Source organism: Artibeus jamaicensis, unplaced genomic scaffold, assembly GCF_021234435.1.
Source record: "Artibeus jamaicensis isolate MK-2021 breed Jamaican fruit bat unplaced genomic scaffold, CSHL_Jam_final contig_685, whole genome shotgun sequence".
Classification (NCBI taxonomy): Eukaryota; Metazoa; Chordata; class Mammalia; order Chiroptera; family Phyllostomidae; genus Artibeus; species Artibeus jamaicensis.
In genome coordinates, this window is record NW_026521924.1 from 10,529,554 (window position 1) to 10,672,618 (window position 143,065).

The following is a 143,065-nucleotide window of genomic DNA, read 5'->3' on the forward strand; positions in this document are numbered from 1 at the left end:
CCCCGTCAGGGCACATGCCTGGGTTGCAAGCCAGGTTCTTGTTAGGAGGCAAGTGAGAGGCAACCACACATTGATGTTTCTCTCCTTCTCTTTCTCCTTCCCTTCCCCTCTGTCTAGAAATAAATAAATAAAATCTTTTTTAAAAAATCTAAACCTGTTTGTTACCACCAAATCAATATGACCAGAAATGTTAAAGGGCCTCGGAGGAGGAGGAGGAAGAAGAGGAGGAGGAAGAACAGGAGGAGGAGGAGAAGATCGTAGTTAAAAGAAAAAATGGCAATAAATATGTATCTATCAATAATCACTTTAAATATGAATGGCTTAAATGCTCTAATCACATTTAAAGACACAGGTTAGCTAAATAGCTAAGAATACAAGGCCCATATACACGGTGTCTATAAGAAACCCACCTCAGAACAAAAGATATACATAGACTAAAGTCTGTGGGAAAAAAATGTTTCACGCAAATGGAAAGGAAAAAAGAGCTGGGGTAGCAATACTTATAGCTGACAAAGATAGACTTTAAAACAAAGGCTATATAGTGAGAGACCAAGAAGGGAGTACATAATGATAAAAGGAGCAATCTAACAAGAGGATGTATCCCAAGTAAACATTTACACACCCAACATAGGAGCACCTAAATATGTAAAGCAAGTCTTGATGATCATAAAGAGTGAGATTGACAGTTATACAGCCATAGTAGAGGATTGTAACACCCCACTGACATTAATGGATAGATCTTCAACCAATGGATTGGTTACCTTCACATATGCTCCTCAACTGGGGATTGAACCCACAACCCGGGTGTGTGCCCTGACCAAGAATCGAACCTGCGGTCTTTTGGTCTATAGGACCATGCTCCAACCAACTGAGTCACGCCAGCCAGGGCTAGGTTCCTCTTTCATAGCCCTCCATGGGGGCCAACTTACTTCCTCCTCAGGGTCTCTGTCTGAACAGGTGGATTCAGCTCCGTCTCACCCGGGCAGCCCTGCCCGAACTCCCCAAGGCCCTGCTGGCATCAGGTGGTCCACCACCTCTAGGGTAGACCTGACTGAGAGAAGCTGATGTTTTCATTGCCCTGTTGGGTGCTCTCTGTGCTTAGTGAGCCAAGCAAAGGCAGAGGTTAAGGGCCTCACCTGTGGCCACCCACTGGCCTCCACTTCTCCCTCCCACTTGGCATCCTGTGTTTCCATGGCACAGAGTTTCTACCTCGGGGCCTGGGCTCCCTGGGTGATGACCGTGCTGGCCCAGACATGGTTGCACAGAACAGGCCTCTTCCTGCCCCCACCTGGGCCTGAGAAAGGAATGCTTCTGAGCAGCAAGACCCCTGCTAGCACCGTGGCGAAAAGGCTAGTTTTGAGGTTTGGGGTGAAGAAGGTCAAAAAAGAAGATCCCCAGGGATGTGCAATTATCCAATCAACTCAACGTGCCAGTTCAGAGGTGTCCTGTGTTTCCTCAGGGCTGCTCAGATAAGGGCAGACAGGAGGAAAGATTCGTGGAGCTCTGGTCTCAGGGTCTGTGTACACAGCACTGAGGACGATTAAGCCTGGGCCTGGCAGGAGGGGATGAGCAGATCAAGGGCCCTCAGACAAAATGGCCCATGTTGGAACTCAGGGGGAGCAGGGCATCTGTCTGCTTCGAACAGATGTGCTCTGAACAGGCTCACATAGAGTCACCAGGGCTTCAAGGAGACTTGGGGCTCTTGTTAGCCAGGATCAATAACCCCGCCTATGAGGTGGGACTGTTCTTTCTTCATTTCTATCCACTTTATTTATTCCCACCACGTATGAGAGACAAACCTCCACTCTGTCACCGAACTGGGTCTCAGAGAAGCCAAACCAATCCTCTTGGGGACTTCTGGATCTGGTTCGAGCCTGCCCCTACCCCAGACTTCTCTGAAGACCCATCTCTGGCCACTTTCCCCTGTACATCTCTGCAAACCTTCCTACGGACTGGGCATCTTCCGCCTTTGGGGCAAGGGGCTTCTTCCGTTGCGGGGAAATGAAGCGACCAGACACGGAGGGATTCTGGAGTACGAGGTTTATTCCTTTACGTGCACGGGCCCAGAGGAGTCAGTCTCCACATTCTGAGCCCTGAACAAAGGATTCTTGGGGAAATATATAGATTAGGGGTCTTCCTGTGTATGTGACAAACGTGGGGTACAGAAACAGAATGTAATAATCGTTCTATTAGTGGGGGTGCTAGTTTCAGTCCTACTGACTATCCGCTTTCCAGACAGCCCCATCACTCTCCTACTGCACCCGGGGTCCTAGGCGAGCCAAAGTCTCCTGAGGCTTCTCCTTCACTTCCTCATACCAGCTCACCATTCATTCTCCAAGCGTCCCCCCAAAATGGAAGCCACCCGGCAGGAGGGTCAGATTCCTGTGAGGTGACTGTGCCACCTCTGCCTCACTTCACCCATCAGCCTTGACCCCTCACCTTGGCCGGGAGCGCTGACTCCTTCCGTTTCTCAGGCCTGGAAAGGCAGTGTAAGGTGAGATGGAGATGGGGGAGGGCTGGAAGGAGGTAGCGGGCCTGGAAAGGGGCAGGACCAGGCCCAGAGTGGGAGGAGGAGACAGGCAGTAAGGGCGTTGGCTGAAGACCACAACGTGAGGAAGGATGGAAGGCCGGGACTGGGGTATCTCAGGCCTCTCAGTGGGCGGAGCTGGGGGCAGGAGTATCTGGGAAACAGGCCTCCCTCTGGAATTCAGAGTCTGAGCTGCTGTGTAAGTCACTGGCTCCTGGGATCTATCGGACGAGAGTGAAAACTACCAAGGGGCATCCAGGAGTGCCACACTCCAGATAGACAGATTCTGGTGAGTATGACCCCTGCTGGATGCGTGGATTCCTGGCCTCGGTTTCCAGGCTCTTTCTTACTGCCTGGACACCAAAACAGCAAGAGGGAGGCGTGGGCGGTTGTTCAGAGACTCAGGGGTCAGCAGAGCTAGCTGGAACAGAAATATACACCTACAGAAATGAGAGAATATCAAGGCCAAAGCTTGGTTGGAAGTAGCTTTGCCACTCCTAAACCAGCCCTGGCTGCCTGATCTACCCCTACCTGATCTCCCAGCTGCTTTGTCCTCCTGAGTACTCCAGAAACTCCTCATCTGGTGACTCTCAGCCATCCTTCCAGGCACAGGAGACCTCAGGAGCCTTGGCTTTTGTTGGGAAGAATGCGAGACCAGGAACGTTTTGACTCCAGGTTCCCAAGCCTCCCAGCTGTCTGGGGCCTCCCTTCTTCCCTGACCGTGCAACCCTGAGGGCCCTCCCAAGAAAGAGACTACGAAACTTATTTTTAAATGTGACCTGCAAACCAGGTGACAGGCAAACTAGGACTCACCTGAGTCTGGGCAGTTCTAAGGGGGAAATGGGCACAAATGAGTTTCTCTGGGACTGAAAAAATCTTGCTCAAGTCCCTTCTTTATGTTCCAGCAGAGCCACGTACCTGAAGTCATTCACTGGCTCGTTATTAATAGATGTTTATGCAGCAGCAGCACCCGTGGCTCTGGGGGGTTTGCACTGATAAAGGGCAAGTTCCCTTCCCTCAGGGGGCTCATGTGATGGGAACAAGTAAACCGAGGAGGGTACTGGGAGATTCAGGCCCAGATGGGACAGAGGAGGAGGCCTTCTGCAGGAGGACCCCTCGGGGTTAGCATCCAGAGAATGAGAGGGAATTGGAGGGGGGAAGGGCATCGCTGGGAAAGGGAAGGGCAGGCGGTGCCACGGTGCACGTGGGGAGACAATGGGGGCAAGCTGGCAGAGGCAACGTCACTGCGCACCCAGCACCGCTGGGGAACAGCCAGGACTTGCACTCCTCCCCAAAGCCTGGTGGTCGGGGGCACTTTACATATCGTTTGAGGGTGTGTCTTCAGGATTTAATGGGCTGTCACCTTGTTCTCTTCCCAGCCGCGCACCATGTGGTTGGCCCTGCTGCTATCCTTGTTGCCCACCGCGCGGCATCTGAGCCTGGCGGGGCCTCACCTTCAGAGGGCCCCCATTTTCCGGCTCACTCAGCAGGGCCCCTCTGGAAGCGGGGCCAGTAACACCACGGACTCGCCCTGCGAGGGGCTCTTCCCCACCGGGGCCACGACCTTGACCCTGGCCAACCGCAGCCTGGCACGCCTGCCGAGCTGCCTGCCCCGCACACTGCGCAGCCTGGACGGCAGCCACAATCTGCTGAGCGCCCTGAGCGCGTCGGAGCTCAGCCACCTGCCGCAGCTGCAGGTGCTGACGCTGCACCACAACCGCATCAGCACGCTGCTCTGGGACCCCGGCTGGCCCGCGGGCCTGCACACGCTGGACCTCAGCTACAACAAGCTGGCCGCCCTGCCACAGTGCGCCGGGCCCACTCTGAGCAGCCTTCGCACGCTCGAGCTCACCGGGAACCCCCTGCGGTCCCTGCTGCCCCGGGCCTTCGCCTGCTTCCCCGAGTTGCGTCTGCTCAACCTCTCCCGCACCGCGCTGGGCAGCGGCGCCCAGGTAGACATCGCGGACACCGCCTTCTCGCACCTAGCCACCCTCGAGGTCCTGGACCTCAGCGGCACGCTCCTCAAGCAGGGTAAGTCCTGGGCGCCACGGGTTTTTAGAGGCAGGCTGGGCATGTGCTCCCGGGCGGGCTTCTAGATTTCCTGAGCCACACACACCCTGCTGGAAACACCTCACTTGAATCCCATGTAGGAACTATCATCTCGGTTTTCCATAAGAGGAAACCGAAGCCCCGAAGGGTGAATAGCCCGAGGTCTCACAGCTCATTAAGTGTTGTCTCCAAATCCAAATCCAAGCTTTCTGGGTCCAGAAAACACAGTTTAGCCTCCCCGTAGCACTGCGACCCAGCAGAGCTGGAGAATGGTGGTAGAATGGGGAAGCAGATGCATTGATTCGGATGCACTGATGCACCAGATGCACTGATGAGCACCAAACAGGCAGTTCATGCGCCGCAAATGATGCTCTGAGGATGACTTCATGGACTTTCCTACTTGGTTGGCTAAAATCATGCCTGCAAATGTAACCCTTCAAACAGAACACAGGAGGGAGGTAAGAATACCAGTTCTTCTGTACTTGGTGTAGTCTGGCTCTGGTTCACAAGGCTGGTTTCATGATTTAAAAAAACACTTCGTGTGTCTAGAATCACCTCCCCCACCACCACAGACAAAGAAAGAAAAGAGCAAGAACTGGAAACAGTGGGGAACAAACACATTATCCATATATGAGGACAGCCACATACTTGGGTTTCTGGGCCTCATTCAGCCTTCTGCTTTTCTCCCCCTTCCCTGCCTTCCTCAAAAATTCCTTCACTCCTGGTAGCCATCAGAGTGAAGTTGGGTGTATTTTCGTGTGGGATTTAACAAGAAGGTAGGAGAGCAGCAGAGTTGGAGACAGTGTCCTGAGTTCAAGTCCTGATTCTGTCCTTTCCCAGCTCTGTGGCCTTGGGCTTATCATTCTCTCTGGCCTCAGCCACTTTGGGCTGAAAGGAAGGAAGGAAGGAAGGGCTGGCTTTTCAGCCAAAATGGCCTGTGCTTCTGAAATCCCCAAAGCTGCTGTCGTGCCCATGCTCAGCACTGACTTTCTCAACTCGCCTTTTCACTCTGGGTGTTTCAGTAATGCCCTGCCCACCTCCTAAGTTAGTGTCTTCCTGGGCAGTGGGCAGTTTCCCCTCTGTGTTTCAGTTCCGTCAGGGTGGATCAGAGACCTGCCCAAGCTCACGTCCCTTTACCTGAAGAACATGCCCAGTCTGAGGAGCCTGGAGGGGGACCTTTTCAAGATGACCCCTGACCTGAAACACCTGGATTGTCAAGATTCCCCAGCACTTACCTCTATCCAGACACACATTTTCCAAGACACTCCTCGCCTACAGCTCCTTCTGCTCCAGAAGTAAGTACTGGTATTTATGAGTCCCAGGACTCAATTTTGCCCGTTACACTATACTAAACAGGTGTAACTATTTTATAGAGCATACCAGACTCTAATTTTCCTCCAGTGGCTCCTTCAGGTCCTCTCTGGGGTTTTGTTCTTCCTCACCCTTTGGGTGGTGTCTTTGGGCATGTCCCAGGTAGTCCCTCCGGTCTGAAAACCGTGCACCTCGATTCTGTCCAGAGTAATATTAAAACTCCAAACTCTCATGCATGTAAGACTTCCTTTAAGCTCAAGGATGAGTAACCTGCATGGGAAGAAGGGGTGAAGGCATCAGGGTCTTTATTTCTCCAACCACGTGCTCCCCCGGTGAGCAGTCAGCTGTGGGTCTAAGGAGGAAAAGTGAGAGAGTAGAGCGGTCCTACTTGCAGTCAGCACCCAGGGTTGGTGCCTTCTGGCCCAGTGATGTCCAAAGGGTCACTCTACCCACCCTCCTTCCTGACTTCTGGCAGAAAGGGCAGCGTCCCTTTGAAGAAGATCCCGGGCCACCCCCTTTCCTGGGCACCCACACCTGGGCCCCGGGAAGTAGCTACTTCTGTCTTTTCTCTGCCTGCTCCAGCCCCGACCAGAGTACTTCCTTCCCTTCAGCGTTTGTCATAAAGGAAAGGAGAGAGAAGATGCAGAGCACTTAGCTCAAAGCCCGCCAGATGGTGTGTGCTCTGTAACATCACTGCAGATGAAGGTGGCTGTGATAAAAGTGATGATGGTAATGATGAAAGTGATGGTAATGGTGGTAATGGCGATTGTGAGGATGTTGGCAACATGGCGTGTTGGCAATAGTGAGAGTAACAGTGATAATAATGATGATGGTGGTGATACGTTGATGAGAGTGATACCTCTGGCTCAGACTCCTCTTTTGAGCTTTAGACTGATGCAACACTATGTGTAAGGCATTGGATGTGAGGCCAAACTGCCTGGGCTCAAACCCTGACTTCACCACTCACTAGCTGTGTGAGTTGGGGCAAGTTACTTAGCACTTCCATAGCTCAGTTTCCTCACCTGTGAAATGAGGACCAAAAAGGAAACCCAACGTCATTAGGAGCATTGCCCAAAGTAATATCATCTCATGGTTAGATGGTATACTGACTCCTAAGAGAATGGTTTTTTCATACACCACCATGGCTCTCTGGGAATCGTTTAGACCTGATCGTAAAAGCCTGACAATTGATTTTCTGTGTATTTCAGCTGCAACTTGAGTTCCTTCCCTCCTTGGACCCTACATTCCTCCCAGGTCCTATCCATCGACCTCTTTGGCAACCCCCTCACTTGCAGCTGTGAGTTGTCATGGCTCCTTGTGAATGCAAAGAAGATAGTCCTAAGCAGGTAACACGTTTACAAAGCAGGTAACTAAGGAGTGAGTGAGGGTCAGCCACCTGGAACCGAAGTTGTCCCAGCTCATCATGTCTTGCTCACGTAACCAGGCTGGGCAGGTTGGCGTTGTTGGGCAGGGTGGCCGTCTCTCATGTAGTCACATTCAGGGACCCAGCTAATGGAGGCTCTGCTTCCCTTCCCATGAGTCAGAGAGGCGGAGAGCAAGGAGAAACTAGGAAGGTTTTAATGGGCCAGACCAGGAGGTGGGGCTCATCACGACCACTAACATCCACACTTAACTGCAAGGAAGGCTGGGAAATGTAGTCTAGTTGTGTTCTCAGTAGGGAAAAGAAATGGCCTAAGTGAACAGTTAGCTTGTCTCTACCAAAATACAGTTACCATTGCCCCATTTTACAGAGGAGTGGACTGGGGCCAGAGGAGGGGTATTTGCTTAGATTCATGCAACTGCTGGGTGGAGGAGGCAGAATCCACCTTCCTCCAAAATTGTGCTTAAGCGCTGGGCTCCCCTGAGTCCTCCAAATGGAGCCTGGCCTCCTGTGCAGTCCAAGGCCAGTGGACTTAGAGAACTATAGTGGGACAGACAGGAGTCCTATGAAAACTCCTCATTGGCTCTTACCTGAAAAAGCTATTTTTGCAGTGGGACCTCATGCTCGGGTTGGCCACACGAAGAGGATGGGGGCTGGGAACACCTCTGGTCTTGAGCACCTAGAACCAGCTCCATCGGCTCAGTGTGGGAGACATACCCTGTTCTGTGAGGGTCCTTTTCTCACCACTCAGCCAAGCCTGGAAACAAGTGAGGCTCAGTCCGTCCCTTTCTCTGCTTCATGTGGATTCCAAAGACAAGCACCCAGGCCCTTTGCAGCGAAGGTCTGAACTCTGTATGAATGAAGAGGTTGAGAGTGCAGGCTCTTCACGCCACGCACTACTGTTCATTTTGGCTGCATTATTTAGCCTCTCTGGGCCTCTACCACCTCATCTGTAAAACGGGGATAACAGTGCCTACCTCATAAGGTAGTGCAGCTTAAATCCATCAATACAGGAAAGTGCTAACAATAGTCCCTAGCACATGACAAGCACTCAGAAAAATGTTAAGTGGTGTGAGGACTGTGACTAGTACTCACAGCCAGGAAGCAGACAAGTGAGAACACTTAGACAACTGGATTGCCCTTATAATGTTTACCCAGGTGTAGGCTCTGCCATTTGCTGGTCGTGGCATCTCAGGCAGGCAATTCCTCTTCTGAGCTTCTGTTTCCTCCTCTGCCTCCTGGGAGCCTCCTCCGCAGGTTGCTTTGAAGGTCAGTGAGGTGATGTGTGTCTAGTGTGTACCATGAGGTACCTGGTAGACGTGTTGACGAGCCTTAGCAAAAGGAATGCTCTGCATTGAGTGTGCAAAGGCCAGCACAAAAGCAGCTTTGATGCCAAAAATACCGTTTATCTGGTTAACTTCCCTTCCAGGGCAGCTGACACTCTGTGCGCACCAGCTGCAGGATCCTCGGGGGCCTTCTCAGCCCCTCTCCCGCTGTCCCAGCTGCCCAGTGTGTGCCACTGGGACCAAAGCACCACTCTCCTTGATCCCAGCCCACCCTCCTCCGGCCGCTGCACCCAGACACCATCCGCACAGGGTCCCTGCACCTCGCCCAGCACAGCCTCCTCCACTCACGCTGTGGGAGGCCGACAGAGTGTCACCACAGCCCCCTCCCACACTGCGGGTTCCACCTCGAGAGCTGCATGGTTGCACAGCAGTATCCGGGAGGGGGCCACGGCCTCCACTACCACCTCTACCTCAGGTCCCAGAAACTCCAGCCATCCACCTAGGGCTGCAGGCACAGCTGGGACAGAGCACGGAGGACAGGCTGCCCTGCTTGTCCTTGATCCTCGTATCTCAGCTGCCTCCACCACACAGGCCAGCAAACAGCTGGGGCTCTTCCCTGCCTCCCGGAACCCACTGAACACACCCCAGCAAGACTGGGGGAAGACGCAGGCCCCGAAGGCTCCCCGCCCAAGCTCTTCCGAGGATGAAATTCCAGTCCTGCTTTTGGACGATTCGAGTGAGAGTGAGGGTGAGAGTGAGGAAGTGCGAGCGCCTCTCCAGGACGTCGCCTGTGATTACCACCCCTGTAAGCACCTCCAGACCCCGTGCGCAGACCTGCAGCGGCGCTTGAGGTGCCGGTGCCCCGGCCTCAGCGGGGAAGACACTATCCCAGACCCTCCCAAGCTGCAGGGGGTGTCGGAGACCACCGACACATCTGCGCTTGTCCGCTGGTGCGCCCCTAACTCGGTGGTGCGCGGCTACCAGATCCGCTACTCTCCGGAGGGCTGGCGGGGCAACCAGTCGGTGGTCGGGAACATCTACGCCACTGCCCGGCAGCACCCCTTGTACGGGCTCACCCCGGGCACCACGTACCGCGTGTGCGTGCAGGCAGCCAACAGCGCTGGGCTGAGCCAGCCGCAGGCCTCGGGCTGGAGGGAGCCGTGCGCCACCTTCACCACCAAACCCAGCTTCGTGCTCATCTTCGCGGTCATGTGTGCCGCCAGCGGCCTGCTCCTCCTGTGCACCCTGCTGCTGACCCTGTGTCTCTGCAGGCGGGGCCGGAGACCACACAGGCAAAGCTACAACACGCACCTGGTGGCCTACAAGAACCCAGCCTTTGACTACCCGCTGAAACTGCAGACCTTCCATTAGCCCAGCTTCCCTGCCCCAGTCGAACTGGATAATCACGGCCCTCTGGGCTCTGACCGTCTCTAGCTCCGGAAAAGCCAAGCACTCCTGTGGCACACACGTTCCTTCCTTCTACTTCGGTGAGGCTGCTTCCAGAAACGTGGTGGCCCACGTCAAACCACTCGTGTTGGAACGGGGCATTCTTGTTTTTTAATAGCCATCGGTGCTTCTCGGTGTACAGAACTGTGTGTGGAAGGTGGAAGACATAAAACAAATTCTCTAATCCAGCCTCTTACATTACATTAGTGACACTCTCAAGCCCTTTTAGGAAGTTGGGGGCATTATACTAAGTGAAATAAGTTCTGTCTGGTCAAGCTCCGGCAAGGCACCTGCTTTGCTAGTAAAGGAATGGACCCCAGTGGGTTCTTAACCTCAGAACTGGGGGGCAAGGAAAAGCGCTCGTGGTTTCCTGGGGCCTTCTGGGTTTCTCAGTTGCTTTTCGGGATATGGCAAAGATGTGCTTCTAGCTTTATAGTTAAAACAGCAGTCTTTTTCACATCCGTTACCCATTTTTTAATTGGCTTGTTTTTTGGTATTGAACTTTTATAAATTCTTTATAAATTTTGGATCTTAATCTCTTATCAGATATATCATTGGCAAGTATGTTCTATCCAGGAGGATGGGTTTTTTTTTTTAAATTTTGTTGGTTTCTTTTCCTGTGCAAAACGTTTTAGTTTGATGTAGTCCAAATTGCTTATTTTTTTTTATTTGTCTTGCCTGAGGCAATATATCAGAAAAAAATATTGCTATGAGAAATGTCCAAGATTTTACTGCCTATGTTTTCTTCTAGGATTCTTACGGTTTTGTGAGTTTACATTTAAGTCTTTTATCCGTTTTGTGTTTACTCCTGTGTGTGGCATAAGAAGGTGGTCTAGTTTTTTTGTTGTTGTTGTTTTGCACATATCTGTCCAACTTTTCCAATACCATTTACTGAATAGACTATTTTTATCCCATTGTATGTTCCTGTGTCCTTTACCAAATATTAATCGACTGTAAAGGTATGGCTTTATTTTTGGACTTTCTATGTTCCATTGAGCTATGTGTCTGTTTTTATGCCAGTACCATGCTGTTTTGATTACTATGGCCTTGTAGTATAGTTTGAATCAGCTAGCTTGAGTCCTCCGACTTTGTTCTTTCTCAAGATTGCTTTGGGTATTAGAAGTGTTTTGTGATGTGTACCCCTAAGTTCACTGCAGTTTATTTATAATAGCCAAGATTTGGAAGCAGCCCAAGTGTCCATCAGTAGATGAGTAGATTAAAAAAATCTGTGGTACATTTACAAAATGGAATATTATTCCACCATAAAAATGAAGAAAATCTTATCTTTTGCAACAGCTTGGATGGACCTAGACAGCATTATGCTCAGTGAGATAAGTTGGTCAGAGACAGACAAATACCATATGATCTCACTTATATGTAACAGCTAATGAACACAATAATCTAACAAACAAAACAGAAACAGACTCACAGATAGAGAGCAGACTGACAGCTGTCAGAGGGGAGGTATTGGGAGGCTGGTAAAAAAGATGAATGGATTAAGCAAAACCAAACGAACTCATAGACACAGGCAACAGCACGGTGATTACCAGAGGGGAAGAGAGTTGGGGGAGGCAGAAGAGGGTGAGGGGATGATAAATGGTGGTAGGAGACCTGACTCGGGGGAACACAATACAATATACAGTTGATGTGTTACAGATTTGTGCACCGGAAACCTATACAATTTTATCAACTAATGTCACGCCAATACATTCGATTAAAAAAAAACGACAACACCAGTCTTCTGGGAACACTTGTAAAACCCAAGAAAGACTGTCCTTTCTAAAGTCAATGTTTGCCCCGGCTGGTGTGGCTCAGTAGATTCAGTGCTGGCCTGTGAACTGACAGGTTGCTGTCTGATTCCCCATCAGGGCACACGCCTGCGCTGTGGGCCATGTCCGAGGGGCACAATCACATTCATGTTTCTCTCCCTTTCTCCATCCCTTCCCCTCTGTCCGAAAATAAATAAAAATCTTAAAAATAAATAAAGTAAATGCTTATTGCATGTTACCTAAGTGGACAAAGGAACTGTGAACTTTTTTTTTTTTAAGGAAACATAATGTGCTCATTTTCGGAAAGATTTTTTAGAGAGAAGAAATGAGCAGAAGAACCTCAGGCTCTAGCTTGAAGTCAAAACATTTCTCTGCATTAAACAACACCTTCATGATTTGTGTGTGTGTGGGACATGCCTATACTTCACCTTCCTCGTTTTTATACAATCCTAGAGGAAAGTGATCTCCTAAAATTATAATAGGGGTCATATTTCTAGATTTTAATTTTCTACGGTAGCATTGATGTTGGTTTTCTGTGGCTATCGATATCAACTTCCATTCTCTAATCAATCCAACCCCTTCAGGTGTTCCATACCCCCCCCTAGTTCAGTCGCAAGGTGTCCCTGGGGTGAACATTATATCCTTTATACCTTCACTGTCTCAGGACATTCTGTGTGTGTGCAGCCAAATTTCCCTTTTCCCTATTATTTTCCTCGCTTTATTGAGATACGTGATATAAAACACTGTTTGAGGTGAATCGTGTGACATATATATATATTGGGAAATGACTACAGTAGGGTGAGCAAACACCTCCAGCACCTGACGGTTACTAAGATCTACTGTCTCCGCACCTTTCAAGGATATATCACAGTATTGTTAACTATAGTCATCATGTTGTCTTCTGGGGATCATTAGGTCCCCGGAACTTACTCATCTTGTAATTGGAAGTTTGTACACTTTGACCAGCTTCACCCATCCCACCCTCACCCTGGGAACTACCAACCTGTTTCTATGAATTTTTTTGTTTTTTTTAGATTCCACATAGAAGTGAAGTCATACAGAATTTGTCTCAAATTTATTTCATTTAGTGTAATGCCCTCAAATTCCATGTTGCTGCAAAAATAACAATTTCCTTTTTATGGCTGAATACTATACTGTTCCATTGTATAGACATACATCATCATGTCTTTATCCACTCATTCACTGATGGACAACTTAGGTCGTTCTGTCTTTTGGAAATAATCCTGCAACAAACATGGGTATTCAGGTATGAATACCCTCTTCATGGGTATGAAGAGATATCTTCAAGATAGTAATTTCCTTTTCTTCAGATAAACACCCAGACATCAAATTTCCTTCTTGTAAGGACCCTAGACTTTGGACTAAGGCCAACCAAACTCAGTATGACCTTATTCTACCTAACTGGATTTACATCTGCAAAGATCCTATTTCCAAATAAAGTCACATTCAAAGGAGCCAGGGGTTAGAACTTGAACATACCTTTGAGGGAGACACAATTAAACCCACAACAGCATTTATTTCTACTGTAAAAAAAAAAATCTAGTTTGATGCTCTTCTATCCTTTGTTTCCTGAATGTGCAGCAATAAAAAACCCTGCTGCAGAAACTGAGCACATTCAAGTTTGGGCTGAATAACTGAACTGTACTATATATTTCTAGATCTTTGGTTTTGGAAAAAAGCTCCCCCAAACTCTAAAGTGTATGACTAAGTTCATCCCATATGTAATCGAGAGAAACTGGACTGATTTAAAAGATACCTACCAGTTCCCAATTAAAAATGTTTTTAAAGTGGCACAGCAAAATCCAAAAATGTGATTAATAAGCATAAAGCCTACTATTGAGACTGAGTCTGTTGTGTGGTGGCACCAGAATGAATTTCTGCCGTGCACTGAGTCTGCACGTGAACACACACTCACGCCTAATACAACTCACAGAACTGACATTTTGTAACAGCTCTGTATCAAAAAACCATAGGAGACTTGGGGCCCCTTTTCGAAGGGTTGAGGTAGCTTGAAGGTAAGACCATAATTCTAAAGGGACTGTGAGTCCAACCCTTGAGTCACTCCAAACTGCATCAGCACTGCACTGTAAGTAAAACATAGTGAAGTGCAAAATCCTCATCTTTCCCGTAGCTACTGCATTTCAGTTTCTCTCTCCTTCGAACACCACTTTCGTGTGCTCACACTTGGCTGGTGCTGAGACACGCTCAATGTGCCTGCTGGGTGGTCCAGACTTCGACCTTCAGCCTCACTGCCTCCCCAGCTAAGACTATAAAGGAGATTCCAGAAGGAAAGAACCAGCCACATGCCACCTCTCTTTTCCCTCTCACCGCCCGCCATTCCATTCAATGGCAGTGTCCCTGCCTGCAGGCTTCAACGTGTCCCAAGTCAAGGGTGGCTGAGCAGCTAGTTTGGGAACAAGGAAGCCAGGACCTTGCAACAGAGGGGACACACTGACCCAAGGATGCCACGAGACATGAATTTCTCTTAGAACTTCCCATTTTAATTAAACACGGGTAAACAGGTTATCTAGATAATCACATTATCTAAGTAATTTCGAATTATTCTTGGGTTGGAACCCAGCACAACAGGTAGCAACTTGACCTCCACTGGTAAGAGGGAACAGCAGGACCAGCCCTTGTCCCTGTATCTCCCATTCTCCTCAACACGCTGGTGGTCAGAGTAAGGGCCTTTAAGTCAGACGGTCCCAAACCAATTATTTTTACAATGTAAGTGCAAGTTACATACCTGAACAAACTTTAGGAATCAGAAAACTTACACAACAAATGACTATAATATGCTATACAAACAACCCAAGATGAAGGTACATTTTTTCCAGCTTTTTTATTCTTTTAACATCTCAACAAAAAAATTTCCCCGAAGTTTAAAAAACTTGAAAAAATACAGTTTTGTATTATTTACAAACATATAAGTACAGGTTCCAATATCATACAAACATTACCACGGTAGAAATACAGTGGGAAGGCATGACGTAACCCGCTGCCTCCTGGATGGTGTAGGCTCATGGGTGTGTCTTCATAGCCACCTACCTCTGCTACTTGTTATCCTGACACATAGCCTGTTAGGCACCTGAGAGGTCGGAAGACTACTGAACATGAACTTCAACACCGTATATTTTGATCTCCATAACCCCTTGATAAGGTTACTCCATCCACAACTAAGCTACCTTTACTGTCATTGCCCTAAATGATCAAATATTAACCTCAGGAACTGTTAATATGTACACCCATCAAATTAAACATAAAATTGTGTAGCCAAATTGTGTAGCCTATATATTTAAATCCAGGAAATTCCCTAGTGCTTTGTGAACAATCTAAAATTTATTGGAGAGATATTTCCATGCTTTGGACTATGTTTTAAAAAACATTTAAAAAAAGACTGACAATAATTGGAATTAATTGGTTCCTTATGCTAATCAAGAAACTTAAAAAATTCTAAATGATAGTTTTATTTGTATTTAAAAATACATTGAAAATTCTGCATAGGCCCATGATCAAGCTTATTTTCAATGCCATTACTTAAATGTTGATGACATGGTTCGTTGTGACAAGTCCTTTTTCAAGCTGAACACCAAAAGAGGGCAACTTCTGTGGATTCCTCCTGGCCCTACCGCCGATGATGTATGTCGCCTCCTTGCTGACCACGATTCACGGCCTTCAACTGTCCTTAATCACCTGAACCGTTTTCCGGCCATAATGGTAGTAACTGTAGGCTGAGGCAGCGGTGGTGAAAGCCGTGCAACACCTTTAATGCAAAGAAAGAAAAAATTTAGTTGTCAGGTCAAAAAATGAGCAACTTGTGCAAATCATAAAAAATACATTTAAAAGAGTTATTTAAAAAGTAAAAAAAGGCTGTGTGGTGTAAATTTTTTTAACTATAAGAATGTAAATGCACTGCTTTTCTTTTAGACTTATTTGAATTAGTAATGCCACACAACTAAGCCAGTTCTTGAGCCCAAGAAAATAATGATCACACTCTAATTGTCGTTTCTGCCCAGACACGACTCTAGGTGTCGTGGTTCTCCTCTTCTGTTCACAACCACCTCACCCTCTCCAGGAGGAAGGAGCCCCAGAGCCACGTCAGAGCCTGGCTTGGCTTCAACTCTACAGCCATGTGCCTCTGCTACTGCTCATGCTGCTTAGAGTGTTTGACTATTTCCTAAATATGTGAGTCGGTTAAAATAAAATTCAGGTTTCTTTTCCGACTTCTCCTTAAGTGAACTGTAGATCAAGCAGACTCTCTCTTTGAAATCAGATCAGTGGCGCCCAGGGCCTGCTGGATGCTTGCAGCTAACAGGCTACTGTTACTGCGTCGCACACCTCTGTTCCCGCCAGGTCAGTGGAGGACCATCGAGACTGTTTATGTGATCCCAGAGTTGTCTGTGCCAGTTCAATATTCTACATTCACACATAAACCAATGACACCCACAAGCAGGAAAACTTGCTATTTCTGAGAACTAAGTTGGATGCTCTGGAAAGACCTGATAAAAAAGGTAAGTTGCTAAAAAATATCGTCAAAGCAAGCATGTAATATGACTGTCAAAATACCAGAAAAATGTTACAAAACCTAGAAAGTTTCTATATTCTGACTGCTTTGTAAATGTCTTAAACTCTGAAAGTCACTTTAAAATGAGCAGAACATGAAAATCAGAGAGGCTATATGGATTGTGTTTATTCAAAGGAAAAATTAAACCAAAAAAACTCCTCTTGCTGAACCTATAAAAGGCAGGGGCCCTGGCTGGATGGTTCGGTTGGTAACTTGAACACTGTCCCATATACTTAAAGGCTCTGGTTCAATCCTCAGTCAGGGCATGTACGGGAGGCAATGCACTGATGTTTCTCATATCGATGCTTCTGTCTCTCTCTCTCCCCCGCCCTCCCTCCTTCCCTCTATCCCTCTCTGAATTCTTCTCTCTCTTAAAAAACAAAATTGATAAATATATCCTCAGATGAGGATTTAAAAAAATTATTTTAAAGAAAAGGCACTGGTCCTATTCAAAAGATGGAGGATGAAGCAGAAAAAATGCACGCATATGGGTTTTAGAAAATGTTTAGTGTGTGTACAGTTTTTAAAGCTTCTTTAGCTTCACTGACTTTGGCTAACCAACCATTTTCTGACTCAGACTGCATCAAGCCAAAGGTTTTATTAGAGTTAAAAGTATGCTAAGATGCTGCGCTTCAACTACCAGTGTGACATTACTTAAATGCTGATGACTTAGACTCCGATAAAAGTCTGAATCCGACACATTTTCAGGGCTATAAATAACTAAGCACGATAAAATTCAAACTTCCTTCTCCAGGTTTCCGTCCCACTATGGCCCTTTCACAAAGCTGGACGCACTTTCCCTAGCTGGCGCTCCCATGCCCCTGACCTTGCTCACGGTCTGTCCTTCACTTAAACGGTCTCCGCTCAGTCTCTCCCTTACAAAACCACCTGGACCTCGTGGTTCAAATGCCAGCTTCCTCCTGGAAGCTGTCCCTCTTCTTCCTACCTGGAAATATCTTTCCTTCCTCTGAAACCCCAGTGTGTTATCTGGACCTCTCATTCCCTTTAACTTGCATGAAAGCTCCTACAATAGAACTTGGACATCCCATGTTTGATAGTAAACTTCGTAAGAATGGTATCGATCATAAATCCAGCCTGTAGCTTTGCCCAGCTGGTGCTCAACAGGCACTGCAAGAACACAGTAATTCTAGGACGGCCACAATAAGCCGTTTTGTTGACTTTCTCACAGTAAATGCTAAATTTAGCTTACCACAGTATCTGAAGATAAATGCTGTCGGCATAATTGAAAACCGGAGCTGCCAAAGAAGCTGCCACCAAGATTAACTGGACTGCTGTGTTTACCTTAAAAAAAAAAAAAGCCATAAATGAACAGTGTCAATGAGGTCCAGTTTCAAGCTCACAAGAGAGCATAAGAACACAACCACATTATGTTTGATGTTCTAATACTCCTGCCAAACAAGCTGGTATTCACACAGACGGGTGACTTCACTGTCTGGTCCACCTGTCCGCTGTTTACAGTGAGGAGACAGGCAACTGTCAGAAACTACCCCTATCTTGAATTTCTATAGCAACTCGATATGTTGCAAAGTTCTCTGCCTTTTTACAGCTCACTGAAACATCCCTGTGAACACAGGAAATAATTTCATAGATGAAAAGCAATGAAATTAGTTAAGTGACTTGCATGTAATCATAGTAGGTTACAGATCCAAGCCCAGAACCCAGATTTCCTGGCACTTCATTCAATGGTATCACTTGCCTACTTGTCAAACACTGAACTGCATTCGTTTCCATGAGAGGCAGTCTGGAGGAAGTGAAGCTTCCCCACCCTAAAGGACAGCGTGGAAGACAAAGAGAACCGGGAAGACACTGGAGGCTCCCTCCACTTCTCATGAGAAGTGTCCTGGGACAGAGGGGTGAAGTGAGAGTCAGTGGGTGCCGTGCCTAGAGAAGCGCTTACATTCTGCCATCCATTCTGCAGCCAAATTACGAGAACTCTACTTCATCTTAAAAATAAATCATAAAAATCGCCTGGATAACCTCCTGCAAGACCAAGGATTGGAGGCATTTGTCCCTCCATTTTTCCAGGCCACTTCCTACCTGTATCAAATTGCTCTATGTGATATAAGTCACCTAAACTTACAAGAAAAACAAAACCCGCGTATGTAGATAAAGGTCCACCCCAGGCAGTCTGTAAGTTTAAAACATAACCCCTCTGTCCTGAAAATGACCGACATCCCTAACCTGTTAAACCTTCATTACAAAGGACGGGGACGCAAGAATGATTAGATTAGAGCGAACCTCTCGAGGCTAACAGAAAAGCACAAGTGCCGTGAGAGGCAGTAATAGCGCCCACTCTGTGTGCAAGCACGGGCACACAGTTACTACCCTGAAATGCGCTCGGGAAATAAGGATACACAACTAAGAACAACAGCCGTCGATTCAACTCTGAATAAAAACTTTTCCCCATCCCCTTGCATGTAACAATCCATCTTGAAGACAAAAGGGCCTTATATGTATTATAGGGAGGTGGGTACTGACACCGGAAAGGAACCTTCCCTAAATGATGGCACTATTACCTCAACTTAAATTTTCAGACCACTGACCAAAACCACACAGCACATTACTAAAGATTCAGAAAGCTCTGAAGGCCCTGACCAGTGTGGCTCAGTGGGTTAGGCGTCATCCAAAGTGAAAGGTCACCAGTTTGGTTCCAGGTCAAACTCAGGGCATGCGTCTGGGTTACAGGGTCGGTCCTGTTTGGGGCATGTGAGAGAGGCAACCAGCTGATGTCTCTCTCTCTCACACTGATGTTTCTCTCCCTCTCTTTCTCCCCCCCCCACCTCTCTCTAAAAACAAATAAATAAAATCTTAAAACAAACAAACAAAAATGCAAAAAGCTTTGAGGACAAAGAAAACTAGGTTAATGACCCTACTCTCTACCTGCTACAGTCGATGCATTTAAATCTTTCTCATTTTCAGCCACTCTAGACTGAGATTTGTATTCACTGTTATAAGCTTAAAAGGATGCTGTTTGTCTCTTACCTTGCTAATGAAAGTTGGTTTTAACCTAGCAGTGGCGTAGCAAGGGTTGAAATACTTAGAGAGTGTTCGCTGGCAGAAGACAAAAAAGATAAAATTTACTCAATTTAGCATTCGATGTAAAACAAACATTTTGTTATTGTATGCAGGTTAACAGTTGCTGAGCGCCTGCTACATGCTGGCTCTGTGCAGCCCTTTGTCTGCACCTTCTATTTTCCTAAAGGAGGATCGTCTACATTCTTTATAAATTATACACAGATTACTGAATAGATTTTAAATACTCATGTTTATTTGTTAATTCCTACAAAATTCTAACAATAGCTATCATAAAGCCTGCCTCATACTTCTTTCTACTGAAAAAACACAATAAATCTCCCTTATCATTGTCCTTTATAGGCTAAAAAACAACTAGATTGGGAGACAAAGATGAGGTCATCATGGTTTGCTTAATGGTACCCAAATATCTATAAAACCAACAAATAAACATGCAAATAAACCCATGCTCATGTAGCTGTGATTCTAAAAAATCAGCTCTAGACAATCCAGAGTAGTGGCTCAATTAATTAGACAGCAAAAGGGCTTGGTTATGCAAAACACTCCTCACTGAGTTTGGATGGGGCTGGCTGGTTTGTTTTATGTATTTCAACTGAAAGAATCTGGACTTACCACAAAAACATGCCTGTTTTAAACTTATGATTCATATATTCACTGAACAACTACTACAGCTGGACGATAATTAATGTGTGCTTCTAAAAAATTCTTGGTAAATAGATTAAAAAGAAGAAACTGCCATAAATTATCGCCATAAAGTGAAACTCAATATACAACAGACTGATTCTTTTTTGCCTTAAGTTCTAAGTAATAATAAGAGAATATTTTCTTTGAAACAAACTCACCGGTGTTGGAAGAGTTCGATATCTGACATAAAAAACAGCAGCAATCAACATTACATCTCTTGAAATTATCATATAAGTAAGTGGAACTGAAAATCAAATACAACAATTTTTATTAGGATTTTAAAAGTTACTAAGATCTTACACATACAATAAAGCCTCACTCGGCCTTACCACAAACTGGTGTCTCTCATAAATAAAAATGCTTTTATAAATACCTGTTGAAGGTTTAGGATCTTTAGAGTGAACCATTGATTTTCACATTCTTGATCCTGCACTCAAAACTAAGGGAAGAGACTATGGGCATTCAAAGTCTATTTCTGCCTTTCAGAATGTTGATCTTCTAGGCCTATTTTTTTTTTCTTGCATGTTTTAAGTTGCAGTTACTTATCAGTATCAGCTCTACCCCACTCTCTCTTTTGTTATTTCTCAGCTTTGTGAATTTGTGGAAAAAAGATCCTCATGCACTACAGTTACAGAGAATGAAACGGCAAAGAGGTTGGAAAGGATGTCAGAACTCAAAACGTTCTGGCATCCGGGCCCTTCGACTGCTTGCTTCTGCATTCCAGACAACTCTACAAACAGTAACATTTGCTGCATGTACCACTCATGGAGAAACAAAATATTTTCATTCTTGTCTGGCAAGTTCTTACCCTGGCAATTGCAATGTTTTCCTCCTGCCACTTTCATTCAATGAATTCTCATTAAACATGAATTCAGCTTCTCAATATCTTCTCATTACTCCTAAGACTCTACAGCATGACCCCCAAGTCAGAGCCAGCAGAAGGGTATTGTGGATGGATGCCCAAGGAACCCCTACTACTCCTCTGTTGAATAAGACTTGTTTCACTTTACACCCTTCTGTGCTGTAAGAAGTCTTAACCGTGAACATGTATCATATTTATAAGAAAAGAAATATTAAAAAGGGGGGGGAGGAATCCCAAGGCTAAAACTTTGTTCGAAATGTTTCAATTACTAATATAAAAGGATCGTGTACATCCTCTTCCATAACACTTTCAAACAGCTCTTTTGTGAAATACTTTTGAGGCTGTACTTATGGTCCTTTCTAATTCTGATATTCTGTTGATTCTGCAACTTAAGAGAAATCTAATTAACTACAGATTTAAAATTTAAATCTCTGTGGGTCACAGCTATGATGTACTACTGTAAATGTTTATCTCTGGTCTAGTGCTGGATGACAGGACTATTTGGAAGAGAGAATGGTTCTCCGTGCAAGTCACGGCATTTGGAGCACACAAAAGACACAGCTGTGAGTCAAGGCACAAAAGCCAGCCTGCCACGACTTTTAGGGGCGTTTTAGTGCCTGTAAAACACTTTTTGTGGCAATCCTTAGCTAGCAACACCTAACAGCAATCAGATTTTAAAATGCAGCAAACTCATGCAAATTACACATGGTAAACCTCCGTAACTTGAGAAGAAAATAAACATCTATTAATGTATTTCATCACCACGGGAAAGAAAAAGTCTGTGACTTAATCCTAAATAAGAGGTTTCTGCAGAAGAGGAGATGATTCGATACATCGCGAAGACTCGGGTTCCGCTTCTATAAACTACCAAAATTACCACTTATCGAGCTTTGTTTTCAGTATTTCATACCGGTCACTTAATCTGCATGACTCCAGAAAATAGGGATCATTATCCCCATTTTACACACGTGGAAGGAAGCCTCAGGCAGACCACACAACCTGGCCAGCAGTCACCAGCTAGTCGGGACAGCCAGGAATGGACCCTAGGTCTGTGGAATTCAGAGCCTGTGCTCAGGACGCTGCATTAGGCACCAACCCAGCAGCATGAACAATTAGCATCTCGGGACTCAGTTTACCACCTGTCACAGTGAACAAGATCAGGGGTTCCCCAAGCTGTCCAGCACATGACTGCCCTGGGGAGCTTCATAACAAGCACCGGTGAGAGCTCCCTGGGGTCCGCAGGCACAGCCAGCTGGGGCCCTGCTGCGCTAGCTGATGGCCAAGGCCTCTGCCAACTGACAGTATTTATGCAGGTTCTTTGGGCAATTTTACCCAGTTCCCTGACTTTCAAGTCTTCTAGGTGACCCTGCTTTCTCTCCTGACCTTCCCTTCCCTTTTCTTCCAGGGCTAAAAGAGCTTTCATTCTGCCTACCAGAGTGTGGGTGAGGGAGTGTACGATCTGCCAGGGAATTGCTCCCAGGTTTTCCTCCCTAGCTGCCAACTCCGTCTGAAATACAGTTAACGTCTGCAACAAAGAAGTGCAACAGGGACAAATCTTCTCAGCAGTAAAGGGAAATAATAAAATTAAGTCACTTGTACATATTAAAAGTGGCCATTATCAACATCACAGGCTATTTGCATTGAAAATAATAAATTTAATAACACGTTATTCTAGAAACTGATTTAAACCAGCAATGAGAAGCTGCTATAGAGTAAAACCAGAAATAATATAATGATATGACAAGAAATCACTAGTTGGTAAACGTGGCAGAATACATGTAAGCAAGTAGAAATGACCAGAGAGTCGCACCCTACACTGTCATCAATGTAACAAATCAAAGCATCTGTTTTTATCCTTCTCTCCTTTTCCAGAGAAAGAACGAGAAAGACAAATATTATCCTAGCTGAGGACGAAAGCAAATGTCTTACTCTTGAAGAAACAAGGAGCAGCATAAAAAGAAGACATGAGAGTGCATTTATGCGTCTCTCTGGAAAACCCGTCTACAATGAAAGGAAGTCCAGTCACAAAGCCAAAGAGAATGGTTCTAACTAAGGTTATTAGTAGTAACTGTCTCACTAGAGTGGGGAGAGCTGAAGCCCAAGTTATTCACAAACGGATGCTTGCGGAGGGAGAAGCAGGCACTCAGACCCCTGTCCTGGCACCCACCTGACACCGGTCCGCCAGGTCTCAGCACCAGAGCTGTGCGTCTCCGCAGCCAAGAGTGGTTTTCACGATTTTAAATGACTGGGGAGGGGGAACCCCAAAGAGTACTATTTCATGACATGTGGAAATTATATGAAACTCAATTTCTACTGTCCATATGCAAACTCTTTTTGAAACACTGCCGCTCTCATTCATTCACATATTCTCTGTGCAGAATATATGGCTGCAACGAAGACCACCCGGCCCACAAAGCCTCAAATATTACTATATGGCCCTTTAAGGAAAAAATTTGCCAACCACTGTACTACCTGTTACCTCTGAACACAGGGCTCACTGGAGTCGAGAGGGATTACGTGAAAATCAACATTCTGAAAACTGAGACCCCCACCCCAAGCTTTGCACTCCTCCCACAGCTTTGCACTAAAACACTGGAAGCAAGAAGAGGTCTTCTGTACAAAATAGACGCACAGGTACTGAGAGTTCAGGGCCATGCCTGGTCCTGCCTTTCACCCCAGAGAAAAACACACTACCCAACAAATTCCGCCAAGGCCCAGAGAGCTCAATTAACATTTTATGCCTCCCTAAAGTATAAGCAGGCAGCCAAGGATCACCAGACATTTCAGAAAGTCTCCATTACAAAATAAAGACCAAAACAAACAAACAAAAAATGGAATTTGAAAGAAATAGATACAATACTGAAGGGGGGGTGTCAACGAAAAAAAAAAAAAACCCTTAAAAGTAAAAACACATACAGACACATGCCACTTAAAGACAGACAGGTTCTGAAAAATGCAGTTAGATGACACCACTGTTGTACAAATGTCACTGAGTGCACTCGCACAAACCTAGATGATGCAGCCGACTACACACCTAGGCTACGACCTGCACGGCAGGTTATCACACAAAGTGACACAAGATTAGATCGCACACAAGAGAATGAAGCAAATGCGAGGCGCAGTAAGCACAGGACGCTGCCAGCATAACATGGCTAATGCTTCACAGCAAACTTTTTTTGTAAATCCTCACCCAAGTTTATGTTTTAGTGATTTTAGAGAGAGAGAGGGAGGGAGGGAGGGAGGGAGGAAGGGGGGAAGGGTGGGGCGTGGAGGAGGAAGCAGGAGAACAGGGAGAGGGGGAAAGGGAGAAAGAAACACCAATGTGGAAGAGAAACATGGGTGGGTGGTCTCCCACACGCACCCAGAGCCCGGATCGAACCTGCAACCTTTTGGTGCACAGGATGACATTCCACCCAACTGAGCCACCCGACCAGGGCCAAACTTTTAAACTTTTCTTTTTAACAAGTAGAAAGAGTATACTCTAAAATGAGAATAAAAATATAAAAGGATAAATACATGAACCAGTAACACAGTCCTTTTTATCAAGCATTACGTACTGTACACAATCTTACGAGCTACAGTCATATGACAGTACGTCTGTTCACACCAGCGTCACCAGGAACACATGAGCAGCGTACTGCTCTGTGACGTAACAGTGGCTTCGACATCACTAGGTGATGGAAGTCTTTAGCCATTATAATCTTGTGGGACCACCATCATGCAAGTGACTGACAAAAACAGTTATGTGGAGCATGACTGTACAAATAGGATAGACAGGTAAATTGAAGACATCCTGAATGATACTATTTACCTAGGAAATTTTATTTAAAAACACAGGTTTTTGAAAAAGGAGCATGGAACAAGAGCTCTTAGAAATTAAAGTGACCATGACATAACTATCAAAGACATGGTAATTTTTAGAACCAGAGCACGAGATTTCAGACCGAAGGGTACTACTTAATACCTAGCACAACGAAAGGCTCACAACAAATTCAGGGAGGATCTGGAGCATAAACCACTGTAAAATTTCAGTGGTATCTGAAATTTTCAGTGGTACCTGAAAAATTCAGTGGTACCTATGTCAAACTGGAGAACTGAATGAGCAAGTGCGTTGGTCAGCACCCAAGATGGGGCCCGGAAAGATGAACATGAGGCAGTTTATGGAAAAAGATGCTAAGACTTAAAAGATACTGTGAAAAAGTTTGACATAGGTACGCTGCAGTTCCAAAAGAATGCAAAAATAGGCAATAGCATATCTAACAAGGCTAAGAATTTTCTAGAACTGATTAATGATATCAATCCACAAATTAAAAAGCCCAGTAAATCCCAAGCAAGATAAATAAGAAGAAATTCATACTAAAAATATTGTGAAATTATAGAAAACCAAAGGCAAAGAAGAAATCTTAATAGCATTCAAAGTAAAAATATTTCCTTCAAAAAAGACATGGAGGAGCAGCATTCTTACTACCAAGAACAGAAACAAAAAAATAACTAAGTACATTAAATGTGCTGAAAGAAAATAACTACCAGCCCTGGCTGGTGTAGTTCAGTGGATTGAGCACGGGCCTATGAAGCAAAGGGTCGCTGGTTCCATTCCCAGTCAGGGCACATGCCTGGGTTGCAAGCCAAGTTCCCAGTGGGGGACACACGAGAGGCAACCACACACTGATGTTTCTCTCCCTCTCTATCTCCTTCCCTTCCCCTCTCTCTAAAAATAAATAAAATATTTTTTAAAAAGAAAGAAAATAACTACCAACCCCAAACTGTATACTCAGCAAAAATATCCTTCAAGAATAAAAGCAAAAATCAGACAGAAAAAAGACAAATACTACATGGGACCACTTTTATGTGGAAACTAAAAAAATGAACCCGGAGACAGAAACAGAGTGGGTACCAGAGCGTGGCAGGGAGAAGAAACTGGGAGAGGCTAGAAATGGGACAAACTTTCAGTTTTAAGATGAATACAGCCTAATAACATACAACGCGGTGATTATAATAAAAATACATAAAATAACACTGCTAAGAGATTCACGTAAAAGAGTCGGGAGGCTCTTACGGAAGTCGGCCCTGTACGCACCTTGTGCCTCAGTGATCGGACTGCTAATCAATTGCTGTATCTCTTGCTAAAGGCAGCTCAAGGTCAAACGACAAACGTCTTGGAATAACAACTGCCAAACGTATACACATGAATTTTATCTACTTCGCTGTAGTCTGTGCATACTGCAACTACCCAATCCCTGCTCAACTACCCAGGATCTTTCACTCTCGTGGAAGAATTACATTTTGTGGTTTTTGCTTTTACAAACCCTGCCTTTCTCTGCTGTCTCCAGGGTGCAGTTTGGGTTGCTGCCTGGATCTGTGTCTTTAAGATGCCAAATAAACTTTTAGTCTTACAGTATCAAATATTTATTGGTTAACGAGGACTACTGTTAATAACACTTTATTATTTTAATTGAAATTCGCTGAGAGTAGAACATAAATTTTCTCATACACAAAAAAAGGCAAAATAAAAATATTTTCAGAGACATAAAGACAATAATGCACGGCCAGTAGATCTGTATAAAAAGAATTTCTAAAGATATACTTTCGACCAAAAAAAATATTCCAGATGGAGGGTTTGCAATACTCCAACAATGTAAACCAAAAAGTAAACATAAAGATAAATCTAAATGAACAGCCCTGGCTATTGTGGCTCAGTGGATTGAGCACAGGCCTGTAAACCACATGGTCACCAGTTTGATTCCCTGTCAGGGCACATGCTTGGGTTGCAGGCCAGCCCCAGCTGGGGTCACACGAGAGACAACAACACATTGATGTTTCCCTCCCTCTCTTTCTCCCTACCTTCCCCTCTCTCTGAAAGCAAATAAATAAAATCTTTATTTAAAAAATCTAAATAAACACTGATTTTTAAAACAATACTATCATTTGAATTTAAGAAATATATAAAATTAAGGTATGACAACAATAACCTACATAAAATATAGAACCACCATCACTCAGAAGCGTCAGAAATCACGCTGGGCAAGAGACCAACAGCCACCTAAGTTAGTCTCAACACGTTGATGTTTTTCTCCCTCTCTTTCTCTGTCCCCTCCTCTCTCTCTAAAAATACATAAAATCTTTTAAAAATAATAACAATGTCAACTGAATTCTCCTTGGTTCTTTTTCCCCCACAAGTTATTTGTATTTATCAGAATGAGACCAGTCCTGCCCCCTTCAACCCCACCAATCATATAAGAACACAATTCTGACTGTCAAAGCAGCACATAAATATAAACATTATTCTAGTTCATCTTTTAATTTAGAGCAGGAATTTCAAAGCCTGAAGATACAGGAGGAAAAAATGTCTAGAGGATTCTATAGTAGACTCAAACGCCTTCCTCTCAAATGTCAATACTACATGCTATTTCCTGAGATACCATGCAGCAGCTTCTTTGTTCTCAGTACCATTCTAAACTCCTGGAAATAATTTTAGCTGAACCAAGGGGGAGAAACTAAGAGAGAGGTGAAGTAAAAAATGAACAAACAGAAAAGCACATGCAAAGCAAAAGATCATAACATTCCGCTAGGAGGAATATTCATAATGTAATATACAAACTAATATGCATGATCTGAAATTGCATAATAGTGTCTAATTAATAAAAGTGTGAAATAGATATCTTCAAGGTTTCAGAGTTCTAATTTATTATGATTAAATTTTACTTAGAAACAATTTAAATACTTTCAAAAACCTAGTCACTAAAAACATGTAACAGTTTCGAAACATTCTAGAGTAATATAAATTGGCACTGTGAAATAATATTTGCTCAATTTTAACTTTAAACAATCTTACTAAACGAATTCTACTAGTATAATAAGGACATAAATTCTAAAGTAAAACATATAGCTTTATAAGCCAAACAGTTCAACAGTTTAAAATTAAGAAAACAGTTTGAAGTTGAAAAAATGTATTTTTGGAACAAATATCCTACAAGAAATCCTAACCTGACTTCCCTCATTGTTCCCTGTGCTATAAGGCAGTACACATGGCCCTGGCCCGTGTGGCTCAGTGGGTTGGAGCATCGTCCAGAAAACTGAAAGGTCATGGGTTTAACTCCTGGTCAGGGCACATGCCTGGGTCGCAGGTTCCATACCCAGTCAGGGCTTGTACAAGAGTCAACCAATTGTTTCTCTCCCCCTCTCTCCCTCCCTTCCCCTCTAAGCATGTCCTCAGGTGAGGATTAAAAATAAAAAGTACACAGGTCAGCATTCTTACCTGGAATAAGATCTGCATAGGTCAAGCTAACATATAAGATACTGATAAGTATTTTATCAGCAAGTGGATCAAGAGCACTTCCCAAAGCTGATTTTTGACTGGCCCAGTTTCGAGCAATAAATCCATCCAACTGAAAATAGAAGTTGTTTGTTTTTTTAAAATAAACGTCATAATAGTTACAGAGTAGATATCTCAAAGAGATACCAGAACAGCAACTATACTTTTATAAAATGTAAATAAAATCTTTCTTTCTTACCTCCAAACCTTATTCTTCCACTGGTAAATACTTAGCTTTTAAATTATCAACTGGCCGGAAAATAATTTCACTTTTCCAAGGTTCCTTTCTTTTTCAAAGCCTTCCAGTATTTCTCAGTGTTTTCACAATGCTCCTTCGTGGGACGAACCCAGACAGGAATTTCGAGATGTGGAAACCTCCCCCAAACTCACAGGAAGCGCGACTGACAGAGCTGGACTAGAAGGCCCCCTCCTGAGCCTTGGGCTGTAGCTGCTTGCACTTGCAAGGACGCCCCTTTAACTGGGAGACTTGCTCTTACCTACTTTTCTGATACCATCCAACTGCCTCAGTTTTCATTATTTTCAGGGTTTTCGTTTGCTTGTTTAGTGCCACTGCTGAGTCCACATCTGGCTGCCTCTGCATGGCCTATATCTGAATAAACTCAACCCTCTATACCTGGCCTTCTGAAAATCCCTGATATGAAAACTACTGGTTCACTGTTCTTGCAAACATATTATATTTTAAGCAGAGAACATACCTGGTTGCCACTGGGCCAAATGGGGCCTTGCAGGCTGGTTTTGTAGGACCTGCCCAAAGCTTTTATAAACATGAATTAGTTGCCAGTATTGAAATATTCAAAGTCTTGCCACAGAAGTTCAGATCTCCAGGCCCACCCCGGGGCCACACAATGAACTGAAACCAAGTGTCGCCTACCCCCGCTAAACAAGGTGGATATTTTCTGGTTTTCTAAGTCCCTACTTGGCTTTTACTGATTTTACTTAACTTTAAGCTTCAAAAATTTTCTAGCCCTATTTCCAAGGAAAAATATCAAATTAACTTAGATGTAATTTCACATGGTATATCTCGTAGGAAAAGTCCTCCACGTCTTAAGTATTCCAGTGAGTTAGAGGAGACAGCAGCAGCACAGAACAATGGTTAAGAACTTGCTTTTTGCAACTGAACATAATTGGTTGAAGTCCTGGCTCCCCCACTTACTGTGTGACCTTGGGCAAATTATTTGGCTTCACTAAACCTCAGTTTCCTCATCTGTAAAACAGAAACAGATTTACCTACCTCAAAGGCTTGGTTGTCTTCAGCAATCAACATTTAGTAAATCTTCCAAGAAAGCAGTTACTAAATAGTATCACTACAACTGAAAGAACCTATTTAATTCTCAGCCAGACTAGATGTAAAACTAGCTAACGGGAGTACTGGAAGTTGGGGGCTGGGAACATTCAGCTTTCAGTTCAGCTTCTGACCTCAGGGAACCCCAGCTCCCATTTTTTTTTTAACTATCATCACCCTCCCACCCTCACTGCTCCTCCACCCTCGTTGGATCCCAAGGTCATCGATATCATTCCTGCTCTACAAACACCTGTAACTCCCTACTCCTCCCCCCCTTAATCCTGCTTGAACACAACTACCCGTGTACTCTAGCCAGGCCTCTGCCCAATCACTAAACAGTGATCAAAAAACACACACAGCCCCAGCGGTGTGGCTCAGTTGGTTGGAGCGGCATCCTGTAACCAAAAGGTTGCAGGTTCGATTCCTGGTCAGGGCACATAGCTAGGTTACAGGTTCGATCCCTGGTTCAGACACGTACGATCCCTGGTCTGGGGCCATAAAGGAGGCAACCAATCCATGCTTTGCTCTTGCATCCATGTTTCTCTCTCCCCCTTCCCCTCTCTCTAAAAATAATGAGAAAATGTCCTCAGGTGAGGATAAAAAAACACACATAAATAGGCTGATTGACCCCACTTCAAATTCCTGACCACCAGATCTCCTGTGGGCACTTAGTATTCTCTGGCCACACCAGACCTGCCTATGTTCTCTCTTCACACTGTCTTCTCTCACCTCAAACCAACTCCATCCCTTCCAAACCTCTCGCTCTAGCTCATGACAACGACTCCATCTTCCACGAAGCACAGAAGCAGACCGCCGGCACTCCCTCCTATTCCTGCCTCCAGACCCACCACCTACAGGAATCCCTCACTCCCTCCGCCTTCCCTGATCCCTGGTCCCAGGTCCTCTCGCCTTCTGCGCATTGTCTTCCTTCTTCCCTGCCTTCCCTGCATCACCAATCTCTCCCGTCCTACCCTACCATTAATTAGCTAATTAAGAACAAGATTTTCCCCAGTACATCTATCCTTAAAACCATTCTTCCTTGACCCCATTTCTTCACTACCCTGTAAAGCAGGGCTTCCTCACAGTGATGCCTACTGTCACCACCTCACATCTGAACACCAACCGACTCTGTCCCCTCCCTCTGTGGACGGTGCTCATAAAGGTCACCAATGTCTATGTTCTCAGGGGACTTGACGGCAACACAAACTGAAGCCCTTTCTTCACCCAACTTCTGGGACACCTCACTGCCTAATATGCCCCCTTCTCCCCAGCTGTTTCTTCTCAGCGACACTTTCTCGTGCCTTTTCCATTGCACTACTTACTGCTCACTCCTCTGACCCCTTCTCTTATCACAGCCTATCCTGACTTGGCCCAGACCTGACTACGTCTATGCCGATAATGCTCAAATCTATCTCTAGCCACGACTTCTTTCAGATCCACAGTACTCCATTCAACTACCCAATTGATAACTCTACGTGAAAGGGCACAACAGCCCTGGGTGCTGTGGCTCAGGTTGTTGAAGCGTCATCCCATAAATCAGAAGGTCCCAGGTTTGATTCCCAGTCAGGGCACATGCCTGGGCTGTAAGTTCTGTCCCCGGTCAGGATGTGTACAGGAGGAAGCAACCGATGGATACTTCTCTCTTCCCCCCGCCCCACTCCTCCACCACTTCCTCTCTCTTGAAATCAGTAAACATACCCTCAAGTGAAGACTTAAAGAAAGGCATAATAGTTCTTGGTATTTTCCACAAACTCTGCCCTACCTAGAGTGTTGCCAATCCCAGAAAATGTTAATTTCCATGTACCTGCTTGTTGAAAAGAAAAAAAAGGAACAACCTGCCAATCATATTTAACTTTTTCTGACCCCACACATCCAATCCATCAATGTATCAACTCTTATCTTCAAAACAGATCTCAAACCTAGTCCCTTCTCTCCCACTGCAAACTCGCACCTCAGTCCAAATGACCCATCCCCTCTAGATTATTGGAAGCCTTCTAACCAGCCTCTCTGCTCCCACTCTCACCTTCCAATAGTCCACTCCCCATAAACAAGGTAAATGAGGCCTTCTCGTTCCACCCATTAAACCTTTCATGAATCCAGCCATCTGCCCAGCAGCCATTCTGGAGGCCTCAAAACCTCTAAGAAATAAATGTAAACTACAATGCCAGTTAACTCAGGCTTCCAAATACACTGATTTATATCTGCAAATGTAAATGAGGCTCCTCCCTTTCAGTGAATATTGCAATCTCATGTGGCAGCTAAAGAAATCTACAAACAAAAAAAAAGATCAAATCCAGTAGATGAACAAGATTTTGTCTATTAAAAAAAATTCCGTTGTTAGTATAAAAAGACTTGGACAGGCTTGGAGACCATGTTGATAATAAGCGGAGGCCTTCGGGCTTCAGAAATAAAAGCAGGGACAAAAGAAAGGAGAGACTGTGAGACTGGGGAGAAGTGTGACCAACGGGACCTACCACTGAACACTGAGGCGGCAGCCATTCTGCACTATGTTTGATGCGTCTCTGGAAACGCCAGATACTGATGCAAATGCCCTCCTCTGTTTATCCTGCAAAGTCTTCAGCCAGTTCCACATTGCTCACCAGCTACTGGCAGGGGGGAATTTTGTTTCTATGAGTCTCAATGAAAGATGTTGTAAAACTCTTATTAATTGGAAATTAGTTTCTCTTCATTCCCACTAAATATTGAGCAAAGCTTTTCAAACAAACCAGTTTTCAGAAGCACCAAATCGTTACTGCCTGTCCTGGGTGCTCATATGGATCTCGGCCAGCCCTTTGCAAGAACATACTGTACCTATTTCTACATGCTAACTTTGCCCAGATTTTAAGTTTTTCCTTTACCTTTTCCCTACTTCCCTCAATTGTGTTATTGTAGGACAAGTATTCATAAGCCATTTTGAATCCCTTGTGAAACAAGGTAGGAGATGAAAACAAACTGTCTTATAGGATGATGGCTGATCAGTCCATGAAAGCCTATTTAACACATAATATAGTCTTCCCAAGTTCTAATTGGAGGTGGCCCGAGTAAATCCTGCCCTCTACACCCCAAGTGACACAGCGGTGCCCAGGAGCAGTCCTTTCCTCTGTCTGTCTGCTGGGGGAACAGAAGGTCGGACGCCTAATGCCCACCTAGGGCAGGGTCTCCTGCTGAGTAGCCAGAAGAGTATGAAGCAGGGATCACAGGCCAGATCTGTGTGTGTGTGGGGGGGGGGGGCAGGGGCCTCCCAGCAGCACAAACCCCAGTGGAGCTCCAACCTCTACAAGCTCCCTGATCACGATAACTAGCCCACTGTTTTCCTGTCCACCAGTAACAACCAACTGTCATTGAAGATCAGAGTTATTTCTATCACAATAAACAGAAAAATAGTCTCACAGCTTCTTTCCTTTATTTCTATCTCTAATGCAAGTACTTGGCTCTTTGGAAATTCCCAAGTGTCTTTCTATTATGATAAAGTTAAAAACCAAGAGTAAAAAGCTCTCTCTCCTATGCCTTCATTCAACCTTCACTACTTTCCTTAGATCATATGAAGAGTAAGAGTCCCGCAGTGATGCTACGGACAAGTCCTTGCACAAAGTGCCAGGTGAAGTTGTCTTGAGGATTTCCTTCCGAGGAAGAGCCGACTAAAGTCCGCTATTTCCATGTAGTAGAAACTCTGGGCTGTGGGAAGGAAGCAAGTGACTTTATAACTTACCAAATCCGTTAGTCCAGCTAAAGCAAAAACTCCTAGTGCTATACTAAAATCTTCTTCAATAATCAAATAGCCCAAAACCGGGGCCAAGCCAATTCTCGTCATTGACAACATATTTGGGATTGTCCACGGGTTTTCATACTGAAACACAAAGAAAACAAAATTTCAATTAAATTCATAATTTAAATAACTATATACATTAGAAAAATACACTTAAGGGTCAGAAGCTACATACACTTTACTTATTTTATTTTTTTTATTTTAATTGTTGTTCAAGTACAGTTTTCTGTCTTTTACTCCCATCCCAGCCCACCCACCCAGATCCCCCAACTTTTTTAATTTTATTTATTTATCTTAGAGGAAGGGAAGGAGAGAGGGAGAAAACATACCTCACACCCCCTCCTACCCTCAATCCACCAGCCAGGTCCCCCACATACTTTAAATTTAGTACTTTAAACTGAGTTTTTAAATCCTGTTTTCATAGACATCACTCTAAAGCTGTCAACAATGCCAACTGGTGTGGCTCAGTGGGTTAAGAGTTGTCCTGCAAACCAAAAGATCGCCAGTTTGATTCCCACCAGGGTGCGTGACTGGGCTGTAGGCCAGGTGCCTGGTTGGGGGTGTGCAAGAGGCAACCGACCAGTTTTTCTCTGGCACATAGATGTTTCTATCCCTCTTTCTCTCTCCCTTCCCCTCTAAAAATAAGCAAACAAAATATGTTTAAAAAATAAAACTGTCAAGGATACAGAAGATGAGTCATGTACCTAAAGGTAGGCTAAAGGGTCTACTATTTTTGAGTTTTCTTTCTCAAGAGAGAAAGAACACACATTATCTACCATATAAATCATGCCTTTAAATATATGATCTCACCATTAAAATCCAAACCTTTAAACACTGCTTTTAAAAGTGAAACTTCAAAGGGATGTCAGTGTAGGAAAAAAATGTCAGGAAAAAAGCCAAATTATCAACCTCTGGCATTCTGACTTAAAAACATTTATTGAAAATAACCCCCCTCACTCCTCTAGTACCCACCAAAAGAACACTAAATGACACCCAGTGTCTGTGAGCATGAATGAAGAGGATGACAAAACAGTTAATTCCATAAGCTCACTACTAAATTGGAGAACTGCTGGAAGAAAATGAAACTAAGAATAGGAATTGAGATCCTTAGGAAATAAAGAGAAATTTGGAAAACTCAAAATAGCCTCAGAAATGTTAAGATCCCCAATTAGAAACCTCTGTGGGAGCTTTATGATTCCTTGAAACTTCATCTGGGGCCAAGCTGTTTCAAGTAGGCACTCACAAAAGGGCTTCTTGGCAGCTGCTCTAAAGAACATTCCTTGCTTGGCAAACAATGTTTCATGAGAGGATATTTCAACTCAAAAAGCCTCAGCCTAAGCTCTAAGACACCTTGCACAATAGGGCACAGAAATAATATCAAGAAAATGTCTCTCCCTAAGGCCTGGATTTTTCCCCCCACTGTGACAAGGCTGCCAATTCTATCCCAAGGAACTCTCCCATAAGATTAACCCTAGTTAATTATTTTCTTAATCAGTAACCAATTTGCCTTAACATTTATCTTGATTTTTTTAGGTGACTATTTCCATTTCTAAAGACATCTTTTAAAATTCCATGAACCACCCTGTAAAAGAGTTCAGATACTAAGTTTCTGTTTTAAACGGAACCTGGCATGAAATGTGCATCTCAGCTTGGCAGCAAATGGGGTTATTAGGATCAGGTGGCAGAACAGCCGACCTTGAAAGCTACAGAAAAACTTCAACTTCTCCTGGGAACAATCACCATACAAGAAGCAATACAAATCTCTACCCAGGGACCTTTTATTGAAAACAGACCACATTATATCGTTACTGGTAAATGGAAACATTCTTGGAATATGTTCCCAATTCAAGTTCAAAGGTCAGAGTGTTTCAGAGAAAAAGAGTTAAGTCTGTTGACCATACTGTGGTACAAAATTAGTCAAACACCCAGTCAATGTTACAAGTGGTGGGGATGGGGGGGGGGCATTGACAGTTCATTATTGAGAAAAAGGAATAACAAAGCCAAGGGTCAGAATAAAGCAGCCCAAAACTAATCTCAGATATTCCTGGGACAAAATTAAAGGCAAAGCTGCAAACAGCCAGATCATTTCATTTGGTGAATTAATAAACCAGGTTGAAGGCAGTGAAAGGGGTTCTTTTTAATAAAATATGTATCAGTTAAAATCAAGTTACCGCATTCATTTATAATCATTAAATTTGTAAATTTCTAAATTAAAGTTAAGACACCTTATCTCAGATTACCCAACCAAATAACCTGTGGCATACTCGACCAAGTACCGCCGTTCTGGGAAGGGCTTCAGCGAGTATAGGCAGCCTCAGAGCATCCAGCCTTCAAACCCTGACATGCTTTAGCTATCAGAGATGCTGAGAGCCCTGCCAGGATGTGACCACCTCAACCCATGCTGCACAACTGCTGAAGGCAGTACTGGGGCGCACTGAAGACATAACAATTGAAGATGTAATAATTGCATGAGGCTTGCTAACGTGACATCAAAAGCTGTCCTACATTCATGCTCTGGTGTCTTCTACTTGGGCAGTATTTCAACAGGTACGTAGAAGTTCCCTCCGTTACCTCAAGCGAGTGCTAATCTTTTTTTTTGTAATTAGAGGTCAGTCTTTCAAGTAAGACTTAAACTATTTAATTATCATTCATCTCATAGTGTGTAAGGTTGCCAGAGGTCAAACAATAGTGAACGAAACCTGCACGAGCAAACAGAAAGGCCTGTATACCTTTCTGATGATTCCCATACTTTCCCCCAACACTGGGGATTCCCTTCATTAAATTAAGACCAGTGAGGGCTATTTTTACCAATGCAATACCAGGGCCGGTCCAGCAACCAAAGCGGATAGAAGCGGCGGGGGTTGAGGAGTCTAACTTGACTACGGAGACCGAAGGTGGACACTGTTAGTACCTCTGGAATTCATCCCACCCGGATAACCTGCCCGTTACTTCTCTTCAGAAAACGGTTTCCAAGTTGTGAAACCGAAACGCTAGACCAAGACCAAAGTCCGTTATCAGCGTCCAGGGCTGAGCCCCCACAAGGCCCGCGACCCTGACCCAGCGTTGCCCCTTCTCTCCCGTACGTACCAGGCTGGCGGCGCTCCCTGCGCCCCACCGGCCGCCCGGGGCCTCGGCGGCGGCACCCTCTCGGGCCGCGGGCCCGGGGGCCGCCTTGCCCGCGCCCGAACAGTGGCTCCGCGGGACTGCCCCAGGCAGCCACTGGCCGAACGCGGCGGGGCGCAACCGCCCACGTTCCGCCAGGCAGCCCAGGCAGATAGGTGCGGGCGGCAGCCGGGCCCCGAGGGCGCGCCCCTTGCTCGGCCGCACCCGCGGTGCCCAAGCGGCTCCGCGCAGGGCACCCCACGAGCCACGCGCCACGCACGAAGCTAGCATGGCCCTGCGGCCGCGCCGCGGCAATGATGGCAGCAAGAGATTAGCAGCCTGGGGTACCGACGAGCCACTTCTCCACCGACTGCCCCAAGTCTCGGAGGACCTCGGACGCGTCCATACTTGTTTTTAAACCCCAGCACGCTCCTCTTATACAGGTGGCTTGCAGCCGCCAAGGGCGGACGGACGACTTCGCGACGCTTTTGCGACACCGTCGCCACCCGGCTTCCCAGCGCCCCCGGCGGAGCGGAAGGCGCTTGCCGCCGAGTCCCGCGGCCTTTCGGGGGGCGGGTAGTGTGTGTTGCCTGCGCCTCTGCTCCCGGCCGCGACGAAGTCGTGGGCAGGGGATTAGAGAGAGCATCGAGCTGGGAGGGGTGAGTGATCGCTCGGTGGACCTGGCCGGGAGCTGGCAGGAGCTTTCCCGGGCCTGAGCCAAGTATGCAACCAAGCTTCTGAGCCAAGCTTGCAGAAATACCTCCTTCCGTGGTGTGCGTGGCTGCCTCTGGGCTCTCTTGTGAGGTTTAAATATTGATAAAGTGGTCCAAAAGTAATTAATGCCGACTCCTAGCTCTTTCTCCTCATTTGAGTGTTGCATATGCCAAAAATACGGGGTTTTAGAAAATGCCAATAACTACTAATTGTTTACCTGAAAATGGTGTTCACTATAGCCAAGCAAGCAAGCTTGCCCGCTCGCGCTGTCTGTGTATATTATACATGTATATCTACCTATTATTTATATATTATATATATATATATATATATAATATATATAATGCTTATCTCATTTAATCCTTCCAGCAACTCTAAGATAGGGTCCTTTATTACCTTTACACTTTTATGGATAAGGAAATCTAGGCTTACAGAGCTTCAGAAACTTCCTGGGCCTGACTGGGTAGCTCACTTGGTTAGAGCATTGTCCCCATACGCAATCCCTGGCCAGGACACACACAAGAATCAGGCAATGAATGGATGAGTAAGCGAAACAACAAAAATCGGTATTTCTCTCTCCTTTCCTCTCTCTCTCTCTAAAAATCAGTAAATTAAACTTACTAGACATATATCCAAAATAATAATTGATTGTTAATTGGTTAATATTATACAGTAATTACTAATATAGTATTTATAGCATGCATTCTACTTATTAAAATTAATGTTTATTAATATTGCAGTATTGCAAAACTTTTCTTATTCAGTTCTGTGTCAAATCAGATTTGAATGTTTCTTAATGCTGGAGGCGAGCTGAGTTCACCAACCCCAAATGTGCCTCTTTGGTCTATTATTTTAGGAAAGATCATTTTAAGAAACAGAAGACATTGGAAGGCACTCTGAAAGCCAAGTAGAAGTTGCTCTTCCTGAAAGGACATTTTTATAAGGGAAATCCCCATTTGTAAGTGTGTTCCCCTCACTGTACCAGGGCTGTCTTCACTAACAATGGGGAAGGTGTGGACTTAAATGTATACAACAATCTTACCGTTGTTTACAGTGCTTTTCCTGATAACCTCGTAACTAACCCTCCACCTCCAACATCTTTTTTTGTTTAGCATAAGGTAGTACTTAAGGAAATGGCTTTGGCCATTTTGCCAAGGTATTAAGTGTTCCTGGGTCTCTCCCATGTACATGCAAGGTATACATGTTATAAAATTTAAATTTGCTTTTCTCCTTGTCAATATAAGAAATGTCTAAACCTGTAGAGAACTTTTATGAGTTTATTTGAGACAAATTGACATCCGTTGCTGGAAAGTAAAATCTCCATGGATCAAGAAAAAGTAACTGCACATAAACTCCACTTCTGTAGCAGGACCCTTTCTTTCTCCTTTCTCTCCATCCAATCCCCTTCCTTAATCATTAAGCCCTTAAGACATCAGATTCTGGTCAGCAGCATACTGTCTTTAAGAACAAGGTTCAGATCTATTGGCCACAGAAACAAACTAAAGGTAAGAGCACCTCAGTTTTGTTACCACACCCTCATGAAACTAGACAGAATGACACCAGAGACCTGATACAGTGATCAACCACTCTCTACCCTGGCCCCAACCAATCAGTAAAGGCAAGAATTTTTTTTTCCTTTATATAATCTTTCCTATGTGGGCCACTGGGGAGGGGAACTAGGTTTTAGAGTGTTTGCTTACCTGTGACTCTGGGATTGGTACATTTTCCTCATAAGAAACCTTTCTTTGTACAAACTTCTCTTTGCATCTTACTGGGCTTTGATGCACACAGGCAAATGGACCCCTTAGGATAGTAATAAAAGTGTTCTGGAGATTGGCCATTTTGTAGCTTATTCTGAATGAAAGGAGGAGATATGAGGAGGGTTACATGCAATCAGGGGTAGATTAAGTGGGTGGGAAAGCAAAGCAGGGAAATCTCAGTAATTGGATAAAAAGCAAAATGGAGAATCACATACTTTTACATTGGTGGATATAGGTTAGTCGACATTTATAGCACATGGACATGGTCTGTGGAAAACAAACTAACAAGAGTTCTGTGGTTTCATTCTCTGGTGCTGGCGGTTGTGCCGTGGGTCTGGAAAAGAAAATTATTCTGACATTTCAAAGAAATCTTAGACACAAAAAGACAATAGACAGACTGACTTAAGGTAAAGATTGACCTTTACCAAGGAAGATACAGGATATGACTGCCTGCCATGACCAGCTTTTAGTTAGGAATTTTTACGTTCAGACAGTCCTATGTGGTTACTTTTGTCTCTGAGTTTGTAAGGCCCACCATGCAGTCCTCCCCTGAACTTGTCAGATTTAGGACCCCCTTTGGTCCACATTCTGCTGATCTGTCTCGTGACAATTTGATTATTAGACTACCCAGAAGAACCTAGAAGGGTGGAAACAAAATTATTTTCTTTCTTCTACAATTTTAGAGAGCTAGCCAGGGGAATTCACTGGCTGGAACACTGCTAGCTCCCAGGACTGGCAGCTGAGAGATTTGTGACAAAAAGCCAGCAAGAGGCCCCAGCTGGGCAGTTCAGTTGGTTAGAGTGCTGTTCTGATACACCCAGGTTGGGAGTTTGATCCCTGGTCAGGGCATATGCAAGAATTAACCAATGAATGCATATATATGTGAAACAACAAATCAGTGTTTCTCTAAGTCAATAAATGAAGGTTTTTTTTAAAAAAATCAATATACACAAGAATTATATGGGACTGAATGAAATGATGATTATAATTTTTTTTGCCTTTGAAATAGTGCTAATTTTTTAATTCCTATTTTTCAGATATATGCAAATTTGTTTCTCTTAAATGACCTATGATTTAGAGCAATTTGGTAAATTATACCTTTGTAAGCAGAATTGAAACATTTATCTTTTTCTCTCTATCAGATCTCTCCAGAATTCAAAAGCTCTCAGTGAATCAGTGAATAGTCTTATTTTCATGGTCATATTTTTTTTTCACAAGTTCAATAAGAATCTGTATTCCTTGTTAACAGAGCACAATTGGAAGCTGGTTAAATTACCAAGGCTTTGTCTGAAATGTCATATTTGAGAAAGACATGCATAGACCGAGATATGACCAGACAGCTGTAAGGAACAAAGATTGACTTTGAGAGCTGTTAAAACTCTTAGAAAAATTGGCCCGGTATCAAAGTGTTCAGCAACCTTACCAGGTGAATCAGAAAGGCCACTTCCTGGGAGGTACTGGAACCTCAGGATATTTTGGAGACCTTGAGAAGCAAGGAATTAACCCAAACTGAAGGTACTATAGGCAAAGTCTGATGACAAGTCTGGCTTGGCTCTTCTGGCCTCAAGGGAACTTCCTCCCACCCCCTTGCCCATGGACCTTTTCAATCTGAAGTTCAATCTGAAGATTCCTTGTGAAAAATTCCAGCAAAGCAGCTTTAAAAGAGTCTATACTAGGGAAAAAAAACAATTAAAAAAATTTTTTAAAGAACCTATATGATTAATTGCTATTCTTTTTTTTGCTATGTCTTGCAGTTCCTGGCCCACAGATCTAACACATAGTTCCATGAATAAAGGAAGCAACGTATTTACTCTATGAGGTGTTTCCAACAGTGTAGGTCTACAGAAAAGGCCCCATCAGGATAGACCTGAACGATTAATTGCTATTCTTATTGTACTTATAGAAATAATCAGGCCAAGCTTAGTGAAATTACTTATTTTGCAAATATATTACTCTTAATTTGGCTATCTTTGGTAAAAATTGGATTGGTTTTAGAGAGAACCTATAATACACACTTAATGGATATTAAATTATAGTACCTGAGAGAACCTCTGAAAACCAAGTAGAAGTTACTTTTTGTAAAAGGACATTTACATGGGAAGATGTCAGTAGGAAAGTGACATTTGAGGGGATGCGTCATGTGGCTCTCTGGTGGAAGGGCATCCCATATAGAACAGACAGCATGTGCAAAGGCCCTTGGGTAGGAATGTGCCTGGTGTGTTCCAGTCCTAGAGGTGTGTGTCATGCGTGTGCTGTCAGGACCTCCTGGACGAGGCACCGTACAACAATCTGACCCAGACACTCAGAGCCACAGTGTCACAAAAATGTTTGTACTGCAGCCTTGACCAGCCTTCTTTTGTTCAGAGTCCCCCTCAAAATTAGAAGTATTATGGGTTACACAATTATGGCTCAGGGTAGCAAAGCTATCTGTTGTATCTTGCTTCCAAAATCCAAAGAAGCTGGCCAAGTACTGAGTATAGCAGCATGACATTTACTTCTCAGGGTATATTCAGATACACTGTAGACTACTGGACTCCAGAAGCTTCCTTGAAGAGATAGGCCCCTGAGGTTTTGTGGGTTTTATCCATGTATGGATGACTTGCCGAGGCATCTAGGATATCCTAGGTCTGCTCACCTATCATCCTATTAGCATGATGTCACCAGTGGATAGACCAGAATGGCATCTATGGGATGATGAGATCATCAAAAGTAGACACTGAATTGTAGCAGTGAAGCAGGGTTGTCACAGATCCAAGATAAGGCATTCAAAAATACTGTTTTCCTTCGCAGGTGAAAGCAAACTGATTTCAGTTTTCTCTCATTACTGGAATAGAGAAAATAACATTGCCAAATTCATAGCTGGATGCTAAGTTCCAGGCTCTGTGTTGATTTGCTTTATTAAAGAGACTACATTGAAGCAGCAGCTGTAATATGAGTAGCTTAAAATATCCCACTGCTATTTTTCTAAGACATGTCTTAGATAATAAAGAGTTAAAGAGTGCACTCCTTTATCTTCCAGAAGAGTTGGTGGCAGTAATCCCTGTGATTCCTATGGCAATGCAGCATTGCCCTTGGTTTACTACTTTGGTCTTTCTGTTGCAATATTTGGTCTTCCTGCCATAGTAGCCCTGATCCATGAATGAGGGAGCAAGGAAGATACTTTAAGTTGATAAGTATGTTTATTCCAATTATGCATTCAGGATCTCATAAGTGTAGGGTAGGTTCAGGGACCCACTGGGTCCCTAATGGACTTGGGCCCAAACTCCATTTGTTATGTGATCACCATCACTTACTGCGCCACCTCGTCCAGTGAGGTCTGCGATGATATTCTGAGTTTCCCAGGGTTAGTGTTAGCTCATAGGTAATATATGACATTGTGGGTTTTATTTCTAGGCTCAATCTATTTACATAAGAATTTTAAGTTTCTAATTGGTAATGAGAGAATATTGTCTAATATTTTTACTGTTTAAAATTTGTTAAGGTTTATTTTATGGTTAACATTTGCAACTTCCACAACTATTTGAAAACAAGGTGCCTTCTATTTTCAGGGTGCAGACTTTGGTATTTATCAATTAGATCTACCGCACTAATTATGTTATTCACATCGTCTATAGCCTTAATTTTGTCCACTTGACTGTTGTGAACTGAGAGATGTGAACCGAAGTCTTCTATCAATGTGTTTCCTAGTGTTTTCTGTCGTTCTGCTTCCCAGTGCTGTCTTGGTCATAGCCATAATTATTATATAACTGTTACAAATTGCTCCTCCTAGCATTAGAAAGATCCTTTTTCTCTGAATGTTCTTTGTCCTGGTATCAGCCTCTTTTTATATTAAGATCACACCTTTCTTCTTCTTTTTTTTTATAAAGCAGGATCAGTTAGTAGATTTAATGGGAAGAATTTAAAATGAAATTAAGGTAAAAGGTATAACGTAGAATCGCTGAGGTTTGTATCACCCCTACCACTTTTAGAAAACAAATGAGAGTTTTATTTTCATTGAAGACAGTAAATCATAATTGCAATCTGATGTCTGATGCAAGAATGGTGTTGCTTTGTCTTCTGTTACTATTTTAGGAAACACCTGAGTTAAAACATAAGAAGGCTGTTCCTCCCAGAAGGTGTTTCATTCCTTAACCAACGCAGAGTGTTGCTGTCCAGCCTTCGTAATATAACACTTTGGAGCAAACATGCAGCCCAGTAGGCACTCACTGGAGGCCAAATTGAGAAAAATCTCCATGGCCACTATGACCTTGTCCTTGGTGTTGTAAACGGGGAGGAGGGGGTTCCAGACGATGCAGAACCCTAGCGTGCTGAACATCAACAAATTGGCCTCACTGCAGGCGTCAGCCTGGTTCTGGGTCAGGAAATTCAAGAAGCTCCCCAGGGCCAAGGAGCCAAGGTATTTCTGGGCACGGTAGAAGGCAGTGACCCGGCCCTTGTTATGCACGATGATGATGTGGCCATGTACACAGTATGCATCCTTGGGGATGAAGGGAAGGGAGGTTCCCAGCCAGGATCCAGAGTCGGTTGGATAAGAGGGCAAATGGGAATGATGGAGTTAGGAGCCCCTGACACCAACTACTGCCTCATCCTTTTCTTTGGTGCAGTGACCTTCAAACCCAGGACCACAGTAGCAGTTTGGGCTGAGACTGTGGAAACAGCTATAGTAAAAACAATTCCAAATGTTATTTGCTGAATAATTCAGGTAACTGTTGGGACAGCTGGTGAAGAGTAAGGAGCAGAGGGAACAAGGTGAGGGAGATGAGAGTCCAATGATTGGTCTTGCCAATTGGAGTGTCTCTGTGCTTCACAAAGAACCCAAGGACCACACCGGCGAAAACAGAGAAGCAGATGGCCGTGCAAGGCAGAGTCATTCCTCAGGAACATCACAGCTGGTGGCAGGCAGTGATTTCTGTCTTGGATAGAAACTGACCTCCTGGACACTCTGTTCATTGATCTGTATCCTGGGCTACGGCTTGGGGTGGGGGACCAGTGGCATCAGAGATGTACAGGGATAAACTGAGTTGTGTTGTTTCGGGGTGAAGGCTGGAGGGACGGCTCCAGGTGCCATCCCACCCTTCATTTCATTTGCATTTTTCTGGCACACCTTTAGCTTTCTTACTCACTTTGTTTTAGGTTTATCTTGCATATTGGAGTTTGTGATCCGATCCGCAAGTCTTTTTGTTTCAGTTGGCGAGTTTAGCCTATTTGCATTTATTATTTGGTTTAAGTTTACTTCTGTCATAAAAGTTAGGCTCTTCAACTTTCATGATGTCATGTTTTCTTGGTTTGCTTTGTATATTTCTGTTCTAAAATTTGTACTTGCCATGTGTTTTATGTGGGCATGAGTTGACGAAGGCAGAAGGACAGCTGCCTTTGAAAGAAGTCACTGCTTACATTTCCCAAGAGGAGGGGCACATCAGCACAAAGGGCTACATGGGCAAGCAGCAAGGTCCATCAGGAGGCCAGGAGGGAAAGCCCAGGCCTTTATTGCTCTAGTGGTGGGAAGTTGTTAAGTGGGACGTCACCCTATTTGGGAAGGAAATGAGACATAAATGTTGGGATTTGTGGTTGAAGGGTTTTTATCAACAGAGCTAGATCACAGGGGAGACAGCAAACTTTGGTCATTAGTTTGGCCTGTGATTGAATGGAGCTGAGTAGATAACACGGAATCATAGAAAATAGAAGTGTTTCTTCTGGTAATTTAGATTTATATCTTTCCCAAAACTTTATATCCTTAACCTACAATCTTGTAAACAATTATTTTCTCCTTTGACCAATGAAATCTCAGTATTTCCTTTTTTCTCTCATTTCATACCTATTTGTTTTGATTGATATCTATGTGTCGACTTTTGTGAAATCTGCTTCTAATTCCATTAATAGATTTTTTATTGTTTTAAATAACTTTTAATTCTCCACCCCAGCCTTTAAAGACAAAGATATCACTATTTTTACACGATTACCTACCTTCTCCCCCTTCTTTAAAAATAAGGATTTGACATTTACATTTTATTCTAATGGCAAAAATCCCCACATTTGTTTTTGTTTAAGTTTTGTTCCTAGAGTGGTTACATTTTCTGGTTCTTGTATGTTAGGAAGCACTCGTCAGTTTTATTCAGCACCAGTACCATTTGGATGCTCTCATTAACATATGGGGAAGTCTGGCTTCATTGGTCCTGCCTCCCCAAAGTGGAACCTGGAAAACTCCCAAGCATTCTATGAAAGGGGCCTTCTTCAGTGAGATGTCTTGGGATGAGGTTTCTCTTTTGAGTTCTGAAATTCAAGGAGGCCCCATGAAGGACCCTTTGTTGCTCTCTTGGTGCGGGTAGGAGCATTCTTCCACCTTCGTACAGGTTTATTTCTCACGGTTTCTGGTACAGAAGTGGCCTCAGTGAGCATAGAGGCAGCAGGACTTGTGGAGAGTTGGACACTCTGTTGCAGGAGTGTCCAACCTTCTGGTGTCTCTAGGCCACACTGGAAGAAGAGTTGTCCTGTGTACACATTAAATACATTGTGACACATAATCACACACAAAAAAATCTGCGTTTTAAGTAAATTTACTATTTTGAGTTGGGCTGCATTCAGACACCCCGAGCCCCACGTGGCCTGCAGGCTGTAGGATGGACACGCAGACAGTCCCACATGCTGGCGAGGTGGTAGTGGCTTCCTCTTCAGAACTGTTCTAAGACATGGTTACGGCAGTCCTCCTCGAAGCCTATCCTGCTGGTTCACCAGCCTTCCAACAGTTTTGAGCTAAGCAAAATTCTTTAAGAGAATTCATTTTCCTGCTTCAGGTCAGTTTCTATTGTTTGCAACCAAGAATCTGTAACTATACCTTATGGGCCAAATCTGACCCACTACCTATTATGAAATGATTTTTCTAAATGATACTATTTAGTATTCTCAATATGTGAAAATTTTATAAAATTTGAAATTCAGTGCCGATAAATCAAGCTGAACTGGAGCACGGCCGTGTTCATTTGCTAATGTATTGCTTAAGTGCTACAGTGCTGGATTGGGTATCTGTGACAGAGGCTGAATGGCCCAGAGAGCCTATCTAGCCCTTTACAGAGTTCACTGACTCCTCATTATCAACCAAGTACCTGACTATGACATCTGGGTACAAAATTATTCCTTAAAAAATTCTGGGACTTCCGCCAAGATGGAGGCGTAGGTGGAAATACTGTGCCTTCTCGCACAACCAAGTTTAAAGACAACAAAGTTTTAGTAAAACAAATACGCAGCCATAACAAAGAAAATTAAACTACCGAAGTCCAACGTCAAGGAACCCTTCAGCTAGACCGGTAAGAGGGGCGGAGCCAGTGGCTGGCAGCAGAGCGGGGTTGTGCAGGAAAACTCGACCAGATTGACCCAGGTGCACGGTCAGCGACTGGCCTCAGCGGCGAGAAGCAGCAGAGGGGACTGCCATTGCCCCACTCTGACCCCGCCCCCACATACAGCATCACAAACCAGCGACCTGGATGTCCCCGCCCTGGCAAACACCTAAGGCTCTGCTCCTCATACGTAACAGGCGTGAACAGAGCAAAACATTATGGCTCAAGAAGAACTCAAAGTCCCAGAGCCAATAACTCTAAGCAACCAAGAAATAGCGAGCCTATCACATGCATAGTTCAAAACACTGGTGATCAGGATGCTCACAGAACTGGTTGATTTTAGTCACAAATTAGAGGAACATATGAAGGCTAAAGTAATTGAAATGAAGGGAAATGCACAGGAAACCAATAGTAATGGAAAGGAAACTGGAACTCAAATCAAGGGAGTGGACCAGAAGGAAGAAAAAAACGACCAAACAGAAAAGGATGAAGAAACAAGAATTCAAAAAAATGAGAGGCTTAGGAACTTCCAGAACATCTTTAAACGCTCCAACATCCTAATTATAGGGGTACCAGAAGGGGAAGAAGAACAGCCATGAGTGGAAAACTTATTTGAACAAATAATAAAGGAGAATTTCCCCAATCTGGCAAAGGAAATAGACTTCCAGGAAATCCAGGAAGCTCAGAGAGTCCCAAAGAAGTTGGATCCAAGAAGGAACACACCAAGGCACATCATCCTTACATTAGCCAAGACTAAAATGAAGGAGAGAATCCTAGAAGCAGCAAGAGATAAGAGGACAGTCACCTACAAAGGAGTTCCCATCAGACTGTCAGCGGATTTCTCAAAAGAGACCTTACAGGCAAGAAGGGGCTGGAAAGAAGTATTCTAAGTCATGAAATCCAAAGACCTACATCCGAGATTGCTCTACCCAGCAAAGCTTTCATTTAAAATGGAAGGGCAGATAAAGTGCTTCTCGGTAGATAAGATCCAATTCAAGGAGTTCATCATCACCAAGCCCTTATTATATGAAATGTTAAAGGGACTTACCTAAGAAAAAGAAGATAAAAAAGATGAACAGTGAAAGGACAGCAAACTCACAGTTATTAAGAACCACACCTAAAACAAAAGCAAACTAAGAGGACAGCTAGATCAGGGGCAGAACCATAGAAATGAAGATCACACGGAGGGTTAGCAACAGGGGAGTGGGAGGAGGAGAGGGGGGAGAAGGTACAGAAAATAAGTAGCATAGACGGTAGGTAGAAAATAGATAGGGGGGAGGGCAAGAATAGTAGGGGAAATACAGAATCTAAAGAACTTGAGACGAGTTCATGAACTAAAGAGAGGGAATGGTGGGGGAAAGGTGTGCAGGGTGGAGGGGAATGAAGGGAATAGAACTGTAATGGCATAATCAAAATAAAAAAAATTCTGTAGGCATTTCTCCTTGTTTTAGTAAACAATATTGCTTTGGAGAAATGTGACGACAGATTTTGTTTTGTTTTTTCCTCCTTCAAAATGGCTTATCTGTGTGACTTCTCATTTAACACCTCTCTTTTACTTGTACTCCAGGACGGTCTGGAGAAGCTGCCACTGCCACCCCATTCCACGTTCTCACTATTGCAAACATGAGAGTTTCCTTTTGGCTTCAAAATATACTTGTAGAAACACTTTGTTGGTTCCTTCTTAAACCTTCGGCCACAGGCATCATCTCTGCTTCCTCCCTCGTGCAAAGCTGAGTGGTTCATCTTCATTGCTTTTGGCAGCTCTTCTTAGTGTTGGGGTTTGGGTTTTGTTTCCTAGTTCACAGAAGTCAGACTGTATTTTTGTTTCTGAGTTTCCTTATTGTTTTTGAACAGCTTCACAGGAGAAAAGGGGAATACCTCCATCTTGTTACTACAAACTCTATTTAATTTTCTTAATCTTTTTCTCTACTCTTAAATCAATTTCCTTAGCCATTTCAGTTAGGCTCTATACCACTGTCTTATTTGTAAGTGGTATAGTCACGAATTTTACATGTATCTACCTGTCATAGGGGTATGTGATCAAAACCTGTTCCACCTGCTACATAGCAGCAGCGAATAAAGCAAAGTCTTTGTCTTTACAGAGCTGGACAAGAGATGGTCAGATAGGTAAGAATAGTGGAAATATAAGTAATAACAAGTGATCAGATTTCAGACAGTTTGAAGATAGTACTGAAAGGGTTTGTTTTGATGGATATGGGGACAAGAGAAGAATAGGTGAAGATAACCCCCAAGTTTTTGGCATGAGAAGCCAGCATGTTAGAATAAACTAAACACTGGCCCTGGCTGGTGTAGCTCAGTGGATTGAGCACGGGCCTGCGAATCAAAGGATCGTGGCTCAATTCCCAATCAGGGCGCATGCCTGGGTTGCAGGCCAGGTCCCAGCAGGGGACACATGAGAGGCAACCATACATTGATATTTCTCTCTCTCTGTTCTTCCCTCCCCCTCTAAAGATAAATAAAATCTTTTAAAAAAAGAACTAAACAATAAATTTTAGAACACCATGGGAAAAAGGGAGGTGAAATGAGGGGCAGGAGGTGAGGGGGGTGGTCATGTACCAAGACTAAACATGAGGCTGGCTTTGAATGTCTAGACAGCAACACAGAAAACTAAAAATAATAGAGCAGTATCTAAAATTCTGAGTGATATGATTTCCAAACTAAAATTCCAGGGGTGAGGGTAGAAGTTGCCTTATGAATTCTTTCTCAGGATGCTACTTAGAAGATGGGTTCCATCAAAAGAAGGGAGTAAAACAAGAACGGAGACAACACAGGAGACAGGAAATGGGAGAGAAAAGGAGAAGTCCCGAGGTGACAGCCGCGTGGTTCTGCCTGGAGCAGGTCAGAGGATTCCAGGAGAGATTCCTGAGAAGTTAGAACGGACTGCTAGATTTGTTCCTTTGTTCTGAGAAGAGACGCAGACTTGTAGTGGATGGAGCCTTTGGGTCAAATTAGTGGTAGGTACGTATAAAATTAAGTAGTTATAATTCCAGAGACAACAAAACGTACAAGAAGGAAATGAATAATATTCAAGTCATAATAATGTAAATACAGATTTACCTAAAAACTGTGATAACTAAATTGGAAATAAGTGGGCAAGTGTGAATATATCTGTATGTAAAAGGGTTTAAGAGAACACTTGGACCCTCTGTAGTAATTTTTAAAACCCAAAACTTAAGAATTAGCAGTATTACCATGTCCTTTAGAAAAATGGAGGTAAATAGGAACACAGTTGAAATTGAGCAGAAAATTAGGGAATGTGGAAGTGTGGAAAGTATAGGTTTTAATATAAGATCCCACAGCTATTAAAATATATGTTTATCTTTAGTAATAAAGTACATCTTAAAAATGTTTCAGTAACTAAGATGTTAAGATAAATAAACAGAAAGTTTGCATTTATTTCTGAAAGATATAAATCCACTTTTTGTTGCAGAACTTTTTAAACATTAAAAAGTAACTGTGTGCTCTGGCAGGCCAGAGGCTGGGGCACATGGGGTGCACTGCGGCAGGAGGGGGGCAGGGGAAGGGGACTCTGTGAGTGCTTCCCCGAATGGACACTTGGTGTGTGAAACGATGAAGGGTAAGACTAAAAGGTCGGTAACAAAATATCATTTATAAGGACATCATTTAGATAAAAAATATAAATAACATATTTTTAACATAATAGAAATTGTAAAAATTAACATGACTATCACGTTTTAAACCAGTTCAACACTCCTTTCCTATTACATGACTTTTGGAATGTCATTTTTCAGAACAGTATTTTTTCTCCATATTCTTCATTCTTGGGGTGGCTTTAAATTGCTAATAAACCCAGGAGGCTGTAGTTTGGTAGTCCTTTTATACAGTTTGAAGCTGGTAAACCTTGGGGCCTTTTTTTAAGAGAAAACCTTGTTCATTTAGTGATCCAATAAAATTTTCGAAATCAGCAACCTGGAAGAAAACATAAAAAAGAGTTAGCCCAAACAAACAAATTACAAGAAAAAGAGCCCACTAAAGTAATGTGCAAAAATATGATTTTTAAAATTTCTCTCTCAAAAAGTACTATATAGTTGTCAAGTATCTTGGGCAAAATAAATTATTTGTACTAACAGACTAAGAACTTTAGATTCTACAATAGAAAGTTAATAAAAAATGAAAACTCCAGCCCTGGCTGGTGTAGCTCAGTGGATTGAGTGCGGGCCTGAGAATCAAGGGATTGCGGTTCAATTCCCAGTCAGGGCACATGCCTGGGTTGCAGGCCAGTTCCCAGCAGGGAATGCACGAAAAGTCAACTATACACTGATGTTTCTCTCCCTCTCTCCTTCCCTTCTAAAGATAAATAAATAAAATCTTTAAAAAGAAAACTCCACTATGCACAGAATTTCTTAAAATCAATTTGAGACAGGCACACGCGCACGCACACACACACACATTGGTTTGTTCCACTTACTTACACGTTCATTCATTGGTTGACTGATTTTTGTTGTGCCCTGACCAGGGATTAAAGCCATAACCTTGACATCTGGATTATGCCCTAACGAACTCAGCAATCCAGCCACTGCTGCAGAGAATCTTTTATATTTGTTTTAGCTTAGAGTCTAAACAAAAATTATATTACCCTTTGAAATTAAGAGGGTAATCTTCCATTTAAACTGTTTTACATGGCAGAAAAGGGGAAGGATGTTAAGAAAGACAAATGTCCAGTTACAAAAACTGAGGCTCAGAGACATTCCGATGCCTCGCTCACAGGGGACTGCCCACATGGACACTGTGCCTTCCAACAGCGCGTCCTCGTAACCGTCAGGACACTAAAAAACCTTCTGAAAAAAGGTAGGTAAATATAAAAACTTCTTAAAGCTCTACACAGCTAATTTCATAGCTTAAATAAAACAAGCTTGTTCTTTTACTCCAAATCTTTTGATATTTAAAAATTCTATTATACATTAATAAAGACCTGACATTATTATAAAAAAGATTAAGTATTTGGTTTATCATACCTGAATGTTTAGCTCTTTGGCAATCTGTCGAAGTTGATGAAACTGAAATAAATTATTGTAAGTTCTTTCAGCAATGTTGTTGAGAGCAGAAATAAATCTTTTTGCTGCTGATCTGTTGCTCATTCCAGAACCGTGCTGGGATCGCTCAAAATCTAGGTTCCCAAATTCATCAGAGTAAGTTCCCAGCATGCTTGATGGGAGGAGAATAAAAACAAAATTACCCAAAGTGACATGGCTGTAGAAATTTTTACCTCCAAACTATAATAAGAGAAATGTGCACGTAGCCATAGGCCTCATGTAGCAGAGATTTAAACATACAATATTTAGTGAGTGGCCACTGTGAAATTTACTGTGGTACAGACTGGGAAAAATACATTTTGGACAGTTGACACTTAACTTCTGAACTTGAAAAGAGAAATGCATAAAAATAGAAAGTTGACAGACTATAACAAACACCTGGAACATTTTTTTGATCCATGAAAAAAATTTAAACATACTAAATTTAGACTTTACTGGGTAAAGATGTGTTCCCAGTTCCCACTGTAGCATCTGGCAAATAAAAGGTGTTTAAAAATACCCTAGGAATGAATTAAAGGGTTCTGATGACTTGTAGTAATCATTGTTAGATGTTAAAGGATATACCTATTACCTCCCATTCTCTGCTGTTCCCTCTTATTTTCACAATATCATCAAGAGAAGAAAAACACGCACTTGACAGTAAGCCAGACAATTTGGCCAGAAGTCTGAAAACACCAGTTTGATATAATTGGCCATCCTTGCTAATACAGCCCTGTTGCCGAGTCCTTGCCTGAATTCTGTGACCGTATATTGGGACAGATAGAATCTCACAGTCAGGTTTAGAGGCAAAGATGTTATTAATCAGGAATTAATTAAACATAAATTGACCATCTACTAAGCAGTGGGCTTATAGTAGATGAACAAAACAGGTACAATCCCTGTTCTTTTTTAAAAAAATATTTATTTATTTTTTGAGAGAGGAGAAGGGATGGAGAAAGATGGAGAGAAACACAATTGGTTAGCTCATAAGCGTCCCTACCAGGGACAGAACTCACATGTGTCCTGCCCAGGAATCAAACTGGTGACCTTTCACTTTGCAGAACAATGCCAACCAGCTGAGCCACACTGGGCAGGCCCAATCCCTGATCTTAAGGAGCTCAAAGGAATGGGTTTAGAGGATTACTAAAAGCAAAGCTTCATTTGGTTTTCTAAAGTAGGTAAAAAGCCCAGCTGGAAGAGAATGAACTGCACAAACAGGAAGACATGTCATTCAAATAAGACTATAATAAATGATAACAAGACAAGAGGAGTATGTTTCCCTCTGCAATACAGTATAATTTTACTTAAGGCTTTTAAAATATATATTTATTTTTAGAGAGAGGAGAAAGGAGGGAGAGAGGGGGAGAGAAAATGATGTGTGAGAGAAACTGATCAGCTGCTCATCCTCAACTGGGGACCTGGCCTGCAACCTAGGCATGTGCCCTGACTGGGAATCAAACCGGTAGCCCTTTGGTCTGCAGCCCAGTCACATCAGCCAAAGCAAGGCTTCTATGATTAATTACCATATAATTTTACTGTATGCTTATTTGTCAGATAGTTGTCAAAAATTCTTTAGAATACATTAATTATAATTTTTAATACTTTCCTTAATTATATTTAGCATATGCTATCTCATTTGGTCCTCTCAACAATCCTATGACTTAGGGACTATTCTTATTCCCATTTTACAGATGAAGAAAAAAGTCTAGTAAAGTTAACTGACTTGCCAAAAGTTACATAGCTATTGTAACTTTTGGCACATCTGGAATTTGAATCTGAGCTACATGCTTCAAATCTGAAGAAAGACAATGTAAAGTATTTTAGCTACTTTCCTGAAGTAGAAAAAACTCACAATAATCTCTCACATTTAAAGGGTAGCTCTGGGAAAAAGTGGCGCTGTTCTCTTCTGTGTCCTAGTATATTTTTAAATTTAAGAGAAAACTTTGTGAACTGTTGCCAATACACATTTCATTTTTATAGCTGTGTGCTCTCATAACTGATAAACTATATCACCGTTCAGATTTTTCTTATTTAGGCTTATGCCTCCCAGTTAAAGTGTAGTTCAACCACACATTTTAGGTTTAAAATCACACTTAGGGTAAACATTCAAAAGCTGAAAAGATGAGAAGTCTGAAATGAGATAATGAATGAAAGATGATCACTCAGGTCAACTTTACCATCAAGGAAATCCATTTAATGAGGGCCTGCTGTGCACTCAGCATGCTGCTGGGCCCTGGGAATACACCGGTAAACAGGACAGGTAAGTTTTCTGCTCTCATAGAGTGTAGACTAGAGACAGAAGCATGTTAAGTGTAACAAAACAGAATTCACAATCTAGTCTCAATGTGTTTAACTGAGTCTTAATCTCTAGCACGGAAATTGTGCCAGGTAATTCCAATCATTTGGAATCAAACTATTTTATCTGAAAAAATTTATAAAAGCTAGTAAAAAACAACAGAAAAAAACATTCAATTTAGGGAAACTATCTCAAGACAAGTCCGGGAAACTGGTAATCTCATGTATGTACTGTTTACACTTAATAATGACACCTGTTTTTTCACGAGTCCAGAAGTAAACTGACAGCCTAAAACTAATTCAGATTTACCAGCAAGTCTACTTTGAGAAGCAGTAGAAACAAGTTCAACAAGGAAATGCCCAAGAGTTCCTCTTGGATGTAAAAGCACATGCAAACAGTGTATAAATGATTACTGAGACATGCAGAAGTAATCATAAATAAGCAATACAGCATTTTTATTGAAAAGGTAATTAAAGCATAATTTATCTTGCTAAAGTCTAAGCTCAGATATAAGAACTGATTGATGGCCTGCACAGACCAGGGGATTTATTGTGGAGAAATACCAGATGGCTGCTTGAGGCAAAGTCTGGGGTCTGAGGCCTCAGGAAACTGAGTAAGGGCAAAGCCTCAAGAAAAGAATGTTACAGTTAAGAGAGAGGGTGATCAGAGCAGTCTGACCCTTGATTTGCTTGATAGCCAACATCAGCAACTGACATTTTCAGTAGAATCAGGCACCAGAAGATCCAAAGGGAGAGAGAATCATTAAAAGTGGCAATCTTAGCCCGACCCCAAAAGAGGAGAGGTTTACGCACAAGATACACAAACAGATACACACTCTAGATTGCAAGAGGCAGCTTCTTGTCATTAAATAATAAGTCCCTGTTGGTCCTTGTTTTAATTAGGAAAAAAATCCAAATTTTCTGGAATTTTGGTTAGATTCAGTGACTTACTTTTCTAATGAAAAAAAGGATCACGGGGCAGTTTTACTGGTCTGGTCTCCTACAGGAAGTCAGGAAGGCGAATGGTATTTGTGGCCATTCCTTTGCTTCATACGTGAGCCGCTGGCAGCATGTTGTATGAGAAAGTCTGGTGATTCCTACACTATCTGGCTGCTTATAAATGGCAACTAGAGGGTCCCCAACGACGACATCCACTGGAGATGGAAGAAAGCAGGTTCGGTAAAGCCTTCACCTGTAAGACCTTTCAAAACCTAGTACTGAACCACAAACAAGAGAAAACTGATGGTTCAATACTGCATGATGCTAAACCAGTAAGATATTCAGATACAGAAGGTACTGTGTTAGGAACTGTTTGAAAGGGATGTTATTTATGATTTTACTCATTGTGAGTCAGTGCTCTAGCACCAGGAATCATTAAGAGCTGTCAATTCTTGAGTCTGCAGAGCTTTCAGACTGTAACCTCACTGTTGCTAACAAATTATGACACAAGGTCCCCTTTGTCCACAGGCTGCCTACAGGGCAAGAAACAAATGGCAGGTTGATGCTTAGATCTTCAAGAGGGAGTGCGGGTGCCCTTCTGCCCATAGAGCATGCTTCTGAAGGCAGCAGAGGGAGCCGTGTGGCCTCCAAGGACAGGCCAGTACCAGCTGGGGAATGAGGAGACAGCCACGTAAAGTCTCTGAGGAAAGGAAGAAAAGGGTCTGCAGCTTAGAGCTACCAGAAATTTTAGCTGAAAAGAAAACATAAAACACGAGACCCAAGAAGTCCTTTGAAAAGGGTAGTAATTTTGGAAGCTTCTGATCTATGATGTGAGATCTGCCAGTTTTTTAAGCCTTCAGTGTGTGATATGGGTCAGAGAAGGGGAGATCTGCTCAGTGTCATGTTAATATCAGCACAGCTAGAGCTATTGGTCATAAATATAGTGTTAGTTACCAAGTGTTCACTAATGTGCCAGAATCATACTTGTCACTTTTTATAGCCTTGTTGCCTGGCTGGACCTCAGCATCCTTTGTGGTGTGTTTTACACAAAAGGAGACAGAAGCGGAATCTAACTTGTGGCAGCTCCAGGTCAGACTCCAAGGCCTGCACTCTTCCTGCTGTGCTGTGCCACTTCCACTCAGAGCCACAGAGGAACAACTTGGTACAGTCACCTGCTCATGACTCTAAGCAAGCCCCAGAATAGGGGCTCTCAGGGCAAAACCAAAACACACTTTTGAATTGCTTAACAAAATAATTTCACCCTTAGATTAACATATATTTTGGCCTTGGAAAAGTAGATTCCTAACATTTATATTTTAATTGCTGTGAGAAAATACTAAAAAGAGCTAATTTCTAAATTATGATACATTCACATAATAGAATACTATGCAATTAAAAAAAATAAAAGAAAGCTCTTTAGGCACTGATACAGAATGATCTCAAAGATGCACTGTAAATGAAAAAATGTGTGGTATGCTTCTCCACTTCTCCATTAAAAAAAAAGAGAGAAAAATACACAGATACAGAGTTCTGGGAGGTATTTTATATCTGAAAGTCATAACACAAAAGATTTGTTGTTGCCACTGGGGCAAGAGGAGGAAGAGCTAGGTAACTAGTAGGAGGAAACTTTTTCCACTGTATACTTTTTGAACTCTGGAATTTTGAAGTTTATGAATGTGAACCTATTAAAAATTATGAACTGAAAGAAAAACCTACCTAAAATAACCAGCTTTTGCTTTTATTGATTAAAGACATCTATATCTAAGGTACACATACATGATCAGCTGAAATATAATTTTTCTTCTTTTTTACCTCCTAGGAATCATGATCTATCAAATGACAAAATGCAAAGAATACAATTTAGCAATATTTGTTAAAATCTTAAAGTATTTCTTTATCCTCGGACCCAGAAATATCATTCCTGAGAATTTCTCATACAGGTACACACCCACCCACATATGAATTATGTTACAGAGATTATTCATTGTAACATTGTAAGAAGAAAAGAATGGAAATGTGTATCTAGTAGCAGCAGGGAACTAGTTAAACTCTGGGGTATCTAAATAATAGAATACTATTTAGGATTTCAGGGTCCGGTCAAGATGGAGGCATAGGTAAAACCACTTTGCTTCCTTGCACAACCAAAAGGAGGATACCAACCAATTTAAAAACAATAAACACCAGCACTGCCAGAAAATCAAACTGCATAGAAATCCAACAACCAAAGAGTTAAAGAAACATTCATCCAGACTGGTAGGAAGGGCTGAGATGGGCAGCCAGGGCAGAGAGGACGTGTGACAAGGTGGCAGCCCGTGCGGGTAAGGCAGGGGCTGACTGACCTGGATTCCCACAGTCATGCACAGATAAACCAGGAGGAACAACTGGGAAGCCAGACAAACTGTGAAACCCAGGGTTCCAGTATGGGAAACTAAAGACTCAAAACCTCTGAACCTCTGGCTGTAAAAATCTGTGGGGTTGCACCAGCAGGAGAAACTCCCAGTCTCACAGGAGAGTCCACTGGGAATGCTCAAGGGGTCCTAGAACATACAAGAGCCCACCCACCTGGGAATCAGCACTTGAAAGGACATAATCCACTTGTGGGAAGCTAGAGAAGTGACGGAAAGGAAATCGGAGCAAGAGCCAAGCATGTGGCATGGTTCCCTCTTTAACCCCTCCCTCACAGAGAATGACACGACACAGTGGAGAGGGTTGCCCCACACTGGCAAATGCCTAAGGCTCTGCCCCTTCTTGTATAACAGGTGTGCCAAGACAGAGAAATGTGGCTCAAATGAAAGAACAGATCAAACTTCCAGTATAAGAACTAAGCGGTGAGGAGAAAGATGATCCATTAATGCAGAGCTGAAAACACTGGTAATCAGGATGCTCACAGAAATGATTGAGTTCAGTTGCAAAATAAAGGGAGAAATGAAAGTTATACAAAGCGAAATACAGGAAAACATACATGAACCAACAGTGAAACTGGAACCCAAATCAATTATTTGGAACAAAAACAAGAAATAAACATCTAATTTGAACAGAAGGAAGAAACAAGAACTCAAAAAAAAAAGACACTGAGGAACCTCTGGGACAACTTTAAACATTCCAAAACTGAATGCAAGAAATTGAAACTTACTTGAAAAAATAATGCGGGAAAACTTCCCCAATCTGGTGAAGGAAATAGACATAGAAGTCCAGGAAGCTCAGAGAGTCCCAGAGTAACTGGATCCAAAAAGAAACACACCAAGACACATCATAATTAATTTACCCAAGATTAACAATAAGGAATCTTAAAAGCAGCAAGAGGAAAGGAGAGAGTTACCTACAAAGGAGCTCCCATAAGACTATCAGCTGATTTCTCAAAAGAAACCTTATAGGCAAGAAGAAGTATTCCAAGCCATGAAAGGCAAGGACCTACATCCAGGATTACTCTATTCAGCAAAGTTATCATTTAGAATGGGAAGGCAGATAAAAGTGCTTCCCAGATAAGGTCAAGTTAAAGGAGTTCATCATTACCAAACCCTTATTATATGAAATAATATTACAGGGACTTAGAAAAAGAAGATCAAAACTATGAATGGTAAAATGACAACAAACTCACAACTATCAACAACTGAACCTAAAAAACAAAAACTAAGCAAACAAGTAGAACAGGAACAGAATTACAGAAATTGGCATCACATGGAAGGTTTTCAGTGGGGAGGCAAATGGGGGAGAATGGGGGAAAGGTACAGGGAATAAGAAGCATAACTTGTTGACACAAAATAGACAGGGGGAGGTTAAGAAGAGTATGGGAAATGGAGATGCCAAAATACCTTACATGTTCGACCCAGGGACATGAACTAAGGAGTTGTGGGGAATGCAGGAAGGTGGGGGTTTCAGGCAGAGAGAGATAAAGGGGACAAAGAAATTGGGACAACTGTAATAGCATAATCAATAAAATATACTTTAAAATTAAAAAATAAATAGTAGAATACTATTTAGCTGTAAAAAAGAAGTCTCTCCTTCCTAATAGGGAAAGATCTGTAGATTTAACGTCAAAATTTTTAAAGGGGTACAGAACAGTATATGCTATTTACAAAACAGTAATGGTGTTTCGGTGGAGATAAAGGGTGAGTGGTAACCAGGATGAAAGCAAGTCTTCTCAAAATATGTAATTTTGAAATAATTTTAGAACTGTGTGAATGTATTGCCCATTCAGAAAAAAAATTTATGTAAAGATTATTTACCCAGAGATATTTTTTTATTTTATTATTTTTTTATCCTTACCTGAGGACATTTTTTTCCTTGCTTTTTTTCTCTTTTTTTAAAGAGAGAGATAAAGGGAGAGAAACTTGATGCAAGAGAGACGTATTGATTGGCTGCCTCCCATACACACCTATACTGGGGATTGTAAACGCCCAGACTGGCAATTGAAGGCCCCTGCACCTAGACCAGTCAAATCTGCAACCTGGGTACGTGCCCTGACCGGGAATTAAACTTGCAACCTTCTGGTTAAAGGAGGACAGTCCAACCAACTGAACCCCACTGGCCAGGGCTATCCAGATATTTTAAACCAAGAAAGTAGTTTGTTCAGAGTGAAATGTTATCCAATGGACTAAATAAAAACAATTTTGCTTGGCCTAATTAAAATCTATATTTGAGCTGGAAAGATGACTGACATTTCACTTAAAACATTAAAAATTTAATCTTACCTATATTTCATAATTTCAACTATATCCTCAGCATCTTCTTTGGTTGCTTGCTCTCTCAATTCCAACCTTGCTCGTGCCTTTGAAAGAAAACAACTATTTTCAGATAACAAAATATTATAGATCTATTTAACACTTTGAGCAGGGATAGTTGTATCTAGGCTTTCATTTATTCATTTTACATAAACACTAGCTTTTGGAGAAGGGAGCTATAATATGAAAGTCAGAACTTTAAAAAGTTATTTGAAAACCCAAGTATGAGAATAATCACTCATTTAAAATATGGATTAGCACTCATTTTGGCAGGACATATATTAAATACGGATTAAAACCAATTTTTATCTACTAATATATCTTTCTGAGTTTTCATTTCAGAAGATTTGATTATGAAATATACTTGTTTTTTTCTTGCCTTTTACTTTCAGGAAGTCTTACCTAATCAATCTGTTAAAACAACAGAGGAGTTAATCAGATTTTAGAAGCAAAAAGCCCAAGCTCTGGCCCAGCTAATTTTAACTGCCAGTGTTCTCTTAGTGTCCCATATATAGCTGCAAATAGACATTACTGCTGCTAGAAAAAGGGGCAGTACTATTATGGATCTGTCATCTACCAAATCAAACACTCGAGGTACTTGACACATTCCACGTTCTCATACTCAACTTTAAGTCCTAACATCCATAGTTAACCTAACCACTCTTCACACTATAGGAGTTTCCTAAGTGTCGTTAAAAAGAACAAACAACAACAGAAAACAGTTGCACTGTAAGCAACTGGTCGTGTGTCTAGAAACAAGTGGCCCTTTATAGTTAAAAGATATGACCAAACCTTTAAAAAAAATCAATTTCTAATGCCTCCCAATAAAAAAACCAAATCAGTCATGCAGAAGACTGAAAGAAATGGTATTACTCCTCTGTTCTCTTATTTTATTTATTGATTTTAGAGAGAGAGAGGGACATTTACTTGTTCTTCCACTCATTTATGCATTCATTGGTTGATTCTTGTATGTGCCCAGACCAGGGACGGAACCCACAACCCGGGTGTATCAGAACAACACTCTTAACCAACTACCCGGCCAGGGCCTACATAGCCTTTCTTAAGCTAAGAAAATATCAACTTAAAAACAAACCTCTGTTAATCGAATCAAAGATTCCAGCTGCCTAGTAGTGATTGGTGAGCTATTTAATCGCTGGCTTTGTTTACGGAGCTGAAGGTAAAAGTCTTGAAGAATTTGAGCAGCTTCCACAGATAACCTCGGATAGACATACTGACGAGCATAACCAATGTACTTTCTCAATAGCTGGTGGGGAATTGGATCTATTGTTTCTCCAGGAACCACCTGACACATGATAAAAAGGCCCAAGAATACAAGGATAAGTAGCAACTAAAATCTTTCAGTTAAAATAACTTGTGTAGATAAATATAAAATTCAAAAAGACTCTCAAGTAAGCCAAACACACTGTAGTTCTAGCTCTTGGTCTAGTTAATATAGATTAATTCAAATGAAATTTACATAAACCCTAATATTGTATTATAATGAAAAAGGTGTGGTATGAAAGTTTATATACTACTGCTCTACAATATGCAACACACTGAACTCTGACAATCAAACAGAAGTGAACTGAATGATTAAGAAGAAACCTTTGTACCTTTAGTCTTTCTGATAATGGTTTATCAGAAACCACTTCAAGTATAGAAGTATTTGAATCTTGACTATACAGACGAGTTACTGTGGCACTGGTAACAGTTCTCTGCTTTCCAGCTCTTATTGCAATTACATGTTCAGAGAGTAAGTGATCATGGTCCTCATTGGGGGTGTCTAACAGGATAAAGACCAAATCAAATCTGGATAGCAGGGCACTCCCCATTCTAAAGAGGCATGAAAAGAAGAAACAATGATTGGGGTAAAAACAAACTGAAAACCTAGAAAACTCATTTATTACTCAAGTTGCACGTAGAACTTTAAAAAAGTTTAGGCTACAGAAGCAAGCAACAGTTTTTGAATAACATACCCGCCAACTCCACAGACATCAAGCCATACACCCTTCAACATGTGCACAGCCTTACACGAGGGGACACCCCCCCCAAAACTGAATTATCTTCTGGAAGGCAGGCCGGCCCCTTGTAGTATAAGCTTCCCCTGCTAGGTGAGTGTTCCAGGAACCCATCTGTATCAGTGTACCAGCTGGTGTTGTTGTGAGAGGGTGCATCTGGCTTCAGTGAATTTTTTTTTGGCAGACTCAACACATGTGCCCATTTTATGATGGATGATTTACAAGTGCACCTGCCCATACAGTGCTGAGTGTTTCACAGTTTTTGACCAAAAATGGTATGATCCCTGTGCCCCACCCTCCCTATTCATCCGATCTCACCCCAAGCAACTTTCCTCCCCCCTGGATGAAAAATGTCCTCAAAGGGAAACATTTAGCTGATTTGGAAGAGGTAAAACAAAAAACAGCAGAAGCACTTAAAAGGCATCAAAATTGACGAGTTCCAAAACTGTTTTCAGCAGATGAAAAAAATGTCTTGATAGGTGTATTGCATCAAATGGAAAATACTTTGAAGCTGACTGAAGTTTAAACATGTAAGACTAAATACACATTCTTTTATAAATAAATTCCAGGTTTTTGGGGTTGCCCCTCATCTGTACCATCTTTTGGTAGGTTGAGGACATGGCCCTTTCTTACCAGCCAAACCACTGAATTCTTCTCTGTGTTCTATATCACGCCCTATGATGTAGGATCTTTGAATTTTTAATGCTAGAATGCTGCATGATATATCAGAAGTATCTAATTGCATTCTTAATCTTTTATATCCATTGCCTCACAAACACACTGAGTCTCTCAAAGCATTTATGTCCATTTAGAAGCAAAAAGCCCATTTTTTTCTTAAAGAAGCATCTAATTAGTCACTAATAAAAATACAGTATTCCATTTAATCATCTCTGAACCCACTAATCAGATAACTCCTCTGAGACAAGAAGACTGAAGTCTAGAGTGATTGGCAAATTTGACCAACACCCCAAAGCAGGCTCGTGGTACCACTAAAGTCCAGAATCTATGTCCCCTGGGTCCTTCAGCATCCTTCTGATCTTTCCAATATAGCCCTTTGCCATTTTACTAAGAAAAACTAATAAATTGACTGTTGGTGGTGATGCTGATGCAAAAATACCCAGAATCTCAAAGTACAATTTTGTATTTTACCCTGTACCATTTCTATGTTAGAATAACTACATTAATAAACATTAGAAAATTAGCTTTTTTCCCCCCACAGAAATTAAAGGTTCCAGTTTTTCATCTGAGGCATTCTTTTGTCTTTTTCTCCTTTTGTATCACTTAAGTTTATTTTCCCCATCCCATTCATTTTGTGCAATCTGTGGGACAAAATAGAAGAGAAAGCACATATACATACAGCTATAAACATTGTTTTTGGAAAAAAGTGGGATCATAGCACACACACGGGTACAGCATGTGTTCTTTTCACTCAACAGTGAAGCACAGACGTGCTCTCCTGTCAGGATTTACAAAGCTCTTTTCCACTGCACAATCTTACCACACAGTTTAACCAGTTCCCTCCAGATGAACATTTTAAGCTGTTTCCAGTCTTTGTCAGTGATAAACAGTGCTGTAACACTCACCCTGGAAACATTTTTGTGCACCTGTGTGACTGTTTTTTGTGAGTGCAGTTCCTAAGAGAACTGGCAGGAACGAACAAAATGTGTACATTTACAATAGCGATAAACATGCCAACTTGTCCTTCCAAATGTTAAATCCTCCATCCCTTTGCCAATAATAGTTATTAATATTTAAAATGCTTGCCTCTGGATGATATCAATAGTACTTCATTGTTTTAATTTATAGTGTTCAAACACATTTTTATACATTTACTGGAAACTTGTAATGTCTGTGAACTACCCATTATACCCTTAGTTTATCTTTTTCGTATTGCCTTACAGGGATTCAGGATACTAAAGATATAAATGTTTGAAGAGACTTACTTTAAGTTCTCAGAAACTGTTTTGGCTTTATTGTAATGTCCTCCAACTGGGTTTGCAGCCGCAATAATGGAAGTTCTTGCAGGGAGGCTACAAACCATGCCAGCCTTTGCAAGACTAATACTTTGCTGTTCCATGGCTTCTAACAAGGCTTGATGTTGACTTCCCATTTTATCAAATTCATCTATTCCACAAATACCTATAATCACAGTAAAACAGTACAGAAAAAAACTGTCCTTTGGTCAAGTTCTAAATCTTATGGAGTGGAAATTATCCCACAATAAGCGATATCTCCATTGTTTTCAGCAGTTAAAATGATAACATTTCATACAGTAGAGAACTTCTGATTATTTTATTGCAAATAAAACATCTAACTTTTTAAAATAAATTTTATTTTATTTTTTATTTTAGAGAGAGGTGAAGGGAAGGAGAGAAACATCAACGTGAAAGAGAAACATCAATTGGCTGCCTCTGTACGCACCCCAACTGGGGACTGAACATGTAACCCAGGCGTGTGCCCTGCCCGGAAATCGAACAGCAGACCTTTCAGTCTACGGAACAATGCCCAGCCAACCGAACCACACCAGCAGGGGCTTATTTAACTAACTTTTATGTGATATTTACTCATTCAACATTTTCCACAGGGACAGAACTATGTTGTGAGGGTTACAAAACTTAAGAACATATGAAAGTGACCCTTAAAAACACTTAAAGGCAAAATCTAAACAGATGAGATAAGATACCATATTTTGCTATGTATAGTATGCACTTTTTTTGCTCAAATTTTTTGAGGGAAAAATAAGGATGTGAATTGTACATGGGAGGTACTAATTCTGTGTCCATATAAATGTTTTTAATTCTTTTATTTATGCTTATGCATTAAAAGTGTTAACTCTAGAAAGCAATAATGATATCTATGTGCAAAATAATACCCTGGAATATGATCAGTGGTTTTGTTGAACTTACGACAAAGTTGCAACAAAAGCAGTTTCAGCCAATGATTCAGTGAAATGAAACAAAGAGCAACATATTCTCATCCAGAGTAAGACAGACGATTCCAATTGTGATCTACTTGATAAGATAGCTGGTGCCAACTTTATTACTATTGGGTGAACAGTGTGAGATTTGTTTTCATACACTGTAGGTGGGAGAAATTACTGGAGAATCCCTGGGAAAATGTCAAAACGGTTTTCGTACACCGCAAGCTTTAAACTAAAAGTTATTAAATATGCTAAGAAGCATGGCAACAGAGCTGCCGAGAGACACTTTGGACCTCCTCCCACAGAGAGTGTCATCAGACTGTGGAGGCAACAGGAAGAAAAGCTTCTGCAGATGCCAAGACAGAAGAAGGCAATGCGAGGGACACCTCCAAAGTGGCCAGAGGTGGAGCTGCAGGTGAGGACCTGGGTTCTGGAGCAGCGTCAAACCGGAATCTCTGTTTCGACCAAGATGATACAAGAAGAAGGTAAAAGGATTGCACGAGAAAAAAACATTGATGATTTCTCAGGAACACCTAAATGGTGCTTTAACTTTATGAAGAGAGAAGGTTTGGGCATGAGAACACAGACAAAACCTGCCCCGAAACTTCCAGCAGCATATAAGAAGCAAGTTTTAAAATTTCATTCTTATGTTATCAATCTTCGAAAAACTTTTAACTTTGAGCTGTCCCAAATGGCCAATATGGATGAGATCCCATTCCCATTTGATGTGCCATCCAGCAGAACTGAGGACGTCAAAGGAACAAAGACCGTGGCTGTTAAAACTAGTGGTCATCAGAAAACACATTTTACTGTGGTTCTAGCCTGCTGTGCAGACGGGACAAAGCTACCACCCATGGTCATCTTTAAAAGAAAGACATTTCTGAAAGAAAAGATTCCAAGTGGAGTTACTGTCCACATACATGAAAAAGGATGGATGAATGAAGAAGGCATGAAAATCTGGTTTAACAAAGTCTGGTCACGAAGGCCTGGAGGAGTACTTAAAAAACCAGCTTTGCTTGTTCTTGATCACTTCAAAGCCCATGTTACACACAGTGTGAAAGCAACTGCAGTGCACTTGAACACCCAACTTGCTGTGATACCTGGTGGACTAACCAGCCAACTACAACCTCTTCATGTGTCAGTAAACAAGCTCTTTAAGGACCTAATGAAGAAGGAGTGGACGTCTTGGATGCAGTCAGCTGGTAATGATTTACTACCTACAGGCACGAGCAAGGAAGCATCAGTCGCCCAGGTTTGTGATTGGACCCTAAGATCGTGGAACAGTGTCAAGAAGCAAGTGGTTGTGAAATCGTTTAAAAAATGTGGCATCAGCAATGCTATGGATGGAAGTGAGGATGACGAAATTTACCAGGATGAGGAAAGTGACTCTTCAGAAGACACCAGTAATGTAGAAATTGAAGAAGATGGTACTTCTGATATTGACAGTGATGGAGAGTTCTTGGCCTTCTATGATGTGTAAATATCATATATTTTGTTACCAGTACATAAAATGTCTTATACCATATATCTGTTCTTGTGTTTTGTAATTATTTGTTACATGAAGTTTCTTGTACGACATTATGTTCAAAAATAAATGCTAAAATTCCCCTTTTTTAAAATTATTATTTATTTATCTTTAGAGGGAAAGGAGAGAGGGAGAGAAACATCAATGTATGGTTGCCTTTTGTGCATCCCCTGCTGGGAACTTGCCTGCAGGGAACCAGCCTGCAACCCAGGCATGTGCCCTGACTGGGAATCAAACCGCAATTCTGTTTCGCAGGCCTGTGCTCAGTCCACTGAGTTACACCAGCCAGGGCCCTAAAATTCCTTTATAATACAAAAAAAAAAATGTATCTAAATATAAATAAATAAATAAATAATTGAATTTAAAAAATTAAAACAAAAAATTTTTTTCTTGAAAGTTTGGGCCAAAAATGTGGGTGCTCATTACACACGGGAGTGCATTATATACAGCAAAATATAGTGTATGCATATTTAAGAGAGTATACTTCAACAACTATAAAAGATACCCATAATTTACAATATGAGTTTTCTGGAGATGATAGAAAGTTAAAAGAGGAAGGGAAATCTGGAAAGGTTTTAAGAAAAAGGTGATTTTTGAGCTGGGCTTTTGGAGACTCATAATTTGGGTTTCTTAGGGCAGTGTAATTTGAAAAGAAAACCATGGGCTCTAAAGTCAGAAGGTTAGAGTACAGTTCCCAGCGATACCAAGTAGTGACTGTGCAACTGCAGGGAAATCACTCCCAAACATTATTACCTTGTACTATTTTTCCCCATATATGTGCAACCTGCTAGGTGCTCATGTCCAGAGGGTGTTGCTGTGGTTAAACCTCTCTTGAGCAAGTTAAAACTCTATGAGCAAGTAAGCATGCCAGCTCAGAGGTCATCTCTCTCTGGAACTTACAGTATTACTGGAAACTCTCATGATTACTATTTCAGTTCCTCAGGAGTGGGGACAGTGTAAAGACAAAGTCAAGTTACTACTTTCACTGATACTTTTCAAAGTTTTTAAAGCAGGAGTGGGTAAACTTTTTCTCTACAGGGGCAGATGTAAATATGTCACATTTTGCGAGCCTGTTACATATTCTTGGTTTTTTAGTTGCTCTTTATTAATACTTTAAAAATATAGAAACAATTTTTTTGCTTATGGACTATACTAAAAGAGGCTGAAGGCTGAACTGACCTGTGGACTAAAGTTGCTGATCCTGGTTTTAAAGCATTAGGTTTAAACCTTGAAAATTTTAAACTCTCTTTTCTTTGGCTACAATTGATATATCTTGTTGCTTTTTTAAAAAAAACTATTTTTTTGGTAATTTCATCAGATACTGGAGAAGGGAAATACAAAACAGCCCTATTTCTCCTTTTTTTCCCTGTAAGTGTTCAGTAAAGGTGTGAGCAGGACTCTGTATTTGTTTTTAGGACCCACGCTCCGCTAACATTCCTTTGTATTTTAACTGTGTGACTTTTACCAACAGTGTTGGCTTATCTGTATTTGGAAGAAAAGGCAGTTGGCTTTTACCACTCCACGTCTTAAATCCCATTGGCTATCTGTATAGCTAAATTCCAAATCACCTACAACTTCTTAAAAAAAACAACAAAACATTTTATTAGCCCTGGCTGGTGTAGCTCAGTGGATTGAGTGTGGGCCTGCAAACCAAAGAATCGCGGTTCGATTCCCAGTCAGGGCAATATGCCAGGTAGTCTTCTAAGAGCTTTAGCCTATAATTTTCACCATCCTGGCAAGAGGAAGGTATTACTACATCCCCATGTCCTGATGCAGGAACCCACACCTGAGAGGACTTTTATTTATTTATCTTTAGAGGGGAAGGGAAGGAGAGAGGGAGAGAAATATCAATGTGTGGTTGCCTCTCATGAGTCCCCTGCTGGGAACTGGCCTGCAACCCAGGTATGTGCCCCGACTGGGAATCAAACCGTGATTCTTTGGTTCTCAGGCCCGTGCTCAATCCACTGAGCTACACCAGCCAGGGCTACAACTTCTAATTAATGAAAAGTTTGACAGTTTCACAATGAGTATGCTATTCTTATTTATTAGTTTCTTCACCTGGTAACTGAATAAAAATATTATCACTTCTAATGAGCAGATATTTATCAAATCCATACTTTGTTCTAGTCATGTGGGATATAGCACTAAAAACACAAAATTCTCTGCCCCTGTGAGGCTTACATTCCACTTGGTGTAGAGAGGCAGACTATTAAAAGAGGAAATGGGAGGGAGGTGGGGGCAGGGGCAGGGAGCTATGAAAAAGACAAAAAACTGTACTTGAAAAATAACTAAATAAAATTAAAAAAAAATAAATTAAAAAATAAATAAATAAATAAACAGGGAGGAAAAAAAAAAAGCAAACCATATATTAGAAGGTACTAGGCGCTATAGAAAGAAAAGGCAGAGTAGGGTAAGAAGAATCTGCTGTTGGGGATGGGGGTTATAACTGAAAATGTCATGTATAGGGAAGGCCTTGTTGAGGTGGCAACATCTGAGCAAAAATTTGGGAGAAGAAACAGAATAAGCCTTGCAGACATATCTGATGTAAGATCATTCCACGCAAAGAGGAGCAAAGACAAAGGTCCTGATGCAAGACTGTGATGTGCTTGGTGGGTTGATGATGGTCGTGATGAAAGCAAGGAGGCCACTGTGGCTGGAGCAGAGGAAATGAGAGGTAATGAGGCAGAAGAGGTGAGGAAAAGCCAGAATGTGAATGGCCCTGGGCTACTATCAATACTTGGGCTTTCACTGAGACAGGGAGCCACTGGATGGTTTTGAACAGAAGAAGAAAATGATTTATTTAAGTTTTAACGGTATTGCTCTGCCTTGTTAAGAACAGGAAGGACAAGGGTGCTCACAGGCATCCCAAGAGGAGATCACAGTACTAATGCCTGTGAGAGATCACGGCAGCAGCAGCAGAGAAGGGGTTGGATACTGGATATGTAGTTCATCCTTGAACACAGGGATAAGGGTGCTGGACCCCCATGTCAGTCAGAAATCCACATATGACTTTTGACTCCCCCCAAATTTAACTGCTAGTAGCCTGCTGTTGACCTAATCAATAACATAAATAGTTGGTTAACATCTTTTGTGTATAATATGTATTATATATTGTATTCTTACAATAAACTTAGAAAAAACATTTATAGTACTATATATTTAATGGAAAAAGCTACATGTGACTGGCAGAGGGGGGCAAAGAGGGAATATTGAGACGACTGTAATAGCATAAACAAAATATTAAAAAAAGAAAAGAAAAAAATCCACATGTAAGTGAACTCCTGCAGTTCAAACCATGTTATTCAAGAGTCAGCTGAATTTGCAAGGTAGAGCCAACAAGATTTGCTGACAAACTGGATGTGGGATATGAGGAAAAGTCGAGGATGACTCTACATTTTGTGACTTGAGCAAAGAGAATGGAACTGTCATTTACTGAATTGGGAAAGATTATAAAAAGAATATATTTGAAGGGAAAGATCAGGATTTTGGTTTTGGACATGTTAAGATCGAGAGAGTCATAGAGACACTGCACAGACAATAAGAAATTTGTGCCTGGAGTTTAAAGAAGAAATATAAATTTGGAAATTTTCAGCATTTAGGAAGTAAAGCTATGAGACTAGAGTAAGGTCATCATGAAGATAAATATAGATCAAGAAGAAAAACAGAACAAAAACTAAGCACTTTGAGGTGCCAACCAGTTAAGAGACTGGAGAGATGAACAAGTAAAGACTGAGAAGGAAAGGTGGCTGGAGAAAGAGGAAAACCAGAAGAGCGTAGAGTCCTGGAAACAAAGCCATGGAGGGGCAGCGACCAGCTCTGTCAAACATGGCCTGGGTACCAGACTCAGAAATGTGGAGGTCACTGGCAAACCAGAAGGGACGAATGACTTTAAATGGACTGGAATCTGGGCACAGCCTGACAAATGCATAGGAACATGTTTTTCCAACAGGGTTTAAAGCATCACAAAAATTTAGGTAACAAAGCTCGGTTGAAGATTTGTTCATGTTGAGTCCTCTAACTGGATTTGTTATAAATTATCAGTCAAATACTGAAAACAACAACAAAAACCCTAATGAGATGGGTTAAAATACAGCAAAACTTCTAATTTTAAGGTAACAGCTCTAAACTCTTACTGCAAGTCCTCTGAGAGCAAAGGATAACATTCACTTTTTAGTTCCAAGGCATCTGGAACTATTCTGAGCTAATAGTTATGCATTCAACAACGCTTAACTGTGCACCTATATACTAGGCAATAGGAATGTGGTAGTCAACAAGATCCCCAATCCCACCCAACCCTGTAAAGGTTTAAAACAGGCCTTGAAACAAACCACAAATGTGATGTGTGTTATGAAATGAGAAGTGTTGGGAGCTATACCTCTTTAACCTGACTTTTAATTTTTACATGTAACTATCTGCTGCAAGATTCTGAATATGAGTGACATTAAGTACCAGTTCTAATTCTACAGTATCGACATAATAAAAAAGATAGTACTGTATTTCTAGTTAATTTTTCTGGCACTCATTCTCAACTCACTGGTTGGGATAGTGCTGTCCAAATGCCGCTTGAACAGGATATAAAGAAACTGACTGAAAAGGAAAAGACATTTTTTAGAAAGCCCAGAATTATCATCATCATCTTTGGTCTCTTACCTTGATCACCAAGTACCAGGGCACCAGCTTCCAAAGCAAAATCTCCTGAGGAACTGTCCTTTGAGAGAGTTACAGTCAAACCAGAGGTGGTCGTGGTGTTACCACAAACGTACACACCACGTGGAGCGACACTGCATACTGCCTGAGGAAATGAAAAACTGAAGAGAATCACCCAAAGTAAAGGGAAATAATAGCTAATAGCAATTGCTCACAAATGTTACCTATATGCCAGGTAGTCTTCTAAGAGCTTTAGACTATCATTTTCACCCTCCTGGCCAGAGAAAGGTATTACTACATCCCTATGTCCTGATGCAGGAACCCACACCTGCAAAGGTGTGAAGTCAGGATTCAGTCAAACCCAGGCTGCCTGACTCCGGTGTCTGTGGTCATGAGAATACTCTACACAACCCCATTTCATGCTTCGTGTTCAAGTTCAAACAGCAAAAATGTGAGTACCAATTTTAACTTCAAGTCTCTAATATTTCTTTAAACATCAAGCAATAAAATGGCTCAACAATGCTTGCCTTCTGAGTAGATAATCTACGGCAGATGAAGACTCATCAACTAGCACAGCAGTTAAAAACAAGGGCCTCTAGTCAGGCAGGCCTGCTTTATCCCTGGCTCTACATGTACTGGCTGTGTGGCTCTCGGACCTCTCTGAGTTTCAGCTTCCTTACGTTTCATCACATAACGTCCTGAGGAATAAATGAGATCATGGATGGAAGGAGCTTCACCTGGTACCTGGCACACAGTAAGTGCCTAGGGCACAGCCACCATACATGGCTACGTACTGCACAACTTCAGGAGACAGCGCTCACAGCGTTATCTGCGTCAGTGTGATCTGGACTTGTGCCACTAGGCACCATAAGGACCCAAGGGACCCTGTGGTGCCTAACTTACAAACAGCTATAATTATTTTTGTTACTTATAATTCCTTATTTGTTAGTCTTAGAGTACAATGGTTTACTAAATGGTCAGAACAAAAGGAGATTGAAATACAAAGTAACTGACTCATAACTGTTAGTGTTAGCCTGACTTTTAAAAACCCTGGCTTAGTGGGACTAGCAGATTTATACGAAACACCCTCCATTATTTACAGCACTTAATTTCCACTAATATTACAACTCCTGTTTTTAAATTGAGCCAGTGCTTTTTTTGTTTTGTTTTGTTTTCAGGGTTTTTTTCCTTACCCTCACCCAGGGACATTATTTTTTCACTGCTTTGAGAGCGAGAGGAAGGAAAAGACAGAAACATTGATGCAAAAGAGAAGCCATCGATTGGTTGCCTCCCATACACGCCTGGACTGGACATTGCACGTGCTAGGATGGGAGAATCAAACTTGCAACCTAGGATGTACTCTGACCGGGAATTGAACCTACAACCTTTCAGTTACAGGACAACGCTCCAACCAACTGAGCCACACTGGCCAGGATGAGCCAGGGGTTTTAAAGTTATTATTCCCAGGTCTAAAAAACACAAAAAACTACCAATGTCATTTCTTGGTATTAAAACATTTTAAGTGCCATTTAATGTATGTTAGAAATATTATCTGCCAAGACATATTTGGTAAACTAAAAAGAAGAGAGAAAATAATACTTTATATACTGTAAACAAAATGTAGAAATTAAAGGATTTATAGAGATGATCGGACACCGTGGAGGTTAAACCAGGCTTCCACATATAATATGCTAATTCAAAATTCTGTGTAGCACACACACAATGCTATAAAAGATAGAAAAGAGAGTGTAACAACTTAGACTCCCATATGTCATGTGTCCCTTTCGAATCCATATTCTGGCTAGGTACCCTGTGTCAGGCTGCCAAGGGCTCAGTAGAGAATTTTTTTAATTTAGGCCCAGTTAGTCAAAAGGAACAAAATATGGATGTCAGAGTAAAAATTAAAATGACTGGCTTAACACTTGGCCACAAGAAATAATCATCTGACATGAAGGGCAGTGGGTTTAATGACCAGATCGAAGCCGTTCTCCATCCGAGCTGCACATCAGAATCATTTGTGGAGGATTATACATGTCCAGATAACAGGACCCTAACCCAGAGACTCTTAACTCAGTTGGCCTGGGGCAGGCCACAGTATTTCCAAAAAGCTCCAAAGGTGATTCTAGTATGAAGCCAGGGTTCCCAATCCCTGGACAAAGATTCAGTAGTCACGGGACTACAATTTACCAAAGTGCCAGGGAGCCTCTGGTCTAGTCGCATTTTCCTCCACAAGGCATGGAATATGAATGCAGGACAGGGACATTCTTAGAAAGGACATTATGGCTAGCTTACCAGGTGTCACTCCAAGGAAACCACAAGCATTCCACCAAGCAGTACCTTGGGTCATGATAAGCTCTTGAAGAGAGGACCACTAGACTCTGATTTACAGAGGCAGAAATTTCTTGGGGACCAGCAGCAGACTGGTCATAGAAGCTGCCTTGCTTTGGATTCAGAAACAACTGAAATGAATTCCAACAGAGCTCTTACCCTTTATCTGATTATTTTTAAAGCCCAATACACTGTGTATGTAGCTGTGTGAAGTGACAGTGGGTGACTCCGCTTTACTTTCTTAAACTATTATGTCCACAGGTGAGGCTGCAGTAAAGACTAGCAGAGCAATGCTGGTTACAAAACAAAGGGGTTAGGGAAATGGCTTATGTTTCACACAGTTGACACCTCAATAGACCAACATACCTATGCAACCTGTGCAACAGAGGACTGGCTCAATTTGAAAAGATGGTCAGATACAAGTTGTATATTACTCACACAAAGCCCAATTCACTTACACCACCAGACAAAGTATATCCTCTAGAACACAAACACTACATGCTTTGAGCACATTCATTTGTAGATTATTCATGTGTTCGATAAGCAAAAGGTCGAATACTAAGTGATTATTTCCTACCTGTAGCATCTGACTCTTTCCCAAGCCTGGATCTCCAACAACAAGGACATGCGGGTCTCCCCGAATGGGAATTCTGTTTTTGTCGTCTGCATATTTCTGGCTTCCTCCAAACAGGGCTAATGCCAAACCTGCTTTAACAAGCTCAAGTGTGAAAGAAGGGAAAGTGAGTAAAACATAAAGATGACTACCAACAGGATGCTACTCCTTTTATTTTACAACATTTATTTGTTTGGGGGTTTCCTTTTAAAGCATGATTGAACTTTTTTCCTAAGAAAAGCAAGTCTAATCATATAAAACACTATAAGGTAAATTATTAAAAAGCAAAAACTAGAAAGCACATAAAATCAGAGCGGTATCTTAAAACTTGCTAAGTGAAAAGCTACCCTGCAAGGCACTAATCATTTCTACATAAAACTAAGGACTATTTGTTCGTTTCTGCTTTAATGTTTCAGGTCCAGAGTCAGTTTAGAAGCCCGTTCCTATTAACTCTAGTTGGTAAGCGGCTTTCTCCTACAGGGGGCTGTAGTTTGCCTGTCATATCACTCATTTATAGAGAATAACGATTCATATTAAATGAACAATTAAGTGGCCAACAGAAACTAGCTATTTTTTATAAAGTCTTTATGTTGCCAACTTTATATACTTTGAGCAAAGATGAAGAAAGTACTTACTTCATGGCCAAAAATGACAGGGCAAAGCGAGCTGAAAAACAGAAGACAGCATGAATTCTCACTTCCACTTCACTGATCTATTAGAACAGGGGTTGCAAACTCGTTTACACCCGGGGCCACATCAGCCTTGCAGTTGCCTTCAAAGGGCTGAATGTAATTTCAACTCCTTAACAGTTAAGGAGTAGTTACATTTATACAGTCCTAAAGTTATTTCAGTCCTTTGAAGATAAGTGCGAGGCTAGTTATCTGCAAAGCCTAGTGCCCAAAGCCTAGATCAATTTTCTAATACAATACGTTTCAAACCTCGGTTCTTTATCTCTCTTAGATACACATATTATTCAGCCTCATTTTCCCCTATTTCTTCAAAATTATCCAAAGAAATGTCCAAAAAGTAACAGAATAACAGCACTATTGATTATATTAAGTAAAATCTCATTTAATTTTCAGAATATCCTTCTGAGATGAGTATTATTATTTCCATTTTAAGATAAAAATGAAAAAGAAATTAGGTAACGTGCTCCAGATCACACTGGAAATAAAGTGGCTGAAGCAAGATTCTGATTTGGGTTTATCTCCCAAAAAGAGCTCTTGCCCTGCCTGGTGTGGCTCAGTGGTTGATTGAGTCCCAGCCTGCGAAAGAAACAAAGGGTCGCCAATTGGATTCCCAGTAGTCAGGGCACAAGCCTGGGTTGCAGGCCAGGTCCCCAGTGGGCAGGCACAGGAGAGACAACCACACACTGATGTTTCTCTCTTTCTCCCTCCCTACAAAATAAATAAATAAATAAATAAAATCTTTAAAATAAAAAAAAAGCTCTTAACTGCTAAAGTAAAAATGCCTCTACTTTGCTTCTTCTCTACTGCATGGCAATAACAAGGAAATAAAAGATGCAGAATGCAATTTCTGTGTGACTCTCTTCGTTTTTAAAAGTTAAAAAAAAAGCACAAAACCTACATACAACTAACTGAAATAACTCGGGATTTCGCTGTCCCATCACTCTTCTGCTGAGGAACTTGCAAGTACATTTTCCTTAGTTGCTTAAACTGGAGATCAGCACACTCTTCTGCAGAGGACCAACAGGAAGCATTTATGAGCCATTTGTTCTGTCTCAACCCTGGAGTATTCTGTACTCCAATAAAAGTTTATTTATGGGCTGCAAAACTTGAATTTCATATAACTCTTCATGTTATGAGATATCCTTTTGATTTTTTATCAGCCATTAAAAAATGTAAAAATCATGCTTAGTAGGGTCAAACAAAAATGAGCAGTTAACTTGATATGGCCTGTGAATGCTAGTTTGCAACAATTTTGACTAGTTTTGTGTTACATGTAGCCAAAAACATCCCAACAAACAAACACATAATAAAATTTCAGATAACTTCATACATACTTGACAATGAGTTTGAACAGGTTTTCTTCAGCTTGAATCTCCTGAATGGCATAAAGTTCTTTAAGTGAGAAGTCTAGCAACATTCCATGCTTACACTCATCCTCAGAAGCCTTTGATTTCTGTCCTTTGCTATTGCTAACAGAATTTGCTTCAATGTACAAAAGGAACATACACTTATCATTCTTATTTCGAGAACCTGTAAATTTCAAAGTATGAAATGTAATAATTAATATTTTCATTTTCCCTACACAGATTCAAGTAGAATGTACAAGAAAGGCACAATGAGCTACAAATAAAACTTTGTTTCACCTGTGTAAGAAACAAGGCACTCCCTTAATTAACCGAGATTCGGAAGTAGCTTTAAAAAAAGACAAATGCTGACAAATTACTGAGAGAAGAATCACACCACACCTTCTTCGGCATTTGAGACTTTGACCACTCCAGTTATAGTCACCGTGTCTCCTGGAACGCAGCTATCCACAAGATCGTGAACAAGCTCACATTCTATCGTTCGTGGGATCCGACCTGCCTCTCGCTGATCGTCAGACATCAGCTCCTGGATTCTAAAAAGGGAAACAATTTTCAGTGAGAACACATATTGACTCTGGGTTGTTTCTTTTACACATTAACTATTCAGGGTCCATATAGTGCTGAGCTAGATAAAGGGCCAATTCGTTTTTTAAAAGTTATTTTGAAAAGTTCAATGGAGTATCTAAAATTACTTTAGCAGCTTGCAGTTAAGGATGGGATGGCAGATGAGTGTGCGCATTTGTCATCCTCCCTCCCAACTGTCCACCAAAATTACAGTCACTAAAAGAGTAAAGGCAAGTTGTAGGGTGTTGCAGAGATGTCATCAACAAAAAAGATACTGAAATCTTAGAAAACAGCAAATGGGAAAGTTTGGGTTTCCCATTTGATGGACAAAACAAAATGATGTCCAGCATAAAGGAAAAAGATACAGAAAAGTGGGAGCCAAAGTTTTATACCCCTAGGTGTGATTTCCTAATATCAGAAGAAAACTGTTCAAATCCAAGGAAAATACTGGTGTCGGATGAGTGCTAGACTTATTGGGATGAGTGCTTCGTAAGGCATCTAAGTGTCCAATCACTATGTTGTACACCTGAAATGAATGTAATATTGTATGTCAACTGTAATTGACAAAGAAATTCCTTTAAAAAGTGGGAAAAATACAGTTATAATATTTAAGCCCATTTTCTTTCTGCTGTTTTTACCTGAAAACAAAGAGATTTTGTTCAAATAATTAAGTTACCCTGAATCTTCTATGCATATATCCTACTGTGGTCCTTCTAGCACATCTGAAGCCCTTGTCACACCCTTCAGTGGTCAAAGTCCCATAGACATGGGCTGCAAACCAGGCACCTGCACTCACCAGGACACGGTCACACTCAGGAGTCTTACACACGTCCCCTTTCATAAAATACAGTGTTTGTAACTATCGCAGCATAGTGAATAATTATTACTTATGTCTTGGTTTTTACAGGGCAGAAGGGGGTAAAGCTAGGACAAAGCTTGGTAGGAGTCAGCAATCCACCTCACTTTCCCCCAGATTCTACTTTTTAAAGACCACTACCTCCTGTTTCAGCCAGGTTTCCTGGAGAGCGCGCTACCCTCAAACTACTCATTATTTTACATTTAGGATGAAGTTATGGAACTATAGTCAGAAAAATGGGATAAACTATTGTATTAAACACACATACACAAAATCTGACTTATGAAAAAAAAGTTTAAAAAAAATCTATAGTAGAATGCCTCATGGATAGTGAAAACATGAGATGAAACATGCCCATTTCTAAGAAATTCTTTATTTTTATTTTAAACTTTCAAATCAATATTATTTTGATCATAACTCATATAGAATTATACAGCTTTGATTATGATCTACATTCATCCAGTTCATTGAGTCAGATAAATGAGAAATAACATGAACTATTTCTCAACAGCAAAAGGACATAATACTTGCATATCAAATCCTTTTTGGAATCCAAGAGAACAAGTTTTGAATAAATGATTATTTCACCACACTGACTCCTAATCAAACCTTTTATTAGCTACTTTATCACTGTGTACAAATAAAAGTCACTATAATTTGGGAAATCATAGGTTTTCTGGGCAGTATGAGACGTCTAATCCCTGTCTGTTAGTAAACAGTGTGATTGCTTACTTAATTGACTGCCAGTCCATCGTCACGGTGAGAGGAGAGCTACGTAGAGCAGTAAAAGACTTCCCTCGACATGTAGGCTCAGGACACTGTAATGAGATTTATTCACATTCAGATTTGTGATAAAGTAGTCACATCTTAAGTTAAAGTGTTTTATTTGCATTGTTTTAAAAATATTTCTCAGAATGTAAAATGCAGTAAGAGCTGCAATGATTTCTTATTTCCTTCTGCACTCATTCTGTATCACAAGCTTTTGAGGTACTTTTTCAGCTGGTCCCTCTTGATCACTGCTCTTATTCTTCTGCTGCGGGTGTGCAAGGCCCCTCACGTGCCTCTCACCCTAAGCCCTGTTCCTGCTTTGTGCCCATGCAGTCCCTGCTCCTTGAATGCCTCTTGCCTACAGTCCCACATACTCAGCCTCAGTCTTCCCCTTTCCAGAAGCCTTTCCTGGGTCTTCTTTAATCACCAGCTCTCATATCTAGCCTCGTTTTGCACTGCTTGTATAGAATAATATATATTATAACACACAGGCAGTCCTCAACATATGAGCAAGTTGTGTTTTAAGTTTTCAAACGTCACTTGTTTGCTGATTGGACTTTGAAGTACATTTATGAATTCAGAGATTGTGGCAGACTTTATTTTCCAAACATGGTTGCATAGTATCTCCTCATGAGTCTTTCTATAATATTGCCACTCCCCCATCAAGAAATGGAGTCTAATTTCCCCTTCTTGGAATCTGGACAGGATTCTGACTCGGTTTGTAACCAACAGAGTATGACAGAAGTGAGACCACCTGACTTTGGAGGCTAGCTCAAAAGGCAAAGCTGTTTCTGCCTGTCAGCTGGAGCTGTCTCCTAAAGCACTCACAGCAGCCATGTGAGCCATGTGCCCTGAGCTGTTGTATGAGAAGCCAAAAGCAGCCCACAGAGAAAAACTACAGGGAGCGATGCCTGGCGAGCCCCTGGCCACACCACCCCTTGCTATTTCAGCCCCTGCCACCATTTGACTACAACTATTTGAGAGATTTAGAGCCAGAACTACCCAACCAAGCAGTTCTTTCAAACTCCTGACCACAGAAACCACGAGAAATAATAAAATGATTATTTTTCTTTTGAGCTACTAAGTTCTAGGGTGATTTGCTTTGCAGCAATAGAGAATGGAACAGATTGCTTGGAACAACCATCTTTCTGGTCACTTCAGTTCACTGGAGTTGAGACACACACGGGACCTCTTCACACTACCAACTCATCTTATGAATCCACATTACTACCCACTATCTTAAAAGAGCACAGAAATACCCTGACCACACAGTTTACAGAAAATACCTGATTTGTATGAGGATTTAAGTTCTGGCCTCTGCACTAAGGCATTGCCTGAACCTTAAATCCAAACAAACAGTAGATGACACCAATATATCAACACTACTGATTATTCAGAACCAGTAGCTGAATCTAACATACCTTGTTCTTCCTGCAAGAGAAAGAAGTCTTAGAAATTTCAATTTGAGTAGAAGTATAATAAATGCTAAATTTACTAAAGTCCAAAAGATGGTAAAGGCAATTTTGGAAAAGAATAGATATGGCAAATCCAACTACTTCATCAAAAGTTTCAATAAGATCAATGTAAGTAAGATCATATGGAGTTGATATAGGACCAGAGATATAAAAGAAAATTACATGTCTCTTGGAACACAGTGTACTACAAAAGAAGCATTATCCATCAGTAGAAATAAACAGAGGGCTTAATTAATAACTGGTGACAAATGACTTTTAAACTAACAGAATAAAATTAGATCCTTAGCATTTTGCTAGTGATAAAATTAACTTCCAGATGCATGAAAGATCTAAATACAAAAAACAAGGCTTAGAAGTTTGGAGAAGCCCTGACTGGTGTGCCTCAGTGTATTGGGTGTCACCCTGCAAAGCGAAAGGTCACTGGTTCAATTCCTAGTCAGACCACATGCCTGGGTTGCAGGTTCAATCCCTGGACAGGACATGTGCAAGAGGCAACTGATTGATGTTTCTCACATCAATGTTTCTCTCCCTCTCTTTCTCTCCCCCTTCCCCTCTTCCTAAAAATAATAAAATATTTTTAAAAGGTATTTGGAGAAAATGTGCGAAATATATTTACAATGCCTATGTGAGGCCTTCTTAAGCAGGACATAAAACATAAAAGTCATAAAGGAAAACACTGATCAATTTGACCCCGTCAAAATGTAAAACTATACTACAAAAAATACACCACGAAGTTAAAAAAAACAAACCAAAGACTGGGAGAAAGTATCTATAATATATATAACCAATGACAGGCATCTAGAATTCATAAAGAACTATCAATAGTACAGCGGTCTCCCTTTATCTGTGCTTTCACTTTCTGCAGATAACCAAGAGTTAACTGCACTCTGAAAATATTAAATAAAAAAATTTCAGAAATAAACAACTTGTAAATTTTGAATTTTGTGCCGTTTTCAGGAGGCTGATGAAATCCCTCCCATTCTGTCCCTCCCGGAACATGACTCATCCCTTTGTCCAGCTTCTCCACGCTGTACACACTCTGGATTATCAGACCCACTTTAACAGTATCTGCAGCGCTTGTGTTCCTAACCCTTACTTAACAGCGGCGTTGAGGTGCAAGAGCAGTGATGCTATCGATTCTGATATGCCAAAGAAGATGTAAAGTGCTTCCTTCAAGTCAAAAGATATGTACGTGCAGAAAAAACACAGTATATACAGGGTTCAGTACTATCTGCCATTACAGGCAGCCACTGCGGGCTGCGGAGTGTACCTCTTGAAGATAAGGGGGGAGGGACCTAATGCATGAACAGAAAAGTGAATAGAAGCCATAAACAGAAAATTCAGTAAAGAATAAAAATGAACAGCCAATAAAGATGTGAGAAGATGCTCAACTATAACAAAAACCATACAAACTAATATTGAAAAGTGAATTACCATTTTATACACAACAGACTAGCAAACGAAAAAGCCTAACAATACCAAGTGTAAATAAAAACACTGAGAAATGCTAATTGCTTACCACTACCAGTAGGGGTATAAATTGGCACCTCATGAAGTTGAAAGTAAGCATATCCTGTAACTGAGAAATTCCTCTGCTAAGGAGGTATGTACAAGAATGTTCTCTACAGCATCATCTGTAATTGTGAAAAACTGGAAGTACAGATGTTCACCGGGAGAACAGATAATCAGTGGCTATTCATTTAATGGAATAGTCCCCAACAGTAAAAATGAAAGAATTAAATGTATCATCAAGATAGGTAGAACTCCAAAATACACACATAAAAATATGTTGAGAAATGTCACATTTGGTATATCACGTATGTAAATACACACAAGAAAATAAACCCTATATACCGGCAAGTATGAAAATGCAGACTTGAAGAATACACGCCAACCCCAGAAAGCGGCTGTCTGCAAGGAAGGTGCGAATTGGATGGAACTGGGGATAGGACCGGAGAATCCTGAATTTTAACTGTAACACTACTGTTGTTACGAAAATTAAGCTAAAATCACAAATATTAATATTCACCAACTCATAGTGGGTATATAAATATTAATTACATTATTCTCTGCACTTTTCCATAGTTTTAAAAATCTACAGTTTAAAAAAATGTTAATAAAGAAAAGAGCAACACTTTCAACCAGTAGAATAAATAAAACTTGATGTGTGTACCTATTGAGCCAAAATATAAAAACTGAATGGAAAGAATACACACTGACTTCCGGGTAAGGACTGTTACTGGGAACGGCACATGCAGGGGGCAACACTGAGACACTAATTTTATCGAAGCTTCGTATCTTTAAAAATATATCTGGAGCTGGCAGAATGTAAATTCTGAAAGGTGGATAGAAGAATATTTTATTATTTTATTTTCTATACCCTGAAGTATTTCATAATTGAAAAACTGAAAAGAAAAATAAACTCTGTATGCATAAACATCAGGAAGTGTTTTCTATAAAACTGTTTGCCTTCTTTACCAGGGTAAATAAAGTAGTTAACGAACATGATTATCACCTTTGTGGGAAGGTTATACTTTCCATCTGGAAGAGAAAAACTCTGGACTTCTCCACATGCAGCACAAAGAAAAGCCATCTTGGTGCAAAGAGGCTTTATGTTACTGACGCGAGCCACGGTCCCTCTCAGAGCCACGTATTTCCCGTAGTAATTTGCTCGGATGTTCTTGAGTTGTGTCAAGGGCTCATAGTTGTATACCCTAGGAACAAAAACAGGAACTATTTATCCATGAACTTCTCGAGAACCGTTAGGACACGTATTCTATAAATTCTGGAAAAGAAAAACAAAACCCTGATGATCACCTTATTCATCTCTTTTAACAAGACATTAAAATCTTCAAATACAATAAAGATGAATTAAAAAAAGAACAAAATTCCATTTGTTCTGTGTCTAGTAGCAAACTAATAATTTTAACAAAATATAATCACACCACTTAGTGTATTACATGGATCATTAAATTTGAACAGTAGAATCTTCGTAAGTACACATCCAAATTCAAAATTTACAAAAATCTGGAGGTTGGGAAATCAGCTTTTTTAGGCAGAAAAGGTTTATTTATTTATTTATGTCTTTGAAGAATTTCTCAGTGGGTTTACTTGGATGTGATGGCCACTGAGACAAAGAACTCATACCCTTTGTACTAACTTGTTTTTGCTTTAAAATATGAGAAACTCATTCTTAAACAGTCTTCAATGCCCAATTCTAAATATTTTAATACCAGCAAATCCCTCACCTTGCATGAATATGTGGCACATTGACCATAGTTTCTCCATCTTTAGACAATCCTTCTTGGGCTTGTAATTCAGCCGCATGCCTTTCCAGGTCCTTAGTTAACACCTAAACAGGACAGACATTTACTCAAAAGTGAGAAACATAAAGTTTATGAGTGTAAATAGTTCAGAACAGAACACTAACAGAACTCTTAATAGCCCTTTAAAACTCTGATATTCAATTATGACTACTTATTTTATATTGAATTATGTTTTACCTGGGATTTTGTTGTCCATGGACTGAAAACCTCCATGCATTCTGTCTGCTACCTTCCGTCCCAACTAAACCTAATCTTAAAGTCCTTATGGTTGCCTCAAAGCTATTATCTCCAGGATAGTTTATGGTGAGAAAGCATTTTCTTTTTCTCCATATTTATTGATTAAGATAGAGGAAATAAACATGACTTCTGAAATGCCCAATACCCACTCTCTTGGCATCGGACAATAAAATACTTAATATCTACTTGTGTACAAAGCAGTATGCTGACAATCTAAGAAAAAAAATAAGATACACATATACAGCTATAATTGTTGTAAGGACCATAAATATCAGGTAGAAATCTCATGCAAATTTTGAAAAGGGGTTGTTAGAAAGGTTTCACAGTAAGACAACTGAGTTAGGCCCCCAAAGTTTGGATATGCAAAGAAAGAGGCATTCCGTGCTGAATGGACAGAACATATTCTGAAGAGAGTTCAGTTTAGCTGGACGGTGGTGAATGAAGGAGAGCTGTGGGGAGAGGAAGAGGAACCAGATCATGGAAAGCCTTCAATGCCGTGTAAAGGATTTGGATTTCATTTAGTGAAAAAGTCATCAGAGTTTCCAAGAACATGTTTTACCATGTATGGCAACAGTTTATGAAAAATAATTAAGGCTTAATTAAGACAGAGCCAGTAAAGATGAAATAGAGGTGGATTTAAGTGACATTTTAAAAATAGAAATGAAAGGATATAGTGACTTGGATACTGAGAAATAACGAGCAAGAGGAGTCTGAAGACCACAGCCAAGGTTCCTAGTCTCGGGTACTAGCAATGTACACACCTTTGTAATGAACTGTTGTTCCTTTACATGGATACCCTTACTTCCTCTATGTTCTATGTCCAGTCCTAAAGACCCCTTTAAGACCCATCATAAACCATACGAACTCTATAGAATCTTCCTCTGAGCTATCCGCATTCCTCCACAACAGTAGAGAATCTTATCTCTGTATCTAAATGCACCCAGCAGCACTGTTCTGTCTGTCCTGAGATTTACTACACTTTGCCTGGAAGCATTTATGTGCTTGCCAACCTAAAAAGTGCTTTTACATATGTTGTGGGATCAGAATCTGAGAAAAACGCATTAGATGCAGCATGTATTATTATTTTCAACTTATATATGGGGAGACTACTCAGGAAGACTGACATGAATCTGAATCTGAGCTGGGTCTTTTTGTTCCAAGTTCACAACTGATACCACCACGATGCTCTCTCTTATCTTCCCTATAAGATTATATAGCTCTTTGAAACAATGGTTAATGTCCACACCATCTTTAATAAGATTAAACTAATTCAGATAAATTAGAAGTAAATGTTATATTTAAAGTAACATATTGTAGTGTGACAATGGACTGTGGGAACAGAGGTGGGATGGGTGGAGAAGGGCAAAGGGAGAAAAATGTATTAATTCATTTAAAACTCATTACATTTTAACAAAGTAACAGTGTTATTAAAATATCTCTTTTAATGAAAATAGCAACATTTTAAAAACAAAAAATTGAATAAGAAGAGTAACATTGTTTTCTATTTCAAATCTTTAATATCAGGCTTAATATAAGACAACTGGATTCCTTTAAAAAAATTTAAAAAGTAAGCTGCTGTATATGGAATGAATGGTATCTTTCAGGATTAGGACAGCAACCTTTTTGTTCTAGCCAACGTCTGAAAAACTAAGTATCTTTTAGAGAAGATACTGTTACTGTGAAATTTCTTTAAAACTTTAACAGAAGTCTCACAAAACAAATATTTACCTGATGTATTGCCAGACCCATGCAAGCCAAGGTTTTCTCCGGTGCATCCCTTAATTCATTTCCTATATTTGGTATCAATTTAGCTATTTCACTGTCTGCTGTCAATTCTTTAAAATCCACCAAAATACTTCCCTTTCTTTCTATTTCGTCCTGTAAAATATTAAGGTATGAACACAATAATTGCTCTTTCAGAACTGATTACAACTGAGCATTCAACTACACACTCTGTGAAAGCATACAATGTTTATATGGTGATAATATGTACTGTCAATTTTGTGGCCAAGCATGATTCCAATATTTAAAATATATTCACTTATTTATGCCTTTTAACAACCCTAGTGGTAGGGAGTAATAATGCTGTCATCCTCAATTGATAGATGAGAACACTGAGGCACAGAGAGGGTGAGGATTTCAACAAAGTCCACATTGCAGGTAAGTGGAAGGGCTGAGAGCTGGGGCAAGACAGTCTGGCTGCGGTGTCTATGATTACCTAGCACCTCAAATACATTGTTCAGTTAGATGACACAAAAAAAGTGGATTAGTAGTATTTTATTGCATAGGAATCTTACCTTATCATATAAATCAATATGCCTTGTGAAAAAATTTTCAAATGCTTGAATCTTCTCAATAAAAGGAGAGCTCTCGCTGTAAACTAAACAAATATGACATTAGCACCAATAATCACACTCACACAATCATAATTTTCCTGAGACAGAATAAATACAAGACAGTCGGCAGATGACTTTTTCCTACTGTTTTGCCTTCTGAATACATTTAGACAAGAAGTGGTATGAAATGGCCCTGGCTGGTGTAGCTCAGTGGATTGAGTGTGGGCCTGCAAAGCAAAGGTTCACCTGTTCAATTCCCAGTCAGGGCACATGCCAGGGTTGTGGGCCAGGTTCCCAGTAGGGAGCACATGAGAGGCAACCACACACTGATGTTTCTCTCCCTCTCTTTCTCCTTCCTTTCCCCTCTCTCTAAAAATAAATAAATAAAATATTTTTTTAAAAAAAGGAAAAAAGAAAGAAATGGTATAAAATGTCTACCTAAGATTCTGAAACAAATTTAGATTTAGGTTTACATAATCTGAAATGCACACAGCAGGTATTGCCCTAAAAGCACCAATACTTATGACAGATGTCTACTAGACTTATGGGGTGAGCACTCTGCAAGTTATATAAATGTCAAATCATTACATTGTACACCTGAAATTAATGTCAACTATAACTGAAAAAAACACAGCAATTTTCAACCTTTTCCATCTCAAGCACACAAACTAATTACTAAAATTCTGTGGTACACAAAAAAATATACTGTACACCAAAAAAATATACTGTACACATTTTTTGCTGATCTGACCAAAAACAATAGCTATAATTTTGATTCATACACTGGATAGCTATTGTTGTGTTAGCTGTTATAATTTTTATTTGACAATCTAAGGGAAAACAGGTCAGCGCCTCTGACTAAAGTCAGGTATTGCACGTTTTAAAGTTTCTTCCAGCACACTAGGGTGCTGCAGCACAAAGGCTGAAAACCACTGATACAGTAGGAAAAACCACTGATCAATCTCTCTTATCTCGTAAGAGACATAACAAGCCAGATCCTGTAACAGCACAGAAAGACAATTCTCCAAACCTATACAGACGGATGTATGACATTAGCTGGTGTTCTTGATTACAAAAGTGAGATTCCTTAACTGTGTTTCTATAGAAACCTGTGTTGGTTATCATCTCTCGGTTCCAAGCTTACCCTCTATCTTCCACCCTGTGACCTTATGATCAAGATCCGCACACTGAATTTCCCAGACTGCTATAGGTTCTGCCAGCGGGAGGCACTTTAGAGCCTCGAAGGTGGCAGGGAAGAAGAAAATAATCTATTCTTATTTCCAATTCTTCTCAGCATCCCTCCAGCTACAAAGGATAGCTATAGTTCCAGCTTCCAACTTCAAGCTTCAATTGTGCCATTCTTCCACCAGTTACCAGCAGCCACCAATTTAATTCACCTCAGATATCTAAGTACGACTCTTTAGGGTGACCTTCAGAGGTCAATGCAATGGTTTCACTGTGGCCGCTCTTTTGGATTCCTAGGTTCTGGTAACCTCAGAACTTTTGTTTCCTCAGTCATAAGGATGACTGCTGCATCCTGAAGTTACTACTATCTGGGGGGTTACCTCAATGTTCGCTTTTTGCTCTTTTAGTCTTCCATCTTTATAACCAATTTCCTGTATTAAATCCCCCTTTTGAAATACCTAGTGTGACTTCTGTGCTCCCCACTGATATAAAACCTAAACATAATAGTCTTAAAACATAAACATGATTTCTTTGGGTGAACTAGTATTAGAGAAGAGGGTATATATCAGTAAGCAAATGAATTATAGTAATATGAGATGTAACACCCAAAAACAAGTTAAAAAATTATAATTTATGTTACTTTCTGCACTACTATTTTACCTTCAGAGAGATAAAGCTTCCAGCCTTTATATGGTATGAACTGATCTAATGTTGACTGTAGTAGCAAAGACTGTGAGGTTTGTTCTAAAAACAAAACAGAAAACTAGGTTAGTAGAGATAGCAAACATTTTTTTCCAATTTGCTCTACCTACCAACAATGAGAACTTGACATGATATTAACAGAATCTAAATTGCAGGTTTCAATAAGAAGTTTTGGATATTAACATTCAAAAACTGCCTTATAGGGTTAACATCAGTAAAAGACAGACTGAAATTTGAGTTAAACTGCTTTGTATGCCAGGCATGAATAGATTCCTTCGTGGAAAAAAACAAAAGCAAAAACAATCACTGACCTCCCCTACCAGAAGCATCTTTTCCTATGGTTTTACTCAAGTCAGGTTTGTATCCTCTTTCTCGCCATTTTCCTGAGAAGTTCCCTCCACCTCTTCCTCTTTTCCAGCTTTGAAATCTTCCTCGTCCGAAACCTCTGCCTCTAAATTCTCCATTCATGTCTTCTAAGAGAGATTAGGAAAGTCTTCATCAAAATTATAGCAGATATAGTGCTCCTAAAAATGCATTCACTAGTAAATAAGTGAAAAATAATATAATGTACTTTAACAATAGTCAACCGGTTTGCAGCATTGTACAATGTGGTAAGAACCTATTATTCTTCTAATCTGCAGTTACTCTTCTAATCCTCATTTTTTTAAGGTCTATCACAGATGTTTAACAAGTATACTGAATGTTCACAAGCTAAAAATAAAAGGTACTGTACTTGTTTTCAAGAAGCTCCAACAGAGAGTAAGACAGATAATTAAGACACCTTGTTTGCAGAATTTTGAGACTTTTTATAGGGCAGCACTGACTGAAAATAATTCTGACCGGTGAGACACTACAAATACATCATTATAGCTTTTTTATATAGTCAATCCTACAGTGCCACACCCACTTTTTCTAGAGATACATGGATATTCTTACACAAGCATCCAAGGTAGAATGTTCTAAGGAAGCAAAGGAGTGGGAAAGGATACATACAAGGTCTGTCCAGAAGGTATCCAGCCATGCAATATAAAAAATAGAGACACTTATTGAAGAAGATACAAGAAACATTGTACATAGGACAATGATACCTCAGTCCCATTCAAAGTAGGCCCCTTGGGACCTTACACAGTTCTCCCAATTGCCATCAGCTGCCCCATCATATTTTCCTAAATCTAACTGATAGTCTGAAATCTCTCCCCTTTCAAAGGTAATTTTAGTTTTGGGAGAAGCCAGAAGTCACAGGGCACTACATCTGGACTACAGGGGAGCTGAGTCATCAGGGTGATTTTATGTTTTGACAAAAACCTCTGTCCAAGACATGATGCATGAGCAGGTACATTGTTGTGATGAAGCTGCCAATCACCACTTGCCCATAGCTGTGGCTTTCTGAATCATCCAAATAGTTACCACAGAGTAATGTTCAACCTGAATGCAAAATCTGATGCAGTTTCATTGCTCTACTCACTCAGTTATTTTCGATGCAAAGGCCACACAGTACACATGCTCACTCAATGGCATCTACTGCCTCCACTGACTAGTACAGTGAAGTCCTCACTGTTCATGCACGCACATTCCAGCCCATTCTCCTTCGCTGCCTGGTTACATTGACATGGGGCAAACCTTTCTCATTACATTAACAATAGCTGGACTTTTTCCAGACAGACCTCATATATACATGGTTCAACCTTTCTTTCTCTGTAGGAGACCAAATGGGAAAGATGCTAATTTTCCAGGAGACTTCCATAACTGTCTTAACAATAGAAGCAAGATTAATTCTAGGTCAATACTGATTAAATGGATTATTTGCAATGGATAAGTTTTTTGGAAAGTATGTCCATATTTGTTATACTATTTTTGCTAATTATGCCTTTACATTTTTTGTTTTGTACATAGCAAGATACTCATTTTTATTAAACTTAAACCCATAAAAATAGTTTCTGGCTGAGTATCAATAAATTGAAATATGTGACCTTTAAAAGTGAGTTTTAAAATAACTCATATAAGTGGAGCACAGGGCATTTTTAGGGCAGTGAAACCACTGTGATACTGTAAAGGTGGATATGATATTACGCATTTGTCAAAATTCATGGATCTGTACAGGACAAACAGTGAATCCTAATGTAAACTATGGACTTTGGATAATAATAATGTATTGCATTTGGCCCATCAACTGCAATAAATTTATTACACTAATGCAGGAGGCAAATAGGGGGATACTGGGAGGAGGAATATGTATGGGAACTCTTTACACCTTGTACAATTTTTCTGTAAACCTAAAACTACTCTGAAAGTCTTTTTAAAAAGTTCATATCCTAAATATAAATAGTTCATATCCTAAATAGTTCATATCCTAAATATAAAAAGAATATGCCTGTATACAGTAGTGCAATTCATTAAAGAGCGCGTATCTAAATCTTTCTTTGAAGGGATTTAAATAATAAGTTAACTACGGGAGTTCACAGTGTTAGGGCAAGACAGGACTTTGATAATCATCTAGACATCACACATTAAGAAACTACAGGCCAAAGAAATTGATCAAAATCAAAGTTGTCTGGTGGCAGTACTGAGCTCAAAACTTCCTCTTCAGACAACCCAGCTGAAGAGCTCCTTCCACAAGGCTACATGGCATTTCTTTCTCTAATGAGATAACTGGGTGAAAATAACTAGTAAAATCTCCAACACAAATGCAAGTAGTATGACTGGAAAATGAGTAAAGGAGCCACCCGTCGGCCTGCTGTGCTTCGTTAAATACCCTACTTCACTTACGTCTGCTCAGGCTAAGTTCTCACAGGCATATAGCGATCCCAAAGCCGTCCTACTTCCCACCCGGGCCGACCGAGTCCTGGGTAGGAGCGGATCCGCCCGGCTAGTTCTCCCTTCCCTTCGGGAAGAAGCAGGGCGGGGCCGAAAGGAGACTCCAAGATCTCAGGTGACCCCTGCCAAGTCCCGCAGTTCCCTTCAGCTGCAGCTCTCTTGACGTCCCCACGCGGGACTCAGTCTGAGCTTCGGGAGTAGCTCAGGGACCCGCTTCTCCACTATGGCCACGAAGGCTCGCAGAAAGATATGCAGCGCGGTTCAACCTTTTTCCAATTTCCATTTTAGCGCTACTATAACGCAACTTCCGCCCAAGAAGCGGAAAAACGGAAGGGGCGGGACGGACAATGGGTTCGGTCGGAGGGAAGACTGGAGGCTCCCGGAAGCTGTCCAGTGGTTCTGACCGGAAAGCGGAAGCGGCGCTCAACACGTGGGGGCGGTACCGGTCCGATGGTCCAGCGTCCTCTCAGTTTGTGGGAACTGAAGCTGGTTACGGACACCACTGAGAACTGGTGACGGGGCGCAGGGGCTGGAGAGAGGCTGCGGAGTCTGGGGACCCGCGGAGCGTCATGGAGGGTTCTGGGGAGCAGTCGGGCCCGCAGCCACAGCATCCCAGGGACCACCGCATCCACGACGGCGACTTCGTGGTGCTGAAACGGGAAGAGGTATTCAAAGCAGTGCAAGTTCAGCGAAGAAAGTGAGTCAGGTCGCTGGCCTAGAGTCCAACTCCCCATCTTCTAGATCTTCCCCATACCCCTCTCAGCAGGGTGTCATTTTTGCCTGTGTGGAGCCTCATCACCCACCTCTCTAGTTAGCTCCTCTTGGCTCCTCCCAAGGAGGGCTTTCCCCCCAGAATCCTATCCTCGGCCCTCAGGGTCTCCTACCCCTCCTGTCTTTCTACAGAGGCCCCCTTCCATGGTCTTATACCTGCTCCTGTGTCTTCAGCATCCTTCTCAGTCTTTCTGCGGAGTGCCTTTCCCATTCTTGACCCTCTAGTGCCCGGGTGCACCCCCATCACGCTTTCCCGACCCCTGTTCTGGGGTTCTCTTCTACTTGGTTCTGGAGATCTCTACTTTTTTCTCATAGAACCCATCCTTTACCCTTGATCTTATCCTTGCTTCTCACCCCACCCCAACTCCCTTCTCCTATAGACCCTCCTTCCTCCCAAATCCCTCAGCCAGGATCAATTTCACAAAAATGAAACCTGTCCGACCTTGTGTGATCTTCTGGGCTCTTCTCTCTACCGAAAGGGACTACTTGTCTACACTGAATAACTTCCCGTGGAATGTGTGGTCACTGTAGGATTCCCAATTTTACACCAGATGATGGGAATTTTTGAAAAGTTAAATTGCCTAGAAGCAGTTTGCTTAAGTTCTCAGAACTTGAAATTAGGTTTGGTTTGTGAATCTGCTGATTAATTTTCACTGATTGAGTATTAGGAAAGTGGGAATTTTGTTAATTTTTAGCAGACGTGGTGAAGCTTAGTCCCAGTTGCATATTAATGGTGAAAATATATTGGGATGTTTCGATTATCTGAAAAGTACAACCAGACTTTCTTTTGAGGTGGGTTATTATAGTGTTTTGGACAAAAAAGTAAGTTCAATGCAGTGTCAGGAAAACAGCTAGCAGACCATAACTCTAGGTGTTGTGAGACTTGGGATTTCTGCTAAGTGCTCAGTTCAGCAGATTCATTTTGCTTCAAATTATGACAACCAAGCTTTTGTGCACAGCACCAATCCACTAAAGAAAAAAAATACAAGGGGGGAGGGATTTCTTTTAGTTCAGAAATGAACTAAAGTTCAGTAAATGAGTTCAGTTCAGTAATATCTGCACCAGCTTTTAAGCCTTTTAAAATTCTCCATTGATAAAATCTTCATTTTGGTGGTTGAAATGAGAGAAAATTTATAGTATATCCTTCATCATTATGGCATTTTGTATTCTTTTTATTTTTTTAGAGAGAGAGGGAGGGAGGGAGAAGGAGGGAGAGAAACATTGACTGGGTTGCCCCTTGTATGCACCTGTTTGGGAACCAAACCTGAAAACCAGGCATGTGCCCTGACCAGGAGTTGAACCTGCAGCTTCTTGGTTTACAGAATGACACCAACCACTGAGGCACACTGGCCAGGGCTGTATTTTGTATTCTTGAAACCAGTACTTACTTACTTACTTACTTACTTACTTTATTTATTTATTTATTTATTTATTTATTTATTTAAGATTTTACCTATTTATCTTTAGAGGGGAAGGGAAGGAGAGAGGGAGAGAAATATCAATGTATGGTTGCCTCTTGTGTGCCCCCTGCTGGGAACTGGCCTGCAACCTAGGCATGTGCCCTGACTGGGAATCGAACTGTGGTTGCTTGATTCCCAGGCCCGCGCTCAATCTACCGAGCCACACCAGTCAGGGCCTTTTTTTATTTTTAGACTGGTTAGGAATGTGTGCTTGGTCCCAAGTACATAAGTTTTGGAAAGTGCCAGTAATAACTATTTAGATTTTTTAGTTGAATATAACATTGTTAGGTTGTAAGTTCAATGAACTCCAAGTTATGCAACTGTATAATGACTGTGCAGGGGAAACTTTGTTTTTTCTTTTTTCCTTGTTTTTTTTTTTAACTTTTAACTGATTTTAAAATGTGGTTTGCATGTGCTTCTTAAAAATGTGATTAGGGAAGAACTTTTTCATTACTAAGTAGGCAGTGAGCAATATCTGTTTCTAAAAAGTACTCTTTAGAGTTTCTAAAAATTTGGAAACTCTTTTTATCACTTTCCTGGGCAGAAGCCACAACATTAGTTTACATTTAGAAAATGACCCTCTGAAGTCAGCTACATCCCAGGCCACATTTTCCCTTCCCTTAGGGCTACACTCATCTGGTTGGCCAGAAGCAGTCCTAGGTATCTAGGAGACTGCAAATCCCACTCTTTCCCAGTGAAGACTTGGCTCCACATCCCTCTGACTGGACCCCACTTTTCTGACTAGGGCAGTGACCTTCCAACAGGCCAATGAGATTGAGCGACACACCCTCCTTTGCACATCAAACCAGCTGCCAGAGGGATAAACTCTACCCCAGCAAAGACCAAGTATTTCATTAGCACTGGGTCCTCAAAGAATGGGGAGGAGGTGTGCATCAAGGCTGAGCTGAGTTTCAACTTCTCTGTGAGGGTTTATGTTAGCAAATATGTTGAGTGCCATTTGTTAGGAACTTAAGACCCAATAGAGAAGAGAGTTGGCTCTATCGGTATAGTTTAGGATCTTGCAGAAATTCACTCAGATGATTCAAGTGAGGCGACTTAATGAAGTGACACATACACATAAACATACAGAGGGGTGGCAAGGCTTAGGGAACTAGTAGGGACTGGTGATGCACTCAGTGATCTGCCCTTTGCATTCCGTCATGATCACCCTCCACAGGAACAGAGAAAGGAAGAGAAGGTGTGGGGTGGGGCACAAAGAAAATTAACCAGATGTGCCCTCCAGGAGTCAGAGTTCCATCGGTGTGAGCCACATCCTGGAACTGGGCAGGACTTCTGAGATCCATTGGTCATGGCTGTGTGGTATAGTAGAAAGAACAAGGTTTGGAGTACAGGCAGACTTGGATTTGAATCCCAGCTCCCACTTTTTAACTGAACCTTGGACTTTTCCTTAAACCTCAGATTGCTGTTCTGGAAAGACCTGTGCCCCAGAATTACTTACTGTGAGAATTTAAAAAGTGTGAAATATCTGGCAGATACTGCCTAGCCCCTGACTGGCACTCAGTGGACATTAGTTTTCTTCTTAAGGAAGGGAAGGTTCTATTTTTTTGTGGGATTTCACTTTAAAATTATAATTAGATAAAAATCTGGGTAATGGGATTTTGTTTGTAATAAGCCATTCTCAATAAATGTTATTCTCACTGCCAAAAAAAAAAAAAACAACCAATCCGGGTGATGGGAAAAGCTGAAGTCACCTGGTGCTCAGCAGAGCATCATCAGTGTTAGGCGCCACTTCCAAATGTGTATATTGTCAGTAATGTATATTTGTAAATGTAATTTGCTTTTACTAGGTAATTTCCCAAGAAAACGGCCATTTAAGCTAGGGAATTTGTTAAATCCCTGCCATCTCAAAGATCGTTCAGTTTTGAGATTTTCTTATGTAAGTTACAAGGGGTATCAGTGTGTCTAGTGGCCTGGCAGTCTTAGCCACCCTTTATGCTGTTTCAGAGTCTGCAGAGCCTGTGAACTTGGACATCCTATCAGATAGTGCTAACTGGAGTCAGACCTATGCCTCGGAGGCGGGATGTCTTGTCCTTGTTTCTCATTCCAAATTCAGTTTTTTGTGGCTTCTTTATTACTGTTATGTCCCTGCCCCAACCCAATTCTCTCTAGTCCATTTGTCATTTCATGTTCAGAGATAATGCTGTAGATCATCCTTTGTATAGACCAGATTTGAAATAAACTAGAATGAACATTTTTTTTCTAAACTGAATGCAAGTGAGAATTGACTAATTGACTGTATTTTCTTCCCCAGAAAAGTAACCTTTGAAAAACAGTGGTTCTATCTGGATAACGTCATTGGCCATAGTTACGGAACCACATTTGAAGTGACCAGTGGAGGAAGTCTCCAGCCTATGAAGAAAAAGGAAGAGCCTCCTTCAGGTGCACTACTTTGGGTGTATGTAATAGGTGCTCTTGCTCCGGCTACTCAGAAACCTGTCAACCCTAATTAATTCGAAAGTGCCAACCCAGGCTATGTCTAAAGACAGCTAAACTCAGAATCTAAGAACTATACTTTGGTGCAATGAAACAAGGTGTGCCTCTGGCTTTGAGATACTTGGATCTGGCTCCAGCTGGTCATTCACTGGCTCTCTGACCTTGGGCCAGGCATTTAATCCCATGAGTCCTTTCTGCTTCAGTGTAAGAGCAGGTGCAGAGACCTTTCAGTGCCCAGAAGTTGAGGAACAGCTTTGAGGTAGTGAACATACTGGGAGAAGGTTAAGACGTCTGGGTTTGAATTCAGTTGACCAGGTGTAAGTTTCAGCTCCATTACTTGCCTTGTAACCTTGGACAAGTTATTCTCTAAATCTTACATCCTCATCTGTAAACTGAGGCAGTAAACATTTAACGCGTAGGCCATAGTGAGTCATAGGGATACATAGAAGGTTCTTAATAGTGCCTTACTTACAGTAAAGCTGTCATAATTTTAGCTGTTATTATTAATTAAAATTAAGTACTTAATTATTAAAGTAAATGTACTTAATATATTTTATTAGTAAAATAAATACCTTAAATAATTATAAAAATTAAATAATTAAAATAATATTAAAGTTAGTTAAATACTTTTAAATTAACATCCATATTTTTGTGAAGTACCAAATATGTTTCAGGCATGATTAGTCATTGCGATTATAGCAGTTCATGAAATGGATCATCTAATAAAATGTATTAGTGGAGCCCTGAATGGCACAGCTGAGAGGACTGAGCACCAACCTGTGAACCAAAAGGTGCTGGTTTGATTCCTGGTGGGTTGCGAGCCATGTCCCCAGTTGGGGGAGTGCCAGAGACTACCAATCAATGTTTCTCTCGCACATCAACGTTTCCTCTCCTTGTCTTTATCCTTCCCTTCCCCTCTAAAAATAAATAAATATTTTTTAAAGTATTAGTGGAGAATACCAAAAGTAATCTAATAGAGTAGCAAGCAGCATAATTTCAGATGGTGTTGTGTGCTATGAAGATGACAAAGCAGGGAGGTATACTGGAGGCTGAAGTGAGACCTGGCTGCGGTGATGAGCTCAGCCCTGATTGATGGAAAGGATGCAGCCACTCACATTGTCTTAAGAGTATTGCAGACAGAGGGAGCAGCAAATACCAAAGCCCTGTGGTGGCTTTGTTATTAGGGACTTAGAACAGAAACAAGGGCAATGAGAATGGGGGTCAAGAAACGAGGCCAGAGAAAGGTAGCCAAGGGCCAGTGCAGATCATCTTTGCATTGTATTCTAATTGCTACTGGAAGACTCTTTGTGGTTTGGTCCATCAGAATAGATGAGCCGATTCACATTTTAAAGATAACTCTGACTTCCAGGTGGATCATAAGGGGGCAAAGTGGGAGTGGGAAGAGGAGTTAGAGACTTAGAGCAGTGGCAAGAAAGGGTAGTAGGCTGGGTGGAACTGAAAGTCCAAATTTGCATGTATATTCCAGTGGAACTGGAAGGCCAAATTTGAGTGGCTGATGGGCTGGAAGTGGATATGAACTTAGAAGAAGGAAGACTTTTTAAATAATTTCAGATCATAAATGTCATAAAGCAATTTCCTTCCTTAGAGACCAAAGAAGCGGGCACTGATAATCGAAATATAGTTGATGATGGGAAATCTCAGAAACTTACTCAAGATGACATAAAAGCTTTAAAGGACAAGGGCATTAAAGGAGAGGTAATATTAAAAGGATATTGTGTTTTGTTTTCGTTTGGTATTTAGGGAAATGCTTGGTTTTTAAAGCAGATTTCACCCAAGGTAAAATGTAAAAATACTGTATACTTATTAGAAATAGCTTGGAATGTACATGCAATTCACTATGTCAGAACTTTCATTTCTTATGTGTAGGAATGTAAGTGAATGAGATTACTAATATTTTTAGCAAAAGAAATTAATAACTGCATATTAGAGCTTAACTTTATTTTCAGTAATGTTTTCAGCCAGTGACTTCAAGAATAAAGTTTCCTTTACCTCTCTCCTTTTTTTATTGTATATCCCTTTTATTTTAGTTTAAATAAAGTTATAAAGTACTTGTATTTTAATAAAAATTCTAGATAGAGTAAGAAACTACAGAATTCATCCGTTTAGACTTCTGTGGAAAAGGAACTAAGGAACTGGAGAATCAGACCTTTGGATGCATTCTGGGGTAAGAAACCTTTAAAGTGATGTGTTCTGTGAAAATAAAATTTCAGGAAATCTGCTCCTTTTCTTATAGGAAATAGTTCAGCAATTAATTGAAAATAGCACAACATTCCGAGACAAGACAGAATTTGCTCAAGATAAATATATAAAAAAGAAGAAAAAGAAGTAAGTTTGCTTGAAAAAGATAGAAACATTAAATCTTCTTGTAAACTAAAAAAAAATTATTAAAAATAAAATATTTTTAAACTGGTATTTAAAAATCGGTGTTCTGTTTTCTTCTTCCCCCAGATACGAAGCCATCATTACTGTTGTGAAGCCATCCACCCGCATTCTTTCGATTATGTATTATGCCAGGGAACCTGGAAAAATTAAGTACGCTTTGTTTCCTTTCAAAAGTATAATTGGGGGAGAACTTATCTTTAAGAAAATCATGATTTTAAGTAAAACAAAAACGTGCTCGCCTGCATAAAGTATTCTCCTACCCCATAAAATTGTAAGTTCTTTTTACCATTGCCGCCAAAGCAATCGATAATCTTACCAACATGCTTTTTAATGTGACAAAACTTGAAAAATGATGATTAAAATTACAGGCCTTGCCTTGCCAAAAATGAATGAACCGTTCTTTTTTTTCATAGCCACATGAGATATGATACCCTAGCCCAGATGTTGACATTGGGGAATATTCGTGCTGGCAATAAAATGATAGTGATGGAAACGTGTGCAGGCTTAGTGCTGGGTGCAATGATGGAACGAATGGGAGGTAAGTTCTAACATTTTCGAGTTCATGTTTTGAGTAAAGGAATCTAAAAAAATTAAAATTTCCATCTCATGGAAAGTGAGGTTGAATTACTGTGAGGTCATTGAAGTGACTGGGGCACATCCCCCAGCCTGTGCTGTGTTGGAGACCCCGGACAGCGGTTGCCCTTCCTGCTTCAGTAGCAGTGGGGGTGGTTCTCAACACTGTGGCTGGCTAAGACCTCCAGGGCAATGATATCAAGAAACTCTGGTATAGCTGTTGCTCATTTTATTGGCTTTAATTGAGTGGGGAAAATATTAGGAACGTATTCTCTGTTGGAAGATACAGGACAACCTGATTCACTTGCCCTTTCTGTGACCGCAGAGAAGAGAAGAACTTTTAACTGCCTTATTTGAAAGTAATGTTACTGGACTGGGGGAAAGCTGAGAAACAGTCACCAATCATGTGACATCCAAATTTGCAAGCTCACAGTTTTACTGTAGGGTCAGGTGGGAGTAAGCTTATTCAAGACTTTCTGTTTACCTGTTTTGGAATTACGTTACATCCATTGGGGATATTCATAGATTTCAAACTCCCAGAGGAGCTGCAGCATCTCATCTGTCAGCAGCTGAACAGTCAAGTAGGAAGATCTTCAGTCTTCTTACTGTGGGGGACCCTGAGGATTTGCAAAATCTGGAGTCATCTTCATCAAGAGATGTTTGTTTTCTCTGTTTAGGGTTTGGTTCCATTATTCAGCTGTACCCTGGAGGTGGACCAGTTCGGGCAGCCACAGCATGTTTTGGATTTCCCAAATCTTTCCTCAGTGGTCTTTATGAATTCCCCCTCAACAAAGTGGGCAGTCTTTTAAATGGAACATTCTCTGCCGAGATGTTGTCTTCGGAGCCAAAAGACAGTGCTTCAGTTGAAGAGAGTAATGACACACTGGAGGAAAAACAGACTTCAGAGCAGGAGAATGAGGACAGCACGGCGGAGGCCCCAGAGTGCAACCACCCCAAAGAACAGGAAACAGTGCAAATTATCTCTCCAGATCCAGCCTATAAGGAGCCTAAAGAGAGAGGAAGCAAAAGGGATTATGTAAGGATGTTAAAGGGTCCCCCCTGCCCTCATAATACTCCCCTCAGGGCCTAAGTTAATTCCATTTAAGCACTGAGATTTGATTTGGCTTTGCAGCCAAAATAATAAATATTAAAACAGATGGAGAAAGAGTGTGTTGGGGGGCGCACACACATGTGTGATATAATCTGTGGGATACAGTTTTATGATACAGAAACACTGTATAGAGGTAGCATAATGATCATTTTATAACATATGGGCTTTCTTATGTTTTCCACTTCCTTATAAATGACCTGCTGCTGCTTTAGTCCGAGTTGATAAATATTGTTAAAATGTTTTGACAGACTAATGTTTCCATAAGCATGTCTGAATGACCTTAGTACTTTGCTTTCTTATTTTTCTTGAAGAGTCAGGAAAAGCAGAGGAGACAAGAAGAGCAGAGGAAAAGACATTTAGAGGCTGCTGCTCTGCTGAGTGAAAGGAACGCAGATGGGTGCGTTGATGAAAGGATGCGGTAACATCTTGCTGTTCATGGGCTCTGCTTCAAACAGATTAGCATTCTCTGCTTGTCTGCTTTGGTTCTACGGGAGCAGAGACAATGATTCTGTCTTGGGTTTTTTAAGAAAGGAGGTTGCGTCTGGTAGAGGGAAATTGTTCTGGTTTCGGAGTCTCGAAAGAAATTTCTTCAATGATGGTGCATCAGCCAGGGCTGTGTAGTCCTGCCTATGTGCAGATGGGGGGGGGGGGCATTCAGATTGGTGTGAAACTGATGTGAGGGCTAAGGAGACCTGACAAGGAGAGAGAGATTGAGGTGCAAAGCCAGCATCAAGGCTGGATTTGTTTCCAAATGATTTTTTAATTGAAATGCCACTGGGGTGGCATTGGTTAGTAAATTTATACAGGTTCCAAGTGTACTCCAGGTGATTTTCTTAAATCAAGAATGTTAAATGCCACTTAGAGTTGCCAAGCACCTTGAGAGCTTATAATTCAGCTTGTGTTTCCTAGAAATTAGTAGCTCATGATTTTATCTGGAAATTTTGGAATGTTGTATTTAAAGCTCTTCCTTGTGTAAAAGTCATGCAAATAAATGCATGATCATTGTAAGTGTATTTTAAAACCTATGTTCCATTTTGGGATCAAAGAGAATAACATCTCCGACATCTTTCTTGCAGTTTAATTGTAGCCAGTCGTTTCCATCCCACTCCACTGCTGCTGTCTTTGCTGGATTTTGTGGCCCCTTCAAGGCCATTTGTGGTCTACTGTCAGTATAAAGAGGTAATGCTAAAATGGAGTGGAGGGGAACTCTTGCATTCAAGCATTGATTCTCAAATTCTATCCCGAGCACTAGTTCTTAACAGAACTTTCTTTATGCCTTCAGCCTCTGCTGGAATGCTACACAAAACTGCGGGAGAGAGGAGGGGTCATCAACCTCCGACTGTCTGAAACCTGGCTCAGGAATTACCAGGTACGCGTTCTTACAGCCAGGCTCAGGAGCTGCTTGCCCGAGTCTCTGGCTCCTCGCACTACTGCTCGAAGTTGTTAAATACAGATATCCCTGTTTCTGTTTACAGAGATGAAACAGCCTCGTGCCTATAACTCAGAGAAAGCGCCCTGATCTGTCTGTTCTGGCCCTTTTTTCCTCTTTTTATGTCAGGATCTATTATTCTGTAACTCCAATCCAGAGACATTTATAATGTAAACTGTTGAGGTTGTGTTTACTCATGGCGTCCAGATCACTGTGGGGGGATGACTAATAATTGCAAAATCCCCAAGCCAAGAAAGTGACCCTCTCCTGTCTGCTGAGGTGTCTTTGCAGCAAGTTTTCACTATCCGAGGGCTCTGTGTCAGTTCAGGTCAGTTCAGGAAGGCATTTGTCAAGTGGAATTAGAAGTGTAATAGATTTATCAGGGGAAATGCCTTTGAAAGATAAGCAGGGAGGGAGCAGGACTAGGCAGGCACTGGAGAGCCGGCAGACCCTGGTGCAGGTCTGGTGGCTGTGAAAGGGGACAGAGTGGGTAGGGGAGGGAGAAGGTCGCAGCCAGGATCATGCGGAGCGGAGCCCCAGAGCAAAGGCTTCCCAGGACAGGAGCGCTGTATTGGCCAGAAGTGGTGCAGCCCTGGTGGCCATACCCTATTATCAACTTGGAGCCAGCCCGTAGCCTCCCGGGGAGTGAATGCTGGGGCAGCTGCTAGAGGCCTTCTGCTGCTCGAAATCCTCACAGCCAGTTCCCTCTTGAAGAGAGATCTGAGGGGGCACCTCCGTGCTGCCACAGGCCCTGCCCTGAAGCTTGGACTCCTTGCATAACACAGGACACTCCATCCCTGAGCCATCCTGCCCTCCATGGCAGCCATCTCATTTAGCCAGGTAGCCGGAGAGAAGCCTTGCCGGAGTTCAGCAGGGCATTAGGAAAGGGAGGCTGTGAGTGCATGTCCAGCGGCTACGTCTCCTTGGACCCAAGCTCCGCTGTCGGCCATGAAGCACCTGTAGCCAAGGGCAAGAAAGCCACTCACAGGCCCAGAGCACTACGCAGGCCATTTGCTCATTTGCCACCGAACAGTTGTGTCAGGTTTAAGAGAAACAGCTTCTGTTTCGTTTTTCAGAAGAAAATCACTTAAACCAATTTATCTACTTTTTATCAGCACTATCATTTGAAGGAAGGAGCTCCTTAAAAACTGGTCTGTTTAAATCTTCAAGAGAATCTGTGTCATTTAAATTCTGATTTCTGGCATGTGTATTGTTAGCATGTTCTTTACCTGCTTGGGAAAACATGAGTGTCTGTCTTTCTGTCTTCTTCAGGTTTTGCCAGATCGAAGCCATCCCAAACTACTGATGAGTGGAGGTGGGGGGTACCTTCTCTCAGGCTTCACTGTTGCCATGGAAAACCTTAAAGCAGACCCCAGTCTCAAATCCAACTCGAGCACTTTAGAGTCACACGAGACCGAAGAGCCAGCAGCTAAAAAATGCAAATACCTGGAGTCTGACTCTTAACCTTTCAAAAGTTGCTTTGATATTTGTTCTCAGGCATTGTACAGTTAGTAATTAAATTTTAGATGTCATTACTAATCAGTTTTTCATATTCTAACATGAGATCATGTTTGTACACCCGTTCCTGGGAAAAATAAGTAAGTCTTTTGTTCACCTCTGACACAGATGGGTTTGGTCTGTCAAAACCTTGAGCCAAAATACCCAAACCTGGGGTGTGCGGTGGACTGAGCTATGGCCAATTCTGTTTATTTCACAACATTGCTGCAAGTACTTTTAGTACTCTGTACAGGTATGGAGAATTTAGACATCCTAAAAATATATTTATACAAGACTGTGTGTTAAGCTAAGTGGAATAACACAACATAGCTAAAACTTGGTGGGTACTTAAAGGAAAGAATTTGTGGAAGAAATTTCCTTGTTCATTCCACTCTCTGAAACCTAAGCAATACAGATGTGTGAGTGTTAGATTTACAGTACCAAAAAAATGTCCTGTTTTGGTACATGTTTGGTACAGTGGCCTGTTCCCTACAGTGGAATAAACTTTTTTAAAATGCCAGATTTTCTTATTTTAATAGTTGATGATCTAGGAAAGTAAAGTATTTATTTTATTCCTTTTTTAGTTGTTGATAGAAAGGTCTAGTACAGTACTTTTTTGCATTAAGTTAGCAATCTCTTCATTCTTTGCTCCAAATACAGTGACTAGAATTTTGATGTACTAGTCAATGAAAGGAAACATGGTTTTTAACTCCCCAGAGACTTACAGAGATAGATGTATACACATATATATGTATGGTAAGTCCTCATTGAACGTCGTCTGTAGATTCTGTGACTTTAAGCAAAATGACATATACCGAAACCAGTTTTACCATGGGCTAGTTCACACGTACAAACGGGAGTTAAGTTCTTATGGCACCTCATCAGTGTAGTAATGAAGCGATAGTGAATGAACTGATGTTACTTGAGGATTTGCTGTATATGGATGTCAGTATATACACATACATATATATTTATATATATACACATATGTGGAGCCAGAATGCACCGTCTCAAGGAACTCTGACAAAGTTTAGTGCAGGGCTCAGACCGGGGACTGCATTAGTGTCACTTCTTGTCCCATGTATTTTAAAGTGCCTTTTCTGGTGATTATTAATGCTGGTTTGTTGAGCTCTGGCATGATTAGGTGATTAGGCTTTCTAAGCTCTGAAAAAATATAATTAAATTATTTGGTTATCTGCTGCAGCCAAGAAAAGTGTTTAAAGTAAGCCAAGGCTCTTGTCACGAGTCTGGCTCACCAAACACTCATTACATGTATTGTTCACACCATTATAGAATAGATGCAGATCTTCCAGCGAGGAGCATCTCAGAAAAAAAAAGAAACTGCTTTTTCCTAATAGCATGTACTATTCCGATAGTGGCCAGTGTGATTACCAAGTACAGTTTCGATTCTTTTTTCTTAAAACAATTGTTTTTAAAGAATAAAAGTGTTTCCTACTGTGATCCTTTGGCCTGACGTTAATGGTGCTGGCTGTGACATTGCGGTCACTGGCTTCCAGCTGATTGTGACTCGTGGTCTGTGGAAGAAAACATGCCCTGGTTGGCACCTCACTGAACTTGTCTTTGCAGACAGCCCTTGCGGTGGTCACCCCCATACAACCAGTCAAGTTTGATCAAAAGGACACAAAATGCACACAGACCAGATTCGGTAGGGGCTGGTCTCCACTCGTCACTGTCACCAGAACCGTCTCCACCTTGGGGCCCAGCCAGTCTCCATGTCCCTTCCCATTCCACTCAGGCTGGGGGTGTGCACTGCCCAGGCCCTGTGCGACCACGCAGCTGCCCCTGCAGTTGCCTTGTGGATGGGTCTCACACACCAGCATCCAGTTAACGCTAACCTAGATACAGTTACTTTTCTCTCAATGGAGTTCACTTCATTACTGAGTACTGATGATTTAAGTCAGTGATTTGAAAACTTAGTGTGCACCAGGGTCCTCCGGAGGGCTTATTAGATCCATATCGTTGGGCCCCAGCCCCAGGTTTTTGATTCAGTACGTCTGGGGTGGGCAGAAACTACATTTCTAAGTTTCCAGGGGATGCTGGTGCTGCTGGCCCAAAAATGACTCACTGAGACACACACGTATTTGTACACCCACATCATGAGTGCAGCTAAGTGTACAGAGTTAATGTCTTGTTAATAAAGTGGACATCCAGCAGATAAATGGATAACTGACTTCTGGACATCCAGCCACCAGGAGAGTTATGTGAAATATAATAGGGGGGGCAGTCAAAAAGTAAAGATAACCATTTCATAATGTCCATCTTACTTCATTGGATTAGGGATTTGGGAATATGCAGTGGTGCCAATTAAGTTTTTTTTTTTTTAGCTTAGAGGTACACTAAAATCGTATGAAATCCTTTTTCCCAGCTGTGTTGTAACTGACACATAACATTGTATAAGTTTAAGGTGAGCATGTATTGATTTGATACACATTACAAACTTATTACCATCATAACGTTAGCTAAAACATCCACCCCATGACATAATTACCATCTCTTTCTTTTGGTGAAAACAGTTTAGCAGCTTTGAGGGATGTAATATGCTATTGTTAACTCTAGTTACCATGATGGACATAAGGTCCCCTGAACTTACCAGTTTTATGACGAAGCTTGTACCCTCTGATCAGTATCTCCCCATTTCCCCACCACCACCCCAGACCCTGGAAACCACCATTCTAGTCTTTGTTCCTACAAGTCATTTTTTTACACCACACATGCAAATGACACACAGTATTTGTCTTCTGCTTATTTCACCTCATGTAATAATTACCATAAGGTCTATCCATATTGCAAATGGCAGGATTTCTTGTTTTTCTCATTGCTGAATAATAAATCCAGTGTGTGTGTGTGTCGTATATATCTCACATCTTTATCCATTTGTTCGGTGCCACACTTGTCTCCATGCTCTGCCGTCGTGAGGGCCCTGCGGTGCACGTGGAGAATGCATCATTTCCAGCGATTTCATTCCCTTCAGATGGACCCACAAAAGCCCTACAGTGTTGCACCCTTACTGCATTTTATGATTTTGATGTTACAATTTACATCTTTCTTAATTGAGCATCCATTAAATTTTTTTAGTTTTCATTCTTTTGTCTTTTTATATTAAAATTATGAGTATAAGACTATTATGAATTTAACTTTATCAATGAATTTGATACAGTCACATGTTTTCATGTTACTAAATAATTGATTAGCAGCTTTCGTTTCAGCTTGAAAACCCCCCTTTCACATTTGTGAGGCTGGGCTAGTGGTGATGAATTCCTTCAACTGTGATTTCTGTTTGGTGCTTATTTATATATCTTCTATGTCTATTAAACACCTCACTGTGTTCATGCATTGCTCCTCTGACCTTGGTGAGCATGTTTATGACCATTATTTTGAACTCTATCAAGTAAACCACTTATCTCTGTTTCATTAAGGTATGTTTCTGGAGATTTATCTTGTTCTTTCATTTGGAACACATTCCTCCATTGCTTCATTTTCCTTCACTCTGTTGGTGCCTGCGCCTTAGATGCAGCAGCCATCTCTCCAGCCTGGACAGACTGGTATCCTGTAGGAAATAAACTTCATCAGGCAGCCCAGTCTGAGCTCCTGGGCTGTCTCTCAAAACTTTTATGCTTGTCCAAGCTGCCATCTTTGTCCTTAGAGGCCCCAGGTATTGAGGGTGTGCCAGCACCAAGCCCTCTGTGTCCCAAAGAGGAGAACTGTCAGCACCTAAACGCAGGCTGATGATAAGTTGGATCCTCAGGCAGCAGCTGGGAAAATGAAGCCTCTTCCAGGGACAAACTAGGAGACGGGTGTTTTTGCCTGCTCCCTGAGGGCTGAGCTGTGGAGAGAGTTGTGGTGAGCGCTCAACCTCAACCGCGGATGGGAACTGCTGCTCTGTTTGCTCTGTTCGTGTGTGTCTCACAGGCACAAGCCCGGCTGGCTTTCTGAACTAGGCGTTCTGGGAGGCCATCCCTCAGATGAGAGTCTTAAAAGCTGTGATGCAAGACTAAGTCGAGAGTTGAGGGTTCCTTCTCAGTTGGTTGGCACTGGGCCAGAGCTAGACTTTATGCCAAGAGCGTGTCTCAGCCTTTTCTGCCTACTTCAGTACGGGCATAGTCACGGGATGTGTGGAAGTCATGTGACTAGCTTCTAGATGTCTCTCAGAACGAATTGCCCATGGATAGCTGTACGCTGTGGGAGGAGGGACGTTTAGGACACCCCTGCAAATGTACAAACTTCTGAAAAAGGCTAGGGTATTTGCATTTTGTTTTAAAGCCTTGGTTGTAAATACTGCAAGAGCAACACTAAATATTAAAAGGCATTTCCTAAAAATCTGATCATTAAGATTTTTGTTCTAAATCAGCAATTTTCAATTGACATGCTGAAAGAATTTTCTTTTTCTTTTTTTTCTTATAATTAATTTTATTTAGTTATTTTTCAAGTACAGTTTTTTGTCTATTTTTCCCATCCCAGCCTCCCCCGCCCCTTGCTCCCCACCTCCTTCCCATTTCCACCCCCCTTAGTTCTCATCCCTGTGTCCTTCCTATTTGTTCCTCCAAATCCCTCCCCCTTTTTCCCCTTAACTTCCCTTCCTTCTCCCCTCTGGTCACTGTCCCCTTGTTCTCTGAAAGAATTTTCAAAGCATGCAATACCTGACTGTTTAGTCAGGGGCACTGACCTCTTCTTTTAAATTGTCAAGTAAAAGAAAATGAGAACAGCCAAAACAACAATACTGTCCTGTGTGAATCAAAATAATGAATCAAAATAATACCTATTTTGCCAGATCAGCAAAAATATATTTTAGTTGTGCCACAGAATTTTAGTAATTGACATGTGCCATGAGGTGAAAAAAATAGAAAATTGCTGTTCTAAATTTTGCTGATTTTGGAATGTTTTTACGTGCAGTTCTAGAAAGGCCCCTTGAGTATCTAATGTCTTTAAATATAATGTTGCCTCTATCTTTGCAAAACAGATACAGATTTTTTTGTTGGATTTAACTATGTAGCACAGATTAGATAGCAAGAAATGTAAGTGTCTGAACAGCTAGCTACTTAAAAAGCAACCGATAACCTCCATTAACATTTATTAGGTACTCACTGCTTTTTTACGCTTTATGAGAATGGGCAAAACCTCCGAAGCATAGGGAATAATCTCATATATGCCACTCCTTCTTTCCCTCTTTCACAGTTCCATTAAAGTATGGGCTTTTGGCATTTAGCTGAGATTGTAAAACAAGACCAGAAAGATCCCTGACATTTCAATTTCATGTTGACATGTGACAATGTGTTAAAGAATTTGGTTTCAAAGTGTGAGTGGGCTCAATCTGTTTTAGTTGCCATTCTAAACCAACAAATTTGAAAAGTGGAGAAACTAATCCAGAGGGTGGAGGAAAGGAGTGCAGAAGTTTCTTAGCCTTTTGGGAGTGCTTTCCACAAGTGGGTAAAGTGGTCTCCCCCAGTTCTTTTCCATCACCTGTGAGTGACACAAGGTAGCTAAAGCCGTGGGGTGACAGACACAAGAAAGAGAGGAGGCAAAAAGAAGAAGAAATACGATAGATTTAAATCAGGGGTCAGCAGCCCAGACCGGAGTGGCTTAGCTGGAGCATGGGCCCATACACTGAAAAGTTGTGGATTTGATTCCCAGTCAGAACACATACCCAGGTTGCAGGTTTGGTACCTAGTCCAGGCACATACAAGAACGCAACCAATCAACGTTTCTCTTTCACATTGATGTCTCTCTATCTCTATTTCTATCTTCATCTCCAACTCTATTTCCCCCTTTCTCTTTCTCTAAAAGCAATGAGAAAAATGTCCTCCAGTGAGGATTTTTTTAAAAAAAGGTCAGCAAACTACAGCCCACAGGTCTAGTATGGCTCATAGCCAGGTCCTTGTATGGCCTGCAAGCTAAAAATGGTTTTTCCGTTTTTTAAATGGTTGGTGGGGGAGCAAAAGAAGAATCGTTATGCGACATGTGGAAATTACATGACATTCAGATTGCAGTACCCATAAATGAAGTTTCTCTGGAACACGGCCACGCTAATCTGTGTATTGCCCCTGGCTGCTTTCATTCTATGGCACAGTCGAATGGTTGTGACAGAGACCATATGGCCCTCAAAGCCTAAAATATGTGGTGCTATCTGGCTCTTTAAGAAAACGTGTGCTGACCATGGATTTTAGTGATCCTTCTGGGTCCTCCAGACCTGCTGGCAGTGTCCAGCAGGTTGACCCCTCTCCTTGCTGCGGTTTATCACGTGGCTTCTAGGCCATCACTCCACTGGTTTCCCTCCTGCCCTTCTGGCCTTTCTACCTCCACCTCTTCACTAGTTCCTCACCACCTCGGAGACGAATGTTCAGAGAAACACTGGTGTACCCTAGGGGTCGCCAGTTGCACCTCTTCATTTTTTGTGTCTACTTTTGTCCACGCTTGCTCCATCGGTGAAGGGATTTGGGAAATGATCAAAGACAGCGATACGACCATAAGGTGGCAGTAGCACACACATGCTTTTTCCGCTACAGGGTGACACCTGACAGGTTTTGAAGGTGCGGGGAGGAGATGTCCCTCACAGCGGGAATCTGTCCAGAAGCCACACCTTTTGTTTGCTACTGAGAAAAGTGGGGAACAAGAGAACTCCCAGGGAGAGGGGAATTGGAGAGGTGCCTTTTGTGTTTGGCAATGTCGCTCAGCAGTGTGGCAGGGAGTTGCTGGGTCTGAGAGCTCTGAGGAGCAAATGCCATATAACTTACAAGGCTTAGGGTTTTATAACCACAAGACTATTTTATCAATGGCCAGCAGATGCTGGGTGTTGTTTATGCGGAGGTATGCAAACCAGGTAGGCCCTAAAAGTCTAAATGTTTGCTCATGTGGACACTGTTTAAAATAAATGATGTGTAAAATTTGTGTGTGGCCCTGGCAGGCTTTTGAGCTAACGGTTCTCAGCCTACAGTGAAGAAAATAACCCACCTGGCGGCCAATGCGCAGAGGCTGTCCTGGGCTCATTCGTGTAACACGGGGTGATCTCCCCAGTTGGAAGGCTTTAAATACCGTCTCTGTGACAGTGACTCCCACACTGTCTTTAGCACAGACCTTTCCTTGAGCTCCAGGCCCATATACCCAACTCAACACTTCCACTTGGTGTCGAGTCACATGTTAAACTTAACACACCCAAGCCACCCACACCTCCGCTCCCAAGGCAGTTCCTCCCGCAGTCTTCCCACCTCTCTTCTCCGGGCCTGAAACCTTGGCATCATCCGTGACTCCGCTCTTTCCCTCATGCCACACACCAAACCCATCAGCCCTACCTGCCATGGCTCTCCAGAACAGACCCCAAGTGTGACTACTCCCCACCACTGCTTACTGGCGTCTCCATTTCTGCCCTCACGTTCCCTGCAGCCAGAGTGTTTTCATCGTTAACTTGATGTTTTAACCATTAACATAAATCACTTTATTTATTTATTTATAGGCAGGGGAAGGGAGGGGGAGAGACGCATTGATGTGTGGTTGTCTCTCTCGTGCCCCCACCTGGGGACCTGGCCTGCAACCCAGGCATGTGCCCTAGACTGGGAATCAAATCAGTGACCCTTTGGTGCACAGGTTGGCACTCAATCAACTGAGCCACACCAGCCAGGGCCATATACCATTTTAATTCAAAGAAGAAATCAGTGGCTATGGGTAGTCCTTGTGGCATTCCCAGAGATCCAAGTGGCACTCTACTGGGCACATAAGCCAGGTGGGGTTCTCTTGGCACTGCCTGCATCCACAACAGATCATCTGTGCCTGCACACTCCCCTGCCCTGAAGTGTTTGCAAACTAAAACAAAAGCATGCGCTAATGCACAGGGCGTTGGCAAGGCGGTGTGGGCCAGGAGGAAGCTGTGCCAACCATCGCCAAGCTTGGGTGCCATGCAGTGCTTTGCTCTATCCGCCAGCATCTTCTCCCTGTGAGCAATGCCCACTGTGTGTGCGTGTGTATTTGAGATGGAAGAAAGAGAGATAGAGACTTGCAGGCTGAAACCCTCTTGCAATAGTATGAGACTGAACATTAATCTAAAAAAAATCTGGTTAAATGAGCACAGACAGTTCTTGACTTTATCAGGAGGAGAATCAGGCTTTCCTGGATGAATATAAGCCATATTCAATCCCCAGACTTACTTTTGCTACCTCCTGAAAACAGCTCTTCACCAGAAGAAACCGTCAAAACAGCAAAAATCAAGCAAGCAGAAGCACTCGTTGGTGAGGAATGAAAAAACAGGTAAAAGGAGGGAGAAGGAGGAATTGTCCAACTGCCTTATTGTAAGGAGCTGCGGGCATCACAGCAGCAGTGGCCACATTTCCTGCACCATTGTTACATGCCAGGCACTGCTCTGAGTCTTTTGCAAAAATTCGTATCATTCTCGTAACAACCCAGTGAGACAGATGGCCTTATGTTACTGATGAACCTGAGGTCCAGACAGGGAAAATAACTCATCCAAAGCTACTTGGTACCAGAGTCCAAGTCCTGCCTCCTTACAGTAGAGTCTGGGGGTCTTTCTGGACCAGCCCACATGCTGTGATTCCCAATCCAGAGTTCTTCCCAATTACCCAGGCTTTTTCCTCAGCCCTGAAAACTGACCATTGGCCAGATACTCCCAGATCCCTCCAGGTAACAGAATTTTAAAAGTAGTGTCTTATGCTTGGTTTTGTTTTTGTTTTTGTTTTTCAAACAGGTTCTTCAAGCCTGTTTAATCTTCCTCCAGCCTAGGAGAACAGATGTGTTTTCCTGATCTCTTTATCTTTACGTTCTTGAAAGTTTCGTGGCTTTTTTTTTTTTAATTCTGCATGCAAAGACCTCTACATCCGAGTACTGTAGTCTTTTAGAATCACTTTAAAGAATGGATTTGAAAATCACACTCCTCCATTAGCCCAAAGGAATCTGAGAACATGAAGCTTTTTGTCTTCAGGTGAATCTTTTATTATTTTAAACAGATGCAAACATATTTTTTTCAAGAATGGTAGCAACAGTCATTGTCACGAGCATGTTAATAGGTCGATTTTGCAGAGAAAGAATATGCTACAAGTCATGCTATTCTTATTTTCAATAGCATTCTGGCAAAAATTAAAGACATTTCTAATTACCTCAAGCACTTAATGAATAGTAAACTCTACTTTCTGCCTCTGGGTAAATACATGGTGTCTCAGTGGTGCGGTGGGAACAAGGAACGTGAAACCTACTTCTTAAACAGGCCCTTGGCTCCAGCAGCCATCAGCCCCTTCGATTACCACTGAACTTCTCAGCTATTTTCTGTAGCTCTAAGTCCATTGCAGCCAAGTTTTCAAGTTCTTTTTCCTGGAAAACACACACAAAAGAAACGGAAGCATGAGATCCTAGATGAATGTATTTTGTTGTATTTTAAGGTAGTATAAACAGGGCAATTTGTGATGTGTTAGAGGCTGAGACACCCAACCCCACCGGGGAACTTGTCAGAAATGCAGACTCCTGGACCCCACCTGGGACCTACATCTGGACCCCACCTGGGACCTACTGAATCACAAACCGTGAGGGTGGGAATCCCTCATGATGCTGATGCACATTCAAATTTGAGAAGCACCTACATAGTCAATATGAGGAGAAGGGGACAGCTCAGTTAATGTTACCTCTCCCAGATGTAAATTTCAGATTGTTACAGGCCACGAGCTGGCAAAGATAGACCAAAGCAATGAATTTCTTTACCATTTGTTCTTTCCTACCCTGGAAAATAGTGATGCAAAGACAAATAACCAAGGGAAGACATCAGAGCACTGGTTGGTTGTCAACCCTGGCTGAACATTGAAACCACTTGGGATCTTTAAAAAATTCCGATGCCCTGTCAGCATCCAGTTCCCAATGGATGCTCTGGGTGTGGGTCCCAGGCATCAGTAGTTTTCCAAGCTCTGCAAGTGACTGCAGTGTGCAGGCAAGGTTGAGAAGCACAGCAGTAGGAGGAGGTGGGCAGCAACGTGGACAATGACTAGATAGTAGTCAGAAATCAAACAAGGTGTAATCTCCACTCCAATAAGTAGGGACACATTATCATGATGACTAATTCCCATCAATGTCTCCCCTTGAATTTTAGACTGTCTTGAACATATCAACATTAGCCATCCTAAGTTCATTTTGAACAAAATCCCCACACGGTACCTCTTCCTCCGTCAGCACTCCTGGGCGAGCCCTGTCCTTCTCATCTTCCACGGTGCGGCGTGGGCCCAGCTGCTCCTCCGAGTCGTAGAAGTCAGGAAACTCGGCCGACTTCTTCCTGTAGTGAAGGAGCTGGTCCAGCTCGGCCACTCGGTCATACTGCCTTTTCAGATCCAGCTTGGGGCTGAGGTTTCTCTTCTCGTATCCCCAGTTCACATCCTCCTCAAAGGGCTTTTTCTCCCACCAGTCATAGTTGTATTCTGGGAAGAAATTCTTCTCATTCAAGGTCAGGCCATTTCCCCCTTCACCCTCCAGAAAACTGTCCTCCATGTTGTCTTTTCTCTCGAAATGGCCGCTCTTCCATGGGGAGGGGCCGTAGTACGGGTTGAGCAGCACCCCCAATCTCTTCCTCTTTTCAGTGGTGTGATAGGGAGCATAGTGCTTGCCTGGAAGCCCAGCTTCCTCCCTGTTGGCTTTAGTGTCTTGCAGGTCCCCCCGCTGCTGCCATGGCCCGTGGGCTCCTTCCTCACCATAGTTGAGGTAGTTTCTGTCCTGCTCTTGCCACTCGCCTTGCAGGTGCCTTCGTGCCTGGTCCATCTGGTTTTCTTGAACACGGTAGTGTCCCTCACCCAAGAATCGTTTCTCTTCTTTGTCTGGAGGAGAATAGGCACCGTGTTCCCCGCCCCTAGCTCTGTGGTGGTACCCCCACTCTGGGCCCCTCTCTTCCTCACTGTCCTCACCATATCCACGTGCCGTGTTGTCAAGCTCTGAGTTGGGGTGATTTCTCTTGTCTTCCTCCTCCTGGACCTCCTCACTGGGAGGCCTGGGAACCCTGTACTTCTCACTTCCTCTGCTCCAATACCGTGCCCCCTCCAGGCTCTCAGGAGCCTGGACCCCTGTGTAACTCCTCACTTCTTCCCCAAATTCGGGTTCTTCCTCTGAAGCCCTGTAGTGGGTGGGATAATGGTCCCTCTTGTCCCCGACGCTGGCCAGGCCCACATTTGACTCCTCAGATTGCTCATGGGGTTGTCCCCATGCCTCAGAGGGAGGATTCCTTTCCTGAGACGACCTGTCAGGCCTGCTCCACCCGTGGCGATGCCTCGGGCGTCGTTTGTCCACCTCATGGCTGGCATCTTCCTCACTTTCCTCAGATTCTTCCTGGCTCCCAGGCTGACTTTTAGACTCTTGGACGTGTTTCTCTTGGCTTCTTGTCTCTTCTTGACTCTCTTGGCTACTCCTCTCCTGGCTGTGTGTCTTTTCCTCAGGGAGTCTGGCCGAGTGTGTGTCGTACCTGGACACTACCTCCTCTTCTTTCTTAGCTGTGGCCTGATTTCTTTTGTCAAGAAGGGCATTTGGTGTCTTTCCTGACTCTTCTAGGTGTTTCTCTTCACTGCTACCATCCCCATGCTCTCTTTTCTGATATTTCTCTCCTTCTCCTTCCTCCCTGTCCTCTCCCTTGCTCTTCTTAGAATGGTATGTCTTTGCTTCTTTGGAGACTTGACTGTCAGACGGGTAGAGGCTCCCCTGGGACTCGCCTGCTCCCTCTCGGCTGTGCCCACCTCCCTCTGTGTTGGCCACTGATGGGCCTTGTGTGTCCATCTCCCCTGGAACTCCTGTGTCCTCCCTACTGGAGGGCCTGTGGGCTTCTGAGGCATCAGCTGAGTCTCTTAACAATCTTACTTCAAACCTTGTATTTTCATTTTTATTTTTCTCTTCATCTTTAACCTCTTTTCCACCTGTAACAAAAATTTAAAAAGAGTAAGAATAACTTCAGCCCTGGCTGGTGTGGCTCAGCGGACTGAGTGCTGGCCTGTGAACCAAAGGGTCACTAGTCCCATTCCCAGTCAGGGCACATGCCTGGGTTGCAGGCCAGTTCCCAGCAGGGGACCCACGAGAGGCAACCATACATTGATATATTTCTCTCCTTCTCTCCTTCCCTTCCCCTCTAAAGATAAATAAATAAAATCTTGAAAAAAAAAAAGAATAACTTCAGAATTGCTTGTGGTTCAACAAGTACCAGCCTTGGTGATTACTATAGATACTAAGAACCCTGAAAATCACCTGGATAATTTTTTAAGTTAATAAAGACTATAGTCATTTTTAAAGCAAATGGTATGAGACTTCCGGCCAAGATGGAGGCATAGGTGAAAACACTGTGCCTCTTCCCACAACCAAGTTTAAATACAACAAAGTTTTAGTAACAAAAACGCAGCCAAAACACAGAAAATTGAACTATATGGAAGTCCGACAACAACGAACCCTTCAGCCAGACCAGTAAGAGGGGTGGAGCCAGCAGCAGTGTGGGGTCGGGCAGGAAAGATCCACCTGACCGACCCAGGCATTCCACCCAGGCACGCAGGCAGTCATGGGTGGACCCCAGGTGTGGAGAAGTGGGCGGACCCACTGAGGGTGCAAGGCGGCAGGCTGACCATGGTCATACATTCGCGCGCAGATAATCCAGTGAAGGAGCAAGCGGTGAGACAGACAGCGCAGTCCCTAGCAACAGGAAGCAGCAGAGGGACCACCATTGCCCCTCTCTGACCCTGCTCCCACATACAGCATCACAACCCAGCGACCTGGGTGGCTCCGCCCTGGTGAACACCTAAGGCTATGCCCCTCATATGTAACAGGGGCAAACAGACCAAAACATTATGGCTCGAGAAGAACTCAAAGTCCCAGAGCCAATAACTCTAAGCAACCAAGAAATAGCCAACCTGTCAGATGCACAGTTCAAAATACTGGTGATCGGGATGCTCACAGAACTGGTTGATTTTAGTCACAAATTAGAGGAACAAATGAAGGCTAAACTAAATGAAATTAAGGGAAATGCACAGAAAACCAACAGTGATGGAAAGGATACTGGGACTCAAATCAAGGGAGTGGACCAGAAGGAAGAAAAAAATGACCAAACAGAAAAATATGAAGAAACAAGAATTCGAAAAAATGAGGAGAGGCTTAGAAACCTCCAGGACATCTTTAAACCCTCCAACATCTGAATTATAGGGGTACCAGAAGGGGAAGAGGAACAGCCATGAGTGGAAAACTTATTTGAACAAATAATAAAGGAGAATTTCCCCAATCTGGCAAAGGAAATAGACTTCCAGGAAATCCAGGAAGCTCAGAGAGTCCCAAAGAAGTTGGACCCAAGAAGGAACACACCAAGGCACATCATCATTACATTAGCCAAGATTAAAATGAAGGAGAGAATCCTAGAAGCAGCAAGAGATGAGGGGACAGTCACCTACAAAGGAGTTCCCATCAGACTGTCAGTGGATTTCTCAAAAGAGACCTTACAGGCAAGAAGGGGCTGGAAAGAGGTATTCCAAGTCATGAAATCCAAAGACCTACATCCAAGATTGCACTATCCAGCAAAGCTTTCATTGAGAATGAAAGGGCAGATAAAGTGCTTCTCAGATAAGGTCAAGTTCATGGAGTTCATCATCACCAAGCCCTTATTATATGAAATATTAAAGGGACTTATCTAAGAAAAAGAAGTTAAAGAAACATGAACAGTGAAAGGACAACAAACTCACAGTTATTAACAACCACACCTAAAACGAAAGCAAACTAAAAGGACAGCTAGATCAGGAGCAGAACCATAGAAATGAAGATCACATGGAGGGTCAGCAACAGGGGAGTGGGAGGAGGAGAAGGGGGGAGAAGGTATAGAGAATAAGTAGCATAGATGGTAGATAGAAAATAGGGGGGAGGGCAATAATAGTATGGGAAATATAAAATTTAAAGAACTTGTGACACATGGACATAAACTAAAGGGGGAGATTGGTGGGGGAGGGGGTGTGCAGGGTAGAGGGGAATAAAGGGGGGAAATAGGACAACTGTAATGGCATAATCAATAAAATATATTTTTTAAAAAAAGCAAATGGTATAAAAGCTTCTTGGCTATGTTTCAATCTAATAATAAACTCTCTATATTTTTATTTTTTCAAAGCACCTAACCAGCAGCATCTCTCATTGGTACTACTCATGAACAAATTGAAATCCAAGTATGGGTTTATAAAATATTATAATTTGCATGCTGGGTAGAAGGGGGCAAAGGGGAAAAATTGGGGTAACTGTAACAGTATAATCAATAATACATAATTAAAAAATAAAATATTATTTTTAAAATATAAAAAATATTTTTGCAGACTAAAGACCTCATCTTTTTGCAGACTAATTGAGACTCAGAGAGGTGTAATTTAGGACCATTCTTTCCATATTTGCTCTAAGTACGAATTGAAAAGTTAACATTGTATTCATAGCTCTAAATAGAACCCAGCTAAACAAAGTTAAATAACCAAAATAAGAAATATCAGAATTCAAAAGAGAATTTAAAAAATTAAATTTTATTTTATCAGACTTTTATTACCAATCTACAGTGTACACTCAACCTAGCAGAAAGTGACAATATTACTCAGTATTTGGTGATAAGAAGAGTGTACACTTTTCCCCTGAGAAAACTGCACAGCAGGGGAAGGGCCATTTCTGCCTTCACTTGGGTCCCATCTGCCCAACATGTTCTCAAACTTGAGGATGAAGCTACATATACTGAGTTATCTTTGTGTTTCGTGAGTCAACAGTAAATGGCAATAACTGATATCTTCACTGAATGCTGTTCTCCCCCATCTTTTCCAAATGTCGACAGATCCCTTACTAAATCCTCCTTAGTTCAAGGACATCCCGTGAAAGGAGATATGTAGTTAACGCTGTCTGAGTTGTCAGCTGGGAGGTTTGGGTTTCAGCTGAGGTCGCTGAGTTCAGAGAGAAGGCCTGAAGCCAAGGTCGCTCACAGCTCTGAGTCCATGTCTGAGCTGTCCATTCATTGTAGGGGCTACCCATCCCCAGCAACTATTTAGAACTTGAAATGTGGCTGGCCAAACTGAGATGTGCTATAAGTGTAAGACACCAGATCTTGAAAACTTTGTATAAAGCAATGTAAAATATCTCAATACCTAATATTGATTTTATGTGGAAATGACTATTTTGAATGTATTGGATAATATGTATCATATATATATATATATGAAGTATCCAAATTATATGTTAAGTAAAATATATTAGATAAAATTAAATATATTATTAAGATTAATTTCACCTCTCTTTTTATCACTTTAATGTGGCTTCTAGAAAATTTGAAATTTTATTTGTGGTTCACACAGTAATTTTATTAACAGCTCTGGTGAGTCATTTGAACTGACATTTACAAAATACAAAAAAAAATGGTCTGTTTTGCAAAAGATGTCCAAGGAATAGTGGAAGGTCTGTATCTCCCTGCTTAAAGCCCAGCCTGCCATGAGTAGCATTCTCGGGTTTTATGAGACAATTGAAATGTCCCTGACACCCAGACACCCAGACACCTGGGGGCTAGCCCCTCACCAGTGCCTTGGCCTTTTCAGAGCCAGTGGTGATAGGTGCAGCAAGGAGGCTGGTGGGGCCAGCCATGTAGGCAGAGGGAAGTAGGGAGGCTTTGGCCTGATACTGACATCCTTCTGAGCATCAGCTGAAATAATGCCACCAGTCAGACAGGGTCTCAGCCTCCCGGGGCGGGGCTGTGTGGCCCCTTCCTACTGCCTGCTGGTCAGGAACAGTATTTTCACTTTTTTCCGGTTAACTGTGTGCTGCCTATAGCAGCTTGTGCCTGAGGCTTAGCACTTCGCACTCCTAAATTTAGCTTTAAGCCCCCGCAGGTGAGATCAGAGGAGGCCTATGATTAGCAAGCACAGTCATTGTCAATCTGTGAAACCAAAGTGTCAAGCTCACTCTTACTTTCAAGTAGGAAGGGGAAAATGCTTGTTCCATCCCCATGATGTTGCAAGGATGACCAGATCAGCCTGGTGAGAGAGATTCTTATACCTGTTAAGAAACTGGACTACACATTCCCTAATATCTGGTCAAGCCAAAAACCAGTGATTCTTTCCTACTCCCCAAATGCTCATTTTGCTCAATAAGTGTATGTTGGCTCCAGAGATGTGCTGGAGAGACTGGCAATGGAGATGGAGATGAAGATGGACTAGGTGAGGGAGGGAGACTGAATCCATCCATCCAGTTGGTTAAAAGTCCCACCAGCCTTTGGGTCAGTTTAAGACATGCCAGCAAGAGAGAGAAAACTGGAATAGGGCAGAAGTCACACACTGGCAGCCCCACAGGTGAATTGTTTGGCCTTAATAACATTTTAAGTAAATTCTAATTTATAAACAATACTTAAATAGTAGAAGATGTGCTTAAAATTCCAATTTTAACTTCTTTTGGGGAAAAAAAATCCCAAGATCTGGTTCCAGAGTCTGTACTTCTCCACTACGGGGTTAGCACTGAGAAATATCTGCTCCCCCTTAGATAGAAACCTGCCTCCTACAGTTTGAGAGTGTCCTCCCGTCCTGCCTTACTCCTTTGTATTATTTGTTTGTCTGGCCCTGGCTGGCTTTTGAGTCTGTAGCCTCAGAGGGGCTCCTAAATCCTCCCAATCTGCATTTTATGGCTCTCTGGATATAATGACACCAGGGTCCTGATAGACATGGGCCATTTTGTTTAAAGATTTTATTTATTAATTTTTATCAGAGGAGAAGGGAGGGACAAAGAGAGGGAGAGAAACATCAATGTGTGGTCGCCTCTCTCACATCCCCCACTGGGGACCTGGACTGCAACCCAGGCATGTGCCCTGACTGGGAATTGAACTGGTAACCCTTTGGTTTGCAGGCCCACATTCAATCCACTGAGCTACACCAGCCAGGGCAATCATTTGTCTTTTACCAATTTCCCTGGAGCTCTCACAACAAACATCAAAAGAGCCCTTAGGGCTAAGAATCCAATCTTGGCAGGCAAGCAGAGCCCTACATACAACAGCTTTTCCTAAGCAATCATGGTTTTTGATGGTGGACTATGGCAGACCTCAAACTTCTGCACCTACCTGGTAAACAAAGAAAGGAGGAGGAAGGTAGCAAGATGGGTTTGCCCAAAAAAGCATCCTTTAGTCCCTGCCTAAACACCTACTCTGCCCTCACTCATTCCCTGTGATGGCGGGAAAAGGAAGCTGGAGAGAAATTCTGTAAGTATGTATGTAGGCAGTGATGGAGAAACTTCCACTTGGGTCCAGGGTGCCAATACAGGCTTGAGCCCCCACATCTACTACAGTTACCCTGACACCCACAATGGTGGATTGAGTCCCTCAGACAACTCTTTTGGTCAGTTGCTAATACCTGTTTTTACCATTTTGTGCTCAGGGGTTCCTGTGCAGCAATAGCAAGAGTATCATCTTGCACTGAAAGATTCTGAAGGTGAAAAGAAGAAGAAAAAGTCACTTTTCCCAGCCTGACTCAAAATTTAAAAACAGAGAAAAGTACTGAAGGGAACAGTGCTTTTTGTTGTTGTTGTTTAAATCAGTTTGACTTCATGCATAAAAGAGACTGCATAGTTTCACAAAATTGATTTCTTAGTGCCAACTCCCAAAGGACACTGCTTGTATCACTGTTCAAACTTTGTCTTCAACAGAAGCTGATTTGCATGGAGAAAACATCTCCATCTAGACTTAGAAAGTTATTATTCTGACTCATTGGATGCTCTGCTTCTACCCTCACCCTTTCCAGTCCTCAGGCCTGGAATCCCAGCACCATTTGGCAGCACCTGCCTTTGAATAAATTCTGCCTTAAAATGACTTAACCAATGTGTCATATTAGGCCAGAAGTTTCCAAGTCACCTTTCCCAGCTTCTAACTTGGAAAACCATCACAGTCAAGAGTAGAAGGCAAAGAGGAGAATAATTTTAAAATCTCTTTGTATCCTTTCCTCTTCCAACATTCCCAGAACACTCAGTCCTCCCTCCTCCAATCACAAACAAGTACTCCCCACATCTTCCTGCACCCAAATGAAAGCTCGTTCTGAAAATCCAAATTCTGGAACCAAGGAATTTGAGAAATGATAGACATCTCAAAGACTATCTCTGAGGTCAACTCCCTCATTTTACTTTGAGGAAATAAGCCCAGGGAGGCAAGGGATATTTCCCATGGTCACAAAGCTATTAAGTGTCAGAGTAGGGACTAGAAGCCATCTCTTTCCATCTCCCCAGATACTAGTCTAGTCTGCACTTCCCCCACTGCATTATATCTCTGGTTCATTTAGAGGCAGAGTGAAAAGTGAACTAGAAGCAGGAGCAAGGGCCACTCCGGGGACAAAGGTCTCCTGCAGTGCAGGAAACTTACTGTGTTTCAGGACTTGTCGGCACTCAGGAGTGATGGGTGGAGCGTTGGACTTTGACAGAGCGTTTGAGAGGACCTCGATGATGCAGCGAGTCACCTGTGGGGGTTGGCAAAGGCTGGTATCAATGGGGTGGCAGACTACTCAACACAGAGCTGCTACTGCCCAGAGAGGCTTGGCTTGTGTGACCTGTACTGACACAGGGTCCTTGGGGGGCAGGGATACAGGTTTACAGGACTGTAATGAGACTTCCAAGGCCTCTCCACAGAGCAACTCGAGAAAGCACCGGGCCAAGATCACCCTGAGAAGAGCAATAAACACCCATTTCTGAGCAAGTTGGAAGGAAGAGAGTGGGAGGACACAGTTATCCTCAGAGGCACTAAACCATCCAGGAAGGAGTTGAGAGTCCAGGGAAGGAGGGACATCCTTTGCCCCCATTCTCTCAGGGATGAAAACCTGGTTTTGTAAGACCACGTTGTCTTTTTTGTTGTCCATTTTCACTTTTTATTTTGTTTGGTTTGGTATAATAAGGAGTGGGAGAACCTAGAGTCTAGATACACTAGTAAGTCTAGATTCTGCACTTATATTTCAACTTACCATTTCTTCACTGTGACTCCTGTTATCCGCTGGCATAGAACTGACTGCTTTGAAAGAGAAAAAGAATGGGAAATGACCTGAGTTGATTTAGAAACACAAAATCTTCCCCCACCCCACACGTGCAGTACCTGGAGAGAGGGTCAGAGTCAGAGCTGAACAGGGTGGAGATAGCTGGGGGTAACTGTCCCAGGAGCCGTGCAAATGCACATACTAACACACGCATAGCTATTCTCCCTAGCAATGTCTCAAACATGATTTGAAAATGAATGCTGAATTATATCCAGTATAAATCAATTTGGACCATAGGAAGCAGAGATATGGGGATACTGGTACTGTTTAGTTTCTTGATATGGGTGCTGATCACACAGGTGTGTTCAATATATGAAAAATTCATTAAGCTGTATATTTATGATCTATGTAGTTTTCTATATGTATATTAAACTTCAGTGAAAAGTTTAAAATAAACCTAATTTAAATGAAACCAGGGTGCCCTCCTTCACCCTTCTGCCCATTCAAAATGAGTAGAGATTTGTAATTCCCTTTGCCTATTCCTGTCACCGCCCCAAAAAAATCCTCTCCCAAATTCACTTCCTTTACAAAAAGACCGTTGTGACTATCTCACATAATCAAGTACCCCATTTTCACTCCCAGCTCTTTGCCTGAACAGGTTTGCTTATGCTTCTGTATCAGTCAGTGCTGTCTATCACCCCCATGTTGTCTGTAGCCATGGTGAGAACATGGGACACATCTAATTCTACGCTTGGTGCTCTATGCTCTAGAGCACCAAGTCCAAAATATGTGCAAATAGGTGTTTAACAACTATTTATGAGAATACTTAAGTTTAACAACTACTTATAAGAACATTTAAAAAGAATAATTCATGTAAATTAATTCAAATTAAATTCCATGAGATTCCGCTTATTTTAAATCAGATTGAAGTACAAGGTCTGTCCGGAAAAAGTCCATTCATTGTTAATATAATGAGAAGGGTTTGTGCGAAATCGATGTAACCTGGCAGCCAAGGACAGTGGACTCAAATGTGCATGTGTGAACAGTGAGGACTTCACTGTACTAGTCAGTAGACACCATTGAATTAGCATGTATATTGTGTGGCTGTCACATTCAAAATGAGAAAGAAGAGCAACAAATCTGCATCATATGTTGTGTTAAGCTTGAACATTCCTCTGCAGAAACTATTCAAATGATTCAGAAGGCTGCAGCTATGGCAACTGGTGACCGGCCACTTCATCACTACAACACACTACTCATGCGTCGTGTCTTGTGCAGAGTTTTTTTGTGAAACATCAAATCGCCCAGGTGACTCAGCTCCCCTACAGCCCCAGTTTGGTGCCCTGTGACTTCTAGCTTTTCCCAAAACTAAAATCACCTTTGAAAGGGAAGAGATTTCAGATTGTTGACAAGATTCAGGAAAATACAATGGGGGAAGCTGATGGCTATTGGGAAAACTATGTGAGGTCCCAGGGTGCCTACTTTAAAGGGGACTGAGGCATTATTGTCTTATGTACAATGTTTCTTGTATCTTGTATCTTCTTCAAAAAGTGTCTATTTTTCATAGCGCATGGCTGGATACTTTCTGGACAGACCTTGTATGTTTTAACGAAGGAAATGCTTCAGGTGATTTTAATTCTCCAGTTTCTCCTTTTTTTTTCTTTCAAAGCTGTTTTGCTACTTTTACATTTCCCTTTGACTTTGTGTTGTCTAAGCCTTTTCCACTGGACAAGCATAAAGCAATTATATACATAGAGATGCATCGCCTCAGTTCTCCTGGCACTGCCGAAGAAGTTCAGTGCAGAATATTCTTCTAGGCCTCTGAAACAGAGAAGAGCTAGCTGGAGAGACAGCAGAACTCTCAGACATCGGAGATGTAAGCTACTCAAATGCAGTTTATTTATAACCAGCAAGCTGACCTTTCCTCCCAAAATGTTTGCTCCCAAGCCTCTTTAACCACCCGCCTCCGATTAATTACGTATCATAGGGCTCAACCTAGAAATACAACACTTATTCCATTTATTCAACTTACTGAATTTTTCTTCGCTAGCCTGGGGTCCACTTCAATTGTTTCAAGAAGCCCCAAGTTATTCAGTGTGTAAAAATGATTTGTAAAATGTTTAAGAAGTAGCTAACAAGGTATGGAGACCCCATGTTCTTCCTGATACATGGTTCAGTCAAGACCTAGATGGCCCACTTTTGGCACCCAGGGTCCACTGTGCTGGGCCACTATTTTATCCCCCAAAAGGCTGTTATTTGGGAACGTTCCCACTTTAGCACTTATTCTTTCCACCCGAAATCAGTAAGTCTTCTGGAAAGAAATTACTAAGAGAATTCCTCCTGTAGTAAACTAGAAGATGCCTTTTAAAAAATCTAGCTTTACAAAAAAAAAATCTAGCTTTACTAAACTTTGGTATTGCAGTTTCTCACTAATACTTCCCTCTTTTTCACACCCACAAATGTAAAATAGGCATTTTTTAAGTTAACTAGTGATACTGCCAAAGTATTAACAGTCATCAGGTTTGGAGGAGGAGATTTTTTTCTTTTATTGCTCTAAACAATTGTAGCTCATATTTATTACTACAAAATAGTATTGTTTCTCTGATTGTAGCTCTCCAGAAATCTTTTTGGTGGAAAGGAACTAGGGTCCCTTGTAAAAGCATTTTGTGCATCTTGGTGAGTCATGAAAGTGCCATTGTATTTCTTCCAACAGAATCTGTGACAACAAAGTAATAACCAAAACCAGTTGATTCCCCTAAAGTAGTTACCTTGTTTTTGTGTAAAGATTCAGGAAGCACAGAAGAAAAGCCAATGACTATGTTAAAATAAAGTAGTCAAATGGTAGAAAAAATTGAATAATATTGTACAATAAATCTGACAATAACACCCAAACTATTAATATCTCATAAGACTATCAAGGTTTCATACCAGATTTAAAATACAACAATAAAATAATGAGTTAAGCAGGCCCTTCTGAATGCAGAAACCATTTAACCTGGGATAATATGGCTATCATACAGCAACTCACTCATATTAATTTTTAGAGTGCACAGTAGTTACTGTAGAAACGTGTAGATTTCACTCCAGAAGTTCTTAAGGATAAGAGATGAACCATATGGTTCCCTGAGTTTCTTCCCAGCTCTGTGATTTTGCTAAATAACAAATTTGCTTTAAGGTTATCATACCTTGTTTCCAGGTATTGGGAGAGGTGGGAGTGGAAAATAACTGCTAATGGATATGGGGTTTCTTTGGGGGGTTAATGAAAATGTTCTGAAATTTGTGAGTGGTGATACAATCTGTGAATATACTAAAAATCACAAAATAATGCAATTTAAAATGGTGATTTTATGGTGTGCAAATGATAGCTCAATTAAAACATTTTAAAGAATATAATGTCTCCATTTTAGCTCACATGAAGGTATGAACCCTTCTTAAAATACTCTCTTACATAAGAGAGCTGTAAGTGTTTCACCCCTACAGTTAAGCTTCAGCTGTATCTGTACATTGTATCTTATGTACAATGTCCGTGGGATGCACCCATAAGCTTCACAAATGCCATTGTTAATGTGGTCCCACCACAACATATAGCACAGCTTTACCCTCTTAAGCAATGCCTTTCTGAAGGTATTTTTGACCAGAAGGACTCTAAATTATTCATTTGGAGTTCTTTAATTGAACTGAGAACACCTATAGGCAATTTGTAAAAATGCAAACATTTTAGAAAATTTTGAATGTGTGTATCTTGCAGTGAAATAAATTACCACTGGCTTTCCTTTTGTCTCCTTACATTTTGGATCCAGCAATTGCTCTCAACAAAAACTTCATATTCCTGGATGGCAATACCTCAAATATAGTTAGAATCTCATCTCAGATAAATTTTTTTTTCTATGAGTTCATTAAGACAGCCAAAGAAAAGCTCTAGTTTAATCTGGTGGTGTTCTATTTACTTCTCAATGGTCTCAGTACTCCTAGTGACTTTATGTCAACACACACACACACACACACATTTTTCCAATCGCCAGAGCTAGTTTGAAAGATTAATCCCACATTTTTCCACATCGAGAGACACTGTCAAATATGTCATCATGTGATATATCAATTATAAAAAGACAAAAATTTCATGCTCCTAAATTGACTAAAACAACTTTTTTACTACTCCAAGAATCTTTTTGTAGTTATTTTTAGAATCTATGTTTTCTGAAATACAAAACTCAAAATATTTACTGAAGTTTCCATTCATAAATTAAAAATACATTAACTTGAGTGTGAAATTTCCTCTCTCCAAAATACAGAAAAATATTACATTAACCCTGCACACACATATACATGAACACACACATACATATACTATATACGAACATGATAATAAAAAAGATATATCTTATATACATGAGATATACTTTTATCTCATCACGTTTATGTCATAACGACAAGGGGAAATATACAAGTGCCAACTTTATCACATTATAGGTACTCCTGTCACTCTTCGGTTATCTGGTTTTAAAGAGTCAAACAAATACTTATATGCAGATACAGAATAAGACTATAACAGCATCTCTCTAGATGGTAGAGAGAGCCTTACAATTCAAAAGTGAGCATAACGTGCCTTGGGAGGCACGGGCTCGTTTTCTTCCTACCCACAGGGAAACTCGTATGAAAGGACTGAGACTCTTCGGTCTGGGCTGGGAAGACCTCTGGCTTTTTCCAAGTCAGTCCGTGGAGCGGGAAGTTGAAGCGAAACAGTCAGGGAAGAGCAGAAATTAAGAACCTCAAGCAAGAGAGAGAAACCCTTCACGTAACCCTCCTTCTCTCCCAGTATCCTCCAGCCGGGATTCCCGGGACCGCGGGGCGGACAGAGGCCAGCGCTGTCCGCGGTGCTGAACACCCTGCCGCGCCCACTCACCCGCCACCAGCGCGGCTCCCAGGAGGCCGAGAAGCACAGCCGGCTGCATGGCCCGGCTCGCCCAAATCTGCGCCGAGGGGAGGATGGCAGCTGGACCAGTGGAGCGAGATGCGGATGGAAGACGAGATAAAGATGCTCCAGGAAAGCAGTCGTGCGTCTTGCTGCCCGCAGTGTGGCGCAGGCCCCCGCTCTTTTAAAGGGCAAGTACCGGTCGCAGGGACTGGAGGGGGCGGGCACCCAGGAGGCGGCGCCCCCTCGCTCGGCCCTGACGTCACGAGGGGGCCCCGGGGGCGGCGGCTCAAGTAGGCGGCGACTTGCGCCAGTCCAGTGTCTGCATGTTCTGGGTCTGGAGTGGGGGTGGGGAGTAAGGCGGAAGGAGGAATGGAAGGGTGAGGGAGGCAATGCCGATCTGAGACGCGGAGAGAGACAAGGTCCCACTTAGAATGCCCCACGTTGCTCCTCATCTTCCCCTGCCTCCTACACTCCCAAGTCTAAAAATGTGTGTTGGAGACTGTGTACAGTGTGCGTCTCTGTTCAGACTGTGTCCGTGATTAAGTCTGCTTTGAGTCTTATATCCAAGGCAGGATAAGACTCCTGCTAAGAAGAGGGGACTAAACCGTGGTAAAAAATGGAAAAGGGAATGACGGCTTTAAAAACAAAAGGTGCAAGCCTTGACTGGTGTGACTCAGTGGGTTCCCTTCCGAAATGGAAGGTCGCTGTTGGATTCCAGGTCAGGACCCAAGCCTGGGTTGGGGCCAGGCCCCTCCTCCCCCGCTGGGGGGGCGGGGTGGGGGGTGGGAGAAGCAACCCACAGATGTTTCTCTGGCACATTAATATTGCTCTCCCTCTTTCTCCCTTCCCCTTTCTCTAAAAATAAATAAATAAAATCTTAAAAAAAAAAAAACAACCAAAGGTGCAGCTAGAGAATATGGAACTTGCTGTTTTTTTCAAACTTTTTGTCTTAAATCTACCTATTCATGATTCATTCTATCTACCCACCTGCCTATCTATCACCTATCTATTTATCTATCTATCTATCATCCATCTACCTGCCTACCATTCATGACCTCCGTCCTCAACATAGATGTGCATGGTAAAAGTCAGATGCTACAAAATGGTTTACTATAAATGTTTCTCCTCCACCTCTATCTCCCAAGTCCCCAGTTCCTCTCTGCAGAGTCAAAAATGACTAACCCACTTTCTGTTGTTAGGCTTAATGTATTTTGGGACATACACAGCTGCATCTTCTTTTGAATGGTTGCACAGTATTACATGAATTGTATACATTAAAATGTATTTAGTCCCTTTAAAAATATTTTATTTCTTTTTTTATTTTTAGAGAGATGGGAAGGGAAGAAGAGAGGGAGAGAAACATCAATGTGTGGTTGCTTCTCACATGGCCCCCACTGGGGACCAGGCCCACAACCCAGGCATATACTCTGACTAGGAATCGAACTACCTGTGCTCAATCCACTGAGCTACATCAGCTAGGGCTTTAGTCCCTTTCTGATGGGCATTTATTAAGGTTGTTATCCTTTGGTTTCTTAGTTCTCCTTTACAACGGAGTCATAGTCTCAGGAGCTGGGAATGAACTAATCTGCTTGTAGGAACTAGTACATCCCAGAAGCCCTGTGCATCCGTTTTGTTTTAAATTTGAAATAGGAAATTACTTTGTTATGGTGTGTGAGGGGAAAGCAAAAACAACTTCCAGGATATTTTTGATGTGTTTTCAGTCTTTGAGGAGTTAGGAAAGCAGCAAGCAAATGCCCTGCACAAAGAAGAAAAAAAAATCAGAAATTTCTCTGATAACACATGCTTTGGGGAATAAGTGAGCCTTCATTGGGGGTCTCTTTCTGGGAATGCAGATGTCTGCATGCACAGCTAAGAGGAGGTTTCAGTGTCTTTTTCCTGAAAATCAATGAGGCTTGAATTCTTTTTGCATGTGCTGAGTACATCACTACATCTTCCTGGAAAGGCTGAGAATTATTTCACCAAGACCACAACCACAGAACATTTAAAAGAAGAGTCTTATAAAGGATATTAGTGGAATGATTAGTGAAATTTGAATAAGATCTGTAGATTACATAATAAATATTGTATCCGTATACTGTGATTATGTAAGAGGATGTCTTTGCTTTTAGGACATACACATTGAAGTATCTAAATGCAAAAGGGTGCCATGTATACAATTTATTTTTGAGTGTTTTAGAAAAAATTATAAAGATAAAGTTAGAGGGAGAAGAAGAAAATACTAAGGCAAGCAGGGCAACATGATAATATTTGGAAAACTAGGAGTGAAAGGTGTGTTGAAATATTTAAAACTACTTTTGCATTTTTTCCAAAATCTAATATTATTTTAAAATAAACAGAAAAAAATGTTCTTGGCACAAAAGTGTCCATTTAAAACCCCTGAAAATAGCCCTAGTTGGTGTGGCTCAATGGATCAAGTGCCTGCCTGCGAACCAAAGGGTCACAGGTTTGATTCCCAGTCAGGGCACATAGCTGGGTGCAGGTCATGTCCCCAGTAGGGGGCGCATGAGAGGCAATCACAGATTGATCTTTCTGTCCCTCTCTTTTTCCCTCTCCTTCCCCTCTCTCTAAAAAGAAACAAATAAAACCTCAAAAAAAAAAAAAAAGAGAGAAGAAAAGAAACCTGAAAGCAGTGTGTACAGAAAATGAAGTTGTTGCGTAAGGGCCCTTCCTTGGAAACTATCTGGGAGTTCTTCCTCTACTGTTGAAATTATATAAGGGTTCCAACTGCTCTTTTAAATGCACTGATTGACAATAGTACTTTGAAACTGCCATCTTCTAGGAGCATCTGCATTCCAGTTTTCTAGCAACTTCCCTCTCTTCTTGTTCCCTTGAAAAACACAGGGTTAAAACTGTTAACGTCATCTGTGGCTTCTCAGGCTAGGCTTGGTCCGAGTTTATTATTAATCAACAAAAGTCTTTTCATTATTGTCATAGCCGTTTCCTTTATTCAGACTCACCTTTCTTTTTTTCTCACTATGTAATAAACTTTTGTTATTCAGCCTTCCCATTTAGCTCTCCATGGACCAGGAGAGAAAAAGCCTTTTGGAGGAACGTTTCTCAGGAATTTTCTCAAAGCAGGATGATAAAGGAAAGTCAATATTCTTTTTAGGAACCACGGCTTAGAATAAACATGGTATGAGGTAGAGGTACAGTTACAATTTTAAACATATCACCACATATTGTCCTGGGATGTCTATTTAATTAAGTGACTGTCCTTCCCCACCTGGTCTGTTGTGTCACTTTGAGAAGAATCCAGGCTCCACATGTGTATGGGTATGTTTCTGGACTCTTCTGGAATATTGATTCATTTCATCTATTTGTTTATCCTTGGAGCAATACCACACTTCCTCTATTATCATGGCTTTTTAATGTCTTACTATGTGATGGAAAATGTCTTCCCATATTGTTTTTCTTCATGAGGATATTGGTCATTCTTGGTCCTTTGCATTTTCATGTAAATTTCAGAATCAGTTGTCAATTTCCATTTAAAAAAAAAAACCTGCTAGGATTTTGAAAGGAATTGCATCAAATCTATAAATTAATTTGGGAACAGGTGACATCTTTAATGTATAGACCAATTGGGGAACATGATATCTTTACAAGATTAAGCAAACTTGGCTTTTTGATAGCTGATAATATTCTAGATACAATCTTATCTCATAGGAAGAGCATGTCTCAGGAATTCTCTCAAAGAAGAGTTAAGAAGAGTTAAGGAGGAAAGCATATCTACTTTATGAACCAGAGTTCAGATTAACCATTATTTTGTGCAGACTCCTGAAATACATTATCCATCAGAGTTCAGCCAGGAAAATGAAACCACTAGATGGAATTTAATACAGGAAGTAATGCACAGGATTAGAAAAGCTAAAATAGGGGAAGATGAGGAAACTCAGAGATTAGTAACTGCAGGCTGCTGCACTCCTGGGGAATGGAGAGATAACAGAAGGAGGTGTCTTTTGCTGAAGCCTGGAAACATGAGCCACTTGCTAGGAGTGGGAACCCCTGCAGCCTAGGAAGGTGGGATTTGGGGCCAGCCATGGAGGAAGGAAATTCTGTTGGGAGCTGGAATCATGAAAGAGAAGCAGCCACTGTTAGAGATGCATCTTATCCTCCTGAAAAGAGAAAGGGAGAGAAACACCCTGGCTGCTCCTTTCTTTCAGTGCCAGTACCTCTTAGTGGCTGAACATACCTGGAAATGACTGACAGGGAGGCCTGGGAAATAGCATTTGCAAGGGCCAGTCCTGCCACTGATGCAGAACAGAGAAAGGAATCATCAGAAAGCAAACAAGCAAATGGCATATAAATCAAAACTGCCTAGAAGTACATGTACTGAAATTAGATTTTCTCTCAAAATTAATTTCATTTGCATATATAAATAGCTAAAACAAATTACACCGTCAATCCCAAATTAACAGCAAAAGGAAATGTACTGCATCTACTCTAGCAGAGTTCACCAGCCAGTGAGGAAATAAAAGTGGGAAAGGTGTAGGGTAGACTCCAGGTCTATGGAGGAGGGTAAGAGAGCATGGCACGCCAAAAAAACAGTCGACTTTGGAAACTGCTGCCCTGCAGATGTCCATCTACAGAATTGTCTGTGTTCTTAGCCAATAACACAAACTTCTTTCACTGGGAACTTCATGGTTTTTTACTAATACAGAGGACCATGTCAAGTAATTTCCTTAGTAGTTTGGTCCTGGAATATATTTAGTACCTGGTTTCTTATGTCAGGTCAGATTCTTAATACACTTTGACAGAATTAAGAAATCACAAATCAAATCCTCATTTTAAGAGAAGATAGAAAGGATTTTTTAATCTACTAAATTGTAAGTAGTATAACTCCATGTAGCTTACATGTAAATACATATTAATAAAAATTAACATTTCTCTGCCCTGGCTGGTGTGGCTCAGTTGGTTAGAATGTTGTCCCATAACTGACGGGTTGCAGATTTGATTCCTGGTCAGGGCACATACCTAGGTTGTGGGTTCAATCCCCAGTCCAGGCACATACAGGAGGCAACCAATTGATATTTCTCTCTCACATTGATGTTTCTATCTCTTTAAAAGCAATGGGGAGAAATGTCCTTGGGTGAGTATAAAAACAGTTAACATTCTCAAAAGAAGTCAAGAGACAGAGCCAGAGCTACAACCATTCAGGTGTGACAAAGCAGAACTGTTCCTCTTCATTTCAGAGTTTGCAGAAAATCAGATGTGTTAGATAAACATAATCACATTTGTTTATATACTAGAGATAAAACAGGAATGGATTTGGGGGGACTATGTAGGATAACTATGGTCAGGTCTGATGAGCTGATAAAACCAATTTTAACAAATCTATTCTCATTAGGAACATATCACATGGTAAGGATCTAGAATAGATGGAGAGTGCTTCCTGGTCTCTCCCATGTTCCTCTCCCCCTCACCCTCCTCCTACACACACACACACACACACACACACACACACACACACACACACACAGCAGTAAATGCTGCTGGTTTTCTGCCCATTTTCCACATTCTTACCACTTTGGAGCACACTGGCTTGATTTCTAATGATCAAGACCTGCATTTCTTTGCCTGATGGCTTTTTCTGGGGCACTGGGGCCAACTGCATTATGCCAAAGGTGCCGAGGAAGTAAGGTCCACAGGAGCAGCCTTCACCCAGAGACTGTCAGGAGTTGGTGTGTAAACACCTCAGATTCCCAGATCCCTCTGAGACATGGTTTTTTTTATTGATTTTAGAGAAAGACTGTAGACACATATCAATTTGTTGTTCCACTTATTTATGCATTCATTGATTGATTCTTTTTAAAAATATTTTATTTATTTTTTTAGAGAGAGGGGAAAGGAAGGAGAAAGAGGAGAATTATCAATGTGTGGTTGCTTCTTGCGCTCCCCATACTAGGACCTGGCTCACAACCTAGGCATGTGCCCTGACTGGGAATTGAACTGGTGACCCTCTGGTTTGAAGCCCACTCTCAATCCACTGAGCTACACCAGCCAGGGCCATTGGTTGATTCTTGTATGTGCCATGACCAGGGTCAAACCTACAACCTTGGTATATGGAGATGATGCTCGAATTAACTGAGCTATGTGCCCAGGGCTGGAGATGTGTGTTCTGCAAAGGCTCTGAGAGTTTTCCAGTGGCACTGAACTTTAGTTACCCACAGTGGAAACTTTAAAAAAAGTTTATTGTTATTCTATTACAGTTGTCCCAATTTTATCCCCTTTGCCCCCCTCTGTCCAGCCCAACCCCCTCCCATAGTTGATCTCCACACAGTCCATGCCATGGGTCACTCATACATGATCTTTGACTAGTCCCTTTCCCTTTCCTACTTTTTGTCTATGATTATCCCCTTCCAGGTGTGCCATGGTAGAAGGCATATTCTAAAGAGAACTACAGAAGACACTGGCAGTAGTGACTTTTGATCCCTCCTCTATCTTCTCTAATCCTTGAACTTGTTCCAAACTGGAAGGAGCTGGGATGGGGTGGGGGTAAGTAGGAAAGAAACAAGGGGGGAAAATAATGGGTCACCCCTTCCAACTTTTCCATTACTGATTCGGGGTGAGATAGTACCTGGGAGCTGGAGGAACTTTGAATTGGGTGAAAAATAAAAGTTTGAACTATTGTAATGGTTCAGAGTTCATGAAAGCCTAGCGTTTCTGCCTGAGATACTGTTCAAGGGTCGGGGAGATGTGTCAGAACATGCTTGAAGGCAGTTGTGAGAGAAGACTGAAGCTGTTTCCGGAGTGTGCCTTCCAGGTGCAGCACGTTCAAATGGTGTATGTGTAATACAGGATGGGAAAATGCTCCCACATTGAGTGCTGCAGTATAACAGGGAATGCTCTGACAGGAACAGGAGTGATGAGGAATCCTCGAAAAGTGAAAGCAGATGGTTCAGACTGAAGGAGAAAAAATCACAGCTGGCACAACAGGACTAATGCAAAAGTTTGGAGGAGCTTCGAGCTTCCTCCAAGCCCAGAAGCAGGAGGTGACTTGGGGGTGACTGTTGAGGAGTCTGAGTGAGGTACCTGGCAGAGGCACTCAGGCAGGGTGGCCCTCCATTTCTTCAGCACTTGTGCCAAGCAGTGGGAAGCAGTGATGGCAGGACCTGCATCCTGTTCTGTTGGGTTTTTCCACTTCTTAGTTGTAACTTCTTTTCATCTCTGATGCTTTGATGCCCACAGCCTCTGTCCCCTCTTCCACTGAAAAAGCCTTCTCTTCATGGCTCTCTTCATGCCACTCTTCACAGAAATTTTTGAAATTTGGTCTCACCCCCTAAATTTTATTTCAGTTTGTGGAATTTCCAGCACCAAGCCAGAAATTGTAGTCATGACCTTGAAATCACAACATGGTCAGGCCAACATGGAAATCTGATACAGACTTCAGCCAGCAGTGTCTACAGTGTTATGGATGAGATACAAGACAAATTCACACAGACTACTGAGTCCTGTGGAGGAAAAGGGACAGCACAGCCACTCTCTCAAGTGGAGAGAGCATACGGACCCTTGCCTTGACAGGCTTTTATGGGTTTTCTAATAGCATACATCATTAAAGAAGGTTTTCATTCATTATACTTAGGTTTGCTTTAGGTAATTATTTTTTACAGATAGCAATGAAAGGGATATTACTGATTACTTCTTACAGATTAAAGAGGAAAAATGTTGCAAATGCAAGAGAACAATAAGAGTAACAGGTCTGGTTACAGTTCAGTCTTTGGGACAATTAGCACAGACTTCAGGAAGTTACTTTAAAGATATGCAGTAAGCATTTTCTGCCTGAACTCAGGGTGAGGGAGTTTTAGCAAGAGCAAGTCACGAAGCAGCCTAGTTATAATGCAGGCCTGATTTTCCACTGGAGAACCGACCCATGGGTTTGGCTCCTGCATGCCACAGGGCAGCTATTGGGTTTTTCAATAGGGCTGAGCTACAATTGCCATTACATGCAGATTGGTTCCCTTCAGAAATCAGAAGCTGATTCTCCCTGGCCTTTCTCTCTGGGTTCATCCTCAGGAGTCATGAAAAGTAACTGGGTTCTGCCTCTGTGATTCTGAGAAATCTAGTGGACTTTAAACCCTCTTTTCTCTGAGAGGAGGTATTCTGCTGCTGCTGCTGAATTTTTAATTATTTACAGTGAGCATTAGAGCATAACAATTTCCAGGCAGGTCTCTCCTCAACAAAAATGTATTTTGTAGATGTAAACTCCAGGAAAACTCAATGTAGGCTAATTTCAGTTTTACCCCATGAATACTTTATTTCCCAATAATTCGTAATGGTCCTGGAGGAGCCATTATTGTTAAGTAAATATGCATAGTCTGAAACCTCCCAAGATGTAAGCGCCCATATTTTTGATGAGGGTAACAAAGATATGTTTATATGTAAGTGGGCCACTTCTCCTCATTTTATTAAGGGATGATTCTCTGTTTCTCCTCCTCTAGCTGCCTTTTTTTTCTTTTACATTCACCCACAAAGCTGAGAAAAAAGCACCAAATAATATAATACTGCCAGATAAACATGGTACTGCCTAGAATTGTAAATTACTAATGGATGAGCCAGTCTCTACTCAAACATTTTTGTATTTTAGAAGACAAACCTGATGTTCTAATAGGTATGAAAAGAAATATTGAAAGACTTATTGAATTTGATACTTTCTTCCCAGAAGGACAGTGGAGGCAGAATCCATAGCTAATTTAGGAAAGGAGAAAGTACCTTTGCAGTAATATGACCCAAGGGCAAAGTGGTACCCCATGTCTTGTAGACTAAGGCAGAAGACTCAGGGTTTATCAGAGCTGAGTCTACAGGTCAAAGCGTCTAGCCTAGAGATAGACTAGGAAGTAAAGGGGCATAAAAAAAAACCATTAAATCTATAGCCCAGGGAGAGATTGAAGAAAGCTCAGAGTATCATGGGGGTTGGGGGTGGGGTGGGATGGGACTTGCTACAAGAAAATGGTTTAGTCACACAAAAAAAGTGAACCTGAATTAGCCCCATTCCTGAATTCAGTCAAGGACTCCATGAAATGAATAGACAACACTCTTTAAAAGCTAAAGCAATGGTTGGTTTGAATAATTATTCAGTGATTTATTGTGATACTCTGAACACTGTTTTGACAGTGAAAATGTAGTGGGAGAAAGAAAACAAGAAAAGTGTGTAAGCAGCAGAGGGTCATTCATACCTGTTCTTATTCTCTGCTCTAGGTAAATCTACATACAGGTATTCTTGATGCTACTACTTTTTAAATTGAGGTAAAGGGCACATAGAAGGTCATGCAAACCTTGGAACAGGCATTACAATGCCAAGTCAGTCAATGGTTCCCAATCCTCTCTTTTCTATACCCTCTCTTCCATTTCTCCTGGTCCCTAAATCCAATCACTGGTGTCTTAATAACAGAAAGGAGAGACAGATTTACATAGACATAGAGGGGACCCAAGGAAAAGGGCTATGTGAAGATGAACACAAAAATTTTAGTGGTGCAGCTGTAAGGCAAGAAACTTCAAGGACTGCTGTCAACCATTAGAAAGTAGGGAGAAGAGAGGGAGGACCCCTCTACATAAGATTCAGAGTGAGCCTGTCCCCACTGACACCTTGATTTTGAACTTCTCACTCCACAACTGTGAGGGAGTAAATGTGTGTCATTTTAAGCCACCAACGTTATGGGAATTTGTTACTACAGCCCTAGAAAACTAACACAGAATTGCATAAATGAGAGCAGTAAGGGGGGACATTTAAGCGATGTCTGAGGGACAGGAAAATAGTCACTGGCATCATTTATTGAGGGTCTTTATATGCCTTCTCCATTCCTATGATGTGTTTGCTGTATTATAAACATCATTTCTGTTAGTCCTTAAAACAATCTGATGAGGTTTGGTTCATTATCAGTCTATTATCCTCACTCTGAAGATAAAAAATACCAAAGTTCAGAGAAGTTAAGTGAGTTGCTCAAGGCCACAGAGCAATTAAGGACAGAACGGAGACTTGAAATAAACTGGTTTAAGTCTGTCTTTTAACACTCACCTTCGTTTCCCTCTCTGATGTTCTCTCCAAGGCAAGCAAGAACCATTTCAACATCCTCAAATAATGGAGACAGTGATAAGATATTAAAATTCCCCATATCTACAACAAGGAAGCAAGGCAAGGAGATTTTAGGACTGGAGTAGAGTTCAATGCCTTTTGTATTGCAAAGATCACCTTGAACTGGTAGAAAGATTCAGACATCATTAAGGAATAAATTTTCAAATAACCACAGGCATGCTTAGAAAAATGCAAAAGGGAACTGAAACCCTTTACATGGAGAGAAATGACCATCACATTGAGAACAGATCTGAGCAGCTGATATTTATGTTGGTTAGAATTGTTTCTCTTCCCTCCCTGTGAAATGGTGCCTTTTATTTGGCATCACAGTCTGAAGTTAAAGGAATAAGGACCTAGTTACTAGGATAGCAGGCAATAGTCACACAGTATTCTACACATTTGTACATGTGAGACAAGCTTTTACTTAAAAATAAAAATAATTCCACCAGAATGCTAAGGGAAGAATCACATTGAACAATTGTGGTTATATTGCAATTCTATTTTGAATGTGTTTAATTGATAAAAAGCTGATCACTTTGTCTCCCAAGTTAAGTCATCTAAAAATGTCTTAGGTTACATAATATTAGGGTTGCATTTGAATTTGTATTTTGATAAGGATAGCCAACCAATGATTTAATAAGAAAGAATATTGCTAACATAGGCGCAATATTTCAATGGGAGGGTAATTGCAATGAATTCCTTATATTACCTTGTTTACAAAAACACGATCTACATGTGAGATATAATTTTCTCATCTGTGTACTAAATTTATTAAGCCTAACTTTAAAAATTGCTGATATTTTGCCTGTCTTGTTTTTTTTTTATAAATTATTGTTTTTAATTGTGGTTGGTTAGAATCTTTTAAGCTGTGATTTTAACTTTTGGGCTCTGGAATGGGTTTCCATTGGGCCCATACCTAGTAGAAAGCCATGCCTATGTTTCTTCGACCCCGTAGTCTCATCTTTGGGAAAATACGAGCCTCAATCTTCTTTGGAGGTACGAATGCATATGCAGGGTACGCCAGCTGCACACAGACTAGCTCCACTGAAGCATCAATGCAAAGATTCCAAACTGGCCAAATCTGGCTCTCAGGTGGGTCATGCGAGGCTTGTCCTGCTTGGTGATTTTAAACATTTAAATTTAAGTGTCCTTAGTTGAGGCTTGCACACTCCTGTTAGGCCACACGTAGTCACCACCAGCTTTATGGTCTCAACATTTAGCCCTATTCCCGCAGTTTATCCTCTGGGTGGCCCTTGGAAGCATCTGCTTCTGTGAGTCTTGGAAGGAACACCTTAGACTGTTTTTACTACCACTGAAGAAATGCTTCCATTGTCCTGATCATGCTGATGACCCCCATGGGAGGCATTTTAGCTCTTCACAGCTCAGAATGAAAGAGCTCCATCAGAATGCTTTTTTCCTCAAGCCTAAAGTCAACCCAGAGAGTTTTGCTGGTGGGGACAGTGTTTCTTTGAAACATAAACTAAGTAGGGGAAAGGGAAGTTTTAGTGGGACAAGGTAAAGGGGCTTTACCTTCAGAGGTAGAAAGGGGCTTTGGATAGTTAGAGGGCAAGCTGAGAAGCTGCTGAGTAGTGTTTCCATGAGGGAATCCTTTCCAGCATTTCTTGGAAGATTTCTACGCTTTCTATATCTCAAATTCCAAGACCCATTAGTTGAGAAATTGGGACAACAGGAAAAGGTATTATAATTCTCCCATGAGAAGTAATACTTAAAAATCAATGAAGAGACACAGCTAATTTCGAGTGACCCACAAAGAGATCCACTGATAAGCAAGGTCAGGAAATGTGAACACCAGAGTTAAAGGTTTAGAGAAGCCTTTCTGGGAGCAGCCCAGGAGATGTTACAGAGATGTCACAGCGCGACTGGGCTGTGGCTTGCAGCTGTCACCACACTGTATGTGTTCATGGTTCAATTTATTGTGAGATCCTCTCACAAATATTAATAATTTTATACTTTTATGACATACTTTATGCAGATACTAAGTGTGGTGTTCCAAGAAATAACTTTTGGCAGCAAAATAAGTCCATTCGTTGGTGTTTTTGAATTGTGATTTTTGTGTAATGCTGTTAAACTTGCTGGGTTAGATTTAAATGTTAGATTTTTCAAAAACTACTGGGTCATGTTTGCTGGGCTTTTATAATGTTTGGATATTTTCTATAGGCTCCAGTTCATTATGAAGATTACTAAACCGTATATTTCTTATTTATTAAAATACCTCATAAACCCACAATAATGAGTAAATAATTTCTGATGTTTCACATCCAAGTCCCCAAGATTCATATTTTTTGAGAAGTTAGAAACACTGCAATGAGTGAGGATATGAAAAGATGAGTGAGATTCCATTTTGAAACCTTGCCTAAGGCCAGTATTTTTCCTGGAGGAAAACAGTGGCCGCTAAGAGGCATGGTTCTTTCAGGGATGCAAAGTTATTTAGTAAATGTCAGTGGCTAACATTTGCCCTTGTTTTGACCTGTCTCCCATGTTCTCAATTTCATCAAGCATCGTCACTGTGCCTTTGTCATCATGACTGACAAATCAGCTCATATGCCTAAGGAGACTTCAGTAAATGTGGCAACCTGGGCTGCTGTGCGGTCATGGACTCCGAGGCCTTTTGACCTACTCTGAGGCCCACAGAGCCCAGGGCAAAACAGCAGAGTCTGTGACTTCCCATGCGTCAATGGCATGTTTCCCAGCCAAGCCCAGTTCAGATGGAACAAGATGTGATCGACCCATATCAAGTTATCAAAGTGCACTGATTGCTTTCCTGAGGAGAAGTTATTCCTCATCACCATATCAGAGATAATTGGGTCTGCACCGGATGCCTTTTGGTTCTGGGAGGCCGGAAAGCAAATATAGGGCATGGATGAAATCCATCGTACACACGCTCCTCACTTCGATCATGTCCTTTGAAGCCAGGACGAAGCCTACAAAAATCTCATTCTCTTATACTTTGGGGAGTGTGATCAGAGAAGGGGAGAATTAAAATTAATTTTAGATTAAACAGGCCATTCATCCTAATGTAAGAAACATTTTTGTATGTGGCTTCTAACATTGTGATTTATAATAAATATATATTTGCTCTTCGTCTCTGTTTCTGGCACAGAGCTCCTAAAACCCTTGGAATTTCTTAAGAGTGACAAAGGTGTTCGCTATTCGCAACAGACCCCTTTCAACCACACCTGAGTTTAGGTTAAGAAGGTGCCATTTGGAAAGCACCAAAAAACGGGGGGCTGGTTGCCAAGAAATCCAACTGTGTGATTGGAGGGCTAAAACTTTCAGTCCTAGTGCCCCGACCTCCCCCCGGGAGGGGAGAGGGGCTGGAGGTTGAATAAATCACTAATAGCCAATGATTTAATCAACTGTGCTTATATAATGAATCCCCATAAAACCCCAAAAGGAGGGGATTTGGAAAACTTCCAGGCTGGTGAACCAGAATGCTTCCATATGCCACTGTGCTGGGTTGCAAGCTCCATAAAGACAGAAATTTCTTTGCTTAGACTTTCATACTATGTATCTTCATCTGCTGTTGATTCATATCCTTTGTAATAAATTGGTAATTTATTACAAATTTACTAGTGAGTAAACTGGTTTCTTGATTTCTCTGAGTCACTCTAGCAAATTAACCAAACCCATGAAGGGGTTGTGGGAACCTTTGATTTATAGCCAGTCAGTCTGAAGCACAGGTAACAACCTGAATTTAGGATTGACTTCTGAAGTGGAGGGCAGTCATATGTGACTGAGCCTCTAACATACAGGATCTAATTCTCTCTCCAGGTAGACAGTGTTAGAATTGAGTTGAATTGTAGGATACCCAGCTGATGTCCAGGAATTTCTTGGTGGTGGGGGGAACCTATACAAACACATACACACACACTGGAATTGGGTGATCAGAATTCTTATGGCTGGAGGAGGGGAGAATTAAAATTAAATTTTAATTTTAAATTAAATGGACCACCCATTCTGATGTAACAAACATGCTCTGAGCTGCTAATTAGATATTCAGGTAGATGTATATGTAAATGTAGTTTATAGACATGTTGAAGTACATGAGGTGGTTGATGTAGATGCTGTATATGATGTAGATGTGCCGTCATGATATTGATGGAAATGCAAATGTGAATGCTATAGATCTAATTACAGATGCAGGTAGTAGAGTAGATGTCAGTATAGATGCAGATGTGCATGGCATAGTTGTAAAGATGAAGGTAGATGATGTGGATGATATTGATCAGTGTTTCTCAACTGCAGCACTATTGATAACGGGTTGGATAATTCTTCGTTGTCAGAGGCTGTCCTGTGCATTGCCCTAGATGCCTGTAGCACTCTTGCCACCCAAAGTTGTGACAATCAAAAATGTTTCTGGATGTTGTCAATGTCCCTTGGGTGAAAAGTTGGCTCATTTGAGAACCACCGATGTAGCCAATGTAGATATTAATGTACAGAGAAGCATAGGTATAGATGATGCAGACGGTGAATGTGAAAATGTAGGTGTGGATGACATGGATATAAATAAACATAGATGTAGGTAAAGTATATTGAAATATAGATGTGGATGATGTAAGAGTAGATACAAGTGACAAAGCTCTAAACATAGATATCGATGACATACTTGATATAGATAACACAGATGACATAACTGTCAGTTTTACAGTCTGGGAAGGAAACCGAAGGTGTTAATAATGCAGATAACATAGATTAGATATAGCTGATGAAGTAGATATTTATATAGATCAATATGGAAGTAATTTTCCTAACTTGAATTTAATTTCTTTGAAGGTGGGACCATGAGGTCTGTCCAGAAAGTATCCAGCCTGTGCTATGAAAAATAAAGACACTTTCTGAAGAAGATACAAAATACAAGAAATATTGCACATAGGACAATGATGCCTCATGCTCCTTCAAAGTAGGCACCTTGGGACCACACACAGTTCTCCCAGTCACCATCATGTGCCCCATCATATTTTCCTGAATCTCATCAACGATCTGAAATCTTTTCCCTTTCAAAGGTGATTTTAGTTTTGGGAAAAGCCAGAAGTCATAGGGTACCAAATCTGGGCTGTAGAGAAGCTGAGTCACCTGGGTGATTTAATGTTTTACCAAAAAACACTACATGAGATACTATGCATGAATGGGTGTGTTGTCCTGTTGAGGCTGCCAGTCAACAGTTGCCAATAGCTTCAGTCTTCTGAATCATCTGAATAATTTCTGTGGAGGAAGGTTCAAGCTTAACACAAAATTTGATGCAGATTTGTTGTTCTTCTTTCTCATTTTGAATGTGACAGCCACACAGTACACATGCTCATCTGTTCAACAGTGTCTACTGCCCTCACTGACTAGTACAGTGAAATCGTCACTGCTCACGCATGCGCATTCCAGTCCACTCTACTTGGCTGCCATGTTACATTGATGTCGTGCAAACCATTCTTGCTATATTAACAATGGTTAGACTTTTTCTGGACAGATCTTATAAAAGTGAATTTAATTATTGAAAAAGTTATATTACACCTAGCCAGGTTCCTTGGTTTATCAGTATCATCTTGATAAACCAAGGTTGTGAGTCTGATCCCTGATCAAGACACCTAAAAGAATCAACCAAGAATGCATCAATAAGTGGAACATAAATCTCTCTCTTTCCCCAATACATTTTTAAAAAAGAAAGAAAAATAATAACAGTTCAGGTGACATATAGATATGTCAAAAATTATAAAACTGGTGTACTGGGTAATGACTGGAATTCAGAATACAATGGGATACATAAGCTATTCTACTTTGTACTCTCCCACCATCTCTCTCCAATACTGCAAGAAACTTTCATCAGGTGAGCCCACATCTATTTTTTACCTCTCTTTACCTTGCAGCCATACTGCAAATCTTTTTAAGAAGCAAAACATACATGAACAGCCAGAAAACTAAAGAGAAGGGTGTAGTCTTATCAGATATGAAAATATTTTGACTTTATAGTAATTAAAGCAATACAAAAATAGACAAATCAAAGAAAAAGAGTTTAGTTCATAAATAGACATGAATGCACATGGACACTAAGTACATAATGAAGGTAGCATTTCTAATGCATAATGAAAAGGTAAAGTATTTAGCAAATGCTCTTAAAGTAACTGGCTCCCCACACTGGGGTAGAAGACAATAATAAAACAAGCTCATCTCACTCCTGATATCAAAATAAACTCTAGATGCTTGGGGGTCACAAAGGATGATGTGGTGGTGACTGGGGTGGTGCTTAGACTGGGTGGTCTGAGAAAGACTGAAGAAGTGGCATTTGAGCTGAGAGCTGCAGGAGTCATAAGAAGCAGCCGTGCAAAGGCTGGAGAGTCCAGAAGAGGCTTGGGCATGAGTAAAGTTAGTGCGAAACTCAGCCTGAAGTGAACTCGAACTGACTGGACAGAAGGAAGTCCTGTGTTTGGAGCATAGTATGCAGAGGGCAGAGTAGTAGATGAGTTTCAGGAGCAGGCTAGGGTCTTTCAAGCCAGGATGAGGAATTGAATTTTATTCTAAAGACAATGGGAAATGTTTTCTGGATTTTAAGCAGGAGAATAAGATATTCATGGAAATCAAGTATGTGTTGAGGGTAACATTTCAAAAATAATCATGAAAGTTGAATTCCTAAATAATAAATGGTGAGATTCCCCACTTCACACTATGCACAAAAACAGATTCCAGATGGATTAAAGATCTAAATATAAAAAATAAGGCCATAAAAGTTGCAGAGGACACTACTGGTGTTTTTATAATCTTTTCCTGTCTATTCTCATTCTCTCAGGTCACTGTGCAATGGCCGTTTCTCCTGTCTTCTCCATGGGAACATCACTTTCCCTTTGTGTCAGAGAACTCAATGTTCATGAGCAAGTTTATCTGCAGAGGAAGGACATGTATGGTGATTTGAATGACAGCCCCTTTGGGAGAAATGACTTTTTCTCCCAGAAGCTTGTGGACCAGTCAGGCATGTTTGCCTGTTTGCAACCCACTGACCTTATTCTCTCGTTGCTTTTTGAGAAGTATTGGTCTGAGCAAACCATTCTTTCACCTGCATTTTTCTTTCTCTTTCCACTGCTGTCACTGGCTCCAAAGTTTCATCTCCTGAAAGCCCTCCTCAGGGCTCTCCCTGCTGCCAGCCTCTCTCACACTCTGTTACTACCATATTGGTCTTCCCAAATCCAGTCAGTCGTGGATCTCATCCAATCCTCCACAGAAATCTCCTAAACTTAACACCCACGGGGTGAAGTACAAACCCAGTCATGCTCTTCTAACCTGGCTGTTCCACCGTCTTCTCAGTCCACAAACTTTATATCCAAGCCCTATGGCGTTGAAAACATCCCATCCTTTCTCCAGCACCAATGGTTCTACCCAACTACTCACTTATTCTTTAACCCTACACAGCAGGACCATCCTCTAACTATTAACGTGTCCATCTGTCTTCCCACAATAGACAGAAAGTTCTTGAAGACCAGAGAGCTTACCTCACCTAGGCTGGGCACAGAACAGTGCTGGGTAAATACAGATCCTGAACTTGTTCTGTAGCCATGTGTCCTGTTTAGCCTCCTGGTGGAGCCAGCTTGACAAGTTCTTTCCCTTTTCTCTACCTGAAACCATGAATTTTAAACCAGGAAGAAGGGAAGGGGGTGGAGGTGGGTTTGTACCTTCTGAGGAACGTCATGGCAGAAGGAAGAGTCCAGCTGCAGGTGTCAGAGGCAACAACACTGCTGTTAACAAGTGGGATGTTCAGTGAGGCTCATATAATTCCTCTGGGCCTCATTTCCTCCTACAAAA

The 143,065-nt window shown here is 41.7% G+C and overlaps 6 protein-coding genes and 1 non-coding gene across 15 annotated transcripts in view; 2 read left to right on the forward strand and 5 right to left on the reverse strand.

Annotated features, from left to right (window-relative positions):
* The first annotated feature begins 2,680 nt into the window (after positions 1-2,680).
* On the forward strand, positions 2,681-12,270 carry LRRN4 (leucine rich repeat neuronal 4). Its single transcript, XM_053671055.1, has 5 exons — positions 2,681-2,816; positions 3,907-4,558; positions 5,667-5,871; positions 7,096-7,233; positions 8,698-12,270. Exons 2-5 carry the CDS (start codon positions 3,916-3,918, stop codon positions 9,923-9,925), a joined length of 2,214 nt encoding a protein of 737 aa, XP_053527030.1. The 5' UTR covers positions 2,681-2,816; positions 3,907-3,915; the 3' UTR covers positions 9,926-12,270.
* Positions 12,271-14,265: 1,995 nt separating this feature from the next.
* Positions 14,266-37,083, reverse strand: CRLS1 (cardiolipin synthase 1). Of its 3 annotated transcripts, none has more exons than XM_053671057.1 (7): positions 36,846-37,083; positions 33,156-33,244; positions 28,210-28,339; positions 20,251-20,336; positions 19,358-19,426; positions 17,565-17,656; positions 14,266-15,553 (listed from the first exon to the last, which is right to left on the reverse strand). In XM_053671057.1, exons 1-7 carry the CDS (start codon positions 37,081-37,083, stop codon positions 15,466-15,468), a joined length of 792 nt encoding a protein of 263 aa, XP_053527032.1. In that variant the 3' UTR covers positions 14,266-15,465. The 3 variants fall into 3 exon arrangements, with proteins under 3 accessions (XP_053527032.1, XP_037003635.2, XP_037003636.1); XM_037147740.2 differs by lacking the exon at positions 33,156-33,244 and adding an exon at positions 33,279-33,416 and having other exon boundaries at positions 36,423-36,917; XM_037147741.2 differs by lacking the exon at positions 33,156-33,244 and adding an exon at positions 33,279-33,416 and having other exon boundaries at positions 36,846-36,900.
* A 3,569-nt stretch (positions 37,084-40,652) lies between these two features.
* On the reverse strand, positions 40,653-40,784 carry LOC119051212 (small nucleolar RNA SNORA18). The gene has a single exon (XR_005082882.2). It is a non-coding gene; the product is annotated as a small nucleolar RNA SNORA18 (small nucleolar RNA).
* An 8,844-nt stretch (positions 40,785-49,628) lies between these two features.
* Positions 49,629-89,894, reverse strand: MCM8 (minichromosome maintenance 8 homologous recombination repair factor). 4 transcript variants are annotated; one of them, XM_037147738.2, is made up of 19 exons: positions 89,571-89,894; positions 87,116-87,274; positions 86,763-86,846; positions 84,879-84,961; positions 84,310-84,459; positions 82,267-82,370; positions 81,534-81,732; positions 77,508-77,593; positions 75,737-75,888; positions 75,326-75,521; positions 73,938-73,968; positions 73,267-73,407; positions 70,365-70,506; positions 63,213-63,408; positions 60,865-61,084; positions 60,345-60,554; positions 59,222-59,298; positions 51,240-51,429; positions 49,629-50,193 (listed from the first exon to the last, which is right to left on the reverse strand). In XM_037147738.2, exons 2-19 carry the CDS (start codon positions 87,270-87,272, stop codon positions 50,101-50,103), a joined length of 2,511 nt encoding a protein of 836 aa, XP_037003633.2. In that variant the 5' UTR covers positions 87,273-87,274; positions 89,571-89,894; the 3' UTR covers positions 49,629-50,100. The 4 variants fall into 4 exon arrangements, with proteins under 4 accessions (XP_037003633.2, XP_037003631.2, XP_037003632.2 ...); XM_037147736.2 differs by having other exon boundaries at positions 87,125-87,277; XM_037147737.2 differs by having other exon boundaries at positions 87,116-87,277.
* Positions 89,895-90,034: 140 nt separating this feature from the next.
* TRMT6 (tRNA methyltransferase 6 non-catalytic subunit) lies at positions 90,035-101,354 on the forward strand. 3 transcript variants are annotated; one of them, XM_037147813.2, is made up of 11 exons: positions 90,035-90,315; positions 94,122-94,249; positions 95,910-96,019; positions 96,558-96,649; positions 96,773-96,856; positions 97,120-97,244; positions 97,957-98,315; positions 98,702-98,787; positions 99,467-99,569; positions 99,673-99,759; positions 101,092-101,354. In XM_037147813.2, the coding sequence occupies exons 1-11, from the start codon at positions 90,188-90,190 to the stop codon at positions 101,281-101,283; spliced, it is 1,494 nt and encodes a 497-aa protein (XP_037003708.2). In that variant the 5' UTR covers positions 90,035-90,187; the 3' UTR covers positions 101,284-101,354. The 3 variants fall into 3 exon arrangements, with proteins under 3 accessions (XP_037003708.2, XP_037003709.2, XP_037003710.2); XM_037147814.2 differs by having other exon boundaries at positions 90,195-90,283; XM_037147815.2 differs by lacking the exon at positions 95,910-96,019 and having other exon boundaries at positions 90,195-90,283.
* Positions 101,355-110,211: 8,857 nt separating this feature from the next.
* On the reverse strand, positions 110,212-125,400 carry CHGB (chromogranin B). 2 transcript variants are annotated; one of them, XM_037147859.2, is made up of 5 exons: positions 125,167-125,400; positions 120,255-120,301; positions 119,663-119,756; positions 111,475-113,207; positions 110,212-110,643 (listed from the first exon to the last, which is right to left on the reverse strand). In XM_037147859.2, exons 1-5 carry the CDS (start codon positions 125,213-125,215, stop codon positions 110,560-110,562), a joined length of 2,007 nt encoding a protein of 668 aa, XP_037003754.2. In that variant the 5' UTR covers positions 125,216-125,400; the 3' UTR covers positions 110,212-110,559. The 2 variants fall into 2 exon arrangements, with proteins under 2 accessions (XP_037003754.2, XP_037003755.2); XM_037147860.2 differs by having other exon boundaries at positions 110,213-110,643; positions 120,255-120,298.
* A 16,684-nt stretch (positions 125,401-142,084) lies between these two features.
* The window catches only part of SHLD1 (shieldin complex subunit 1), a 9,043-nt gene continuing 8,062 nt past the window's right edge, over positions 142,085-143,065 (reverse strand). The window contains exon 2 of the mRNA XM_037147839.2: positions 142,085-143,065. This exon is cut by the window's right edge and continues 4,831 nt beyond it. The gene's annotated coding sequence lies outside the window, so the exon portion shown is untranslated.

Excerpts from the sequence above, each read along its gene's own strand:
- LRRN4 (XM_053671055.1), top strand. The coding sequence starts at position 3,916 with ATGTGGTTGGCCCTGCTGCTATCCTTGTTGCCCACCGCGCGGCATCTG. Across the intron at positions 5,872-7,095 it reads CAGCTCCTTCTGCTCCAGAA|CTGCAACTTGAGTTCCTTCC; the intron begins GTAAGTACTGGT and ends TGTGTATTTCAG. Across the intron at positions 7,234-8,697 it reads AAGAAGATAGTCCTAAGCAG|GGCAGCTGACACTCTGTGCG; the intron begins GTAACACGTTTA and ends CTTCCCTTCCAG.
- CRLS1 (XM_037147740.2), bottom strand. The coding sequence starts at position 36,728 with ATGCTAGCTTCGTGCGTGGCGCGTGGCTCGTGGGGTGCCCTGCGCGGA. Across the intron at positions 20,337-28,209 it reads CTATGCAGATCTTATTCCAG|TTCCACTTACTTATATGATA; the intron begins GTAAGAATGCTG and ends TTTGATTTTCAG. Across the intron at positions 15,554-17,564 it reads ATTTATCTTCAGATACTGTG|GTGTTGCACGGCTTTCACCA; the intron begins GTAAGCTAAATT and ends TTTGCATTAAAG.
- MCM8 (XM_037147738.2), bottom strand. The coding sequence starts at position 87,272 with ATGAATGGAGAATTTAGAGGCAGAGGTTTCGGACGAGGAAGATTTCAA. Across the intron at positions 84,962-86,762 it reads GAAGCTTTATCTCTCTGAAG|TTTACAGCGAGAGCTCTCCT; the intron begins GTAAAATAGTAG and ends ATATTTGTTTAG. Across the intron at positions 73,969-75,325 it reads CTGTTCAAACTCATTGTCAA|CTCGCTTTGCCCTGTCATTT; the intron begins GTATGTATGAAG and ends TCTGTTTTTCAG.
- TRMT6 (XM_037147813.2), top strand. The coding sequence starts at position 90,188 with ATGGAGGGTTCTGGGGAGCAGTCGGGCCCGCAGCCACAGCATCCCAGG. Across the intron at positions 90,316-94,121 it reads GTGCAAGTTCAGCGAAGAAA|AAAAGTAACCTTTGAAAAAC; the intron begins GTGAGTCAGGTC and ends TTTCTTCCCCAG. Across the intron at positions 96,857-97,119 it reads AGGGAACCTGGAAAAATTAA|CCACATGAGATATGATACCC; the intron begins GTACGCTTTGTT and ends TTTTTTTCATAG.
- CHGB (XM_037147859.2), bottom strand. The coding sequence starts at position 125,215 with ATGCAGCCGGCTGTGCTTCTCGGCCTCCTGGGAGCCGCGCTGGTGGCG. Across the intron at positions 119,757-120,254 it reads GGAGTCACAGTGAAGAAATG|GTGACTCGCTGCATCATCGA; the intron begins GTAAGTTGAAAT and ends CAACCCCCACAG. Across the intron at positions 110,644-111,474 it reads GAGTGCTGACGGAGGAAGAG|GAAAAAGAACTTGAAAACTT; the intron begins GTACCGTGTGGG and ends TGTGTTTTCCAG.